Genomic DNA, 121,896 nt, shown 5'->3' with positions numbered 1-121,896 from the left:
CTCTTCCTTGATCCCTTGCATGGGCCACAAGAATACCCAAAATGCCCACACTCTCATGCCAGGAAACTATATTAGGGACCTTAGAAAAGGCCGGTTATCTGGCACAAGCAGAGCGTGGAACGCTACTCGGACAAGGAGGAAGGCACTCCCCGTGCATGTGAGAATCCCAACGCCTCTCTGGAGTTTCGTGAGTAGGAAGAGGGCTCCGAAGGCTACGTGCTACACGGTTGCATTCGGGGAGCCTTCTCGGAATCAGAGACGGAGCAGGGATCTGCGGCCCCCAGGGATGAGGGATGGCAGGGGGGCGGGCGCCGGGGGGTGTCTACCGGGGGTAGCTGAGGGAGTGCTCTGTGGACATGGGGACGCCCTGTATCTTGACTAGGGTGGTGGGCACGCAGCTCCACACGCCACCGAATCACCCCAGCGTCTTGGTTTCGACGCCGGATCTCAGATGCACAAAACAAACCACGGGGGTAAAGAGAGGAACAGCTACGAGATTCCTCTCTGGACTACTTCGGCAAACTTCTGTGAATCTGTAATTACTCTGAGATAAAACAATAGATTAGAAGCAAAAACTCCTCCTAGAGCACAGTTAAGCCCCAAGGTGTGCTCCCCGCCCCCCTCGCTCCGGGCCTCACCAGGCATCCCTTAACTTCTGTGACAAGTAGGGCCTTCCACCCCAGGGCCTTTCCACGGCCTCCTAAGCTCAGAAAATTCTCTCCCAGTCCGCAGGCTATCCAGATTCCGGGTTTTCAGACTGAATGCCATTTCCTTGAACCCCACCACCCCGTAGCCCCAGCCACAAACAAAATGGCCTATTACCGTTGTGGTTTCCTGAACTTCTCCTGTAATAGCTTTGTCAGAACCCGTGTTCTACAATTGTTAACAGTCTGGACTCTGGAGCTAGACTTCCTGTTTCAAATCTCAGTTCCGGGGGCGCCTGGGTGGCTCAGTCGGTCTCATGCCTGCTTTCACCTCACGTGCTATAGGCTCGGGGTCCTAGGACCAAGCCCTGAGTGGGGCCCCCTGCTCATCGGGGAGTCGGCTTCTTCCTCTGCCCTTCTCCCTGCTCGTGCTCCTCTTTGTCAAATAAACATAAAGCCTTAAAAAGAAATCCCAGCTCTGCCTTGGACAAGCGAATCCACGTTCTTCTCTCCCAGGTTCCACGTCTGTAAGATGGGCTGTGCTCTTGGGAACCTTAAGCAGCCACGTCAGAAGCCGGCGACCCCGTGGAAGCAAGCGGGTGGAGCCACCCCGGGGAGGCCGGAGGAGCCCTGAGTGCACGAGCTCCAGCAGACCCGCCAGCCAGCCCAGCGCAGTCCAGCACCAGGTGGCAGCTGGGGAAGGCGGAAGGACCCGGGGTGACCCCAGGCCAGGCTGCAGAGCTGTGAGGCAACAACTGCTTTGGGTAACAGGCTTGTGCTTTGACGCCCGGGGGGGGGAGATGACCAAGGTGACTGGTAAGGGGACACCCACCTGCCACGGTTCCTGCGATGCGCCGAGGCTTGCTGTTGCTACTGGATCCTCCATCTCCTTCAGACTGAGCTCCTGCAGCGCGGTGTCCTCGGTCCCCGCAGCCCTGAAGCAGTGGTGGGCAGCGTGAGCACACGGCCCAGAGCCCCGACGCTCACACCGACCTGGAGGCTCACTTGTGCGGCAGCGCGGGTCGGGCAGGACCTCCGGGGACCTCCCGGGGCGGCTGCAGGTGGAGCCCTCCCCGCGCTGGCAGCGCTCACCCGCGTCCACACCGGCCTCCGGGCAGCTGGGCTACCCCGGCCCGCCCACGGGCGCTCGGGGACTCGGGGACTCGGGGACTCGAGCGCGGCACCTCCGCCAGGGGAGGCCGCCACCCGGGGGCGGGCACCGACGAGGTCGCGCTGCTGTCAGAAACGCCCGGCTGAGGGCTGGGCAGGGCGCACCTGCCCGCTGAGCCCGGCCGCCGCCGCCGGACCCGCAGCCCCCAGGGCCGCCCCAAGGCGCGCTGCACCGCCGTTCTGCAGGCTCCCCCCAGCTCGGAGCGCGCCCCGCCGTCTACACCCGCGAGCGCGTCTACACCGCGAGCGCCCCACCCACCCCCCTGCGGGCAGCGCGGTTCCCGGGGACTCGGACTGCCCGCCCCCCTGCACCCCCCTCTGGCCCCGCCCTCCGCCCCGCCCCGCCCCGCCCCTGCCCTGGGCTCGACCCCGCGCCCTCCCCGCGCCCCCTCCCGCCCCCTCTGAGCCGGGCGCCCTCCCCGCCCCCTCCTAGCCCCCCCCGCGCCCTCGGAGCCCCCCTCCCCCCGCCGTCAGGGCCCCCCCGCGCCCTCGGAGCCCCCCTCCCCCCGCCGTCAGGGCCCCTCCCCCGCCGTCAGGGCCCCCCCGCGCCTGGCCGAGGGGCTGGGGCCGCCGACGCCCGCCGGGCCGTAGGGCTGGGGAGAGGCGAGGCGCCCCCGGAGCCGCGAGCCCGGGCGCCGCTACCTGCCTCCGGGGTGCGCGCAGCGGCTCCGCCTGGGCACCGCGGCAACACGTGGCGCCTCGGGCCCCCGAGGTCCCGGGAGGCCTGGAAGGTTCTCCCGGCCGCGGCGCACGGAGGCGGGGTGCCAGCGCCCGGAGGCGCCCGCGGCTTCGCGCCCGCCCGCCCGTCCGCCCGGCGCCCGTCAGTCAAGCCCGCGCCCGGCCGCCCGGGCGGAAGGGGCGGGGCCGGGCCGGGTCCGCGCGCCCCATTGGTCGGCGGCGGGGGAGGGGCTAGAGGGCGCCGCGAGGCTGGCCCCGCCCCCGGGCCGCGGGCGGCGGCGGCGGCGGCGGCGGCGGTGAGCGCGGGCGCGGGCGGCGGCGGGGAGGGCGCGGGTGCGGACGCTGTTAGGCCTCCGCGGCCTCCTCGGCCTCCGCGCGGGGCTCGGGGACGCCGCGCTGCGGAGGCCGGGCGCCCGGTGAGCCCTGTGGGCTACGCCCCGCGGGCCGGGGGCGGGGAGCCGAGGCGGCGGCGCCAGGCCTGGGGGGAGGGGCGAGCCGCGGAGGCCCCGGGGCGCGAGCCGAGCCGAGCCGAGCCTGCCGCGGGCGCCCCCCCCCGCCGGGCCCCGCCGCGTGCACCCCCCGGGCCTGGACCCCCCCCCGGGGTGCCTGTGGGCGGCGCCCGGAGCTCGGGCGTGCAGCTGTCCCCGTCCTTTGAGGGCCCCGCGGTCCAGCCCGCGCGGGGGGCGGTGCGAGCCGGGCGTTGGGGCCGCGGAGGAGCCGTTTGCGGGCGTCGGGCCTGCGGGGGGGGGGGCCCCCCCGCCCCGCCTGACCCCTGACCCCGTGCACCCTGTGCTCTTGTGTTGCAGGGCACCCCGCGTCGGAGCTGCCGGCGCCCCGCTTGTGCCACATGCGTCCCAGTCATGACGGAGGCCCAGTATGTGCTGTGCAGGTGGGAGCAGCGCCTGTGGCCTGCCAAGGTGACAGTCGTCCCGCCGCGATTGCGACCCCGGGGGTGGGGGGGACCTAGGAGCCCGGGCACTTGGCACCGCTCCTCTGCCCCCGCTTAGCCGGGTGTCTGGCCTGGTGCTTGCAGGGCTTGGCTTCCAGAAGTAGCGCCTGGTCTGGTCCATGCATAGAAAGTAGACAACAGGGATCCCTGGGTGGTGCAGCGGTTTGGCGTCTGCCTTTGGCCCAGGGCGCGATCCTGGAGACCGGGGATCGAATCCCACGTCGGGCTCCCGGTGCATGGAGCCTGCTTCTCTCTCTCTCTCTCTCTCTCTCTCTCTCTCTCTCTCTGTGACTGTCATAAATAAATTAAAAAAAAAAAAAAGAAAAAGAAAGTAGACAACCGGTTCGGCCTTAAGAAGGGGCGCCGGGCGGCGTGTGGCTCGAGGGAGTATCTGGAAGGCAGCCCTGCCATAGTAAATCAGGCAGTGCCCTGGGGACACCTTCCAGCAAGCAGCGGGGGAGCGGGCCCAACTGCAAGGCACAGCCGGGCCTGCTGCCCGCCCGCCTCTGACCTCTTGTGCCTCAGTTTCCCCATCTTCCAAGTACGGGTTTGGGCAGGAGGTTGCTGGAGTCCCCAGGGGTTGTAGGTTTTAAGAATCACCTGCTGCGTTTCCATCCTTACAGTCGCTCGCTCGTAGTGGTTTTTTCTTTTTTTTTTTTCTTTTTTTCTGTTAACCGTCAGGTCTCGGTAACAATTTTTTTTCCCCCTTAACGTAGGTGTTGGCCAGAACTGAGACGTCCACCAAAAATAAGAGAAAAAAAGGAGTTTTCCTAAGCGTTCAGATACTCTCCCTAGATGAAAAGTTAAGTGTTGTGGGGTTTCTTGATGTTATTATTTTTTTTCTGAGTCGGATTTCTGATACTGCACACACCTCCCCCGAAGGTGAATTTGCTTTTAAGCTCTTATTAATTTTTCGGTTACTGTAACAGAGTTGTGCTCATGATAACCTTAAAAGGAAAATGGATTTTTTTTTTTTAACGTCTGTTTGGAAGTTGAAGGTCTGTATGATGTACTCCGTGTGAGAGATCGGTATAGGAATTGAATAAATATAAGTCATACGCAGGGGAAACTTGTTGGGGGTTCACGTAGGGATGTTTCCTTCCCACGGGTTTGTGTGTCTTTTTCTCAGGAACTTGAGTGACAGGCCATCAATTTTGAGATGTTTGATGTTTCAGCCTGTCCCATCTAGTAAGATGCTACTGTTTAGCATTCAGAAGGCAAACACATGATCGTGTGGAAGCGCATTACTCTCTCGCTCTTGCTTAACCGGAGGTGGAAGGACATAATATTACTCGGGATGATTAAAATGCCCAGATCACGTATGATTGTGGTATTGCTGTGTCTAAGGGAAGAATTCCCAATTCAAAAAGAGTAAAACCTCGTCAGCTGCACTTCCAGCCTCCCCAGGTCCCCGTCCCTCTTCAGAGCGGCCTCCTAAACTCGCTTAGTTCCCAGCTCACACTTTTCCCTGCGGCTGGGAAGGTAATTGAATGCTCGAGTTTAAAAGGAAAGCACATCCTTTTAAACTAAAACACACCTGCTGGGCTGTAAACAGGTTTTTAGTGACATTATCATCTACTCTGAAAAATCTAACAAAGGAGTTATTTGTACAGTTGAAAGTAGGATTTGCCTCATAAAAGTCACAATTTGAATTCATTTTTATTCTTAAATCCAACCAACCTTTTTTGTCTTAAAAGGGGGAAAAAAAAAAGCCACATTCACCAGGGTCCTTGCTGCCTCTAACCTCAAGCTGTGACTTTTGGTTAAAGTAGAAGGTTGAGAAGGAAGAAAATGAATCTAATTTTTTTGTTATCTAAAGGAAAACATGTTTGAAAACGTCTCCGTGGCCTTGGCTGGCAGCGGATAACGGGTGTTTCTGTCCCTGCAGAATTGAGGTGAGAAGCACAGAAGTGGAAATCCTGAAGACGGCACACATCGAACGGATCGCTTCCTCCCTGGGTAAGAGCGCATCCCTAAGTGACAAAGGGATGGTGTGGGAGACGGAAAGACCCTGCTCTCCAGGTGACCCTGAGCCAAAGGAGAAGGAAAGGGATCTATTTTCTTAGACCTTTGCAGAATTTACCCCAGAACTGATCCTGTTGTCGACTGCCATTATGGTCAGTCGCAAGCATTGGGACCTCTGGTCACACCCGTGGCCTCCAGTGTGTTTTTGCCTCCATGAGGCGAGGGCAGAAGATGCTGTCCGTCCACCCCCCCTCCCGCCCCAGTCCCACAGTAAGGCTGTAAAAGTGGGTTTTGGATCTGGTTCGTTCTCTGCCCAGGGTTTGAGAGCAGCGAGTTCTTTTTTTTTTTTTTTTTTTTTTTTAATTTTTATTTATTTATGATAGTCACACAGAGAGAGAGAGAGAGAGAGAGAGGCTCAGAGACATAGGCAGAGGGAGAAGCAGGCTCCATGCACCGGGAGCCCGACGTGGGATTCGATCCTGGGTCTCCAGGATCACGCCCTGAGCCAAAGGCAGGCGCCAAACCGCTGCGCCACCCAGGGATCCCGAGAGCAGCGAGTTCTATGTTTAAATTCCATAGCTGAGCTCCGGGGAGAAAGGGCTATGTGACCAGCATCGTTGGCGGGTGCCCATCGTCTGCCGGCGCTCTCCCTGTGGGGGTGAGGCTGGTTGGAGATGGAACACTGACCCCCAGCTCCTTTGCTTTTCCTCGGTTGGAGGGAGGGCTGAGCTCTGCGTAGCCGGGGCTGGCTGTGCCCTGTGCCCTTGCCTGGCAGCCTGACAGACCTAACTAAGCAGGAGGACCTTCCGCTCCAGGGGGGACACATACTCCCTGTGCCGTGAGCTGTTAGTTTCGTGGAAAGATCGACCAGGAGTCTTTCCATGGCTTTCATAAACCAGAGTCCGTTTTCCTACGTGTTTAGAAAAACCGCTTTTGGTGCACGTGGCATCCAGCGGGCACCTTAGGCAGTGTCAGCCGCCGCCTCTCGGACGCTCCACGTCCTCTGCCCGGGTCTCGTCGGGGGCTGCTGGTCCGTAGGGCCTTTACCAGTAAGCAGGGAAAAGGCTGCTGATGGAGGTGCCCTACCCGCTGAGTTGCGATAGTGCACCCGTCACCTCCTTCACGTAAATGGTGCCGCGTCGGTGTGTCGGATGAGTAAATAGGGCCGTGGCAGCCAGGAGGTCAGGCTGCAGTCTCCAGGCCCGTGATGCGCTTTTCTGGCTCTGAAACGCCCTTGCACAGAAGTACGGAAAATCCAGCAGCCCACAATGGGTCCCTTTCATCGGCTGGCCCTCGCCCCCGCCGCCACCCAAGAACACGTTGCCGGCGGAGTTCTTTATGGAGTTGGCAAGGCTTTTTATTGAGCCTGATTGAAGTTGAAGCTGCGAGGCTGGGAGGATTTAGGAAGCGTCTGAGTACATTTTGCCGGCAGTATTTTTTTGTGACCTGGAGGGATTTATCTCTAACCCGATCAGGTTGGGGTCAGTCAGTTTGTTTTTAGAAAAGCGGAGTCCCGCAGCTTCGGACAATAGCTGTTGTTCTGTGGCCTTGTCCCCCTTTGGGAAAGCTGTAGCTGAGAGGGGTCAGTCCTCCCTTCAGGTGCCAAAGACCGAGTCGGCCCTAGGTGGCCATGCCCTGACGGCAGCGTCTGGTCTCACCGGGCTTTGTTTGCTTCCCATCCTTGCAGCGTCCCAGGGTGAGGTTCCAGCTGAACCCCTGGAGGAGCTGGCCTACAGACGCTCACTCCGAGTGGCTTTGGATATTTTGAACCAGAGAACCGGTTTGCCTCCAGAAAGCTCTTCAAGGGAAGAAAGAACTGCTCTGTCCTCACGAGAGAAGCCCACGGAACTGGCCTCCTCGCTCTGTGACCCCAGCTCTTCTTGTCTCCGGAAGATGTGCCGAGCAGTTCTGGACCTCAGAGGAGGGAACGTGTACACTCAAGGCTGTCAGGTTCACCCACCTGTCGAAAGGACCCCAAGGGCAAAGTGGACCACAAGAAGGAGCTCGGGAAAAGTGGAAGCCCCCAAGCCTTGGTGGTCCCCTCAGCCAGAGGTGGTTCTCAGGATGGTGGTGGATCGAGAACGTGCTGCAGAAGTAGGACAACCCCGAATAAAAGGGGAAGAAATCTAGCGCAGGAGCCCAGCTTGTGTCAGAGAGCACTTTCAGTCTCGGGGGGAGATGGCGAAAAAGAGAGCAGCCTGCCAACCTCGGGCTCACCTCCCAGAGTTAGGGAGAAGGGTCTGTGCGCCAAAGGGGAAGACCCGGGTTTGCCATGGTGTGGCCCTGCGGTGCCCCCGGCCCCGGGGCGCCCAGCCTGCCCAGATGCCCGAGGCCGCCCTGCCAAGCGGCCCTGCCCAGATGGCAGCCAGAGGCTGCCCGCCACACAGCTGGAGCCGGGGGCAGCACCATGCCCCAGGCAGGGGCCCCAGGAATGCATGACTCTGCGCAGCGCTGCCAAACTCGGCCTGCCTGCCCCCTGTGCTTCCACAGAGGAGACAAATCTTCACAGCCTGGTGGAGGAAGGTAAAGGTCTGTGGCCGAGAGTCGCTTGTGCTGGCGGGGTGGATTTGGGTTCCCGTGGCCGACGCGGGTCAGGCACTCGTGTTTTTTGACCTGCTCTTAATGAGATCGTATCAAAATACTGGCAGAGCAGAGGTTGCCTGGTTCCTTTCCAGCCAGGTCTCCCACCGGGTCGTGATTACTTCCAACTAGTCCCGAATCCTCATGTCGCTTTTTGTTCTGAACGGGAGGGGCCGTGGGGCACGAGCCTGGGGGCCGCGGCCCCGGGACGGCTCTGATGGGGAGCGGCGGCGCAGCAGCACGGCGGCCTCCCCCTGAGCGGGCAGTTGTCTCGGGAGTGATTAACTCACTCGGAAGGCTCCCGACTTTTTCAAGGTGCCCGTGGAGACCTACTTTTGTGGTTGAAGTCCTGCCCTGTGGCTCTGCATTTGCATGACGCCATCTCCCTCTTACTCGGGATGCTGACTGAGGGCTGTTCGTTTCTGTGGGGTTCGGTTCCTCCAGACGGGCTGGCCACATGCGGGCTCGGGCTTCTGCCCGGAGTTTAAGCTTCATGTGTTTGAACTCCGTGTCCCAGCAGGTGCAGAGGCTGCGGGGAATGAGTCGCACCCTGTCCCCGTGTCCCCAGCGCTGCGTGGGCCCTAGAAGTTGTTCTCCCCACCCTTGTCCCCTCGGCTTGCCTAGGTCGCTGCTTTGTGCACTCGCCTCGCGTCTAGACGCGGCAGCCTGGGTCCCTCGCCCTCTTTGCCTCTCCTTTAGTTGTCTCTCGAGCAGAGCGTACTTTAATCAGAGTGTACCTGATAGGAATCTGGCGGTGTGAGTCTGTGACTCGGGATCTTTTATCTTTGTTAACGGTCCCGTATCATGGAATGTTTTCCTTGGGCTGAGCTCCCGAGATGGTGATAGTGAAAGTCTAATCTACCATCATTGGCAGACCGACAGTCCTCCGGAGACTCAATGGAGTTTAATCCCATTCACTCCATCCTGGAGGAAGATGAGGATGATGAGGAGCCACCCAGAATCCTCTTATATCACGGTAAGTCTCGAGAAGCAGCCCGAGGAGTGTGTGCGTCCGCCTGTGGTGAGCCCTGGGCAGAGGCGGCTTCAGCCAAAGGCCTCTCGCCGCTTCATTTTCCTTCTGCTGAACAGACAACTTCAGAAGTGCTGTGTTTTCTGTCTTTCGTCTAAAGGGTAATCACACAAAGGGAAGAGGGCCTCCCTGGGAGGAGAGTGGCCAGCCCTCCCTGCCAGCACGCTGCCCCCATTATATGTTGTCCTGTCCCCTCCGTGGGAAGGCAGGACAGCCGGGTGGAGAGCTGGGTCCTGTCGCCACCGTTCGGGTGTGGCCTGGTGCTGCCTCTGCATCTTTGGGGATGGCTGTTGGGCCCGGGGCATCGGGGCTCTGGGGCCCCCTCCCACATGTGCAGTCCGAGCCAGAGCAGACGTGCGCAGGTGTGTGCCCCCGCGGCCCTCTTTGAAGGAGGATGACCCAGATCCCGAACCAACAGCCGGCAGCAAGTTATTCTGTGTCATGGGCTACATCACTGAGAATGAATTTCATCTTTAGACTTTCCCATTGACTGTTTTTTTTTTTTTTTAAGATTTTATTTATTTATTCATGAGAGGCAGAGATGCAGGCAGAGGGAGAAGCAGGCTCCCTGAGTCGAAGGCAGACGCTCAACCAGTGATCCATCTGGGCATCCCTTACCATTTGTTTTTAACGTAATCTGGTGGTGGTGTTTTTTTTTTTTTCTTTTTTTAAGATTTGATTTATTTATCCATGAAAGGCACCAAGAGAGAGGCAGAGAGGCAGAGGGAGAAGCAGGCTTCCTGCTGGGAACCCGATGGGGGACTCAGTCCCGGGACCCCAGGGTCATTCCCTGAGCTGAAGGCAGACACTTAACCACTGAGCCACCCAGGCATCCCAGTGTGGCATTTTTTTAGCATTTTCATCATGAAATAATTATATATTCACAAGATGTGGCAAAAACAGTACATGGAAAGGGGGCCTCTCCTCCAGGGGTGACCCCCTGTGCCTCAGGGGGCCGATTCTGGCGCTGTGAGCAGGGTGTGCCCATGGGACTCGTTCCTCCGCCGACTGCGGGCTGGTCTATCAGCGTGCTCACACTTATGCGTTGGCCCCTTTGTCCCTCAGTGATAACCCCGACACCGTTTACACTGGCTCACGGTCTTCTGATTTCTTTGGGGAACTGCTTGTTCCTTACCGAGCCCTCCCTGGCCATCAGGTACCTAGAGTGATGCACGCCTTGTGGGGCCCCGGTGTGCCTGGTGTGTACCTTTGGGAAAGCTCTGCAGGCTCAGTTCCCAGTAGTCGGACTTGCTCGGCTGGAGAAGGGTCCCCCAGCTTCTCCCGGAAGAGGATTTTCCTCCCAGCTGCTGCCAGCAGGGCGGGAGGGGCAGGAGAAACCGAGGTGTGCATTCGAATCCCCCTGGTTTTTTGCTTCCAGTTTGATTTTGTCTTGTCCCCGCCCGCCGCCCCCCCCCCCCCATGTCTGTGGAGGCCTTACCTGTGACCTCTTTGTCCTCACGGGGCCCTGACGCTTCTCTTAAAAACCGAACGCTTCTCACCAGATGGATGATGGTCCTTTGCTCACTCTGCGGGCGCTCGCCCGTCTGCAGACTTGCCTCCTCGCCTCGCCTCGCCTCGCCGGCCGCCGGGGCGCTGCTGGAACAGGGCTCGTCTTGGTTCTGCTTGGAAAAGCAGCCTCGTGTCTGCGAGGTTTTGTTAGCTGATTGTTTCAACATTTAAGTGATCTGTTTTGGAGTTTTGTGTTTGGTTGGAAATCTTGTTAAATTTTTTTCATAAATTCATTACCAGATGATTTTTAGTAATTGGTGGTTTTTTTTCCCCCCCTTTTAAGATAAAGCTCAGTTTTTCAGACTGAATTTCCTGGGAAGTTGGTTCTTTTGTGCCACACTTTTTTTTTTTTTTTTTTTAACAGAAAGCACAAGCAGGAGGAGAGGGAGAAGCAGGCTCCTCGCCGCGTAGGGAGCCCGATGCCGGGCTCCGTCCCGGGACCCTGGGGTCATGACCTGAGCCAAAGGCAGATGCTTCACCAAAGGAGCCAGCCAGGCGCCCCTGTGCCACACTCTTTTTAAAAAATATTTTATTTTTTTAAATACTTTATTCTGGAATAATTTGAGATTTACACCATAGGGGCAAAGGTGGTATGCAGTTGACCAGGGCTGCTTGTCTCCGCTCAGCAGCACGCACATGCCCGGCACTCAGGTGCCAGCGTTGTTGCGAGGCTACCTTTCAAAAGTCGGGGCTTCTGATGAGAGTATTAGGTTTAAATGCCGTCTGACAGTTGCAGTTTCTTCAGTTGCATTTGGTGCGTGATGCAGATCTGACTTGCTGTTCGTCTTTTTGTCTTTCTTTTTAATTCTAGAACCACGCTCCTTTGAAGTTGGAATGCTGGTCTGGCTTAAACACCAGAAATACCCGTTCTGGCCGGCGGTGGTAAGCACCGGTGGCCTCTGGCACCTGGCTGCAGGCCCCGCACTTCTGCTCACTCGCCCCCCGTTCGGGTCAGCTGGACCCAGGAAATTTCTTTACTGGGAAAAACCAGTGCTGGGATGAACATCTAAGCAGGGTTTTTGGAGACATTGACTTGAGTAAGGGGAGTTCGATCATTTTGGTGTAGTTGAGCCTAAGGCTCCGAGGTCCGATCCTGAGCAAGCAGGCTCAGGAAAACCCGCCTAAGAACTTGTCTGCACCTTGCTGGCTTCTAATACCGGGCACTTCAGACTTTCTCCTGAGGGAGCTTTTAAATTGTTCAGGTTTTATAGTAGGGATTGGTCGTGTGTGTGCGGTGGGTGGGCCACAGCGCCGTATAGTTCCTGGCTCTGCCTTCTTGGTGTGCCCGGACGGTGCAGGCTGTCTGTTTTTTAGGCCAAGGCAGCAGGCCAGCTCTTCCCCTCTTCAACCCAGTGTCTTCCTCTATCCCCCTCCAACCTGGCTCCAGCTGTAGGCCTTCACCTTGTAGTGAGAGACAGTGATGTTAAAATTGGGACGGTACCAGTAGGATCCAAAGACGCTGCTCTTGTCGCCGTGAGGCCGACCCTCAGCAGGGCAGCCTGGCCTCCTTGGATGGGACAGATTGGCTGTAGCGACAGTGGGGTTGATACCCGTGCAGTGTTGCTGGGCATAATGTGTAGCTTGAGCAGACGTGCAGAAAAGTGGGTGTCTCTGTGTAGTGTCTCAGCACCACTTGGGGGGTCCCTTGGCCGGCCTTCAGTACTCGTTCGTGGCGGGCGCTCGTGTCCACCCACATTTGTCACCCTTTTCCTGGACCTCTCCTCATTCTTTACTTTTACCAGTTCCCCTGGGGGCCCTGCTCGGTAAGGGATCTCCAAGGTCGCATGTTCCTAGGGCAAGCTCTTGGTTTACAGCTGAGCAGGGACACGGGCACCGGGCAGGGAGGAGGCTGCTCTGAGTCAGGCACTGCTGCCTCTGTATCCTTGGCTTGTCCCACCTGCCTGAGCTCACTTTGCTCAGGGCTAGTGTTAAGTGGTTATTGTATCACCACTCGAGTGGGTACTATACTAAATATTGATATAGAGGACGTTGATATTGAAAATGAGGGCAGGCCAGGGGAGAGTCGCAGGTGTGCAAAGGTAGCAGTAAGTGTGGTTCTCTATTAAACACAGCGAAATCTTGCCTGGTCTTGCTCATACGTGAGCAGTGAGAGTGGGGCATGAAGCAGACGAGGGAGGTGTCTGAGTATCTGACCCGGGGCCTTTGCCTTGGTCACCCCCAGCCAGCAGCATTCCTTATCACACGCCAGCCTTGTGCCACCTTGTCAGGGAGGTATTTCAAAAGCCTTATCTCTTCTGAGTTTTTGATGCGTTATTTTGTTCGATTTGCCAACAGGTCAAGAGCGTCAGGCGGAGAGATAAGAAAGCCAGCGTGCTCTTTATCGAGGGGCACATGGACCCAAAAGGAAGAGGGTAACCCAGCCATCTGCTCTCTGCAAATGCCTCCCCGGGGAAGGCCTGCTGGCTCGGGGGTGCTGGGACGGTCGGGAGGGGGCTGGGGTCCAGGGCCTGGTCGGGCTCATGTGCCCCTGTGATCCCGCTCCCTGGAGGAAGAATCCACACAGGGCTGTGTTGAAACGGACTGCCCAGACCATCCAGTTTTCAAAACTTTATGTGCTGCCTTTGAAAGGCAGCCCAGTCAGACGCTCAGTGGATCCCGCCCGTTCTCCACGAATTCTGCTACACTCTGGTGGTCGCAGGTGCTGTGAGCGGCGACCCTGCCTCCACCTGTTTTGCCTTTTGGTTAGTTCTAACCACTTAATCCCGGGGTGAATATGCACACGCACGTGCCTGTCTGCTCGAAGGGTGCTTTGGAAACACAGCTCAGAGCCTCTGGCCCTTGGGTGCTGCCTCCACCTCCCACGCATGGCCAGGGGTGTGTGTGAGTCACATGGTGGCCCCAGCCACATCCCCTAGCAACCGTCTCGGGGGCTTCCACGGCAGCTGGTGGAGCAGAGGCCCCCGCCACCCCTCCTAGTTCCATCAGAGGAAAGGAAAACGTCGTCTTGGGTCACAAGATGTAGTTGCTTAATGTTAACCTTCCCTCTCTGCTTCCAGCATCACGGTGTCTCTCAAAAGATTGAAGCACTTTGACTGTAAAGAGAAACAAGAACTTCTGGTAGGTGAACTGTCGGTGCCCGTGCGAAGCGGCCGCCTGGGTGGCTGTGGTCTGCTGGCCCGGCTTCCAGCTCTTTCTTCTGGGAAGTTGCCCGCCACCCCCCGGGGAGTCGGGCTTTTGGCGCAGAGGATGATTTGCCCAGGTGCAGGCCCGCTCCTCGAAGCGCGCGGTGGCCCGGAGGCTGCCCCTGCACAGGGCGTGGGCACAGCAGGCCTGCACGCGTGTGGGGGGACCCAGGTGCTCGGCCGCGTGGGCCACGATGGCGCCCCACGAGGGCTTCCCGTTGGCCAGTGGCCGAGCCCATGAGGCACGAGGCACGTGTCCGCTCGTCAGCTGTCTGTTCAGCCCTGAGGTGCTTTGTGTGGGATAACAGCTCTCAGGCTGCAAACCCAGCCCGTGGCGGTGGGGGGGGGGGGTCGTTCTTGTCCCAGCCCGGTGAGCGGACTCCAGGCTTCGTGTCATGGGGCACCTTCTTGGTGGACTGATGTGAAGGCCCTGAGCACAGCGGGCACCCACATTGGACCCCGGCCTTCGTTTCCTTCCCCTGGCGTGCGTGTCCCTGTGACGTGGTCCTGCTCCCCGCCTGTGAGTCTGTTCACAGCAGCTTCCAAGCAGCTGCCTGCGCTGGGCGCCCAGTCCCCATCAGGGTGCCCGTGAGCAGAGCCCGGTTCTGCAAGAGGGCCAGCCGTGGCAAGCACAAGCCCGCCAGCTGGGCGCCCGCCCTTCCAGCCGGTGGCCGGCCCTGACCCCATGGCCGTTCTCGGGGATCTGGATAGCTTTCCCAGAGTGGGGGTGGGGTGGGGGCTTGTCAGGACGGCAGGAATCTTGCTCTGAGGTCTGTGTTCCAAGGACACAAAGAACTGTTCTACGACAAAGACGGCGTGTGGCCTCGTGTAATCCAGACACTGGGACGATGCCTATTGCCCGACTTCCTGCTCCCTGAGAAGAGTCAGGCACCTCTGTGAAGTGGGGTGCACTAGGTCACTGAGGGGCCGTGGAGGTGGCAAGAGCGCCTCTCCCTGGAGCCGCCATTTGTACTGTCCTGGGTGGTGTTGATGGGCGGCAGGGCCGTCGGGGTCATGGCTCTGAGCTCTGCCTTCCTGAGCGAGGAGTGGCACCAGCTGCTGTCCCCAGCTCGCACCTGCCGCGTGCTGGACTAGTGCTGGACGACAGGAGGAGGGCTGGGCTGGGGTGGTGGTGACGCAGGGGGGATCCATCGGGCCAGTGGGCCATCGTCCCAGCTCCGGTCCTCACGGGGCCGGCGGGGGCTTGTCCTCCGTTGGCAGGTGAGGACCTTGAGGCCCAGCTGGGCCTCCCCCCCGGTAGCGTCCTTCCATCCTAGGACAGAACTTCCGACCGAGCCGACGCCGTTCTAAACCAAGGACACAAAGACTCTTCTTAGAAGGGTTTGTTTTGTACGACTTTGAAGTCTTCTCCGGGCACCGTCAGCCACGTTGGGATGCTTGCCTCCTTCCTGTTTAGGGCCCCCGCTCTGCCGCCCCACAGCGCTCAGCTCCCCCGTGACGGCTCTGTGAGCAGCGCCAGCCGCAGCCCCGGGCCTCCGTGTGCATCTGCACATGTGGCGGCAGCAGCCCCGCACGGGGGCGTCTCCCGGGCTTGCTGTCTGGACGCAGGACCCGAGGAACCAGGAAGGGTTGGAAGAGCCCCCCTGGCTTCCTGCTGACCCCTGCTGTCTGCGTCTTGTTGCAGAATGAGGCCAAGGAGGACTTCGACCAGGCCATCGGCTGGTGCGTCTCCTTGATCACCGACTACAGGGTCCGGCTCGGTACGTGGGGCTGTGCGGCCTTGGACACGGGGACCGGGTTGGGGCAGAGCGTGGGCCTGTGGCCCGCGACAGGCTTGTCCCCAGCAAGGGAGGTGGGCAGACACGCAGGCGAGGGCTGAAACGCGGCGTGTGAACGGAAGGCAGACTTCGCTGTGAGTCCGAGCTGGTGTGTAGCCGCCCCCAGGATGTGGCACGGACAGCGGCGCTGGTGTAGGTGTGCCGTCGGCCCTCGTGGACAGGGGTCCGGGTGGGGCAGACACGAGGCAGTCGTGTGACCCAGCGTCCCGCGGGGCCGTTCCGGCGCCATGTCTGACGCTGTGACACGGCTGTCCTTGTGCCTTCTCTGCAGGCTGTGGCTCTTTTGCTGGCTCTTTCCTTGAATACTACGCTGCCGACATCAGTGAGTCCGGCAAGTCCTCTTGGGGGTGGGACGCTCGGGAGGGGGTGCGCCTGGGTGCAGGCTGCCCCGTGTCCCCAGCCTGACGCTAGACCCCTGGGGACGCCCTGACTGCCCTCTGCCGCCCGAGCTTTGGGTGAACTGATGGTCACCCCGTAGCCTGTTGCCCTGTGTCATCAAGGAGTGGAGGTGGGGGTGTCGGTGCTCCCTGGGCCACCCCCCAGTGACGCAGCAAAGGAAGGCCGCAGGGAGCCCCCCCACAGGCCGGCCGTCCACGGACCTGTCGCTCCCCCGCAGGTTATCCCGTCCGCAAGTCCATTCAGCAGGACGTCTTGGGGACCAGGTTCCCCCAGCTGAGCAAGGAGGACCCCGAGGAGCCTGCGGCGGGGAGCCCCCAGGGGAGGAGGCAGCCCTGCAGGAAGGTCCTCCCCGACCGCTCCCGGGCCGCCCGGGACCGCGCCAACCAGAAGCTGGTGGAATACATCGTGAAAGCCAGGGGCGCCGAGGGCCACCTGCGGGCCATCCTGAAGAACAGGAAGCCGTCCCGGTGGTTGAACACGTTTCTGAGTTCGGGTCAGTACATGACATGCGTGGAGACGTACCTGGAGGACGAGGAGCAGCTGGACCTGGTGGTGAAGTACCTGCAGGGCGTCTACCAGGAGACGGGCAGCAGGACGCTGGCTCGGGTCAATGGCGACAGGATCCGGTTCATCCTGGATGTCCTGCTCCCCGAAGTGAGTGGTGGCCAGAGCCCATCCGCAGGTGGGATGGGGGCTGCGGCCAGGGCCCCGGGCCGCCCGCGAGGCCATTGCAGGGTGACTGGGCCCCAGTGTTGAGACCTCAGGCCGGGGGCACGAAAGCCATGTGCACGTGGAAATCTTTGCAGAACAGATGTGGCGGCGGCAAGGGAGTCGTGATCCCCCGGAGGCCCAGCCGGGCTTCGGCTGGCGGGAGCACAACGGGATCCCTGGTTTTCAGGGTCCGAGGGGGCAGGAGCGTGTGCAGGAGGAGTTACCCGACTCAAAAACTCTCCTTTTGTGACAAGAAGCTTTCGAATACGTACAAAGGGAAAGTATTGTCTGGAAGCCTCTGTGCCCGACACCCGTTTGGATCGGTGACCTCTGTCTGTATCTCCTGCTCCCTCCCCCAGATAACTGGGGGGGAATTCCCAAACATTTTTTTCATGCTTGGGTGCTCCAGTGTGTGTCTTCAAGGAAGGGGTGGTCCCGTGTGGGGATGGCTGTGGTTCTTGCTGTGGGGGGCAGAGGCCACTGGATCTCCACGGTGCCGGGTCACCTCCTAACTGACCTGCCTGATGTCAGCAGTGCCGGGGGAGGGGGCAGGGAGTGAGCTCTGTTCTAGACCGTGAAGCCTCTATTTCTTTGTTTTTAAGCTTTTTTTTTTTTTTTAAAGATTTTATTTATTAATGAAAGACAGACGGAGGGGGGGGGGCAGAGACACAGGCCGAGGGAGAAGCAGGCTCCCTGCAGGGAGCCCCATGCGGGACTCGATCCCGGGACCCTGGGGTCATGCCCTGGGCCGAAGGCAGACGGTCTACCGCTGAGCCCCTGGGTGTCCCCACATGGGGGGGTTTTAAAAGCACTTGCCAGGGGTGCCTGGGAGGCTCCAACCATGAAGTATCTGCCTTTATAGCTCACGTCACGATCTCGGGGTCCTGGATCAAGCCCCACGTTGGGCTCCCGCTCTGCCTCTGCGCCTCCTGTACACTGTCCCCCTCCTCCCTCTTTTCAAATGAATAAATATTCAGAAAATAAAAAATCACATCGGAAGTGACCAGGGTTCTGCTGCTGCTTCTGAAGAAACAAACAAGGGTTCCTCAACGTCAGACGTGCTCTGTGCTCAGATGATGTATTTTTCCGGTTGTTTGAACAGTGAACTCAGGAATGCTCACGAGTGGGCTTGTTGGTTTCGGTCCCGTGCCTTTTTCGGGTTCTGGGGACACGAAGTCTCACGTGTCATCCAAGAGCCTGGGTCACTGACACGGGACGTGTCCCTTCAGGCAGAGCCGTCCTGGGCCCTCGCGCAGCCCTGAGCTCCCCGTGCAGCCCGGCCCTGCCCTCGGCTGAGCGCCCTCTGCCCCCTTGCAGGCCATCATCTGTGCTATCGCGGCGGTGGACGCCGTGGATTACAAGACGGCCGAGGAGAAGTACCTCAGGGGACCGTCCCTCGGCTACCGGTAGGCTGCTCAGGGCGCCGCTCCCAAGGCGGCGGCGGTGTGTGCGGAGGGGCTGGCGTTCCCTCGCGCCCGTGGCCGCGGTGGAGGTCCCTCCCCGACACGCCGGCCCGGGTGGCGGCGGGGGGACACGCTGCATGCGCTCAAGGGCGCCGGGAGCTGTCGGCTGGCACTTGCCGAGGCCCCAGTGAGGCCGGTGGGGACGGTCCCTGGCGAGCCCCCTGCCACCCGAGCAGGTGCAGCTGGACCGCAGCCCGGGCGCGCCACGGCCGACGTGCCGTCCTCCGGGTGCCCCCGGGCGCGTGCCGGGCCCGCCGCGCCAGTCACCCTCAGCCGGCGCCGCCAATTGCGTCTCGGGCCTTCGCCCCTCGCCTCAGCGCCGAGGCCGTTTGAGAAAACATTACACGCTGCAGTCGCCCGGGCGGCCGGGAGCCGGGGAGAAGAATGCCGTGATCAAGACGTCTCGGCCGGCCGCTAGCCCCGGGCCCGCGCCCCCGCGCCCCCGCGCCCCTAATCCCGTCTCTGGGCTCGCTGCCAGCCGCGCTGGGAACAGGCCGGGCCCGCGTGCCGGTGACAGGCTGAAGACTCAACTAGGGTCGCGGGCCGGGTCTCCGGGGCCCGCCGGGCACGCTGTCACGGGTGCCGGGCAGCGGCTCCCAGGCGGCCCCCAAGCGTCCCACGGCCGTCGCGGTGGTCCCTCGACACACGGATTCGGGACGGTGTTGGTGGGGGAGCGGGGTTGGCGCCGTGCTCGGCCCCCGCCGCGCGCTCTCCTCTGGGGACGGGCCGGACTGTCCCGCAGGTGAGCCTGTGCTCCGGCGCTGCCGCTGCTCCTCGCTGCGGGGTGGCGGGCTGCCTGCCCTGACGCCAGGGGTGTGCCCTTCCCCGGTGGGGGCGGCCACTGTGGCCCCCACCGAGCTCGCCTGCTCCCCCCTCGTCTCCGCGGAGCCTCGCGCCCGTGCGATCGTGGTTACCGTCGCCTTCCTGTCGCCGTGGCTCCCCAAGCGCTGGGAATGCCATTCCTCTTACCGGGGGTCCCTTGGTGTCTCCCCGGGAGCTGTGAGGATAATTTCATAATTTATTCTCTTTAAAAAGTCTTTTTTTTTTTTTTTAACTGTGGTAAAAAGCACATAACGTAAAATTCACCACCGTAACCGTCTCTGAGCGTACAGCACAGGGCATGGAGCACCCTCACCCTGCTGCACACCCACCCCCACCACCATCTCCAGAACCTTCCGCCTCCCCCCACAGAGACCCCGTCCCCAGGAAGCACTGGCTGGTCTGTTTCATATTTTAAGGCATGATGAGTCGCTAAAATGACGTTATCTCCTTATATTTTCTGAAGGGAAAAAGAAATATTCGATAAACAGCTCCTAGAAGAAAGGAGTCAGCGGTGCTGACGCTGGAGGGCCGCGGCGGTCCGGTCCGGTCCGGTCGGTGGCGGGAGAGCCCTGCCTGCAGGGCCGGGCCTGGGAAGTGCTCGCTTCTCCTCCGGGGGTGCTCTTTTCCTGGTTTTTTGGAAGGTATTGTTTCTGAAAGGTTTTTGAAACAAAAACGTGTTTTATTTTGCTCCATATCATTACCTGTGACTGTACTGTATTGTTGAATATAAGGTGCGCACTTGGTTTTTTATGTTAAAAAGCACTGTATCCACTATTAAACAGGAGTTTTGAGAAAGTCTGTCGGATGCGTTCCTGCAGGACAGAGTGTTTTCTCTTTGCCCCCTCGCCTGTGCCTGTGCTCCTGAGGCCAGACGGGGCTGCTCCATGTCTCGCGGTGCACCGAGGTCCCCTCCCCATGCGGGAGAACGGCGTCCCCCCGGCCCCCGGCCCCCGGGGGCAGCGAGTCTCCTACGAGCGCACCCTGCCCATCGTGGGGATTTTCGTGTGTGGCTGCGTCTGGCCTGGCACTGAGTGCGGTCTCCCTGGCCAGGCTCTGCGGCTCCTGCTTGGCCCCGGGGCTGCGACCTCCCACCCACGGTGGCCGCAGTCATTGTGCGTGCGGCTGCAGGTCACAACGTCAGGGACAGGACTGTGTCACGCGGGCCGGCTCCTGCGGAAGCAAGGCCTTTGTCTGGAGGCCGCGTTCACATTCCTGCCTGGGCCCAAAGAAGGCGGGAGGCAGCTGGTGGGTCACCCCGGTGCCCAGGGGTCCGCAGCACAGGACCCTGGCCTTTGGAGAGCCGGGAACTCTGGGGCCTGTCAGAGCCTCCATCAAATGAATTCTTTCTTCTAAGCTGATGGGACACTGTCCAGGAAGTCCATGGGGCAGAGGTTCATTCCCAGACCCCCGGGTCAGCTACCTAAGGGCTCCCTCCCCCTCCCCAGCAGCTCCTCCCCCACAGCAGCCACCACAGCGAGGACTTAGAGGGACAGGTTGGCTGGCAGAGCCCTGAGGAGGTGCTGGCGGGCAGAGGCCCGGGCCCCACGGAGGGCCGAGAAACCCGGGGTCAGCTGGGGGCACCTGGCCTGGGCCTGGCTCAGGAGGGCAGGCTGGGAGCTCCTGGGCTGGAGCACTGTCCTTGGGGGCCCTGCAGCCACTGTGCCCCAGGCTTGCAGGTGAGATCACAGACCGACAAGGGTTTCCATCCACCACGGAGCCCAAAGCCAGGCCGTTGGCTCGCTTCCTGCTCAGGGGACAGCCTGCCAGTGTCCGGCATGGGCCCGGCCCCTTCCTGGGTGAGCCCGTGGCAGGTTCCGCCTGAGGTGGGCCCACCCTACTGTGCTCACGGCCCCGGCCTGCGCTCATCCTGCGGCCTCCCTTGGCTCTGGCGGGACCCCGGCTCTGCTGCTGGAGCCCCACTCGCTTCCCTGGCCAAGCCGGCCCACTGTGGATCCTGGTGGGCTCACCCTCAGGCCGTGGGGCACGCATGGCGGTGTGGGGTCAGCTGGGCAGACCCGAGGGGGCCCTGGAGAAGCAGGTGCAGCCGGGCTGCCTCTGTAGCCTCAGGAGGACACACTGCCCCCGGCACAGCGCCCTGTCCACCGCGAGGCTCCCGTCGGCCCGCCCCTCACTCCCGGCTCCTACCCTGCTCTCCCACTGGGCGCTGCACGCACCGGGCTGGGTCTTTCGACTGGCGTCCTGGGTGCTGTGGGGGGGCTGACCCCATTCCTTGATGCCGGGAGCCCCCGCCACGACAAACTGATGACAGTCTTGTCTCTTTCCCCTGCCCCTTCCCTCTGGACTCCAGCTCGCCAGCCTCTGTGTGGCCTCCCTGCTGCCCCCTTGGGGCCCCTCCACCCTGAGTCCCACCACCCCGGGCCCACTCCTTCTCCGAACTGCTTCCTCTCCAGACCCCAAGGCCCTGCAGAAGCTCCTCCTAAAGTTGGCTTGGTCACCACACACCAGCGTCCCCGCTTCCTGACCCGGGGAGCTGCCCTTGCACACACCTTGGCTCCTCTCCGAGTCTTTGTGTATCTATAAAAACAGATTCTAAAAAGTCCTGGTAGTGGGGGGGTGGCGCCTAGCTGGCTCAGTCTGCTCTCAGGAGTGTAAGTTAGACGCCCACGGTGGGCACAGAGATTACTTAAAACATTCAAAGAAAAATACAACCAATTCACGGGGCGCCTGGGTGGCTCAGTCGGTTGGGTGTCTGCCTTGGGCTCAGGTTGGGATCCCAGGGTTCTGGAGTCGGGCTCCCTGGTCAGCGGGCGTCTGCTGCTCCGTCTTCCCCTGCACCCCCACCCTGCTCTGCCCACTTGGGCACGTGCACTTGCTCACGTGCGTCCTCTCTCTCAAAATCTTAAAATAATTCACATACAGGGTAAGAATCTGAAACCTCGGAAGCCCACGCACACAAGGAACAGCCCCGACTCACGGCCCTGCTGCCCCTGAGCTGGCTCGCTGCCGCCCGGCCTCCCTGTCCGCCTGGCCTCCCCTCGCTGGAGCGGCCTGCCGTGCATGGTCCCCCCACCCCCAGCGTTCCCTCTTGTGACCTGGCAGCCCGAAGATGCTCGCTCGTGGTTCCAGTGGGACTGGAAACGCACTGAGCAGCTTGGCTGGGTGACTCAGGTCTCAGGAGGTGGCAGGCAGAGGTGGCCCGGGGGCCGCATCCTCTGAACGTGCGGCTGGGGCTGGGGTCTGGGTTCCCAGGGTCCCTCACTCTCCACGCAGGGATGTTTCGGGAAATCCGAGCACTTGCAGAAAGCCCCGACTTCGGTAAGGGACCCAGTTTGGTTCAAGAACTGCCGCAGCCGCGTCCCGCGGTGTGAGCTAACAGGAGCGCTGGGCGTTGGGTACAGGGAGCTCTCCCACGTCCACACGTGCTCCGTGACTCGGGCTGCCCTAAGGCTCAGTTTAAGTTAGAGAATCGGCGGCACAGGCCGGCGGGCGGCGGGAAGGAACGCAGAAGGGCTCCGGGAGCTCCTGCAGAGCCAGGCCCGGCGGGCTGTGCGGGGCTCGGGGCCTGCAGCGGGCCTGCGCTTGCCTGTGTGAGCCTCAGTTTCCCCCAAGTGTAAACTCCAGCAGCATTGCGAGAATTGAGCGGCCTACAAGCGGCGACCACCTTGCGCTCCCCACTATGCGGGTCTGGACGTTGAGCAGCGTTCCCATCCCACCAGTTAAAAATCACTGGGAGTCGGGGCGGGAGCCCACGTGTGGGCGGGAGCCAGGGTCCTGGGGGTGCGGACCCCACGTTGGCCTGAGCCAGCGGCCTGCCCCTCCCGTCCCCTCCCCTCTCCCCCGGCCGAGGCGGCGGCGCTCTGGGAAGGCGCCAAAACGGATGCCGAAACCCGGGATCGAACCAACGGCCTTTAGATCTTCAGTCTAACGCTCTCCCAACTGAGCTATCTCGGCCGGGCGGCAGGGGCCGCTGCTACCCCGAGTCCCGCCCCCCGCCGCCCCCGCCGACTTCCGGGCTGCGCGCGCCTCTTAGGCCCGCGGGGGGCGCCGGGCGGCAGCGCCGTCTCTGTGGCGCAATCGGTTAGCGCGTTCGGCTGTTAACCGAAAGGTTGGTGGTTCGAGCCCACCCAGGGACGCTCTTTTGGGCTTTTGCCGCCGGGGCGAGGAGAGGGCGGGGCCGCGCCCGGCTTTTGCGGAGACGCCCCCGCGCCCGCCGCGCCCGCCGCGCCCCCCAACCCGCTGCCCGGGGCCGCGGCGGGGGCGGGGCGCGCGGCCGGCGGAGGCCCCGCGGCGGAACGTCCCAGGCGCGGGTTCCGGTTTCCGCGCGGCGGCCGAGCCGCTGTGGGAGGCGGCCGCGCGCACCCGGAGCGCGGAAGCGGACGGACCGCAGAGGTTGTTTGAAGGCCGCGGCGGACATGGCGGCGCTGGCGGGTGAGCGCGGGGCGCGGGGCGCGGCGGTGGCGGGGCCGGGGACCGAGGCCGCGGGCGGGGGAGCTGGTGCGGCCCGAGACCCGCCCCCGGAGAGCGGCTGCCGTGCGCTCGGCTGCGGCCGGGACCCGGGGCAGCGCCAACTGCACGTGCAAAGGCCCTGGGGCCCGAGCGGCGCCGCTGCAGGCCCGGGGCCCTTTTCCCGGGTGGCGCCGTGCGGGTCACGTTCAGAAAGACCCGTCCTCACCGAGCGCCTGGCGAGTGGCGCCTAGACCCGGGGTCCGGGAAGGACGAGCCGGGCGCGGGGTCCCCGGCTGGTGCCCGCAGCTCACCGCCTGCGCCCCGGCCTCTCTCTGCAGCTCCGGGCCTGCTGCGCCGGACCCTTGCTCTGCGGTGAGTGTGCGGTCAGGAGGGTCGTGGGGCGCAGGCCCCTGGGGGGGGGGACAGCCCAGGAGGTGACCAGGCGGCGCCCGCTCCCCTGTTCCCCGCTGCGGGAAGGCGCGGGGCGGCCTCTGGGCAGCAGGCGGGTCCCGAGCGGGTCTGGGCGCAGAGCCCGGGGCAGCTCCAAGGGGGCTCCAAGGGCACGTGCGCAGACCTGGTCTGTTTTGACCTGGCCTGTTCCCCAGGAATCAAACGTTCCCTGTAAAATAGACGGGGGGACCCTCCCGGAAACGGAGGCCCCCGAGAGGAAGGCAGAGCAGGGCCTTCGGGTCGGGCTCAGCCGACCTCCCACGGGGGCCCCTGGGTGCTGTGCCGCGGGCGGAGGCGGCCGTGGGCCGGGGAGTCGACCAAGCTTCATTTACAAAAAGGGCGATGGGGCAGGTGGGGCCCCCGGGCTGTTTCCCTCCCCTTGCCGGGTGGAGCGGGGGCACCCAGGGCCCTCTTCACGGGCACCCCCTCTCCCCGCAGCCCGGGCGTGGCCGTGGCGACACAGGTGCGTGGTGTCCACCCGAGCGTGGCCGCGGACAGCCCCAGCAGGTGAGGCCGGCCTTCCGGTGACCTGCGCACCCTAAAGCCTCCGTTTGGGGCAGCAGCAGCCCTTGGTGACTCCAGGCCCCCCCTCCACCCACCGGGGCAATGCGGTGTGGGTCCCTGCCCCGCGGCCCCCAGGGGTTTCACCTCCGTCCAAGGCCATGGCTGCACGTCCCCAAACCACAGGGCCCTCGACTGTGTGTCAGGGGAGCCAAGTTCCCCAGGGGACAGAGGCCAGCAGGGGCCCCAGCAGGGCAGCCGTCCCCGGGCCTGAGTGCGGGGTGCCGTGGGCCCCAGAGCAGGCCGTGGCCGCAGCCGGGTGCTGCCCTCTGAGGCGCTGCTCTGGGCTAGACCGTGGGACGGGGGGGCGGGATCCCCGCCCGGCTAACGTCCCCCTCCCGACCGAGTGTTCCGTGTCCAGCACCCAGCCCGCTGTGTCCTCGGCTGGAGCTGTGGTCCCCAAGTCCTCTGCGCTTCCCAGCAGCCGGGGCGAGTATGTGGTGGCCAAGCTGGATGACCTCATCAACTGGGCCCGCCGGGTGAGCCCCCGACCCCTCGCCCGCCCTCGGGCCTCTGGCCACATGCGCCCCTGCCCTGCTTCCTGGCCCCTCCCTGACCTGCCCCCTTCTGCAGATCGCCCGTCTCTGTGGATTCCTCTAGTTTCTCCTCCGACGCAGGAGTGGCTTTCTCTGACCTGGGAAGGTGGTGCCTGCCTGGACCGGTGGCTCCTTCCTGGGAAAGGCCCCCACACGCTGCCCGCCCCCACCCTCCACCCCGGGACAGTTTGGGCGGCGTCCCCCAGGATTGAGCACACGTGTGCGTGTCCCACTAGCGCTCCCTGTGTGCGGGGGGTGCCCAGGCCGTCTCCGTGTGTCACAGATGGGGCCACGGGGGGTGCTCCGCCGGGGTCCACAGCACCAGCACACGGGTGTCCCCTGCACTGTTGGTCCTAACCACGCCAGCCTGACGTGCTGTCCGGGTTGGCCTTGGGTGTAGCCCAAGCCCTATCACCCGCATTAGGACAAAGTGGGGCAGGTGTCCCCGCCTAGGCAGAGGCTGCAGAGAAGGCTCTGGCTGAGGAGTGCAGCAGGGGGAGAGGAGACCCCGGACGGAGAGCGAGTGTCCTCCACGGGCATCCAAGAGGCCTTCCTGGAGGAATAGGCATTTGGAGTCCTGGGACACCGGGAAAGGGTACCAGCAAGTCACTGGCAGGGGCTGAGCCCCGGGGTCTGGAGCTGTGCCCCCTGTGGCTTTCCAGGCCCTCGGAGCGGCCGTCCCTGTCGCAGAAGGATGGGATTTAGGACGTGCTGGGTTATGTGAACTACGTCCTTGAAGCTACTTTCACCTGGGCCGGGGTGTTGGGTGCGGTGCGTGCTGGACGGTGTCGGCACACGAGCGGAGCTCCCTTTACCGTCCCGCGGAGCACACTGGGTGGGCAACGCGCGTCTGAGGGCCCCTCGGGGCCTGGCCGATGGGCTTTGAGCTTCGGGGCCCAGGCACCCCCTTGCTGAGCCCCTGCCCCCACAGAGCTCCCTGTGGCCCATGACCTTCGGCCTGGCGTGCTGCGCCGTGGAGATGATGCACATGGCGGCGCCCCGCTACGACATGGACCGCTTCGGCGTGGTGTTCCGCGCCAGCCCGCGCCAGTCGGACGTGATGATCGTGGCCGGCACGCTCACCAACAAGATGGCCCCGGCGCTCCGCAAGGTAGGCCTGGCCCCGGGGCCGCCACCTGCCGCCCGGCCTGCAGCCGAACCCACACCCACGCCCACACCCACGCCCACACCCGGCCCTCTCTTCCAGGTGTACGACCAGATGCCGGAGCCACGCTACGTGGTGTCCATGGGGAGGTGAGTGCCCGCCCCAGGCTGGCGCGCTCTCGCCCGTCCCCGCTCCATGGGCCGTCTGCATGCTCCCCGCCTGCCCGCCGCCCTCTCCCTGCCCTTCCCCGTGCCGCCAGCAGCTGCTTCCTCACCTGGCCGTTCTGCTGAGGTAGAACTTGCCCCATAAAGCCCACCCTGTTAAAGTGCGCAGTTCTGTGAGGTCCATGCGTTCACGGTGCTATCAGCTGTTGCCCCTACTTCCAGAACATTCTATCACCTTCAAAGGAAACCTCGTCCCCATCAGCTGTCACCCCCCCCACCTTACCTCCCAGCCCCCAGCCCCCTGAGCCCCTCCCTGTCCATGGACGAGCCTGTCCTGGATGTGTCACACGTGGACGCACACCCCGTGGGGCCTCCTGTGTCTGGTCCCCTCCCTGAGCATCGGGGGCTCGGGGTCTGTCCATTTGCTCCTGCTCCCCCTGGTCCCACAGCAGGCCTCAGGTGGCCATTCTCTTTTCTTTTTTTTTTTTGTTTTTGTTTTTTTTTTTTAAATTTTTATTTATTTATGATAGTCACAGAGAGAGAGAGAGAGAGAGAGAGGCAGAGACATAGGCAGAGGGAGAAGCAGGCTCCATACACCGGGAGCCTGACGTGGGATTCGATCCCGGGTCTCCAGGATCGTGCCCTGGGCCAAAGGCAGGCGCTAAACCGCTGCGCCACCCAGGGATCCCCTTTTTTTTTTTTGTTTTTTTTTTTTTTTTTAATTTTTATTTATTTATGATAGTCACAGAGAGAGAGAGAGAGAGACCATTCTCTTTTCTGACTCTACATCCACTCCTGCCCATTCCTGGCACCTGTTTGTACCTGAAGGCAGGGGTATGTGGGGCGGGGCTGTGGGGTGGCCAGCGTGGCCCTTACGGTGCCCCTCCCCGCCAGCTGTGCCAACGGAGGAGGTTACTACCACTACTCGTACTCTGTCGTGAGGGGCTGTGACCGCATCGTGCCCGTGGACATCTACGTGCCCGGTAAGCCCACCCCTGCCGCATCCCGGGGCCCCCACGCCCCTGCAGAGGCGGTGCCTTGCCCTCGTTTAAGGACGAACAGATGTGGGCCCAAGCAGAAGAGTGAAGCCTCAGCCTTCTCCTCCCTTGTCCCTCAAAGGTCCCCTGATGGCAAAGTCTTAGGTTTCGCCCAGAGGGGGGCCCAGGCTTAGCCGGGGCAGGGCGGGGCGGCAGCCTTCTCTAGACCGTGCGTCCCCCCGTGGTTCCACCTGATAGAAGCAGAACCAAAGGAACAGGGTTAAAACACAGAGAATGGTTCCTGGAGCCCGGAACGGTGGCCACAGGTTCTCATTCTCACGAGGGACCGCGGGACTCCTTTGGACCCGGTGCCGGGTGCTGGGAGGCGCAGGTGACGTGCAGGTGACGTGCAGGGCCCCAGGTACGTCACTCAGAGTAACGGGAAATAGTAACATTTCAACGTTGTGTCCCTTACGATGCTTACGATACATTTTTACCAGAAAAGGACTGGGGGTTTGTCTGAAGGTCACCCGCGGCTGGGCATCTTCCCGGGCCACATGCGGCCCCCGGCATCTGCCCCGACAGTGTCGGGTCGGGTCAGCGCGGTGCCTCGCCTGCCCACAGAGGCCCCGTATCGCTGGGCTCAGTGCACACTCGGAGAGCCCGACCCCCGTCTCTGGAGGGCAGAGGACACTCGAGGCCTGTGATCCACGTTCCCCAAGAAGTTTAGGTCACATTCTGGCATCGCTCAAAAGGACATTGGGTGGTGGTGATTTGTTTAGTGTCCTGCGGATACGTGAGGGCCTTTGCCCCGCCAGGCCCCAGGGGAGCCCCCGTGGTGGAGGGACAGCCCGTCTGGTGGGGGAGGGCACAGGGGACTCCATCCTGCAGACCAGAGGCCAAGCCCTGGTCAGCTGCTACTTGCTGGACGTGTGCCCTGGGACATGTCCCCACGCGGAGCCTCCGTGCCCCGTCACGGGCGCCCTTGTGGTGGTTCTGCAGATGCTGGGCCCAGGGCGGGCCAGGAGTGAGGACCGGGGGCTGTCCTTCAGGACCCGCAGGTCCCGGGCAGGTCCTGTGGGTGGTGACCCATCCCTCTGCCCCTTGCGGTGGGCTGTTGGGGACAGGGACTGTAGGGGAGCGTGTCCCCAGGGCTTCCCCTCCTCCGTTGGGCCTCTTGCCGTTCCGGCTGCTCTGCCCCCTTGAGTCTCCCCTCCCCACCTGGGGCTCGTGTGAGCCGGGGTCAGGAGATCACCCAGGCTTGTCCTCGTGGAGGTCCTGAGCCAGGTCATGGGGGGTGGGGGCTGGACAGGGCAGCTGGGCCTGTGTGGGCAGCCTGGTCCTCCCCACTGCTGTGGCTTGACTGCAGGGTCTGGAACGGGCTCCTCCCCTGTGAAGGGCTGACCCCCAACAACCTGGGCAGGACAGGCTGGGGTGGTGCCAGCCTGGGGGCCCCATGGCTCCCCCGCCTGACATGGCCCTGCTGCCCCCTCTTCCCAGTGCCCTGTCCAGCCTGTGGGTGCTGCCCTTTGCCAAGCGGCAGGGGGGGTCGGTCGGACCCCAGCAGGGAGGTCCCAGGATCCAGTCATTGGTCTGGGGGCACCGTGGCTGCCCTCCCTGCCTGGGTGCTCCAGCCACTCCCTGTCAGCAGGGAGACTGAGGCGCAGCCCCCCCGCACAGGCTGTCCCCCCACCGCTGAGGCCCTGCTGTATGGCATCCTGCAGCTGCAGAGGAAGATCAAGCGGGAGAAGAAGCTCAGAATCTGGTACCGCAGGTAGTGCCGGTGCCCCGGGCCCCTGCGGCGTCCTCAGGATGGTCAATAAACCCGATACACCCACCCTGGCGCCACCTCCTTCCCTGCGTGACGTGTGTGGAAGTGGGGGCTCTGGGAGGGGTGACGTGCTGTGCGGGTGGTGAGCGCTGCGTGGGCAGGCTGTCCTGTGGCTGGAGAGCTGACCCTGCACGTGGTCGCCCCAGGCCCACGAAGGAGGGGAGTGGATGGGTCCCGGAGGCTGTGGAGAGAGAAGCGGATGGCCCCGGGGTGACCGGCTGGGCGCTGGAGGGTGATGGAGCCGGGGCGGTGCCTGTGGCCGCACCGCATCTAGGGGGGAGCCGAGGGTCCTGGGGAGCACAGCTGGGTCCAAAGGTCTGGCCTTGTTTCAAGGCTCAGCCTGACAGGTGGGACCAGAGCCTCCAGGCTGAGGCTCTCGGCCTTGGGCCACCACCGGGTGAGGCCTTCACAGCTCTGCTCCCCTCCCCCAGCCCCCTCCGGACCTCAGCTGCCAACCGCAGCGGGGGGGGGGCCTGGTGGGCGAGCTGTGCGTCTGCCACGACCCACGGGTCCTGGCCGCTTGGCCTTGGGCACAGGGAAGCTCAGGTACTGCTGCACAGTAGCCCCGTCTCCCCAGGTGCCCTGGACAGATCCTGGGTTCTGTGTATTTGGAGGGGCAGGAGGCGTCCACTAAAGCGCGTGCTCACGCTGCATTGCTGTGAGGGCAAGGCCGGCATTAGCATTTATTTTATCCTGAACGACCCTGGGAGGAAGGGGTGTTCCCATTGCAGCGAAGGGCGGGAGCCCCGTCCCCCTGCAGGTGTGGCCCGGGCTGGCGCCCACGGCTGTGAGAGCCCAGGCCCACACTCCCGGCGGTAAGGCACTGCGCTGGGCACGGGACAGGCCTGAGGCCCGGCCGGGCTCAGTGCTTGGTGACCAGGGGCGTGATCATCCGTGGGAAGGCGTAGTAGCGGCACTCGGCCGGCGGGGCCAGCTCCATCAGCTCCGTGCGGATATCCTCCCGCCTGAAGCCTGCCTCCAGCAGCGCTGGCACCTGGGTCTCCTGGCGGGAGGGAGGCGCCCGGTCATTCTGGGGCCGTGGGGCCTCGGAGGACACCCAGGGTGCCCGCTCCCCCCAGGACGGCGTTGACAACTACCAGGGCCCCTGGGAGCCGGCGGGCACCGCAGCCCGACTGCAGACCCACAGAACCAGGAAGCCCAGGTCTGGGAGGGTGTCCCCCAGGTGTCTAACCTCGGGTAGCAATTCCTGGTACCGTGGGCGTGGGGTGCCGGCAGGCTGCCCACCCCCCGCACATCCTCCCAGGCAGCAGGGCCAGTGCCTAAACCAATACAGATCTGTTGGGTGGACGAGGGGGATGCCTGGCTGGGGGCCCGGCTGTATCACTGTGTCCTGAGGGCACAGTCGTTTCGCTGAGAGACCTTACCTGACCTGTAAGTGGGGGCCGCCATCCACCGGGGAGATCAGCCCCTAAGGCCAGGGGCCCTCCCCAGGTCACAGGGCACTCCCGCTGCCGCCCCCAGGGGTGCTGCCTCGCAGGCTGCCTCACCTCGAACATGGTGGTGATGTCTGAGTACTTGGACTTCATCAGCTCCCCCCAGGAGGTGAGGTTGCAGTAGGTGAGGATGCCCCCAGGCTTCAGCAGGCGAAAGGCATGGCCCTGGGCAGGGGACCGAGGTCAGGAAGGAGGTCTGGGCTGTGGGCAGCAGGCATTGCCCAGGCGGCCTCCCGTCTCCCGGGGGAGGGGTGTCCTTGTGTGAACAGCTGCCAGCCCCGCTGGCCCTGGGAACCGTCCCAGCAAGCGCACCCTACCTTGATGAAGTTGAACTGGTGCGTGTGCCAGGTCTCCTCGGACAGTGGGTACGTGTCGTACAGGATCCCTGCGCGGGAAGTGGGCGGCCACAGGTCAGGCAGCGTGTGCCCAGGACCCGGGCGCTTCACCCCCAGCTCACGGCACGCTGCCTCTTCCTCCGGGGCAGCGTCCGGCAGTGGTTCATCGGGCACCCCAAGTGCCCCTTAGCAGGTCCCTCTGCAAGCCAAGCAGAGGGGCTCCCCCTCCCCGGCTCCCAAGCCCCCTCACCATCAAAGTGGCCATCTGGCAGGGTAGGTGCCACGTCCTCCCACAGGCCCTTCAGCGGAACCACCTTGGGGTGGGGAGAAAAACAGGAGTGAGGGTCCCAGGTGTCCGGATGCCGCCCGCCGTAAGGGAGAGGGCAGAGGTGCTGGGGGAGAAGCCCACCGCGTCCGGCAGGCCGCAGCCCCCCGAGACCGGGCAGAGGCGGGCACCTTGTGTGGCTGCCGCTGCGCCCAGGCCTGCAGCCGCTGGAAGACGCCGTCGTTGCACTCGATGATCCAGTGCTCACGGATGGGGGCCTCCTGGATCCTGGAGGCCGCGATGGCCATGCCGAAGCCCACCTCCAGCACCCGGCCCCCTGGTCACACAGAGAGCCCAGTGTCACACGCCAGGCTGGGGCCGGGCAGCGGCCGGGAGGAGGGGGCACAGGGGCAGGGCCTTTTCGGAGAGACCTGTTTGCCACAAGGACGGGAGGGCACAAGTGGGGCGGAGGCGGAGGGTGGAACACGGCAGCCCTGAGAGGGCACAGCGTGGGCCGGGCCGGGCCGGGCCAGGGCAGGGGGACGCGTGGGCAGCGGGTGGCAGGCCCGGCCTCATTGGGGGGTCAGACCCTGGACTTTGAGCCCTGGAGGCGCTTATCTCTCGACGTGGTTACTTTTCTCTGCCCTCCCGCCCTGGCTGCAAGGAGGGGGGCGGGCTTGAGGCCTCGGGCCTGGAACCGCTGGGGAGAGAGAGGGGACACCCGGTGTGCCCCGCCGGGGGGAGGCCCTGGGGGGAGGCCCTGGGCGCCGGCCCGGCCGCCCGGCAGCTGGTTCCCGGCAGGGCAGCTGGTTCCCGGCAGCTGGTTCCCGGCCTCCCTTTCCCGGGGCTATTCTTAGCGCGGCCTGGCCCCGGCCTGCCCGCTCCCGCCGCCGCCTCCCCGGCCCCAGCCGCGCCCCCGCCCCCGCCCCCGCCCCCGCCGCCCGCCTTGCCCGCCTTCCGGCCGAGAGCCCCTGCTCGGCGCGCCCCGGCCTCAGTTTACCTCTGGAGGCGGCGGCGGCGGCCAGCGCGTGCATGTAGGGGGCCTCCCAGCGCTCCATCACCGGCTTGCCCAGGATCTGCAGGTGCATGTCCGCCTCGTCGTAGGCCGCGGGCGCCGCCTGCCACGCGGGGCTGCAGTTCTCGCCGGGGGCGAAGATGGGGGGCGCGGCGGGGGCGCTCATGCTGCGGCTGCACGGGGCTGGCGAGCGCGGCCGGGCCCTGCGAGGCCTTCTGGGCCGGGGGCGGGTTGGGGCGGGGCGGGGCGGGGCGGGGCCGCGGGCGGGCGCAGGGCAGCGGGTGTCGGGCGAGCCCAGGGTCGGCGGGGCGGGGCGGGGCGGGGCGGGGCGGGGCCGCGGGCGGGCCCCCGTCTGCCGCCTAACGGGGAGCCAGCCCGAGGTACCGCCCTCCCGCAGCCGCCCGTCTGCTGTCGGGGCCACCGCTGTGGGGCTCCCGGGGCTCCCGAGCAGGAGAACCTGCAGGGCCGGACCCGCTGAGCGACCCCCGCGCTCCTGCAAATCCTGCGGGTTAGAAGCCCCGCACCCGGGGTGCGGATCACGCCGGGATCACGGGGAGCCCTGGAGGCCGCTGCCCACTCGGATCCTGAGCAAAAGTGATGGGGGCACCGGCTCTGCGCCTCCCCGGGTCTTTGGGGCCCCCAGAGACCAGGGACCCCCCACTGCCACCTACCTGCCGCGTGGGCTCCATCCCGAAGCTTAGCTACGGGCACAGTTCAGTCTGGCGGCGCCTTAGACAAACCGTGTCCGCGCCAGCTTCAGCTCGCCCTGACCCCTGCGCCCGCTGCGCCCGCTGCGCCCGCTGCGCCCGCTCAAGGTGGAGGGCGACCGGCCGTGCTCGCCCGCGGGTGGGCCCTCCGGGGGAGGCCCCACTGTGAGCCGTGACTGCCCGCGCTGCACAGCCTGCAGGCCTGGAATCGGGGCGGCGGGGACTTCCTCCGGGTGCGCGGCAAGTGGGTGGCACAGGGGGTACAAGGAGGGATGTGTCTGACCCCACAGCACAGTTTTAAAAGATCCTATGGGGATCCCTGGGTGGCGCAGCGGTTTGGCGCCTGCCTTTGGCCCAGGGCGCGATCCTGGAGACCCGGGATCGAGTCCCACGTCGGGCTCCCGGTGCATGGAGCCTGCTCCTCCCTCTGCCTATGTCTCTGCCTCTCTCTCTCTCTCTCTGACTATCATAAATAAATAAAAAATTAAAAAAAATTAAAAAAGATCCTATGTATGTATATATATAAAGTACAAATATGCAATTTGATTAGAAAGGTGATACATTTGATCAAAACTTTCAGATCTTACAGAATTGGCATCAGCCTGCAGATCACTCCTCCTGCTGTTGTTTTAGTACAGTTTACAGTGGTTTTACATTTTTATTTCTTTGAATTTATTTATTGAGAGAGAGAGAGAGAGAGAGAGAGAGAGAGACACAGGCTCCATGCCGGGAGCCTGACGCGGGACTCGATCCTGGGTCTCCAGGATCAGACCCCGGCTGCAGGTGGCGCTAAACCGCTGCGCCACCAGGGGTGCCCTACATTTTTATTTTTTAAGATTTTACTTATTCATGAGAGAGAGAGAGAGAGGCAGAGACACAGGCAGACGGAGAAGCAGGCTCACGCAGAGAGCCCGATGTGGGACTTGATTCCGGGGCCAAAGGCAGGCGCTAAACCACAGAGCCACCCGGGGATCCCCTACATTTTTAAATAGTTGAAAAACCAAAAAAACAAAATACAATTTTATGATACATGAAAATTACATGACATTCACTTTTGCGTGTGGGTAAAAGGAGCCTGTTCTCTGGCTGCTGCCAGGAGGGCCTCCCCGCTTTCACTTGTTAACATCAGGACTTTGGTGCTTTCTGGCTAGAATAGTACAGGTGAGTCATCACTATGAAACCTTATGGCCAACAAAACCGAAAATTTACACTAGTTAGCTCTGTACACAAAAAGGTTTGCCAGGGATCCCTGGGGGGCGCAGCGGTTTGGCACCTGCCTTTGGCCCACGGCGCGATCCTGGAGACCCGGGATCGAATCCCACGTCGGGCTCCCGGTGCATGGAGCCTGCTTATCCCTCTATGTCTCTGCCTCTCTCTCTCTCTCTCTCTGTGTGTGTGTGACTATCATAAAAAAAAAAAAAAGGTTTGCCAGCCCCGTTGTAGAGCAATGGGTCATGGGAGGTGACATTCATTCTTCCATCACACATATATGAAGTACTTGACTTTGGGGGGTTCCATCCTGACTCCCCTGGAGCTCATAGCCTCCTGGGTGGGAGAGATGAACAAGAATAAGTGATAAGTGGGGCACCTGCTGGCTCAGTCTGTGGAATCATGAGATCTCAGGATCATGAGTTTAAGCACCAGACTGGGGACGGAGCCTGCTTTAAAAAATGAAGTTTATTTTATTTCTGTTTATTTATTCATAAGAGACACAGAGAGCAGCAGAGACATGGGCAGAGGGAGGAGCAGGCTCCCTGCGGGGAGCCCGATGTGGGGCTCTATCCTACGACCCCGGGGTCACGCACTGAGCCAGAGGCAGATGCTCAACCACTGAGCCCCCCAGGTGCCCCGAGATGGAAGGTTCTGCACACGGATTGTGGGGGGGGGGTGCACAGCGGGGTGAGTAGGCTCCAGGCTGCCATGCTGTGCGCCTAGAAGCCGCGACTATGCTAAAGTCCACGTGTATCTTACAATAAAAAAGAGGCCAAACCCATACTTTGTGCATCGGGTATGCTCATCTCCAGGTTAGGAGTCCATTCACAAGTGTCCACATACCCTCTTGTCACAGCAGTTGCTCTGGGGCGGGAGGTTGGAAATTAGGAAGGAGAGAATCTCAACTGCCTGCTTTAACTTTTTAAACAGGTAAGTAGTAAATGTAACAAAACGCCAGGAAATGTGTGTTCCAGTGGCAGGTACAAGACTTATCTTATGAAAAAAAAAAAAAAATGGGATCCCTGGGTGGCCCAGCGGTTTGGCGCCTGCCTTTGGCCCAGGGCGCGATCCTGGAGACCCGGGATCGAATCCCACGTCGGGCTCCCGGTGCATGGAGCCTGCTTCTCCCTCTGCCTGTGTCTCTGCCTCTCTCTCTCTCTCTCTCTGTGACTATCATAAAAAAAAAAGAAAAAGAATCTCCATACCATAAAAAAAAAAAAAAGACTTATCTTATGGAGGTGGGGGTGTCTGTATTTTTAACGTATCTCGCAGTGCAGGCGGGACGCCCAACGTGGAGCTTGAACTCACAGCCCTGACCTCAAGAGTCGCATGATGTGACCCGGCCAGCCGGGCGCCCCAGGGCCATTATTTTTTTTTTTTAAATCTATTATTTTAAACCGTTTGTGTCCGACTTCCTCCGTTTGACCACATCCTGCGGGCTTCATTCGGTGCTTCGTGGCTTATTTTTCAGATGCCAATGGCCGGGCGTGTGGGTCGTGTCACATCCCCCGCGACCCGGGCCCGCGTGCGACGGGGGGTGCTGAGCTCCGCGCCACCTGCCGCCACCCCTGCTCCCCGCGCGGGTGTTTTCACTGCGCCACGTCGCGCCGCCCGTCCGCCCAGGTCGGCTGTCGCTGTCGCTGTCGCTGTCGCTGTCGCGGACGCCCGCCCGCTAGGACCTGGGGTTTGTCTGGCGCCGTGTGCCCGCGACCTGGGTCCTCCGCACCTTCCGGCCCCTCGATTTGGCGGCGCCTCCCGGGAGTCGCCGCCGCCGCCGCCCCGCGCGACCAACCCCACGGGCCCCGCCGCCCCGCGTGACCCTGCGCGGGGCGTGGCCTCCGCCCACCGTTGACCCCGCGCGCCACTTCCGACCTGAGCCCAAACAAGGAAGCCCGGCCGCGCCTGCGCCCCGCGGTGCCTAGCTCGGAGGGCCCGAGCGCGAGCGCGCACGCACGCACGCACGCACGCACGCACGTGGTCCAGCCCCGCGCGCTCCTCTCCCCAGGCAGGGCCGGCGCCCGGGACTCCACTTCCCAGCGCGCTCTGCGGCGCCGCCGGTAGCTGCGGAGGAGCAAGGCCGGGGCCGCCGCCCGCAGGCACGCACGCAGGCACGCACGCAGGCACGCACGCAGGCGCGCACGCAGGCACGCAGGCCGGCGGGCGCACCCCTGGCCCCGCCCCCGGAGGCCCCGTGCGGGAGCGCGCCCGGGCGTGCGCAGGGCGGCGGCGCGGGCGCGGGGGCGCGCGGTGACCGTTGGCGCTGAGGGGAGGAGGCAGCGCGGCCGCCGCCGTTGCGCAGATCCGGGCCGCGGCTGTGCGGAGGGCGCCGGGGCCGGTGACCTTCCGGAGGCGGGAGCGAGCCAGGGGGCCCGGGACGCCGAGCGCCGCCGCCATGAACAACTCGGGCGCCGACGAGATCGGGTGAGGACGCGCCGGCCTGCGCCGCCGCCGCCCAGACGCCGCCCCGGCCCCGTCAAGGTCACGCCGGCGGGCGGCGCTCGGGCCGGGCCCGGGGTCGCGGGCGGGGGGCGGGGGGCGGGAGTGCGCGTCCCGCCGCTTCCGGGCCGGGCGGCCGAGGGGGGCGGGGGCGGGGGCCCGGCGGGGGGGGGGGGTCCGGGGGGCTCCGCCGCCGCCGCGCCCGGGAGCCGCGAGCCTGGGGTCCGCGGCGCGCAGCCGCCCGCGCCCGGGTGTGTGCGGGGTCCCCGCGCGGGCCTGCTGCCGCCTGGGCGCCGGGGCTCCCGCGGGGGGGGGCGGCTTCCCGGGGCTCCCCGGCCCGCGCAGCAACTTGGCGGGCGGCGCACGTGGCCCCGGGACGCCGGAGTGCGGCCGCGCAACTTGTTCCGGCGGCGGCGGCGGCGGCGGCCCGGCTCCCGCTCGGCCCCCCCCCCCCCGAGGCGCGGGGACCGCGGAGGCTCGCGGACCGAGGCCCGCGGGCAGGTCACGTGGGGCGCCCGGGTCGGGCCCGCACCGCCGGCCGGGGCCTGCCGCGGAGCGCGCCCGGAGGCTCCCCGAGGACGGAGAAGGCAGGCCGCTTCCCCCGCTCTCTCCTCGACCGGCCATTAGGAGGCGGGTCGGCGTCGAGTTCTCCTCCTTAATTATAGCCTCGTTGCACGCGGAGGGAGCCCCGGACCGAGCCAGCGATCCCGGAGGAGCCGGGCAGCCCGTCTCTGCCCTAGTTGAGGGCTCTGGTCCAGTTTTCGTTGCAGAGAGCGGCCCCGCGCCCTCAGGGTGGCGTTCAGGGTTGGCCTTTTCTGCGCAGCGCGGGGCTGGGGGGTCCCGTGGCCTTGTGCATCCTTGTCAGTGCCTTGAGCCTTGCAGGGACGCCCTGTGTCTGCTGAAGCGCCTGCTTTGGTAAGTCATTGTTTGCGGGGATGACTGGCCTCTCCCCGGCCTCCCGCTCCACCTGTGGACACAGGATGCGTTGTGTGGGCTCTGGGTCCCCACGGCGCACCCCGGCCGCGACTGGGAGGAGGACGACCCGTCGCTCCCAGCCGGGTTTGCTCTGCAGAGCGTGCCCAGCACTGGCAGGCGGCGTGTTCTTTGTGTTAGGCAGCTGAAAAGTTGCAGCACTTCTGACGGGAAACCGGGGTGTAGGAAGAGAGTGCTCCAGAAGCGGGGCCGGGCCCGCCCCATCCATCCCCATCCCCATCCCCCATCCCCGGGCTGCCGTCCTGCCTTGCCCCGCCAAGGGGCAGGGGTCTTCAGGCCTGGGCAAGGAGAGCAGACAAAGGTCGGGAGGGAAGGGCGCCTGGAGGCCCCTGAGGTGTGCTGCGGGGATCTGAGCCTGGTCTGCGGTGCCAGCTCGGGGGTGCCGTGGAGCCAGTAGGAGGACTGGGCTTAGCCACCCTGGCTGGCCACGGTCCCCTCCCCGCTCTTGCCGATCCACGCGGATCACCTGAGTTTTAAACTTGTAAATGACAGGTGTCCCTCCCAGAAACCTTTCATTGCTTTGTGGGTAGGAATCTGGTGCTAAAAATATTGACCAATTTCCGTTTTAGATAGGATCCTTGTTTCTGTTATTAGCGTGGGAGTCCAGGGCCCACTGGCTGTCCTCGTACAGATGGTTGACTCCGCTGGGCTCCCGGTCAAAGGGCCCTCTTGCAGTTTGCTGTGATCGGACCGCAGTTGCCTACTTTGGGGTGGTTACCACGTGGGAGTTTGTGCTGTGCTCAGATCCAGGTGCAGGCAGATGTTAGGATGCGGCCGGTCTGAATGATCTCTGATGACACGCATCTTCATCTTCAGTCTCCTTTGCTTGGGGCTCTGGTCTTTGGTCAGCTTGGTCCAAGTAGCTCCCCAGGGAGGGCTTGACAGGCGAGAAGGGCTGCTCCCCTATACCTAACAGGAAACTGCATGTATGGGTACAAGAGGTAAGGCCTCAGGAAGCGTGTGGATGCGTGGGGCCCGATCCAGTGCACGTATCTGCTTCTGAGTTGGGAGTTTTCAAAGGAAGAGCTTCACCAAGTGTTGGCTGTACCCGAGCCAGCCCAGAGGTCCCCTTGAGGTCTGGCGGGAGGGGAAGGTGGCTGAGACCAGTGGTTTTAGTTAGTGTTTTCATAGTCCTGATTGTCCCAATCAGCCAGAGCAGACGGAGGGTTGGGTCTTGAGAGCAGAGGGATGATAGGAGCGGCAGTGCCACGTGTGGCCCCACGTAGCAGATGTGTGATGGGCTGATATGCTCCCTTCAGAGCCAGCAACGAGGGGGACAGGCGCTCGCTTTGCTGAGGGCAGCGTCCTCTTTTCCTAACATAACATGAGAAAGTTGACTTCAAGAAGGGTCTCTGGATTCCGACTTGGAGCTGGTGCCAGCACGAGCCTTACAGAGATCCAGACCCCCCGGGCTCCTAGGCCTCTGAGGGCACCTGGCATCTTGTCAGTGCTCACAAGTGCTGGAGGAGGGCTGGTTCCCTTTAGGACAGAGGCGTTTTGTTCCACCCACCTCTGGGGCAGCCGGCTTGTGTTGTGGAACTGGAGAAAGGTCTGAGGAAGATATCATCTGGCACATGTTCTACTGGGAAGGCAGGGCCAACTGGACACCCTCCAGGGGAGAGTCCTGGGGAGAGGAGGAACTCCGCGGAGACAAGGTGAAGCAGCTTTCAGGTCACTCTGAGAGGAGGTGCAGGGAGGCGGCAGGAGTCCAAGGCTGCCGGAGCCCGAAGCACGGGAGGCAGGTGACCCCACCTATCCCAGCAGCCCCGCAGCCCCCCAAGTGCCGACAGGGCGAGGCCAGAGGCCTGGGCCTGGAGGAGTGGACACTCGTTAAATGCCTGTCTTCACTGAGCGGCCAGGAGCCGGGAGGTCCTGACTGTTTGGTTCAGAGAGGTCCTGGTTGGGGAAGAGGCCATTTTTTGCAGGGTAGACAGTGGTGAACTCTGGCGGTAGAAGGTAGAGATGCTTCTCTTTTGTGTTTTGGAGGTGTTTGGGGGCAGTCTCCCCAGCAGTGCTGACACTTGGGGGAGTCCTGGGCCCTGTGGGGGCTGAGCAGCATTTCTGGTCCCCATCCACTTGGTGCCAGGACCACCCCCAGTTGTGAAAATCACAGATGTCCCCGGATATTGCCCAGTACCCTCTGGGGCTAGGACCACCCCAGATGAGACACCTGTTTGGGAACATCTCCTCTTTTCGGCCTGCTTCCCAAGGTGTGTGTCCCTGCCACTTGCACCCATGGTTTAGGATTTGTTTGCTGTAGCGGGAGCTAGTTTGACAACTGTGAAGTTGACCATGGTGCTGGGAGGCACGCTGGTTGACTTCCTTCTGTTCTCAGCGTTGGCAGCGGGTCGAGCACCTGGACCAGGTGATGTGCCCTCCCCACTTGAGGAAACTCACCCCGGGGTAGCTCACTGCTGATACCCGTCCTAGAGCACCTGCTGGGAGCTGGGCTGGAACTTCATGCCCCAAGTTAAACCCTTCTCTCTGCAGGACAGACTGAGGCTTAGCAGGTCAGGAGACTTGCCCAAGGTCACCCCTAGGAGGAGCCAGAGCTGAGAGTCCCGTGCCCCTGGTGAGCCAGAACAGTCCTGGTAGGGAATGGCAGGGATGAGGGCCAGGCCCAAACGTGTACATTCCACCACCTTTGAGAAGGGTCCTGTCTTCACGGGGTGACTGTAGCGTGGCACGGTGTCCCTCTCTGAGCTATGAGTAATGTCTTCAGCCGGCGGTCAGCTGTTTGATTGAGGCTCTTGCCTGCTCCTAGGGAGTGGTGGGGGACAGGGGTCCTGTCTGGGGGCGGGCTGGTGGAGGAGCTCACGGTAGGAGGCTTTGGGTGTCGGGAGTTAACGTCAGGCACTGGGACATCCTGGGGTTCTCTTCTGCCTGTGTCGGTCGACCCCTGTAGTGGTCTGGCCAGAGCGAAGCCTGAGCTGCCAGAGGGCAGGGTCCACACAGGCGGCAGCTGCCTCCCGGGATCTTGTGCGTGCTGCCGTGTAAGGGCCCTGAAGCGGGCTGGCTCCCTGGCTCCTGGGGCTGCTTCCTTCCCTGCAGGGAAATGAAGACCTGCTTAGGAAGACAAGGTCCCCGGGTGACCTCCCTGGAGGGGCAGGAAGGGGCAAACAGAGGCTCTGCATTGTGTGTTCTTTAAACAGAAAGGGCCGTTTGCTGAACAAACGTGATTGGTCCCAGGCCCTTTGTTCCTTGCCCTCCAGAGCCAAGCTCTGCCCCGCTGTGTCCGCACTGGTGGCCACCTCACCAGGCGAGCCTGCAGTGCTTGGCCTGGGCCAGGGGAAGCCACTGGAGGTTTATTTTCTGGCATGAATACCTTGTGGCTGCCCTAAAGTACACAGAGCAAGAGCGGCGCAGTCCTCCAGTGCAGGTTTCAATCTCAGCAGGTGGGGGAGGGGGAGCGTTACCCAGAGCTTGGTGTCCAGGTCACTTCTGCAGATTCCCTTACCGAGGGGAGGTCACCAGCACCTGGTGTTGAGGTGCAGGTCCTGGGAGCCACCTCTCCTGGGCCCCCCTGGTCGTGGTAACACCTGTTCCCCCTCAGGAACCTGACTCTGGTTCACCTGGGAGGGCCTGATGGAGCCAGGAGGTCCCCCTCGATGGCTTGTGGGGTTCAGGGACTGGGGGGGGGGGGCTGACTCAGCTTTAGCTGAGTCATGAGTCCTGCACCCGTAAGAGCAGAGAAAGGCTGGAGAAGGAAACACAAAGTCAGCTGTCCCCTTAATCTGCGAAGTCCCGTATGAGAGCACCCATCAGTGCCCAGTGAGTGTGTCTGGCCGCCCCTGGGCAGCTGGCAGGGCGAGCAGCCCCACACTGTGCCAGGCATGCACATACGTCTGTGTTTACTAGTGATAGTTGTGCTGCCTGGGCAGCTCTTGAGCTGTTTCTGGCCAGTCCTGCTTACGGCCCTGTAGTCTCTGGGGCTCAGAGGTTGGGGCTTTGCCCTGGGGTCTGGGCGGGGGGACCTCCTAGGACCTTCGGAACCTTTTGGCTCCTTCTGTGGGTGGACCGGGGAAGGTATGCCGTTGGCGCAGGAGGAGAGGACATGCAGACAGGTAAACCTGCTCACGAGGCACTGCCTAGAGAGGCTCACGGGACTGCCCGGAGGCTGGGGCTCTCCTCCCCGAGGAACGGGTGTGGCCCACGAAGGTGTCCCTTGCTGTGCATCTCTGCCGGGGAAGCAGATCCTGGCATTTCTTCTTAATGAAAACCTCTCGTAGCCTAGGACCACAGGGCGACAGACTCGTGGAACGTGGCGAAGTAGTAACCAGAGTTCCTAGATACTATCTCAGCCAGCCTCACCAGCGCTGACGTCTGGCCCCGTCTGTGTGTGCCCCCTCCCCTACGCCATGTGTGGCTCGTGGGAAGTATCGACCAGTGAGCGGGAGCCCCACGACCCTTTGTGTGGATGCTTGCGCGTGTTCTGGTTTCCAAGAAGAACATTCTCTGCAATCAGTGCAGCACAACGATAAAACGAGGGCAGAGCGTTGATACCCTTTCACCCCCCAACCCATGGGGCAGGATCGGGGCTGTCCGTTGTGTGGATGATGGTGTTTCTGGTCTTTTCTCCTTAATGCCAGATTTTGAAATTTAAATGAGTGCTGGAACCTGGACTGGTCAGACGAGTTCCTTCCTCCGTAGGTGGGTGGGTGTGGAGGATCGCGGAGGATCGGGTTGCTTGGAAGCATACCTGTTTGCGACCTTACTGTTTTGGTTGGATGCACACTAGATAGAGGCTCGTATCTGTCTCCGTGAATTAGGTCTTGTTTTTTGAGAACGCTGGAGATCTCTCTTTCTTGCATGAATTTGCTTTTCCACAGCAAAGCCTTGTTCATTCCCGTGTCGAAGGAGTGGGCAAACACGCAGCTCCTCTGCGGTGCCAGCCGGCCTTGGGGCCTTCGGTCATCTGCCGCTCTGTGCCCCTACTGGGTGCCAGGCCCCGTGAGGGCAGGGCGGGGCCTGAGTCCGCTGGCTCCAGGCAGCGCCCTAGGTGGCCGAGGAGCCCCAGTCCTCTGGGATTGTCTGGGGGCAGGAGGAAGCCTGGCCTGATTCTGAAAGGGGTGCGTAGGAGACAACGAATTCAAGTTAATGAGGCCTAAAAGTAAGCCTGCCTTGCTGCTTGATCAGCGTGTTCATGAGACTTGTCCTCACAGAGCTCCCTTCTGCGGAGCTGTAAGCGCGGCCTCCGCCAGATGCGCCGGGCCGGCCCGTGCACGGGGGCCCGTCCGTGGGGGCCTGGCGGCGGCCGCTCACAGGATGGCAGTGGGTACCTGTGGGGGGCGATTGTTTCTCACGCGCTACATTCACATCGCCCCTCCTCAGAGGAAAGGCTGGGGTGGGAACAAGCCCCTGACAGTCCTGGGGCCCGTTTTGTCAGGGGCTGGCTCGCGGGAGCTTGAGTCCCTGGATGGAGCAGGGGTGACAGGTGCGCTGGCTGCCTCTAAGGGGTCTGTCCCCGGGTGGAGGACAGGGCACCCCGTCTGGCAGTTCTCTTGGTTGCTCGGCGGGATTGCCATCAGCCTCGTGGGGGTCTTGTCTTCGAGCTGAGCATGGTGTGGTCGGCTGCAGGCAGGGGGACTGCGGGACCCTCAGTCTCCGATGGGGACTGAGCCTTGGCCACGTATTGGCATCTGAAGACCTCTACGAGTGATGGTGGCCCTGTCCCCTCTCCCCGGGGAGGCGGGCGGGACTGAGCGCTGCCACTGCTGCAGCTAAAGCCTCTTTCCTGCCTTCTCTGCCATCCCCACTTCCCGGTTGGGGGAGGCCTCCGTGATGGCTGAGGAGCCCGGTACGTCTGGTACGTCGGAGATGCGAGGGAGCTTGGCCCGTAAGGCTGGGAGAGCCCGCCCCCGCGGGCCGGTCTGCGGACCTGCCCCTGTGCCGTGCCTCAGTGCGCTCCAGGCCTCGCCAGCCCAGGGGCGGCAGGAAAGGTGGGCCCCGCCCTGCGGCCTGTTGGTGGGGAGCCCCTCCCCGGGGGCAGGGGGAAGTAGGAGGGCCCACGGTGCTCGAACCATCCTAGGGGTGTGCGGAAGAGAGGCGGGTCGGCCCCGAGGGCACCAGTGGGGCCCCTTCACATTCTAGTGTGTCTGCCCGGAAGGCCGCCCAGGCTGCCCTGAGGTGGGAGATGTGGACGGGGCTCCACTTACTCGTGACCACGTGACCACGTGGAAGATACCCGAGGCTCTGTCCTAGGGCCCCCTGCCCCCCCCATTGTTCTGGTTTGCTGCATGTGCTCTCAGACGTTGCGGCTAAGTCCCCAAGTATTTGCAAGAGCGCTGAGGAAGTGTGCGCCACGGCTCCACCCCAAAGCCCCTGGGGTTCGAGGGCTCGTCGGTCCTTTCTCAGGGTCTCACTGTCAGGCTCGGCAAGCACGTGTGGGTGGCTCTGGACGTGTCGTCTTCACTTCCGCGTTGTAACACTCTCCCCACCATCTTGGCAAGTCTCGGTGTCGATTTTTGTGTCTGTAGCTGTCGAGGCGGGCACTGGCTGAGGGGGACATGTGTCATTGCTGTGACCTCGACGCGAGTCCGCATGTCTGCACCAGCTTCTTGTGGGCTCCCGCCTGAGGATGGGGCGGATGGCTGGCATCTTTAAGGCAAGAACTGTCTTGACCCTAAATATTTTCTTGTTGAATTGCAGGAAGCTCTTCGTGGGCGGTCTTGACTGGAGCACGACCCAAGGTAGGTGGTGGGGACCGGCCTGCGTGCCAGGAGCTGCAGGCAGGCCTGTGACCTTGGTCTTCAAGTTGTGTGGATTCATCTCTTGTTATTGCCTTGGGTTTTTTGTTTGTTTTCTTTAATTTTTGATTTACTTATTGGTTTTGAATTCTGGGGGTTGAGGGGTGCTTGACTGGGAGTTGTCTTGGGGTCTCACCAGAGTTAGGGGAGGGATGTAGGCAGGAGACTGTTGGGCTGTGGAGCGTGGAGGCTTGCTGGTGCAGTCACTGAACTCGGCCTCCAGCAGGAAGAAGCTGGTGGTAGCTGGCGTTCCCAGAGGTCACCTTGCATTCCCTCAGACTTCTTTTCGGAACGCTTTTGGCCGCTGCCATTGTCACTTGCACCCTTTCTAATTCATGTGAAGACATAATGTGTCTGTGTCTGGAATTCCCTGTCCTGCCCCAGGGGTCTCCCTCATGTCCCTGACCATCTTCCGTCCCCCACCCCCGCCCGGTCAGTTGATTAGCCAGTTTAAAGGTTGCTGGTTCCACAATTTCCAGGTCATGCTGAAGGACTAGGAGCATGTGTGCCTGTGTGCTTTACACACCAGCTGTGTACAGTGCTTTAACACGCCGGTGTGTGTGTTTGTGTTCTTGTCCCAATCTCTGAGCAGAGACTCTACGCAGCTACTTTTCCCAGTATGGAGAAGTCGTAGACTGTGTGATCATGAAAGATAAAACCACCAACCAGTCTCGAGGCTTTGGGTTTGTCAAATTTAAAGACCCAAATTGTGTGGGGACGGTGCTGGCCAGCAGACCACACACACTAGACGGCCGAAACGTGAGTGTCCTTCCCTGGAGTCCACTTCCTCCTGTCCCTCTTGTCCCTCCTGTCCCTGCCACTTGTTGCTTCTTCAGGTTGCCACTGCTGCTGGTCCTTGACGGATGTTCATGTTAGGGAACGTTTTAGGGGGTTGACATTAAGGGTTGCAGCTCTGGACTTAGGCTGGATGTTGGAGTAGAGCATGGATTTGGGGTGTACTGTGTTGGGGTCATGTGCTTGTTTGCTGTGCTGACACCTTTTCTAGGGAAAATAGTTTCATATTCACAACAGACTCATTTGAAACTTCTGCAGATCGACCCAAAGCCATGCACACCTCGAGGGATGCAACCAGAGAGGACACGGCCGAAGGAAGGATGGGTAAGGGGCTGGGCTGGGTGGGGCTGCCTCTCCACGTGTGCCACAGCCACAGCAGGAAGGAAGTATGTGCCTTTGATCTGATGGTTTTGTTCATCACCGTTCAGAGTAACAGAGGTCTTCTGGTTTGGTGTTTGAGCTGCTGGGGATCGCTCAGACTTAACCAGTGGTATCTGTTTTTTACGTTTTAGCCAAGAGTATTCATGTTAGTCTACCTTGAAAAGAAGGAAAAGATCTTGCACACCTGTTTGTGATCAGGAGTTCCATTTTCTCCTCACCAGAGGCTGCCAGCCTGCCCAAGGGGAGCCCGGTGTCCTAGCACCCTCTGCCCCTGCTCCCCCAACATTGCTGCTTGCTGGCCACTCCTTTCCAGGTGCTGCAGCTCATAGGCAGGGGCCCCCTTGGCTATGTCTGAGAGCCCAGTTGCTGCTTGTTCAAACTACTGGTTCAGAATACACCAGTGTGGTGGCTCTTCAGGGATTCTCTGTGAGCTGTGTGTGTCCCCTATTGCTTGGCCAGTTGGAGCAAACCCGTCCTCTGTCCACTATAACCCATCCCTCCCCTTCCCCAACACAGAAGGTCTCCGAGAAGACCATTATCCAGTATGCATTTGTCCTAGCAGAAGGGCCTGGTCAGAGCTGGGCTGGAGGTAGGCCAGATGTCCGATTGGCGTATCTGAACCCGGGCCTGAGAACCTGCATTTCTAGGAGGGTCCATTTGCTTCTGGTTGACCGCTGCTTCAGACCTTTAATACAGTTTTTATTTTCCCAGTTTCCTATTGGGAACTTTTGGGGGAACTTTACAGAAAAATCAGAAGAGCAGTACATCAAAAACCTAAACGCATGGCTTAGATTCGTCGATTGTTAATGTTTTCTTAGTTACATATATCCCTTCTCTGTATCTATCACTCCTAAATTCTGGAGCACGCATCTCCTAAACACATGTCCTCCCACATACCCACCCCTGGCGGAAGTGTCGGCAGTGGCTCCCAGCACCACCTGTGTCCAGACTGGTGCACTTGTAGCTCTGGGGTCATTTCACAGGTGGCTTTCGTAGCCCTTCTCTTCAGACTGGAATCCCAGCCACACTGACGTTCCATGTGGTTGCTCACGTCCTTTAGTCTCTTAGCAGTGTTACTGAGGTGGCACAGGCATGTAGAGTAACCTGCACCTCTTGGTGGAGTTTGACCCCTGTGTGTACCTGTGAGACCCTCGCCTGCCCCCAGAGTTCAGGGGCATCGGTCCGGAGCAGTTGGGATGATGTAGCTGCGGAGCCCCTTGGACAGGAAGGACAAGGTGTGGGGAGGAGGCAGCGTCCCAGGAGCAGGAGCCGAGGTGCTGGTCTTCCGTCTCCCTCTGGCGAACGTTTTCCCCCAAGCGGTGCGACCCTCCCACAGAGGGTGGGATCACGTAAGGCATGTGGCTGCCCAGTTAACGGAATGCCCCATAGTCCTATTTTTCTACCCGGTGAAAACCTGGAAAAACTCTGGTTTTTCATCGTGTTGGCCACCCTGCCCTCCCAGAGTCCGTCCTTTGAGATCGTAGAGCTTTCTCTTCGATAGCTGCTCTCCCGGATAGGTAGACCTAGGACCTGCCACGTGCTCTATGCACGTGCCTGTGCGTCCGGTGCTGCCGGTGCTGGATCCCTGGGGTCTTGGGACTCTGTAGGAAAATGAAAGACTTAGGATGGTTTGCTGACTATGGTTCTCTTTAGTGGGTTTTTGGAGTGTTTTGGTCTGGCTTTTAGCTGGGTCTTAAAACCAATGCAGAGCACATCACAGACTCACCGTGGGGAGTGTTGTGAGGGTGCCCCACATGGACTAACCATTTTTTCCTTCTTAAAACAGCAGAAAGGACCCAGGAGCGATAACAGTAAATCAAATAAGATATTTGTCGGTGGGATTCCTCACAATTGTGGTGAGACAGAGCTCAGGGAATACTTCAAGAAATTCGGAGTGGTGAGTTGTCCCTGCACCAGAGCACGGCGGGTCCGGGCGGGAGCGGTGGAGCCAGATGTCTGTGGACGTTAAGCTTGGAAGGTCCCTCCTCCAGGCCTGTGCCTCCCGCAAAGCAAGCCAGAGCCCAGGAGAGGATTTACTGCTTTTCCAGGCAGTTGAAGGCTCGCCAGGCTGATCTCCTGGAAGGCCCTTCTGATTGTTGTAAGCGCCAGAGTCTAAAGCGCTAGATAGTGTTAGGGAGAAGCAGGGTTTGGCTTGGCTGTGGGAGCCCGCCTGCTGCCTCTTGTCACGGGAGGGAATGTTCTAGGCCAGGTCCTCACAGGAGCAGGATAGACCCCACCGCCCGGGAGGGGGCCGGCCTGGACCTGTGCTGCCCTGCTCCAGCAGCTCACACTGGCCTCCATGCTGCTGGGGACTCACTCCCTGGCTAGGTGCCGTGAGATTTTTTTTGACTCATCACCTGCTCAGTGTTTCCTCAGTGACAACAGAGTTTCTTCCAAGGCTGGTGTTCTTTACGGAAGAGGTTGAAATCTTTTAGAATCTTACGGGGGTTTAACGTTACTTGGGTTCATTTGGAAGCTGAGTTCTAGTAGGGCAGACAGAAGAGAAGATAGGGGCTTGCAAGTAAGCGCATGTGGGGGGCCGTCCCAGTCATCTGCGCAAAGGCACGGGGTCACCCCAGGCTCCCACTGGGTCATACACCCTGTTGGTGGGACAGCCTTGTTGCCCTCACTATCGCCTGTTTGTCAGAGGGTGCCTGAGTGTGCCGAGGGCCTGGGCCAAGAGTTAAGAGTGCCAGAGCACATGATGGTGTGTGCTCAGTGAGCAAGGGGCCCGGGAAAGAGGGGTGCTGGCCGGGTGGACAGCTGTCAGGGAGTGCCAGGCTGAGTGCTGGCCAGCGGGACGCTATTGAAGCATGCGGCTGAGCCCCAGAGCTCCAGCAGCCCAGCCTTGGTTTTTATCTGAGCGGAAGGGTGTGCTGTGGTCCTCCCAGGTCTCGCCTCCCCAGCTGGAGCGTGGGGCTGGGGCCTCGAGTGTCCAGATGGCTCCCGTGAACACTCGAGGCAGAGGCAGCAAGCACTTCCCGTGGCCTACTTCAGGTGTGAGTCTCAGGCGTCAAGCCCCATAAAGTCAGCCTTTTGCCTCGGGACTTCTCTGAGGAAGACATTCCCAAGCTGTCATTTGCCTCGGGAGTTTTGTGGTAGCCAGATGTGCTCGTGGCACCCAGGTTCTCGAACAGCCATCTCTCTTGCAGGTCACAGAAGTGGTCATGATCTACGACGCAGAGAAACAGAGGCCTCGAGGTAAAAGAGATGGAGTTTGTCCTTGACTTTCCCCCTTCAGATGGCAAACTATTTCACAATTAGGTGGTGGTGGTAGCGAGTATTGCCTCAGAGAAGGATGATTTGGAGACATGATTAAAACATAGGCCCTTCCTGTGCAGCACAACCTGTCTGCTTCCCAAGGTCGGACGTCACAGTGTTTTTTTGGCTCACTCTTTTGAAGTTTTTACGACTTGACGTGAATTTCAATATGGTTTCTGTTTTCCAACGTGTACTGAAAGATGGGTGCTTTTTTCCAGTGCTGCACTTGTCATTGAGGGGCGCGTCCTGCTTGGAGTCCCTGCCCAGGCAGGTCTCATTCCATGGCATCAGGCTAGGTCTGCCCCAGCTCGGCTTGAACGTGGACTTTCCTTTATCCATCCCATGCTTTTTTCCTGTTTTTCTTGTTTCTTGTTCCCCTAAGACCATGGGGCAGTGGGAGGAGGGTGAGGAGCCGCCTCAGCACGTCCCTTTGAGGTTCCATGAGCTGCCCACGCTCGCACGCCCAAATTGGTTTGTGAGGCTGGGACAGTGGGCACCTGATTGCCGTGCCCCCGTGCCCCCCCCCCCTTTTTTCAATATTCTTTTCTTTTTTCTTTTTTTTTCCTTTTTCTTTTTTCTTTTTTTCTTTCTTTCTTTCTTTCTTTTTTTTTTTTTTTTTTTTTTTTTTTTTTTTTTTTTTGTGGCTGCCGCTGTTTGTGCCTGCCCGTCTGTTTTGGTTCATCCACCGCTTGTGGGCCAGCCGTGGGAGCTGCCCTGCCCGCGGGCGCCGCGCAGCCCCTGCCCCAGCCCTGTCCGAGGCCCCCCTAGCACAGAGCCGGCGCCGCCGCAGCATGCGCCCGCCATGCTGGAGAATAGTTTGCCATTTGAACTTCCATCCTTCTCTTCTTCCATGATAAGTGACGTATCCTCACTTCATGTCGATTAAGCTGTTAAGTCTTAGCTTAACTTTAACGTAGACATACATGCTTAGTGACGTACTTAAGTGTCTCATAGTAAAGTACAGTAACGTTAAGTAAGTTGTTTTTCCTTTTCTCTCTGTGAATTGTTTGTGATTAACGATATCTCTTTAGATTTCTCTTCTCCAGGTGCTAAATTATATCACACAGGTACAGGCCAGTCCCGCAGTCAGAGGAGGGAACGGGCTTTGCTCCAGTGGGGTGTAAACGAAGTTTCAGTGTGTTTCTGTCCGCTTCCTCAGTGGTGATGTCGCCTCTTGACAGACAGATGCATCCCTAGACGCCCCGCCCCGGGGCTCCTTACCCAAGACTCACCGCCTCTTGCGCTATAACGGACCACGCGAGCCCTGTGGTTGCAGACCCTCCTGCACTTTGAAAAAATGTTAACTTTTTAACATGCTGTTCATCACCCACACTGTGTTCCACCATTTGCCTCCGGTCTTGTGAAACTTCAGGACACGGGAAATCCTGAGGGCTGCTCTTAGATTCCTGACCCCAGTCGCCCCCCATACCCCCAGGCCTCGCCCTGGGCCTGGGGAACATGCTGAGCCGCCGTGGGCTGGGGGGGTTACAGGCAGGAGGAGCTGGCGGGGAGAGCACTTCGGGCTTGGCCTTGGGGCCCATGTTCCTGTGGGGGCTCACACTGTCCTCCACATCAGGCTCGGAGAGTCCCTGTGAGCTCGAGGCCAGCAGAGGGCGGGAGCGACGGCAGGAGCCCCTGGTGGGCTAACGGGGTGTCCCAGAGAGCTCATCCTGCTTTCTCCCCTTCCCAGGTCTTTTCCAGGGCTCTACCTCCCTTCTCCTTCTTGGACAATCTAAGGCAGTGTCCCTGTCCCTGTCTGTCTTAAGGGTTCTGCATGTGTCTCACTGGGGACAGTGACGCCCTGACCTCGCCCATTGTCCCCTCTCCCCTCACCCTAGCAGCTGCCTTTGCTCGCCTCACACCTTCCTCTCCGGTGACTCCCCGCTCTAGCTTCTGTTTCCTTCTGTGTGTCTTGCCGTCATCGTTCTGCAGCCATGATTCCGCTCCTTCTTGCACGCCGTGTGCAGAATCTTGTGTGAGTGTGTGCATAGTCACGCTCGTGCACACGCGTGTGCAGACACATCAGAAGCCTCCTGAGTCCCAGGTGTTCCCTCCCTGCTAGTCTTTCCTCCCCAAGTTTCTGAGCTGCCCTCCCCCCCCATTCCGTCCCCCACTGAGGTTTTGCCTGCAGTCTTCCCACATGGCCCAGCACCTGCAGCCTCAGCAACCCTCTCCCGTCAGCTTGAGAGGCCTCCTCCCTGCCCGCTCCGACTCTGCGGCCCTTAAAGGCCCTGCCGGGCGCAGGCTTGACTCGGGCTCTTGGCATCGGCTGTGATGCTCTGTAGCTTTGTCCCCTCCCCTCCCCGCCTCAGCCTCCGTACCCCATCCCCTTCTTCAGCCGGTCCAGGCTCTCAGCCCTTCCGCTCACCCGGCTTTTGTTCTTCGGGGTCTTCTGGCAGCTGTCTGCCGCACGCGTCCCTTTGTGCTCAGAACAGATGGGCCCCGGGGGAGGCAGTGCAGTCGACTGAGGACCAGACATGCCACATTAGCGGGGCGGTCACACTCACCCAGACCAACCAAACTTCGTTTATACTGCCACTTTCTTGTGTTTGGGAAATGCTAAATTTTTTTTCCCTTTAAAATTCTCTTTTTGATGACATGGTGCCTCTTGCTCTTGCTGCTGACAGCAGAGTTTGACCTGCTGGAACCCGTTGTGGCCTGTATCTTTGTGTATTTTATTTATGTAGATACGTACAGATAGATACCTGTATACATACGTATGTTACTTTGACAGGACTCCTTGGGCTTACCCAACAGCGTTGGATAAGCTTAGCGAGGCACTAACTGTGTAGAGACCGTACTTCTGTTTAACGCGCTAGAACAATATATGGCTGCTGTCAGCACTAGTTGCAAAGCAAATTGCAAGCCGAGGGGGAGAATCTTGGGTTTCAGAAAAGCAGAAGCGCACCCACGGCACACACTCGCCAGAGGTGGAGCTCGCGGCCCGCCCCCCCCCTGCTTGCAGGGGTGCACCGCGGTCCCCTCCACAGAGTGCTCTGGCACACACTGGGCGCACTGGGCCTGCTGGTGGGCCAGGCCCTCGCCTTTCTGCTGTCCGGGCTGCCACTCCGTGAGGCCAGCCCTTGGTGGTTCCCACCGTGTCTCCACTTGGAACCCCGCCTGCATTGCCGGCTCGGGGCCCGCCCTGTAGCCTCACACACTCCGCTTCCCTGAAACCCTTGGGCGACCCCTCGGCCCGGCCCTGATACTGTTCATCATCCTGTTTTGTGTCACAACGCCCTGCTACCTTGATTCACTCTTCGTCGTTGGCTAGGTTTTGGATTTATTACTTTCGAGGACGAACAATCAGTGGACCAGGCTGTCAACATGCATTTTCACGACATCATGGGCAAAAAAGTGTGTAGTTGTAGTTTTATTTTACCTTAAGACCAAACCAAGTCTTAGGCAACTTAGGGATTTCACTGGAAAAGAAAATCTCTGAATAGCAAGAGGGCCGGGGCGATTAGCCGTGTGGGCTCGGGCCTGCTCCTGCAAAGCAAGGGGCCCATCTCGCCGGGGGGATCTGCCTGCAGCGCGGCGGCGCCCAGCTCGCCCGCTCTGCTCCCGGAGCCGCTCACTCTGGATCAGCTGGGGCGGGGGGGAGTGGCCCCCTGGCCGAGGGGCGCCGTCTTTAGGGGGGCGGGGGGGCTCCTGGGCTGGCCTCCAGTGAAATCGCAGGTTGCCTCAGGCTTGGTTTCTGTGACCACTCCTTCAGATGTCTGTCCTGCTTTCCAATTGCCTCCTGCCACCCCCTGCTGGGTGCGCAGCGGACCTTTGACAACAGGTTCCGAGTCAAACTAAAAGAGACATAAACATCCTGAAGGATTGGTTTTTTTTAATTGGGTCACTTACTGTGGAACTCCGGTCCCAACCACATGCTCTCGATAGTACTTAACTCCATGCAGTCAAGTGACCTCTGGTTTCATCTTCATACTGTGTTGCTGCCACGGAGGTGGGCTGGCTCAGAATGGGGCCCCTGCTTCTCATTTTACTGGGTCCCCGGAGCTCTTGGGGAGTTCACTCAAACAAATCACTGGTAGAGATTCTGCAGTGTGGGGTCTCTTAGACTTAGCAAGAGGCTCTGGGTCCCCATTTTTGTGGGATTCCTGTCTCTGTCCTTCTAAAACCTGCTGTGCGCACCCTAGCAGCCCCTGTGGGTACCACGCAGCCAGGATTTCCGTGTTCCTTCCCACATGCCCAGCCCTCTTAGAGACCGTGGCTGGATCTGTCCGTTAGGATGTGGGGGAGGAACGAAGGCAGCACGTTTGCTGCCTCCCAGCGCTCCCGCCCAGCCCGCAGCCCGCTCCCGGGAAGTTGATAAACACAGCAGCGCGTGGAGCTATTTTTACGAAGAGGTGGCTGAGGTTCTGTTGCAGGCATAATTAATTCCATTTGAACCTGACTAAGCAACAGACACAAATCTCGCTCCGACGTTCATTGAAGCTTTTAGTTTAAAATTAGCATACAGATTTCAAGGATGCATGCCAGTTATGAACACAAGTTCAAAGGAGTCCACGTTCCATATTTTAAGGTACTGTGACATTTAAAACTTGGAGGAAGCCTAGTCCTGCTTTAGGGGCAGAAAGGCGGCTAAGCGCACGGATCTGCTCCCATCTCCAGGCGGCCACCCCGGCCCGGTTTTGTAGGATGCATCGGTGTCTGAGTCTGGTCTGCACGGAGCACAGAGCGGAGACTGAGGTGGCTTCTCGGTGTGGGGCTCGACTTCTAAAGTAAGGTGTACATGTGTGGGAGCCTGGCTCCTGGCAGCAACCCCGGCCTTGCCCCGTTCCCGTTGCCACCTTCACTGGTGGGCAGGCCACAGCAGCCCCTCGGTTCCTCAGTGGGGCTTCGCCTCCATAAAGGCTTGGGTCCCACTTCTAATCAAAACTGGAGTGTCAGTGGCTGCATCCATGTTCTAATAGGAAGAGGGTTAAAAAATTTTTTTTTTTTACAAGGGCTGCTTTGCTTTGTAAGCAGGAACCAAATTCCCTTAAGGAGAGTGTGTGAAGACTCATTAATTTGAGTTCTTTGAAACTGGTCCCTTGGTCCTGCTGTCACATGGCATTGAGCTAACGGGGGTTTTGTTCCTATCCATGGAGTGTCCTTGGGGCGTCAAGACGCTGGGGTCTGTGCCTCTGTCCCGCTTCCTGTTTGTTCTCCAACAGGAAGGGGTCTTAGGGCAGAACTGACGGAGTTCTGAATGCCTCATGCTCAGCTCCCCAGACTGTGAGACCCCAAGGATGACTCCAAGTCTCTTCCTTCTCATTAAAATTTATCATTAAAAAAAAAAAAAATCAAGACTCTCAAATGCTGAGGCAGCCCTGTCACTGGGGGATCTTTTAGTTGTCAATCTGCCCGCATCTTAAAAGCTGCATAAGGGAGGGAACCTCCTGGGGGCCACAGTGCTTGGTGCGAGGAGGGCCCGCACGCCTGGCCCCCGCTGGCCCGGCCCCTCCGAATGCTGTGGCTCCTGACAACACCTAAAAGAGGAAGGGTCCTGGGCTGCTGACCTAACACAGTATGAAGATTGCTTACTGATTCAAATGTCCATTTTATTGCATGTTTGTTTACTTTTTTTGTTAGATGTAATGTAAGATTCTCTTTATCACATCCATTCCCTCTGACATTATTTTGAGTTAATTGAGATTCTTTAAGCGTTAGCCTGGGGAAGGTAAGTCTTTATCTTCCATTAGACATTTTAAATAAAAAACCTAAGTAAACCAACTGTGTTTCTCAGGTATGAGCTTAAAGCACAGGCAGGGTGGGAGGGCTCTGGGAAGGTCCTGTGTGCTTTCGGCCCAGCTGCTCCCAGCGGAGGTCCCTCCACCACGGTGCTCGGAGAGCATCCGGCTCCTGCCATTCTGAGGCCCTGGAGAGGCCCAGGAAGAGGGCTGTGATTGTTCGGTCGGTCCTGGTCTCTGTGTCCCTGGGATGACGAGGCCATCGGAGGAGAGAGCTGTCACTTCACCGTGGCTGAAAGACCCTTGTCACAAATCTCAGGGTTCTTGGTCTTCAGTCCGTGCTCTGCAGCGGGTAGGGCTTAACATGTCTTACGGTTGCATCTGTTGTACCTGAGAAACATGTTTTAAACAAAAAAAAAAAAAAAAGAAAGAAAAGAAAAGAAAGAAAGAAAAAAAAAAGAAAAAATTATAAATTTTTAAAGAAAAAAATACTGGCCTAAATAAGGTTTATAGTTAAGTATTTAGTTTTAAGTCATAATAAGATGCTAAGTGTAGTCATAAGTTATTTGAGGGTGTGTCTGAAGGGAAGGGGGTCCAGGACCCCCGGCATCTCCGTAAACCAGAGCTCCATTTGTCTAGGTGGAAGTTAAGCGAGCCGAGCCGCGAGACAGCAAAAGCCAAGCGCCAGGACAGCCAGGTGCCAGCCAGTGGGGCAGCCGAGTCGTGCCCAATGCCGCCAATGGCTGGGCAGGCCAGCCCCCACCCACGTGGCAGCAAGGATACGGCCCTCAAGGTAAGGCTCCAGCACCCAGAACCGGTCGGGCCCCCAGGCAGCCGCCTCAGGGGAGGCCCCCTTGGAGGCCAGGGTCCCGCAGCCGTGTGCGCCCCTTCCTGTGGACTTACTGCAGAGGTGGGACAAGTATGCTGGGACAGCTGCTGGCTGGGCAGGTGTGTGGGCTTTGACGGAGTACGTGAAGGCGGGGGGGGGCTCCCGCCCGTCCCCTGTCCAGCACCACCCAAGGTTGACACGCACAGCTGTGCACTCGTCCCGGGAGCCAGCACATGGGCTCTGTGCTGGGGGCCCGATAGCCCCTGAGGAGTGAAGTGACCCCTGGCATGCTCAGGCCATGGTCAAGGTCCCCCTCTGTGGCTTGGGCAGAGGGGTCTCACTGTAGCCAGCAGAGCCCCAGCGAGCATCCTCACCCCAAGTGCCATGCTTTGCAGGAGGGCCAGGTGCCGTCCCTGAGGTCCGCGGCAGTGCCGGGCGGTGCCCATAGGGGGCGGCCAGGAGGACCTGGTGGACCTTGGAGTCTGTCCTGCCGCCACTGCCCCTGACGGTGAGCTGGTCGCAGAGGCTCAGATCAGATGCTTTCAGGGAGACTCAGACCTTTGTCCAGCTGGACGGAGGCAGTCCTGCCTCTTGCGCCCTCTGGATCTGCTCCTGCTCCCTGGGCTCTGGGCTGATGCCAGCTGGGGTAGCAGGGCCTCTGAAGGTTCAGCAGAGTGTGGGCAGCCTGGCAGAAGGGCTGAAGTTCCCGGGGGGGCTGCCCGGCCAGGATCTGTAGCCTCTACCCCCTTTACACATGCAGAGAAGGGACAGTGTCTAGGGAGGGGCAGGAGGAGGCCAGGTGGGTCAGCCTGCACCCTGAGGCACCTGGCACCCCCCCCCCCCGCCCGAAGCTTGCAGAGTTGTCTTTTAAAAAATATTTTATCGTGAAATAAAACCCAGACGTAAGAAACCAGTTACTGTGACCAGATGCCCTGGTACCCACTAGCACTTGGCTGGCAGCCAGCCTAAGGTCCCACCTGTGTATCTGAGCCCCTCAGCTGTGGGTGCCCCCTTCACCCTTTCTGATGGGTTCTGTTGAAGAGCCGGGGCCGCCTGACCGACAGGCTTGTCTTGGGGAGCCTTCCTCTGTAGAAGCTGGATGCAGGTGGCCGCCCTTCTCCCGTAGCCAGGTGCCGGACAAGCTCTGGGGGTCATGCCCATGTTCCTGATCCAGCACCAGCCCCTCTGATGCCTTGCTCAGGGCTGGGACACCCTCCCTGTCCCCATGGCTCAGCAGGACGCCAGGCCTCTTGAGTGTGTGTCAGGGGTGGGCTCAGCTGCTAGTCTGGGACGTTGACAGGACACCAACCACCCTCTTTGTTTTCCTGTTTAGGAATGTGGGTTCCAGCAGGACAGGCAATTGGTGAGTCCTTATTTGCGGGTGTCTGAGAAAGAGACTCATAGCGGGTGGGCCCACCGTGGGCCTGGGCAGCTGGGGGCCCTGTGCGCCACACGCTCTCCCCTCACCTCTGCGCCCTGTGTTCCAGGTGGCTATGGACCGCCCCCTGCAGGAAGAGGAGCTCCCCCACCGCCCCCACCATTCACCTCTTACATCGTGTCCACCCCTCCCGGAGGGTTCCCCCCTCCTCAGGGCTTCCCACAGGGCTACGGTGCCCCCCCACAGTTCAGTAAGTCATGCGGGCCCCTGGAGCGGGCGGGGGCAGCCCGGGGCCCTTGCTTCCCATCCTGAGAGGCATCCTTGCAGCCTCTGCCTGGCCCCCGCCTGGACGTGGCCGGGGTGCTGCCAGTCGCGTCCCTCTGCTCAGAGGGAAGTGGGCCACGTCGCAGGGGCGTTTGGACCCGATCTTGTGGTTCCACAGCGAGGGGCTTGCACGTGCAGGGAACTTCAGTGTCAGCCCTCGGCGTGCCCTCCAGCTCGCCTGCGAGGTGCCGTGCTCGGCCTCGGTGGGGAAGCGCGGCCTTCCTGGTGCGTGGGTCTGCGGCAGCAAGGGGGAGCCCTCGCCTCATCCACCGTGGCTGGCGGCTGCGGTTTCCACGTGCCACGCGGCCCGCACTGACCGGCCCACGGTCTCTCTCTGAAGTGCTTGGGCGTCTGGCTCTGTTGTGCTGTCGGGGTGCGCCCCGGCTTGGGTCAGTCACGTTGCCAGGCTCCCAGCTACAGAGGCCTTGCCTGCAGCAGGCCACGTGACGACCGTGTGGCCGCTCAGGGCAAAGGTGTGCCCCTCCCTGGGCTGGACCACATCCAGTTTGATTTCTAACAAGAAGACAGGTGGATAGAAACAGGGTGTGTGGAGCCCCGGGCCCCAGCGGATGGGCACGACCCCCCCGCCCTCGTGGAAGGCTTGCTGCCGTGGTTTTGTCTGCCTGAAGCACAGACTGCTGTTTGCTAGTCGGGTTTTGTGGTTTTCAAGAGTATGCCCGTGCAGCTCCTGTCCTGACCCTTGCTGTTGGGGTACGGCAGGCCGCCCCCAGCCCACCCTGAGGGAAACCCGAGGCCTGGAGCTTGGTGGGTTTCAGCAGGGGATGGTGCGGACAGCTTCTGCTGGGCTGGGCCGGGCCAGGGTCGTGCGCGGTGTCTGTGTCTTTCTCTCCTGTTTGTTTGCAGGCTTTGGCTACGGGCCTCCACCACCACCACCGGATCAGTTTGCCCCCCCAGGGGTCCCTCCTCCACCTGCTACTCCAGGGGCAGCACCTTTGGCCTTCCCTCCGCCTCCGTCTCAGGCTGCCCCAGACATGAGCAAGCCTCCAACGGCCCAGCCAGACTTCCCCTATAGTCAGTACGGTGAGTTGGAGACCTGCAGGCGCGGCCTGGGGCCCAGGACCTGGCCCCACCATCTCCTGCCTTCCCCACCGGTGCACGCGCGCGCGCGCGTGTGTGTATGTGTGTGTGTGTGGTGGGAGGCCTGCAATGCAGGGGCTTGTTGGAGAGGGTCAAGTAAAATGAAAAGCAGGATTTTGGTTTCTTGGGTTTTTGCTAGGGGGTTAGTCTTAGAAGAGCATCGGTTGTGCAGCAGGCGTGCTGGGGCCTGTGGGTTTGGGAACTGGAAGCTGTAACGGGGCCCCTAGAAGGATGGCACAAGGGCTTCTTGGGCACCCCGGCAGGCCCTGTTCCTCGGTTGTCTTGTTTTCTTGTGAGTGCAGAGTGCAGGGCTGGCACCTGCGGGCCACGTGGGTTCATGGCTCTGGTGTGTGGCAGGCACTGGCTTGGGTGTTCCCCTGTGCTTCACTCAAGGGGCTGGTCATGGAGTAGGTGCTTCTGAGCCTGGTCCCTGTAGGGTGGCGTCCCGTGGCCTGTGTGGGAGGAGCTCATGTGAGGACAGGGTTGGGCCCGTTGTCCTGGGTCAAGCAGGCCCCCAGCCCGGGGTCTCCCGCCGCCTCTCCCGACAGGTGGGGCTGCCTGTCGCCCGGGCTCCTTGGGCTCCTGTGGGAACCGCGGCTTCAGCCCACCTTCCTCATCTGGGGCTCTGCTGTTCCCTCATTGCTGAGACTGCAGTGTCTGCACGTTGAAGCTGTTTTTGCCCTCGAATGCCATCCCTGGCCAGCTGCTCCCAGCCGCCCGGCATCGTACAGTCTTATCCCCCTTGGCACCGTGCCAGGCGGCGGTCGCTGAGTGCATGGGTGGTCAGCACAGGTGTCTGGCGTGCGTGAGCAGCCCTAGCCCTGGGTGGGGGTGTGCTGACCGCCAGCATCGCCCCGCCCCGCCCCTCTGCTGAGGCTGCCCTGGGGTAGTCACCCTGGTCTCGTCTCTTGCCAGGCCTGGGTACCTATTCTCAAGACCCGTCAGGCTTCGGGCCCATACTTTGTTTACACTCTTATGGTCAGGCTGAGCAGTGATGTGGCCTAGGTAGGTGGCACCTCCTCATCCACAATCCCCACTCTGCCTGCACCTGGGCAACGGACACCGCCTCCTCTGCCATCCTGGGCGGGGGTGGACCTGGTGGTGCCCTTGGGACGGGGCCCTTGCTGGGGCGAGGATCTCGACTGGCCACAACCCCATGGCCCCAGGAGCTCTGCTTCTGCAGGGCAGGAGACATAGTTCCCCCGTGCTTTCGTGCACCCTCTTGGGGATCCAGGGGCCCTGGGACACGTCTTCATCCCAGGTGTGCAGTCTGGTGCTGTTCCCTTTCCAGAGGCGCCTCCCGTGCCTTTTGAGGTCAGCAGTGCAGGGTCTAGGTCCTGTTTGGAGGAGGGACCTGCCCGACCCAGGCAGCCGCTGCAGGCATGGCGCCGGGAGTGGCTGACCCCTGGCGACGGGCACGCAGTCTTTCCCCGCAGCCGTCGGTTTTATGGAAGCTGCCAGGTTGGGTCGGCTCTGCAGAGAGGACCGTGTGGGGTCTGGCGGTCATCCGGGAGGGAGGCCTGGCGCTAGTCGGACGTTTTCTTAAATTCTGGGCACTGTGTCTGAGTCTCCCATGCCTTCCACTCAAACGTAAACTTCCTGGAACCCTCGGGCCACCGAGCCAGGCCAGGTGCCCTTGGCTCCCCAAGCTCAAGGGCGTCCAGTGGCTCCTGTGCCGCCAGGGCCCAGCCCCGCATCCTTGGCAACGGGTGGGGAGGCGAGGCCGAGGACGGAGGGGGCAGACCGCGGGGTCCTAGAGGTCTCTGAGCTGCTTTTCCTTCTGCGCGGAGCCGGCGGTCGGGGTCCTGCGGGCACGAGGATGGGCTGTGCGGGCGTGACCCCTCCTCGGCCTCCGCGCGCAGCTGCCGTCCGCCCCGGCTGACTGGGCTCTCTCCCTGCAGGTTACGGACAGGACTTGGCTGGCTTCGGACAGGGCTTCTCAGACCCCAGCCAGCAGCCCCCCTCCTACGGGGGCCCCTCGGTGCCAGGCTCGGGGGGCCCCCCTGCCGGCGGCAGTGGCTTTGGACGAGGTCAGAACCACAACGTGCAAGGATTCCACCCGTACCGACGCTAGCTGGCCGGCGCCTTGCGGACGTCGGGGCGGCCGAGACCCAGGATTTAGAACTTGTGAACTCGTGACAATCACAAACTTGGCAGAAAAATAGCGACTCGACGGTGGGGGGAGGGAGGGCGAGAGGCTTTTGGAGGCGGCTGTGGGTGTCTGGACTGAAGTTTTTAAATATATTTCTTTCTCTAACCCATCAGCACAATAAAAAAAAGTCACTGGTTCAACAACAGGGTTAAAAAAAAATGTCTTCAGCTTTAATTCAAAACTTCAGGTTTCTTTTTTCTTCTTTTTTTTTTTTTTTTGAAATTATTTTCCTGAGCCTTTTGTTTTACCGTATATTGTAAACTTTTATGTTAAAGAAAAAAATATACATTTACAAATTGTGAGATTTTTAAGAGAAATTTTCTACGATGTATACTGGCTTATTTTTTAATTTAAAGCGGGGTTTCCGTCGGCACTGGTGGCAGTGAGGGGCGTTTTCGGTGCCTCACGCCTGGCTTTGAGGGTTGGGGCTCGTTGGTCCAGAAACTCTGGGAGCTTACAGAAGTCTACTGAGCGTGTTTTGTTTTTTTGTTTATTCCTTGCTTTTGTCGACTGACCTGCCCGGCTCTGTGTGCAGGTGCGCCGTGGGGGCCGTGGGGGCCGTGCCCGCCCAGCCTCGCCGGCGCCGCCCGCGTCCGCCCCGGCAGCAGGGACGGGAGGCCTCGTCAGCCGCTCTCCCGCGCACGTGGTTTCAGGGCGTCCCCACTGACCAGTTTGACTCTGGTTTGAATAAAGAGAAGTGCGTTTGGATTAGAAACCCACGTTGTGTCCTTTTATTCCCTCCCTGCTCTCGGCTATGCGTCCCCCCGACCCCCATCCCGGGCCCGGGAAGAGCCAGCGGGGAGCCCAGGGCCCTGCCTCGGGGCGCCTGCCTTCTGGAAATTGCAGCCGATGTGAGTGGAAGGTGGCCCAGGGCCGGGGCCCGGGGGAGCTGCAGCTCAGGTCCGGAGGCGCCCAGGTTCCGGGGCTTGGTGGCTGCTCGCCGAGTGCCGAGCGAAAGGCGCCCGCGCGGATCTGGGGGGTCTGGCCAGGACTCCCCCAGACCACTCACCTTGCCGCAAACCGGGCTGTTCACGTGGATGGTGTGGGCGGCAGGACAGCACGTTGAGGGCCGGTGAGGCGGTAGGGCGGCATGGTGGCCTGAGCCCCTAGCTGAAGCTGGACACCTCAAGGGCACTTGGCGGGGGACCCCCCGTGACGCAGGAGGGAGGAAGGAACCCTGCGGCCAGGGACGTGGGGTGGGATTGAGCTGCAGCGTCCCAAGGTGGCCACCCCCCTGCCCAACACACGGGGTCTGGCCCTGCAAGAGCGGGAGGACTCCTGGGTCCAGGGGAAGCTGGACTCAGTGAGGAACCAAGTGGGTGAATCCTCCCTTGTTCTACTGTATGGGGGCCTGAAGGCTGCAGTCACAAACTGCCACCAACTTAGGGCTTTTTTTTTTTTTTCTTTTTAAGAATTTATTCATGAGCGACAGGGACGCAGAGGGAAGTGGCACGCTCCCCGTGAGCAGGGAACCTGATGCAGGATTCGATCCCAGGACTCAGATCAACGGCCTGAGCCAAAGGCAGATGCTCAACCACTGAGCCACCCAGGCGCCCTAACTTAGGGCTTAAACTGCTCACACTGATGCTCTGATGGTTCTGGGCTCAGAAGTCCCACAACCCAGGTGTGGGCAGGGCTGGTCACCCCCCCTGGGGCCCCAGGGAGACCCGCTCTAGCCTTTTTGTGCTTTCAGTGGCACCCCCTCCCCGGCCCGTGGCCCCTCCTGGCTTCTCACCACCAGCAGCCCAGGGTCTGCCTCTGGGGAGGACCTGGTGAGGACACTGGGCCGCCTGGGCCTTGACAAAGTCCCCTTTGCCGTGGGAGGTGACATGTCCCAGATCCTGGTCTTTGGAGGCCATTATTCTGTCCTTTGAAAGACCACAAGATTTTAAAACGTAAAAAGAAAAGGAGGGACGCCTGGGCGGCTCAGCGGTTGAGCCTCTGCCTTTGGCCCAGGACGGGACCCCGGGGTCCTGGGATCGAGTCCCATGAGGGGCTCCCCGCAGGGAGCCTGCTTCTCCCTCTGCCTGTGTCTCTGCCTTTCTGTCTCTCATGAATAAATAAAATCTAAAATAAAAAGAGAAAGAAAATGATTCATCCAAAATGCACCGGGTACTTCCAACGTACCGAAGATAAAGTAATGGACGAAACCCCCAGAAGGCCCATCGGCGCCCACGGCCCAGCCCGGCTCTCGCTCTGGGGCAGGGAAGGTGGGTTCAGCTCGAAGCCAGAGAGAAGGGGTGCCTCCTCTGCAGTTCACAAAATGCCCCCTCGTGGCGACACCCCACCGTGCACCTCAGCCCGCCAGGGCCTCCCCTTCCCCCGGGAGCTGCTGCCACCCGGTGCGCGGAAGGAACCTCAGGCCCTGCCGTCCGCCCATACTGCAGGGCATCACAGGGTGAAACGTTAGCTCCTTTCCTTTGTGAAATCTCTGCAGAATTAAGATTCCCTGGCAAAAAAAGGCATCGTGCAAACAATGCAGGGGTCTGCAGCTGGCCCGGGCTCCCGGGACCCCACCTTGCTCTGGAGCGTGGGCGAGCAAGTCCCCTCACCAGGACACATCCTGCAGCCCCCAGAGCTGTGCTTGTTCTCCACTGGGGACAAGGAGGGGCGTCCCCTTCTTTGGTAGAGTCTGACTGGCCCTACCCACGGGACTGTGGAAATGACTGGGGGGGGGGGTCCCCACTTCCTTTGAGATTTCCTGTTCCCTCCAGGCCAGCCCCAGCTCCTCACAAAGCCAAACCCCACCCAGCAAACTGGCCTGAGGCCAGGAGGGGGCCCGGAGGCTGCCGTTCCCACGGAGACCAGCCCGCGGTCGCTGGGTGCGGCAGAGGCACCTACCTCATTCCTACCCCGCCCGGCGTTCAGTGCTGTGGCCCTTACCCTCGGGGCTAGCAGTGCCACTTCAGCTTGTTCTCTGCGTGCGTGCGGCTGGTTCTTGTTTCCGAATGCTTCTGCTGTTTTTGCTTTACGTGAGAATTTTCTAGTGCAGCATTTTAATTCTTTTAATGATTTTTCTTTCATATCTTTTGAGTCATTTTCTTAGAGGCTGCTCTAGCTTAAGATGCACCATCGTGGGACGCCTGAGTGGCTCAGCAGTTGAGCGTCTGCCTTCGGCTCAGGGTGTGATCGAGTCCCCATCGGGGTCCCCGCAGGGAGCCTGCTTCTCCCTCTGCCTGTCTCTCTGCCTCTCTGGGTGTCCCATGAATAAATAAAATATTTTTTTTGATCTTTATTTTATTTTTTTTAAATTTTTTAAAATTTATTTATTTATGATAGTCACAGAGAGAGAGAGAGAGGCAGAGACACAGGCAGAGGGAGAAGCAGGCTCCATGCACCGGGAGCCCGACATGGGATTCGATCCCGGGTCTCCAGGATCGCGCCCTGAGCCAAAGGCAGGCGCCAAACCGCTGCGCCACTCAGGGATCCCAAATAAATAAAATCTTAAAAAAAAAAAAGATTCATCGTACTAACGCTCTGTAAACACCTCAGGGCACAGAGCACGCTCACCCTGCCGTGCACCCATCTCCACCACCGTCTCCAGAACCTTCCATCTCCCCACACGGAGACCCGGTCCCCAGGAAGCACTGACCCCCCCCCCGCCCCTGCCCCACCCCTGGCTCCCACCACCTCCTCTGTCTCTGTGGACAGAGGCCTCCTCTGGGGACCTCCTGGGAGTGGGGTCCTGCGGGAGGCGTCCTTCTGGGTATGGGTCCCCTCCCTGAGCCCGGTGTCCTCGGGGTTTGTCCACGTGGGGGCAGGTGTCGGGCCCCTTCCTTTCCGGGGCTGGGGGCTGGGTCGTATCCCAGGTGTGGACGGGCCACACCGTGTGTCCCCGCTCCCCTGGATGGACACCGGGGTGCTTCCCCCTCCTGCCCCCCGTGAGGCTGCTGCGCACCTGCGCCCGTTGGAGCCCCAGCCTTGGCCCCCGGGTCACAGCTCCATCACAGCTCCAGCCCGTCCCTTGTGCCCAGCCGCGCGGTTACACGTCACCTGCACACCTGTTAGGGAAGAGGGTCCCAGGTGCCCCGCCCCCGCCTGCGCTCCGCCCTCCCGCCAGCAGGGGGCGCGCTCCCCCGCCCGGAAAGCGGAAGCGCCTTCGCGCGGACGGCGAGGGGGCGGGGCGCGCGGGGCGCACGTGATAACCGCGCAGGCGCGGAGCGGCGGCCTTTCCCGCAGAGGAGCTGGCAAGATGGTGAGTACCTTGGTACGGTTCCCGCGACGGTTCCCGGCCCATCCGACGGCATCCGCGGCCTGGCCGCCCCGTGAGCGCCAGGGGCCGGCCGTTCGGCTGCGGCAGCCGCCTCCAGGCCCGCGGGAGCCCCGGACGTGAGGGCGCGGGGCGGGCCCGGTCCGTGCCGGGAGGACGCGGGGCGAGGCCGGTCCCCGCCGGACCCCAGCCGCCCGCAGCCGCGTGTGCGCTCCCGGGCCGGGCGCGTCGTGTCCCCGTGGGCTGCGGGGCGCGGGCCGGGTGGGCGCGGCGGCCGTGGGGCCGGCTCCCACCCGCGCTGCCCCCCTGACCTCGCTGCCCCCGCGCCCGGCCCGCGCAGGCGGAGGTGGAGCAGAAGAAGAAGCGCACGTTCCGCAAGTTCACCTACCGCGGCGTGGACCTGGACCAGCTGCTCGACATGTCCTAGTAAGCGCGGCCGGCCGGGCGGGGGCGGGGCGGGGACCGGGGGCGGGGGGCGGGGGGGCGCCCCGGCTCAGGCCCCCGCCTGTCCCCGCGTCCCAGCGAGCAGCTCATGCAGCTGTACAGCGCGCGGCAGCGGCGCCGGCTGAACCGGGGTCTGCGGCGGAAGCAGCACTCGCTGCTCAAGCGCCTGCGCAAGGCCAAGAAGGAGGCGCCCCCGATGGAGAAGCCCGAGGTGGTGAAGACGCACCTGCGGGACATGATCATCCTGCCCGAGATGGTGGGCAGCATGGTGGGCGTCTACAACGGCAAGACCTTCAACCAGGTGGAGATCAAGGTTCGCGGGGCTGCCGGGCCCCTCGGGGGGGTGGGGGGGCGACCTGGCGGCCTGCGCCCCCGTGACGCCCTGCCCTGCTCGCCCTCCGCAGCCCGAGATGATCGGCCACTACCTGGGCGAGTTCTCCATCACCTACAAGCCCGTGAAGCACGGCAGGCCCGGCATCGGGGCCACGCACTCCTCCCGCTTCATCCCCCTCAAGTAGCCGGTCGGCCAATAAAGGCACCGACTCCCGGACTCGTGTGGTCCAGCGTCTGAGCTTGCTTCCTCCGGTCGGCGCGGCGCCTGGTTTCCCGCCGCGGGCGCCGGCTTGGCCCCGCCTAGCTGAGGTCGTTGGCAGCCTCCTGGCATCTCCTGGGCCGAGGGAGCGTCTGCCCTGGGGCGTGCCCTTCTGGGGCCGCCACTCCCCACCTCTCCCTCCCGGGGGTGGGTCCACAGCTGGAGCGGATGACTGCGGGTATTTCTGCTCAGGTGTCTCCCCCGTTTCGGGCACAGGGCACCCCGAGGTGGTGGATGGCCCAGACAGGGTGCTGACCAGGCAGTCGGGGCTGTAACTCGCTGACGGATCACAGGTGGGGAGACGGGAGGTGGTGCTCTGGGTTTGCCCGGAGGAAGCTGACCTGGGGACAGCAGGGAGGTGGGAAGTGAGGTGCCTACTGCGCGCCCGGCAGTGGTAAGGTGTGCGCACCCCTGGGAGCGGAGGGATGGCCAGGTGCTGAGCTGGGGCCCAGAGGCGAGGAGGGGAAGGACTCGGGATGGCATGCAAAGGAGCCTGCCTCACCCGGTGGTGACTGCTGTCCTCTCCAGCTGCTTTTTTCCTGGACTTTATCTCTGGGTAGCAGAATAATTCACTCACACTCTTACCTCTTGGGTTGGAGTTGGTTAAATTGCTAAAACAGAAAGCTGGGGCTGTTTATGGTTTCTAGTAGAAGGTGGTAAAAGCAGCAGCAGGATGGCACAGGCTCCTCCAGTTCCAGCAAAGGAACCGCAGTGTGGAGTCCCGGAAGGGAGTGCAGCCTGTCTCCTACTACCCCTGGGACCCCGAGCTCCTATGGAGCCCGAAGGGAGAGAGAGAGAGAGTTCCCTGTGGGAACTGGGGCCGAGTATCTCAACAGGCGGAATCAAAACTCTTCCACTCAGGAGTTTCTAAGGTGCCCAATGGCGCCGTGCCCAAGGGATTGGGTCGAGGCCTGACAGGAAGTAGGGCCAGGGAAGGCTGTGCAGGCTGATACGGGACACCCGAGGCACGGCAAAGGGGAGGGACTGGGGGGCCCTTGTGAACGGTTACCTGACCCTGGCTGGACCGCGGAGAGACCAACTAGAAACTGAGTCCACGCCTCGAGGTGTTGGGAGTTCGGCCGAGGCAGGGCAGCGCTTTGTGATTTCAAGGCCATCGTCCGAGCTGCTGGCCGCAAAGCCTGGTGGATACCGGCCCTACTGCCCTTTGTGTGACCTTGACTCCAGTGAAGGGCCCACTCGCCCCAGCCAGGAGGGTGAGGCTCACTGTGGTCTCAGTTGTCAATTGTTTATTTATTTATTTATGATAGTCACACAGAGAGAGGCAGAGACACAGGCAGGGGGAGAAGCAGGCTCCATGCACCGGGAGCCCGACGTGGGATTCAATCCCGGGTCTCCAGGATCGCGCCCTGGGCCAAAGGCAGGCGCCAAACCGCTGCGCCACCCAGGGATCCCCTCAGTTGTCAATTTTTGAAGTTTTTACTCGTTTCACGGGTAGAATTTCACTTGGATACAACACTGCTCATTCCATCACGTGCCCTCCTTAGTGCCCATCACCTGGTGACCCCCTCCCCCCGCTTCTCCCCCTCGCAGCAACCCTCTGTCTCCCGGGTTTTGTTTTGTTTTGTTTTTGTTTTTAATGGATTTTATTTATTTGAGGGAGAGGAGAAGCAGACTGACTACCTGCTGAGCAGGGAGCCTGACCTGGAGCTCCATCCCAGAACCCCGGGATCATGACCTGAGCTGAAGGCAGAGGCTTCGCCAACTGACCACCCCAGATCCCCATTTGCCCCTTCCTATTTTTATCTGTATTTTTTCTTAGTTTTAGAATTTCCATAACTAAAAAATGAAATGGAGTAGAATAAACGTTTTCTTTTTTTTTAAATAGACTTTATTTTTTTTAAAAGATTTTATTCATGAGAGAGAGGTACAGACACAGGCAGAGGGAGAAGCAGGCTTCTCACAGGGAGCCCCATCCATGTGGGACTCCATCGCAGGTCCCCAGGATCACGCCCAGCGCTAAACCGCTGAACACGTGGGCTTGCCCGAATAAACGTTTTTTCTTTTCTTTTTTTTTTTTTTTTTAAAGTACGGGCTATTTTAAATTTTTTTTTAAATTTATTTATTATTTATGATAGTCACAGAGAGAGAGAAAGAGGCAGAGACACAGGCAGAGGGAGAAGCAGGCTCCATGCACCGGGAGCCCGATATGGGATTCGATCCCGGGTCTCCAGGATCGCGCCCTGAGCCAAAGGCAGGCGCCAAACCCCTGCGCCACCCAGGGATCCCCCGAATAAACGTTTTCTACACAAGATTGGCAAGGGGGACAAAAATAATGGGGCGAAATTGTGCCTTCTCTGGAAAGTGTTTTTTTGCTCCAAGTGTGAAAAGCCATGCACATGAGACCGTTTTGAGGCACCAGGTCCGTGTGCAGGACTAGAGACCAGTGCAGGCAGGTGTCTGGGGCTCTCCCCCTTGGGGGGCGTGGGAGTGGCGGGGTGCCAACCCAATAGGGTTGGTGCTGGCTGTGTTAGCAAATAAAGCTTTGGTAGCACAACCCAAGTCCACGGGACCTTCATTTAGCCAGTTTCTGGTGTTGAATGAAGCGTTGGTGTCGCCCTCGTTGAGGGCCTCCGTAGAAGCTTCCAGCATGGCCAGCACAGGCCACCTTGGCCTCAAGGTGGGAGAGGTCAGTGATTACTGTTCTTAATTTTCTGCAGTTTGAATTTACATTATGTGTGCTTGGGGACCACGCATATTAGTGTTCCCAGCAAAAGGAATGTGTCCTCAGCCGGAGGCGCACAGCCAGCGGGCACAGGCCCTCTAGGCGGGCTGTGGGGCAGGGTCCCCGGGAACCTCCTTCGGGGCTCCCGGCCGCACCACTGCCTTTGTGCCCCTCTGAATGGCCCTCAGGGCCGGTTCCACCGGGCTGCAGCCCCCCTCCGTTCCAGAGCGGAGGCTCCCACCCTGCTGCCCATCCCCACGTCGGAGGCAGCGCCCCGCCCCGCCCCGCCGGCCAGCCGCCTTCGGAGCCTGCCCCGGCTCTGACCACTCCTGTTTCTCACCCGTCCCTTAATTTGAAATAAGTAGGTGTTCACCCCCTCACGGCGGGGGCCCCAGAATACTGCCTGGAGTCCCCGAGTGTCCCACCAGGCCCGGCCCGCCGCGCCCCCCCGCGCGCCCTCCGCCCGCGCCCCCAGCCCCGCTTGCTCGGGGAGGCCAAGGCCGAGGCCGCGCCCCTCCCTCTTGCCGCTCGAGCTTTGCTGTTGCAGGAGCGGTTTAGCGCCCCCATCCCTCCGCGACCAGCGCGGCGCCCCCCGCCCGGTTCTCCCCGCTGCCGCCGGGGGCGCCGGGGCACCGCGCCCCTCGAGGTGAACGGCCGAGCCCTCCAGGTCCACGGGAGCCCGCGCTCGGCGCCCCAGCCTCCTGCCCCCTCCCTGCGCGCTGGCTTCCCCGTGCCCGGGCCCTGGCGGTCGGGTCGGGTCTGTTGAGCCCCCCCCCCCCCCCCGCTGATTCCGGGGCCGGCCGCAGCCGTCGCACTGTCCACTCGCGGCCTGTCCTTCCCCCTCCCCCGCGCCCGTCTCCCACGAGCGGGGCTTCGTCTGCTCTTGCTCGGGGCCCGGCACAGGCGCGGCTTGGTCGGCGTTGGTTCGGGGGCGGCCGGCGGGTGGCTGCGCGGCCCTACAAGCCCTCCGGCCCCGCGCCCGGCCCCGCCCCACAGCCGCAGCCTCCTCGGGACCCCGCGCTCCGCGCTCCCAGCCCGGTGAGCCCCCCCGGCCCCCAGGCCCCGCCCGCCCCGCGGAGCCAGCCCGCCCCGCAGGCCCTCGGCGCAGGCGCACGGCGTCCCGGCCGTGCCTCCCCCTCCCCGGCGGCCGAGGGCGGGGCGCGGCGGGTCGGGGCGGCCGCGGCTCCATGGGGCTCTGGGGGCTGCTGAGCCTGCTGCACTCGGCCTTCTTCGGGGACCAGGTAGGGCGTGGGGGGCGCTCCGCACGCGCACGAGGCGCGATGGGTCTGGGGGCTCGCGCAGTCGCCGTGGAGACCGTTGCCAGGGAGACTGCCCCGGCTGCCAGGGGCTGGGCGCCCCTCCCCCGCGTCGCAGCGAACCCCCACCGCGGCGTGCGCACGCGCGGCCTCGCGGGCCCGGCTCCCGGCTCCGGGGTCCCCGAGCCCCTCCCCATTGCGCCGACACCCAGAGCAGCTGGGGCGGTGGGACTGCGCCGGGACCGCCCCGCACGCGCGGCCAGGGTCGGGCACGCCCTGCACCTCTTCTGGCCTCAGTTTCCCCCCTGGGCTCCAGCGTCGGGCCGACCCCGACGTTCGCCGACGCTGAGGTTGCGAATCCGCGTCCCGCCGGCTGAGCGCCCCGCCGGCCTCCGCAGGCGCCCCGAAGCGGGCGGCCCGACAGAGAAACTGAGGCCGCGGCGCCGCGCGGAGGCCAAGGTCACGCGTCCAGCGGGGCTGGGGCTGGGGCCGGGGCGGCCGGACGCGCCCCCGGAGGCCCGGCCTGGAGGCCGGCGGGGAGCTGTCCGCGGTGCTGACGGCGCGCTCGCTCCCCCGCCCCGCCCCGCCCCGCCCCGCCCGGGGAAACTGAGGCCCAGAACCCAATCAGGCGGCCCGCCGCCGCCCTTCGGGTTTCGGGGGCACGGCCCCGCCGCTGCCCCGTCTCCAGGGCCAGTCCTTCCCCGCCTGCCTGGGCCCTGCTCCGTCACGCAGCCTGCGCCCACCTCTGGTGCCTGACAGCCCGCAGCCTTCCTGCCTCCTTCCGCCCCACCCCAGCCCCGAGGGGCACGCCCCGCGTACTACCCCAGCCCCTAGCACAGCCCAGGGTCAGCAGGAAGGGCGGGGCGTCACGTGGGAATTGACGCTAAGGTCAGGCTCCGAAGACTCCGGGGCTCCGAGAGCGACCCTGGGGCCAGATGCTGGGAAGGGGGTGGGGGCAGGGGTGGCCTCAGGGTGACGAAGGGGACCGCGGCCCCATGATTCACCTTTGCCCTTGAGAGCCCAGCCGCGGCAGGGGGCGCAGAGGATCACAGGCCCGGCCCCTGGGAAGCCCCCCCACTAGGCCTGGGAACTGCACGTGGGATGGGCGGTGTCTTCCTCCACCACCACCGCCGCCGCCGCCGCCGCCGCCGCCGCTGCCCAGAGCCTGGGGCTGGGGTCCGGGGCTGCCGCAGGGTTTCCCAGGCTTCTCTGGTGCTTGAATTCCCCGTGATGCCTGAGTCTGTGGCTCAAGAATTGCAGGGTCAGGGATTCTCGAGGAGGAGGAGGAGGGGCAGGGGCGTCAGAGATAGGACGTTCCAGAGGCATCTTGCCTGGGGTCCCAGCACCGCAGGCCCCACGGAGGGGGAAGCCCAGGGCACTGGGCAGGGTGGCCCCTGGCTCTGGCCACTGGACCACCCTGAGACTCGGGCCAAGAGGGGCCTGGGGACCAGTGGCGTCTGACCCCGGGGAGGGGAGGACAGACTGAGTTCCATGCGGGCAAGGATTCTCCTGCCCGCCTCCCAGCCAGCAAAACAGGAAACTGAGGCCAGAGAGAGAGAGGGCCAAGGTCACGTAGGCGCGTCCAGGTAGAGCTGAAGCTGGGGCCCAGGGCTCTGCCCTTTCCCCACCCCCACTCCAGCCGGCCAGCTCAGCTCAGGACCCCTCCAGGGGACGGCCGCTGCTCTAAGCCCCCGGCAGGACCTGAAGCAGCCCCACCGGACGCCCGCAGCCCCCGAGGGCATTGGTCTCATGTCCCGAAGGCGCATATGCTGTTCCCCCAGCCTGGAATGCCTTTCCCCTCCTCGCTTCCCGGGCCAACTCGTATGCGTCCTCAAGAGGGCCAAGCGCTCGTGTCCGTCTCTCTGTGCGGCCTTGCCAGCTTCCAGAAGGAGCCCCCTTGCCCATTGCACCCCGTCCTCAAGCCCCACAGGCTGGGGGCTGCCGGGCCTGGCTCCGGAGGCCCAGGACGGCCAGGCCTGTGTGCGTTCGGGGCCCCCAGCATCGCCAGCCCCCCTGCGGGCACCCGGGACCCCCTGCAGTGAATCCCGCCACAAGCAGTGTGGCCCCCGTGCCCTCGGCGCCCTTGGCGGCCCGTCCTGGGCTTCCTTGCACCAGCCCTCCCGTGCTAAGGCTGCAGCCGCGTCCCCGGTGGGGGGACACGGGCTCCTGGGGCAGTGTGCCCGGGCCTCCCTGCCAGGAAAGGCAGAGGCAGGGCCCCTAACCCACGCCCTCCGGGCACGCCTGGGCCTGAGGCAGTAAGGTCTGGCCGCAGCTGCAGAATTCTGGCTCTGGGGACCCTTGGAGGACCTGAGACTGTCCGGACCCCAGGACCCCAGGCCCCTCCGTCCTCTGCCTCACCTGCTGGGAGGGTGAGAGAGGGGTGTGATGAGAGAAACAAGGACACAGAGACTGAAAGAGACCGAGCGACCGGGGGGGGGGGGGGGTGGCCAGGCGTCCCGGCAGGTGCCCACGGAGAAGCCCTCCCCGGGGGACAGCGAGGGTGGCCGGGGTCCCAGGTGCCCCTCAGCAGGGCCGCCCTTCCCCCAGGGGACTCCGCCGTGCCAGCGGTGCCCCTCCCTGGTGGCGGGGGTGGGGGTCCAGCCGCCATCCTCAGCCCTGCCCGCCCTCCCCCGTCCGCCCCAGGCCCCGCTGATCTGTGAGGAGGGGCTGGCCTGCCCCCCCCAATTCTGATGTAACATCCCAGGCTGGATGTCCCCTCTCAGAGGCTCCGGATCCAGCCTCCGGGGGCTCCCACGACCGCTCTACTCCGGAGCGGCTGGAGGCCCCCGCGTCCTAGACCTCGGGGCGCCCCCTTCCCGGGAGGGGGGTCACGTCCCCCTCCCCCTCCCCGGCACACGCAGTCCCTGAACCCGCCCGAGGCCCGACGTCCCGCTGCCGCCGCCGGTCCCCGCCCCGGGCCCCCATTGGCTGTTGCCATGGCACCAGCCCGTCTTCCCGCGCCGCCATTGGCCGCCGCGCCCGCATCCCGCATCCCGCATCCTCCCCCGCTCGCGGTGGTCTCGCCCAGCTCGGGAGCCGCGGCGCCGCCTGGCCAGGCCGGGACCGGGCTTTGTCCGCCCCGCAGCCCTCCGCCCGCGCCGCCGGCACCGGAGCCCCCGCCCCGCGGCCCCGCCAGCGCAGCCCAGGGAGGTACAGTAAGCCGCGCTTCCCCGGTGCGGGCAGGGTGCGGGGCAGGGTGCGGGGCGGGGGGCGCACCCTCCCGAGCCTCCGTGTCTCCAGGGTGGAGCCAGGAGGGAAACTGAGGACCAGGGAGGTGAGCGCCTGCATGGCTGCGCACCGACCCACGCGCACACCCACTCAGGGTTCAACACGGGGATGTCCCACGGTCTGCAGGCAGGCCTGCTGCGTGCTTGGGGGTAGTCCTACACCTACACCTCCTCCCTGGACCTCAGTTTCCCTCTCTGTAAAGCGGGGTGTGGGTTGAAGGAGGGGCCCCTTTGGGCCACATCTGTGCCAACCCGCCCTGGAATGTGGCCACTCACCCCTCAATCAGACCAGCCCCCAGCTATTGATGCTTTCCTTTCTGCAATGGAAATCTCTCAGGGAGGCTCCCCAGAGTCCCCCGGTGCAATCAGGGGGTGAGGGGTAGGCCGGAGGGCTGCCTGGAGGAAGCTGGGAATGGGATGGCAGGAGTAGGGAAAGGTGTTCCGGGTGCAAGCCCGCACTTGCAGAGGCCTGGTGGAAGAGCGCTGCTGTGTGGCCACCAGGTGGTCTTGAGGGCACTGGGGAGCCATGGGAAGTATGGGAGCAGGGGTCAGAGGGAGTCCACCAGTGACTTTCAGAGGTTCCTTCTGACCGTGCATGGGGGGGGGAGTGTGGGAGCTGGGGGAGGGAGGGGCCGGTGGGAGCGTGGAGGTGGGGACTGGGGCCGGGATGACCGGCGGCTGGTGGGTAGGCCTGCTGCCGAGCTCGGGCTGATGACGATGCAGGAGTGACCACCAGATGCAGGTGGAGTGAAGGTACCCCAAGCCCAGCCCGGAACCCCTAAGAAGGCAGCCGCAAGGGAACGGGGTGGTGGTGGGGTGCCCAGCCCCGGGTGGGGCTCAGGCCCGGCACAGGGGGCAGGGATCGGCAGCCGCGTTGCTTCAGCCAGGACCCAGGGGTCCTGCTGCAGGCGCCCCCAGTTCCAGCCTGGGGACCCCCGACTGAGCCTTGGGGTGGATCGGTGTTGGGGCGGGAGGCGAAGGCTGCGGCCGAGGCAGCTGGCCTCCCCTACCTGACACCCTCCCACCCCTTCTGACTGTCCCGGCTGCCCGGCTGCTGCGCGGCCACTCCCATGCGTGACCCTCTGTCCGCCTGGAGGGGCCGCGCAGCGAGTCTTTCTCGCCTCCGATGGCGAACAAGGCCCCGCAGAGGCCAGGAAGCGCCGCCGGGACTCCTGGGTCCCGGTCATGCCTCGTCCGGCACCCTGGCCTCAGTTTCTTCCTCTGAGCACGGCCTCGTGGAGGTCCCCAGGTGCCAGGACAGTGACCAGCAAGTCAGACGTCAGGGTCAGGCGTACAGTAGGTCCTCCCGATGGTGCGGATGGCCCGACCCCAGCCCCGCACCCCTACTGCAGGCCCCGCGCCCTCGCTGACCCCAGGGGAGGGGGGGCGGGGCGGGTGCTGTGGGGCGGGGCCCAGGAGGACAGTGAAGGAGCAAGTGGGTGCATGCAGGTGGCCAGGTGGCAGGGGGTGGGGAGCGAGCACCTCGGCGGCTGACGTGGGGAGGGGGCTCCGGGAAGGCCGGGAGGATGGGCTGCCATTGGTGCGCCTCAGACAAAGGCGGAGGGAGGGGGCGAGTGCTGCTGGGAAGGGAACAAAGAGGGAAGGGGGCGGGGAGGAGGGGGCAGCTCTGGGCAGGGCCTCGCGGGGGAGGAGCCGCCAGCCCGCTGGACACGCAGGGGGCAGGGCCCGAGCGAGAAAGGACAGCCACACACAAAGAGGTGGCGGCGCTGGCGGTGCCCGGGGATGGGGGCCGAGGCCAGGGCAGCCGGGCCAGGCAGGTAGCCGCTCCGGCTCCAGCTGCTGGAGGACGGGGCGGGGCAGGGCCTCCAGGTTTTGGGGCTCCCGGGGGACGGCGGTGGGCCTGTCCGCCCAGCCGTGGGGGTCCCACCAGCAGCCGGGCCACCGCTCTCTGACGCGTTGTCAGCCGTCGCAGCATTTTTCTTGCCCGTCGGTGGGGCGAGCTGGTGGTCTGTCGCCCACCCTCCGGCAGCTGCGCTGGGGGGGGGAGGCCTCGCTGTCAGCGCGCGGGTCGGGAGCCGACAGTGCGGACGCTCACGTGCGTGTGCCGGTCAGCTGCGCCTCTGGGCCGCGTCTGGACCTCCGTCCCACGGCTCTGCCCGGCTCTCGCCCCATTGGCCACGCGGCGGGTCCGCTGGGCCACCCGGCCGCGGTCCCAACACGCGTTCCTGCCGGGATCCGCCCCCAGCCCCCAGGACTGGCCGGAGGGCTGGCACCCCTCGGGTGAGTCTTCTGACCTGTGGCCGCAGGCGCTGCAGGAGCTGAGGATGGCGAGCTCCGTGGCACCCTACGAGCAGCTGGTGCGGCAGGTGGAGGCCTTGAAGGCAGAGAACAGTCACCTGAGGCAGGAGCTGCGGGACAATTCCAGCCACCTGTCCAAGCTGGAGACGGAGACATCTGGCATGAAGGTGCGGGCGGGGCGGCGGGAGAACACGGGTTCCGGGGACAGGGCCGGAGGCCAGCAGGCCAGGCCGCGGCATCCCAGGGTGGCGGCGCCCGGGGCCGCCGGCTGATGCTGGGGCTGCTGTTTGCCCCCCGCTTCAGGAGGTCCTCAAGCACCTACAAGGCAAGCTGGAGCAGGAGGCCGGAGTGCTGGTGTCCCTGGGGCAGACCGAGGTGCTGGAGCAGCTGAAAGGTGAGGAGCCCCGCTGGGGGCCCCGTCACACGCTGGGGCACTCCCCAGCCTGCCCCCCAGGGAGCTGGGGGAAGGAGGGGCAGGGGGGCACTGACCTTGCCCTCTCCCCGCCACGCCCCTGCAGCCCTGCAGATGGACATCACCAGCCTGTACAACCTCAAGTTCCACGCCCCGGCCCTGGACCCGGAGCCCACCGCCCGGACTCCCGAAGGAAGTCCCGTCCACGGCTCGGGGCCCTCCAAGGACAGCTTCGGGGAGCTGGGCCGGGCTACCATCCGACTGCTGGAGGAGCTGGACCGGGAACGGTGAGAGTCCGCAGGTGGCAGGTGGCCCGGCAGGTGGCAGGTGGCCCGGAGCTGGCCGAGCGCCTCCCGCGCGGCCCCGCCCCCAGCCGTCTCTGAGCCCCGATTGGCCCACGGCGTGTGGCCCGCCCGCCTCCTGAGTGGCCGCCTGTGCGGTGCCCGCGGTCCAGTGGCCCTCCTGAGGACAAAGGGGAGGGGGCGTTCCTGGCAAAGAGGGAAGCTCCCAGGAGATGTCCCCAAGGGTCCCCAGTATGCCGGCTTCTGCAGGGACAGGGCTGTGCCCGTTGCCAGGGTCAGGACTGGGGCCAGGAGGACTCAAGGCAGCCTTTGTGGGGTGAGGGGCCCGTGGCCAGCCGAGGAGAGCAGGGTCTGGGCGCCCCGCGCAGCCTAGCAGGTCTCGAGGGGTCGGATGCCGCGGCTCAGCAGGCAGGGGTCAGGTCCGCGCTGGGCTGTGGGACCTCGGGCCGGTGTCCTAACCCCTCCCAGCCTCACACTTGCGCCCCGTCATTATAGGCACCAGGCAAACTTTAAACTCTTTAAAGTCAATAAGTTTTAATTTAAAGAGAAAAGAGCACAATGGTGGGGCTGCGTAAAACGGGACTAGCGGTGTCTCCCACGGGGCTAAGGGGGCCACCGCTGGGCCTGGAGCAGCCTTGGTCTGCAGGCTGGAGGGGCCTGAGCAGGTGCGGGACGGGGAGAGGCGCACGGCCGCCCTGCCGCCCCCGCGGGTCCTGTGCCCGCCCCTGTCCCGGAGCCAGGGCCAAGGCTGCCGGGCGGCGACCCCACCATCCCGAGACCCGCACACCCCGCGGCCCCCCTTCTGCGAGCCTGCGCCCACCGACCTGCCCCCCCAGGTGTTTCCTGCTGAACGAGATCGAGAAGGAGGAGAAGGAGAAGCTGTGGTATTACTCGCAGCTGCAGGGCCTGTCCAAGCGCCTGGACGAGCTCCCGCACGTGGAGACGGTGAGCGGGGGGCGGGGGACGGGGGGCGGAGGGGGGTGGGGGGCCGGCCCGGCGCACCCTCACCGCGGCCCGTGCCCCCTCCCAGCAGTTCTCGATGCAGATGGACCTGATCCGGCAGCAGCTGGAGTTCGAGGCCCAGCACATCCGCTCGCTGATGGAGGAGCGCTTCGGCACCTCGGACGAGATGGTGCAGCGCGCGCAGGTGAGGCGGTGGGCGGGCCGGGCAGGTGCGCGGGCATTACCCCGCGGGTGCCGTGGGGCCGGGCGGGCTCGGGGCACAGCTAGAGCGAGGGCCCTTCGCAGGAGGGGCTGGAGGGCAGAGGCCGAGACCGGGGCCAGGCCGGGTGGGTTGGGGTTGGACCACGGGTGGGTCCGGGCTGGGGGCAGAGGCGGAAGGCGGCGGGGTTGAGCGCGGGTGGGGCCCGGTGGAGGCGGGCGCGCGGGGGTCGGACGTGGCGGGCGGCCAGCCCGACGTGCACCTTTCTCTGGGCTCAGATCCGAGCTTCGCGCCTGGAGCAGATCGATCAGGAGCTGCTGTCGGCGCAGGACCGGGTGCAGCAGACCGAGCCCCAGGTACTGGGAGGGGTGGCCACGGGGCTTGGCGGTGGGGAGGCCCCCAGGGCCGCGGCCGGGGTGCCGGGGTGGGCCCGCAGCCCCCACCCACATCGTCACGGCGGTGTGGCCGGCATCAGTCCAAGCGCTCAGTGGGGTGCACCCCAGCGGAACCCCCACACCTGGCGCTGTCCGCACAGGCCCTGCTGGCGGTGAAGTCAGTGCCAGTGGACGAGGACCCAGACACTGAGGTCCCCACGCACCCTGAGGATGGTGTCCCTCAGCCGGGCAACAGCAAGGTGAGGGGGCACCCCGGTTTGTGGGGGGCCAGGCAGGTGGGCTGAGAGGTGTGGGGGTGCCGGCGGGGTTGAGGTGCATGGGGAGTGGGTCCTGCGTCTCTGTCGGATGCGGGGCCCCTCTCTCCTCCATCTCCCTAGTGTCCCCAGAAGTGGAAGGGTCGGCAGGGCCAGCATGTGGTCTGGGGCCCTGTAAGGTGGGTGGGGAGAGCTGTGCTGTGTGATGGGGGGACACGCCAGCCTTAGACTAGGAGGTCACCAGCGAGGGACCACAAGGTGGGCATTCGGCCCTCCTGACCTGGGGGCACGTCCCCGGGGGCTGCAGGGTGAAGGGGGCGGGGGTGAGCGGGTGAGCCTCCTGGGCTGGGGCCACCAGCCTCGCTGTGCTTGGGTGCCCCCCACCCCGGGGTCCGGGGCTGCCCCTGGCCCACCCCGAGAGCCGGGCGGGGTTCCCCACCTTCGCTCCATGCCCCGCCCCGCAGGTGGAGGTGGTCTTCTGGCTGCTGTCCATGCTGGCGACGCGGGACCAGGAGGACACGGCGCGCACCCTGCTGGCGATGTCCAGCTCCCCGGAGAGCTGCGTGGCTATGCGCCGCTCGGGGTGCCTGCCGCTGCTGCTGCAGATCCTGCACGGCGCCGAGGCTGGCGCGGGGGGTCGCAACGGAGCCCCCGGGGCGCCAGGGGCCAAGGACGCGCGCATGCGGGCCAACGCGGCGCTGCACAACATCGTCTTCTCGCAGCCGGACCAGGGCCTGGCGCGCAAGGAGATGCGCGTCCTGCACGTGCTGGAGCAGATCCGCGCCTACTGTGAGACCTGCTGGGACTGGCTGCAGGCCCGGGACGCCGCGGACGGGGGCGCGGGCGGCGGTGAGCGGGGGCGCGCCGGGCCTTCTGGGGACCGTCCCGGCGGGCTGCAGTGTTGGGGCGCCTGGCTTTTGCGGCCAGTGGCAAAGTTAACACGACAAAAGCGCGGCCCAGGGTACTGAGCCGCAGGTGCTGCCTCCCCTCCCTTCTCCCTTTGCGGCGGGCGCAGCAGCCCTGCTCTGGGGCCCGGCAGGCGTGGGTGGGGAAGGGCGGGGGGCCCCACTGCCCCCGGAGCCGCAGGGCCCTGACCTGCGCCCTGGCCCACAGCCCCCGTCCCCATCGAGCCTCAGATCTGCCAGGCCACCTGCGCCGTGATGAAGCTGTCCTTCGACGAGGAGTACCGCCGTGCCATGAACGAGCTGGGTGAGTGCCCGCGCCGCCCCGAGGGCTGGCCTCTCCTGCCCGCCGGCTCTTAGCCACCGGGCTGCCGGGGCGCAGACGCCGGGACGAGGCTTTGCCCGGGAAGCCGAGAGCAAAGGTGAAAGATCCACTTTAATTCTTGGAACCGGAGCCACCGGGGTAGTGCGGCGGTGGGGGCTCCACCGTGTGAAATCTGGGGTTGGGGGCACTGCAGGCACTATACCCTCTTCCGGAGGGAAGTGACCCGACGGAGAAAGGCAGCAGCAGAGGTCAAGGCTCACTATGCTCAGCTTCACTGTGGTGATGACGGGACGAGGGCTCTGCTCTCCCGGCAGGTGGTCAGGGCAGCGGAGGGCAGGTGGGCCCGCACCCCGGGGAGAGCACCCCGCTGCAGCGCTTCCGGAGGGCACTTCGGGTGTGCACACTGTTGAACGCCCCCCGCCCTCGCCCCCAGCTAGGAATCTGCCCTCTGGCTGGGTTTACAAAGGAAGACACAGAAAACAAGGAAGCAAGCAATGCAGATAAGACCCCACACCTGGACCCGCGGGTGCGGTAGTAAGGCGGCGGGCACAGGCGGCGGCATATTATCCGCCCTTTTAAGTCCTGTCGTCGGGCGCGGGGGTAGGAGGTCCGTCTGCTCCCTGCACGCCGCGCCCCAGAAGACAGTCCAGACACGGAGCGTCGCGTGCCCCGGGCCGCACGTCCCCAGGCAGGAAGGAGGACCTCGGTGTGCACGGAGCTTGAACATTTGTGGCAGGAACAGATACGACTTCGTATGACGCTGGTTCTCAAAGTGGGGCCCCGGGGCCCCCGAGAGTCCTGAGACCCTCCTCCGAGGTCCCCACAGCCCCAACTGTTTTGATAAGGACACGAGATGTCATGTGCCTTTCCCACCCCCTCTTCTCCGGGCCGTGGGCTCCGCGGGCTCTCCCAGACACTCCGACCCGGGGGGCCGCTGGGCTGCACGATCTGGGGTCAAGGGCTTCTTCCTGCGCATGCCCAGCGGGGTGCCTACGGACGGCCGTCACCCACAGGAACAGAATCTCTCTGGGGTCCTCAGAAACGTGCGGAGCATACGGCAGCCTCGCGGGGGTCCCTTAGCCCAGCGAGAGCCCCGCAGCCGAGTTCACAGCACGGCCCCCGCCCTTGTCTGGGTCCTTCCTGTGGGTCTCCAGCAGCGGGGCTTCCACGGTCGGGAGCATTAAAGACCTTGGAGACGTCCCCCAAAATAACTTAAACTTTTACATTAAGGATTTTTCGGGGCGCTTGGCGGGCAGCTGGCCGGCTCAGTCACTAGAGTGTGTGACCCTTGATCTGAAGGTCGTGCGTTCAAGCCTCACACTGGGTGTGGAGCCTCCTTTTAAAAAAAAATTGAATTGTGGTAGAATAAAGTGAAAGATTTGGCGTCTTGACCCTCTCTAGGCGCACAGCTCGGGGCACGGAGCACCCTCACCCCGCCGCGCACCCACCCCCCCCATCTCCAGAACCTTCCATCCCCCCACACGGAGCCCCCGCCCCCCACCCCGCCCCCGGCTCCCACCACCTCCTCTCTGTCCCTGTGGACGGGCCTCCTCTGGGGACCTCCTGGGAGTGGGGTCCTGCGGGAGGTGACCTTCTGGGTCTGGGTCCCCTCCCTGAGCCCCGTGTCCTCGGGGTCCGTCCGTGTGGGGCAGGTGTCCGGGCTTCCCACCTTTCTGTGGCTGAGGAATGTTGCACGTGGACGGACACATTGTGGCAGGTTTACTTTGGAAGCTTCCAGGCCGCGTGCTGCTAACCTCTTCCCCAGAGGGTGCTGGACCTCAGCCCTGCCGCGGGGACGCTGGAACGGGCTCCGTCATCTTTGCTCCGGGAAGACGGAGGCAGGGCTTCTCGTGCTCCGTTGCCACTTCTTCCCCTTCCCTTCCCTTCCCTTCCCGCCGCCCACCTCCCCCGATTCCTTTCCCGTAGCTGCGGGGCATGAGCCAGCCCGACCCTGCCTGGGGGCCGTGGTCTCAGGGCCTGCAGGGGACCCTTGTGTGGGACTCGGGAGGCTTCCCTGACCAAGCGACTAGAGCTGGGAGGAGCCCAGCACCTGGGCAAGTAGCAGGGGGAGCGTTCCAGGCAGGGGGAACAGCCCCCCCCATGTGTCCCCGCAGGTGGGCTGCAGGCCGTGGCCGAGCTGCTGCAGGTGGATTACGAGATGCACAAGATGACGCGGGACCCGCTCAACCTCGCCCTGCGCCGATACGCCGGCATGACCCTCACCAACCTCACCTTCGGCGACGTGGCCAACAAGGTGCGTGGGGCAGGCAGGTCGCGCTCCCCGGGTCTGAGCCTCCCTCCACCTCCGCCTGCACCTCCTGCACCTCCGCCGGCCTTGAAGCAGCGCTGAGGTGGAGACAGTTGTCCGGACTCGTGGGCGGGTAGACTGAGGCCCAGGAGGGCTGGTGGCGCCCAGGGGGCTGCCGTCTGTCTGGATGCCGTCAGCCAGCCCACCACCCGTTGGCTGCCCTGGGGCCCACCCTGCAGAGAAGGGGCCTCTGGGCCGGGGGGTGGGTGTCCGTGCTGGTCTGGGCCTCGGTTTCCCCACCCCGTAGCACGCGGCAGGGAGGGCGCGCCGGGCTCAAGCCCTGGCAGGGTAGGCGCTCAGTTAGCAAAGTGGGGACCCTGGGGTGCAGGTGGCCTCCCTCACGGCTCCGCCCCACCCCGCCCGGCGTGACGCTCCGCTGTGACACCAACAGGCCACCCTGTGTGCCCGCCGGGGCTGCATGGAGGCCATCGTGGCCCAGCTGGCTTCCGAGAGCGAGGAGCTGCACCAGGTACCGAGTGGGTGGGCCCGGCACGGGGAGAGCGGCGGGGAGCCCCGCTGCCTGAGCCTCCCTGCCCACGACGGCCCCCTCCCCTGGCTGCGGCGGGCCTCCCGGGCGGGCGTCCCCTCCAGCGTCTCCGCCGCCCGGCCTGGGGCAGGACTTGAGGAGGGGGTGCGGGCCCCAGGCCCACCGCGCCCCTTGTGCGCCCCGCCCAGGTGGTGTCCAGCATCCTGCGCAACCTGTCCTGGCGGGCGGACATCAACAGCAAGAAGGTGCTGAGGGAGGTCGGGAGCATGACCGCCCTGATGCAGTGCGTCCTGCGAGCCTCCAAGGTGGGCGCCGGCTGGGGACGGGGACGGGGGACGGGGATGGGGGGGCACTCAGCCCAGGCCCGGGAAGAGGCAGCGGCCGGGCCGCCCAGTGCTGGCTGCGGGGCAGGGAGGTGCGGCAGGGGCGCGTGGCCCATCTCGGGGGTCAAGCCTGGCGGCGCGCTGCACACAGGTGCCCGCACCCGGGACTCCAGCCCTGCGCCCCTAAGGCCCCGCGACGGCCGCCGGCTTACGTTTTACTTTCACCGGAAAACGTCTTGGGTGCCTGTCCCCACCCGCTCCTTGTCCACACCTGGGCGGGGCCGGCCGCCCTCCCCCACCCGGTGACCCCTCCCGCCCTCTGTGCCCAGGAGTCCACCCTGAAGAGTGTGCTCAGCGCCCTGTGGAACCTGTCAGCACACAGCACGGAGAACAAGGCAGCCATCTGCCAGGTGGATGGCGCGCTGGGCTTCCTGGTGAGCACGCTGACCTACAAGTGCCAGAGCAACTCCCTGGCCATCATCGAGAGCGGCGGCGGCATCCTGCGCAACGTGTCCAGCCTCATCGCCACGCGGGAGGACTACAGGTCGGCCCCTCCCGCCCCACGGCCACGAAGCGCGGGGGGGGGGGGGGGGGCGGGGCGGGGGCACCCCTGGGGGAAGGTGGACGCCCGGGCGCAGTTTGGGGCTGTGGATGGCAGGGCCCACTCGGCTGTGGACCCAGGACAAGCCTTGGTGTGTGCTGCGATTGGATGCTCCCGATTGGTCCCGAAGGACTAAATTATTTTAGTGTGAGTATATCCCAAATTTTGTGTGGGGCTATACTTACACTAAATCAGAAACTAAGTTATTAAAATAAAAATATGTATTGGTATTTCTAAATACCATTCATAATACTCTTTTATTAAACTTTTTACTAAATGGTATTAAAAAGTACTCATTCTTTACCAAAATCAAGTACTACTTATTAGATAATAGTAATGCTTTTGATGTAGGAAAATACATTAACGTTTATTTTTAATGTAAGTATATTTCAAATATTGCATGGGCTATAGTTGTGCTAAAGATTTCTTTTTTTTATTTTTTTAAATATTTTACTTATTTATTCATGAGAGACACAGAGAGAGAGAGAGGCAGAGACCCAGGCAGAGGGAGAAGCAGGCTCCACGCAGGGATCCCAAGTCCCCAGGATCAGGCCCTGGTCTGAAGGTGGCGCTAAACCACTGGGCCACCCAGGCTGCCCACCTTAGCACCTTCTTTGTGTTTGCTAAGTCTGGCCCGGTCCCTGCAGGCACGGAGGGGCGGTGCCCTGGCATGGCCTGACACCCCTCTCCCCCCACCCCTGCACCCGCAGACAGGTGCTCCGGGACCATAACTGCCTACAGACGCTGCTCCAGCACCTGACGTCCCACAGCCTGACCATCGTGAGCAACGCCTGCGGCACGCTCTGGAACCTGTCCGCCCGCAGCCCACGCGACCAGGAGCTGCTGTGGGACCTGGGGGCCGTGGGCATGCTGCGCAACCTGGTGCACTCCAAGCACAAGATGATCGCCATGGGCAGCGCCGCCGCGCTGCGCAACCTGCTGGCCCACCGGCCTGCCAAGTACCAGACCACCACCACGGCCGTGTCCCCCGGCGCCTGCGCTCCCAGCCTGTACGTGAGGAAGCAGCGGGCGCTGGAGGCCGAGCTGGACACGCGGCGCCTGGCGCAGGCGCTCGACCACCTGGAGAAGCAGGGCCTGCCCGAGGCCGAGGCCGACGCTGAGGCCGCCTCCAAGAAGCCCCTGCCGCCCCTGCGGCACCTGGATGGGCTGGCCCGGGACTACGCCTCAGACTCGGGCTGCTTCGACGACGACGAGGCGCCCTCCCTGGCCGCTGCTGCCGCCACCGCGGAGCCTGCCAGCCCCGCCGTGCTGTCCCTCTTCCTGGGGAGCCCCTTCCTGCAGGGGCAGGCGCTGGCCCGCGCCCCTCCGGCCCGCCGTGGTGGCCCGGAGGCAGAGAAGGAGGCCGGCGGGGAGGTGGCCGTGGCGGCCAGGGCCAAGGCCAAGCTGGCGCTGGCGGTGGCACGGATCGACCGGCTGGTGGAGGACATCTCAGCCCTGCACACCTCGTCTGATGACAGCTTCAGCCTCAGCTCCGGGGACCCCGGGCAGGAGGCGCCGCGCGAGGGCCGTGCCCAGTCCTGCTCCCCTTGCCGGCGACCCGAGGGCAGGCGGCAGGAGGCCGGCGGCCGTGCCCACCCGCTGCTGCGGCTCAAGGCCGCCCAGGCCAGCCTCTCCAACGACAGTCTTAACAGCGGCAGCACCGGTGATGGACGCTGTCCCCGTGAGCACACCCGGCCCTGCCCGCTGGCCGTGCTGGCGGAGCACCGGGAGGGGTCCCCGTGCAGCCAGGCGCGGCCCAGCCGGCTCGACCTCCATCTGCCAGGCGGCCAGGAGCCAGCATCCCGGGACAGCTCTGCTGCCGACGCCTGTGTGCGCACCATCAAGCTGTCGCCCACTTACCAGCATGTCCCACTCTTCGAGGGCAACCCCAGGGCCGCCATGGGGTCCCTGGCCCCTGGAGCCCGGAAGGAGGCCTGGCTGCCCGCAGAGGGTCTCAGCAAGGTGCCAGAGAAGCTGGCGGCAGAGGCAGTGCCACTCTGCCTGTCCCGCTGCAGCTCCCTGTCCTCGCTGTCCTCAGCCGGCCGCCCAGGCCCTAGCGAGGCCGGGGACCTGGACAGTGACTCCTCCCTGGAGGGGCTAGAGGAGGCGGGACCCAGCAAGGCAGACCTGGACGGGGCCTGGCTCGGGCCTGGGGCCGCCTCCCTGCCCGTGGCCATCCCCATCCCCCAGCGGGGCCGTGGCCTGGGCGTTGAGGACACCACGCCGTCCAGCTCCTCGGAGAACTGCGTGCAGGAAACGCCGCTGGTGCTGAGCCGCTGCAGCTCGGTGAGCTCCCTGAGCAGTTTCGAGAGCCCGTCCATCGCCAGCTCTGTGGCCAGCGACCCGTGCAGTGGGCTGGGCAGCGGCACGGTCAGCCCCAGCGAGCTGCCCGACAGCCCCGGGCAGACCATGCCACCCAGCCGTAGCAAGACGCCGCCGCTGGCACCCGTGCCCCCCGGCGAGCGCGAGAACACCCAGTTCAGCTTGCAGTGGGAGAGCTACGTGAAGCGCTTCCTGGACATCGCGGACCGCCGCGAGCGCTGCCGGCTTCCGTCGGAGCTGGACGCCGGGAGCGTGCGCTTCACGGTGGAGAAGCCGGACGAGAACTTCTCGTGCGCTTCCAGCCTCAGCGCGCTGGCCCTGCACGAGCACTACGTGCAGAAGGACGTGGAACTGCGGCTGCTGCCCCCCGCCTGCCCCGAGCGCGGGGGCAGCAGCGGCGGGGGCGGCGGCCCCGGCCTGCACTTTGCTGGGCACCGGCGGCGAGATGAGGCCGGCGGCTGCCTTGAGGGGCCGGTGGCCGGCGACCAGGAGCTGGAGCTGCTGCGTGAGTGCCTGGGGACGGCGGTGCCTGCCCGGCTCCGCAAGGTGGCCTCGGCGCTGGTGCCCGGCCGCCGCGCGCTGCCCGTGCCCGTCTACATGCTGGTGCCCGCCCCTGCCCGGGTGGACGACTCCGCCGAGGGCACGCCCGTCACTTTCTCCAGTGCCACCTCACTTAGCGACGAGACGCTGCAGGCGCCTCCCCAGGAGCCGGACAGGCATAAGCCCGCCAGCCGGGAGGCCCCCGCCAGGCAGGCCACCGGGCACAGGCACAGGGCGTGGGGCACGGGCCGCAGCCGGGTGGGGCTGGAGCTGCCCCTTCGCCGGCCGGCGAGTGCCTGCACTGAGCGGGACAGCGGCCGCCCCAACCCGGTGCGAGGGACCGAGGGGACCGAGGGGACGGGGCGCTGCAGTCTCTGTGCCTCACGACACCCACCGAGGAGGCCGTGTACTGCTTCTACGACGACTCCGACGAGGATCCACCTGTGGCCGTGGCACCCCCGCGGCGACCGTCCGCCATCCCCCGGGCTGTGAAGAGAGAGCCCCCGGCCGGCAGGAAGGGGGTGCAGGCCGCGCCCCAGCCCGCGGAGGCCCCCCGCGTGCAGCCCAGCCTCATCGCCGACGAGACCCCGCCCTGCTACTCCCTGAGCTCCTCCGCCAGTTCCCTCAGCGAGCCGGACCCCCCTGCACACCCGCCCGCCCGGGCCCGAGCTCCCAAGGCCTCTGTCACCAAGGCCCCCGGTGCTGCGGGCGCAAGCGACAGCCTCCGGAGCCCGCGGGCTGAGTCGGGGCCGCTGCGCCGCTGCGTCGGTTCCGCGGTGCCCCGGCGCCGGCTCCAGGCGTCAGCCCCGCGGCGCCGCAAGCCCCAGGCGGCCCAGCCGGACAGGCGGCCGGCGGAGGGGCCCCGGGAGCGGGCGGACGAGGCCGCGGGCTCAGACCACGCCTCCGACCTCGACAGCGTCGAGTGGCGCGCCATCCAGGAGGGCGCCAACTCCATTGTCACGTGGCTGCACCAGGCGGCCGCGGCGGCCACCCCCGAGGCCTCGTCCGGGTCTGACTCCGGCCCGTCCGAGTCGGGGCTGTCGGGGGCCTCCACCCTGCCCAGGAAGGGCCGGCGCCTGCAGGCGGGGGGCCAGGCGGGCCAGGCGGCAAGGCCGGAGAACCGGGACCCTGCGGTGGCGCAGCGCGGCACGAGCGGCCCCGAGAAGCTGCGGGGCGCGCAGAAGCCCGCGTGCAGGGTGCCGGCCGTGCTCCGGGGCCGGACCGTGATCTATGTGCCCAGCGCGGCCCCCCGGGCCCAGCCCAAAGGCGCCCCCGGCACCCGCGCGGCCCTGAGGAAGGTGGGCCCCCCGAGTCCCGCGCAGCCCGCAGCGCCTGCCAACACCCCGAGCCCCGGGCAGCAGCGGTCCCGGAGCCTGCACCGGCCGGGCAAGATCTCGGAGCTGGCGGCGCTGAGCCCTCCGCAGAGGAGCACCACGCCGCCCGCCCGCCTGGCCAAGGCCCCCTCCTCCGGCTCCTCCCCCGCCTCCCCGGCCTCCCAGCCGCCCACAAGGAGGCCGCCCCCGGGCCCCCAGGCCGCAGGACCCCTACCCGGCCCGGGGGCATCCCTGGTGCCCCAGACGCCCACGCGGGCCCTGCTGTCCAAGCAGCACAAGACGCAGAAGTCACCAGTGCGGATCCCCTTCATGCAGAGGCCGGCCCGGCGGGGGCCACCACCGCTGGCCAGGGCAGCCCCGGAGCCGGGCCCCAGGGGCCGGGCGGGAGCCGAGGGAAGCCCCGGCCCGCGGGGGGCCCGTCTGGGCCTGGTGCGTGTGGCGTCCGCGCGCTCCAGCGGCAGCGAGTCCTCGGACCGCTCGGGCTTCCGGCGGCAGCTGACCTTTATCAAGGAGTCGCCGGGCCTGCTGCGCCGCCGCCGGTCCGAACTGTCCACCCCCGAGGCTGCGACCCCCGCCGCCCAGGGCAGCTCCCCCCGGCGCGGTCGCCCTGCACTGCCTGCCGTCTTCCTCTGCTCCTCGCGCTGCGACGAGCTGCGGGCAGCCCCCCGGCAGGTGCCCGTCCCCGAGCCGACCCCCGCGGCCAGGCCCGCTCCCGGCGAGCGGCCCGCCCGGCGCCCCAGCTCCGAGAGCCCGTCCCGCCTGCCCGTGCGCACGCCGGCCGCGCGGCCCGAGACGGTCAAGCGGTACGCCTCCCTGCCGCACATCAGCGTGGCCCGCAGGCCGGACGCCGCCCCCCCAGGGCCTGCGGCCGAGGCCGCCCGCCGCAGCAGCGATGGGGAGGCGCGGCCACTGCCAAGGGTGGCGGCGCCGGGCACCACGTGGCGTCGCATCCGGGACGAGGACGTCCCACACATCCTGAGGAGCACGCTGCCCGCCACCGCCCTGCCACTGATGGGCGCTCCGCCCGAGGAGGGCCCTGGCGGCCCCCCGCAGCGCAAGACCAGCGATGCGGTGGTCCAGACAGAGGACTTCGCTGCCACGAAGACCAACTCCAGCACGTCCCCAAGCCTGGAAAGCAGGGGGCCCCCGCAGGCCCCGGTCAGCGGCCCCACCGCCCTCCTGGGCAGTGATGTGGACGGGCCTGGTCCCACCAAGGCGCCCACTTCTGTTCCCTTCATCCACGAAGGCCTGGGGGTGGCTGCGGGGGGCTTTCCCGCCAGCCGGCACGGCTCCCCCAGCCGCTCGGCCCGTGTGCCCCCCTTCAACTACGTGCCCAGCCCCATGGTGTCAGCCACCACTGACTTGGCCGCAGAGAAAGCCCCGACCGCTACCCCTGCCAGCCTCCTTGAATAGTGGCCGGGGCCGGCCTTCTAGAACATCCTCTCCAGGCCAAGGGCTGGTCTGGCTGCCGGGAGGGGGGGTCCCAGGGTCCATACACCCACCAGAGCTCCTGCCCCCGGAGCCCCACTGCAGCCTGAATTGGCCTCACATCTCATGCACAGACGCTTGCTTCCATGCTGCGGGGGCTCAGGAGGGAGGGCGCTGCCGGCTGCACCTCGGGTCCCAGCCCGGAGCACACGGCGACCCCTACGCAGAGACCATCCTCCCAGCCTGGGCCGCGCCAGCAGTGCTCCAGGGCCGCAGCCTCAGCAGGCCCCTCCCCTCTCAGGAGCGGCGGGGAGGGGACAGCCCGCCCCGGGTGGGGGACAGGGCTGCGGAGGGCGGCCCGGGGAGCGCGCGCGGGCAGCTGGGGGCCTCGCATCTGTCCCGGCCTACGCGGGGACGAGGCCTGTAATTTGGGAGGCCCGGTAATTGCTTAATGATGGCTTTGCGGGTTTGTTTGCCTTGCCAGCCCCAGCTGGGAGCGTGGGGGCGGGGAGCGGCTGAGCCCCACGGCAGCCCCTGCCCCACGCAGCGCAGCGCCGCCCAGCGGGTGCAGAGCGCAAGGAGCGGGCTGTCCCAGCGGCCCGAAGAGCAGGAGGCCGGTGCGCGGACACGGAGCCGCTCTGGTGTAGACAGAGGCCCTGCCAGGGGGACAGGACGGCTGCCTGCTGGGGAGGGCGCCCTGGAGGCGGGTGGGGGCCACGGGAAGGAGGCCCCGGCGCGTCACAGGGAGACCCTCTGGGAGGGCGTGGGGGTGTGGGACCCAGGGCTGTGAGCGTGCCCAGGGGTTGGGGGGAGCGTGTGGGGGGCCCCGAAGGCTACTGCCCCACCTTTCGATTCCATCCTCATTCCAACGCAGGAAGCACTGGGCTCTGCGCCAGGTCAGAGCCGGGCCCTCGGGGGTCGCTGGCCACTGGGTGCTGGTGGTGCTGCCCCGGGGCGGACAGACGGAGGGACGGCGAGCCCCGAGCCTCCCCGCCAGCCTGCTCGGGGACCGCGGGTGTGCGTGGGTCCAGCCTCAGCCCCAAGGGCGCCTCCTGCAGAAAGAGCCAACGACCTCTTTCCTGCAGAGGCTCAGGGAGAAGCTGCTCTGAGCGCGGGGCTGCCGGGACAGCCTCGCAGGGGCGCCTCTCCCAGCCCGGAGCCCACGGAGGAAGGCCCCCGCCCGCGCGCACCGGTGTTTCCTGCGGCTGACCATCCTCGGGGAAGCCCGGCGCCCAGCCGTCCCACACCCCGCCGACCTGCTGCGCCCGCTACATCATGCGCCCCTCGTCACACCCTGTCCCCTGCGACAGGAGCCAGGGCCCGGCCGGAGGGCCCACGGGCAGGAGGCAGGGTGGCTGAGCCAGCATGACCCGGCCGCAGCCCCCCTTGGACACACGGGCTGTCTCGGACACTCCTCAGAAGCCGCCAGAACCCCGTCCCCACTGCAGCCTGAAGGGCTGGGACCGGGGGTCCTCCAGGGCCTTCCTGGGCCTGGGGGCTCCCAGACACCACGCCCCGTCTCCACAGGACAGACCCCCCACGGCCGGCTCGCCCAGCCAGGGCCCAGGGCTTTGAGCACCCGTGCACTGTGAGACCCTGGGCAGTGCTTTTGCCGCTCCGTGCCTCGGTTTCCCCACGTGGGCCGTGGGGAGAACTCCCAGAGCTACCTCCTGGGCGAGCGGAGCGACCACCATGCCCGAGGAAGGACCTGTGCTGCGGGACCCTCCCTCGCTGCCGCCTCCCGCCTGCCTCTGGCCAGCCCCGGGCGTCCTCTCCACCGGCAGAGCCGCAGGGCAGCTCCCCACCGCCCCACTGCGGCCGGCACTCGGAGCCCGCCCCGTCCATGCCCAGCAGCCACTTTTGCCTTTCCCACCCCCCGCCGCGGGGGGCACAGCCACACCTCATCATCCAGCCCGGGCGGGCAGCAGACGCCCCAGGACAAGCTTTCTGGAGGCCGTGGCGAGCGGCGGTTACCGGACAATCAACCTGAGTCGGGAGCAGGAGGCCTAAGGTCTCAGGACCAAAGGACCAACACAGCCACCTGCCGGGGGACCGTGAAAGAGCCAGGTGCCTCTGGAGCGCTCCTGGGGCAAGCCCAAGGGGAACGCCCGGCACCCCAAGCCTGTGACTTTGGGCCCCAGGCCGGACGGAGGCACCACTAGCCGGGTGCGGACCTTGGGGCCACCCACTGGCGCGGCATTACCTCACCCCCGCTGCTCCCACCTGTCACCCGGCCTGAGCCTGGTGGCCTGGGCCCGTCCCCATGCATCTCTGCCCAGTCTCTGCAGCACCACGGGACACGTGTAAATACAGCCCCCCCCCCCCACTGACCACACGGCCGCGGGTGGGAGGAAGCCACAGACCCAGGTGTCTCGCACGCACCTTTAATAAACAAGCTGTCAAATCGCGCCCTGCTGCCCCGGCTCCGTCCCCAGGGCTGAGGGCGGGCCAGGGGCCAGGAGGGACCTCCCCCTGGGGAGCCCGGCTTCCAACTCTGACCCGCTCCCAAAAGTCCCCTGGGGGGGCCCCGGGCCCCAGAGAGGAGACAGTACCCCGCGGTCACGCAGGGCCCAAGTAGGGAGGGGTGAGGTGCCAGCACCACAGGTGAACTAGCGGCAGTGGGGTCAGGGTGTGCCCTGACGGGGCGGCCTCGGCGTCCACTGCCCTCACGGGTGCCAGGCCTGTGTTCTCTGTACACTGTGTCCCCGGAGACCACGTTCTGGTTTCCAGTTTTCGGAGTCTTTCAGGCTAAAGCAGGCTCAGAGAAACACCTCTGGGATGCTTGGGTCATGGTGCCAGGCCCTGGGGACAGCTTCAGAGCCCCTGGGGACCCCTGGAGAGGGGCGGCTCATGGAGGCGCTGTGCAGGGGCAGGTGGGGAGGCGGGGGCGGGGCTTGGGGGTCCCTGGCGAGCAGCCTGGCTTCTGCAATGCCTCTTGCAGTCCCTGCGGCTCTGGTCTTCCCAAAGTTCGTCTTCTGGTGAGAAAAGCCCTTTTCAAGAGCCACTCCTGTTCCACGGCCCCACATGCCCCCACAGGGTGGGGGTCAGCCAGCAAGGGCTCACGTGGGAGACAGGTGAGCTTGTACTCACAGGGCCACAGGTGACAGAGACCCACAGCCCCCAGGTCGGTTCCGCACCCCGTTACCCGGCCCTGGGGGAGCGCCCGGACCTTGGATCAGGGTGCCCAGGGCCGCCGGGGGAGGCTCCCACCGGAGGCCCCGTCTCACATCTGGCCCCTCCGGAACCTCGGGGGCCTGCAGTTCAGGCGGACACGTGCACAGACCGTGGAGTGGGTCCCACCAGCCCAGGGGGCCGGGGCGATGGGGGAAGCAGGGTCGTCAGGGGCAGGGAGAGGCGCATGGACGGCCTGGCTCTGGGGGGCTGGGGAGCCTGTGGACATCCAGTGTGGGCTCCCGGGCCCCGGGGAGAGCAGCATCCACATGGTCCAGACCTGACCCTCGGGGGGGCCAGGCGGGGCTGAGGCTGGTGCACGTGTCCCCCCATGCAGGCTGTGTCCCCCCAGGGTCTCCGGGTGCTTCGGGGCCCTGGGGGCCTGGTCTCCGCTGAGCCGGGTCAGGCGTCCGGGAGCTGGGGGCGCCCTGCCCGGTGTGTGTGCTCAGCCCACAGGCTGACCAGTCAGCCCAAGGAGGCAGCTGCGGCTCCCGGCAGTGCCACCTGCTTCACCTGGCCGACATCCCGCTCCAGCTCCTCCCCAGCTCGCCACAGGTCCTCACACTTCTGCTTCAGCCCGTCGCCCGCCTGCTGCAGCCGCTGATTCATGGCCACGTAGGCCCGGCTCTGCTGGTAGAGCTGCTCCCGCTGGGCCTCCGTGTCCTCTGCCCGCTGGGAGAGGCCCAGGGAGTCTGGGGACAGGACACAGTACACCGGTGAGGCAGGGGCAAGGAGAGGACACCGTGTGTCGCCCCAGCAAAGCAGGGAACTGGAGAAAACGTATCACAGAGAAGCCTCGCCCCTGCGTCCCCAGGCCCCCGTGTGTATCGGCCTCCAACCCGCAGAGGGCAGCGGACGGAGTCACAGGGCCGGCGGGCTCCTACCAGGCTCTCCAGGCCAGATGCCACACTGCACCTCCCTAAACCTGCTCCCTGGCCATGCAACCTTGTGAAACCCAGCAGTCCAGGAGGCGGCACGTTTCTCGGTAACCCCGCGTCCCGTAACAGCACCTGCCGGGATGCAGGCTGCCTGCTTCCCTGCTCTGGGGACAGGCCGGGAAACTAGGACCTGACGAGAAGTCACCCTATCACCTGCGTTGGTACTAAGGAGGGACACAGGCCACTCGATGCTCGGGGCGGCCAGGACATGAGGTCCAGGTAGGAGCTCCCCCTCCGTGGGTCCTCGCACAGCCCCGCCTCAGTCTGCCCTCCCTGGAAACGCTGGTGGGCGTGGTCCTGGGGCTGCTCCGACCAACAGAACCTTCCAGATGCTCTGATACCAGGGGCTCTTGGCGCTCGAAACACAGACACGTTGAGCAAAGCACCAAATTCCTACTATTATTTCATTCTCCCCCCAAAGAACCCCAACGCATTTCTCCCCAGCTCTGGTCCCCCAAGACTAACGGTCACTCCTCCACCAGAGTGACCCCAGGGCGGGCACTTTCGGGGGTAGTGTGTGCCCGGTGCGGGGGCTGAGCAGCAGCCTGCGGGGACAGAACGCGGCCTTCGGGAAGCTTCCAGGACCGGAGAAACGAACATCACGGAGCAGAACACAAAACGCGCTGACAACACCGCCCGCGGCCCCGACTTCCAGGACAAGGGGTGGACGAGGCTTCCCGCGGGGCCGGGCCTGAGCCTCCGGGCCGCCGCCCCCGCCGCGACCCCACCTTCACCCCGCAGCTGCAAGCCAAGAACCCCGTCTGTCCCCTTTAACCCCCACCCCCGGGGCCCGAACCCTCGAAGCGTCGACCCGAGGTCAGGGGCGCCCCGAAGACGGCACTGTCGGCGGCCCGGCGGGCGCCCCCGAGGCGCGCGTGCAGCCAAGCCCGGCTCGGACTAGCGTCGCTCCTAATTCCCGGGCTTCACCGACGCGCCGCTCCCGCCGGGGCCGGGTCCCAGGCCCGCCCCTCCCCCGCTCCTACCGTCCAGGCCCAGCGCGATGAAGACCGGGTCGTCGGGGGGCGCGCCCCGCACGTCCTCCAGGATCTGCTCCACCGCGGGCGGCGCGGGCCGGGTGGGCAGCACCACGCGCTTCTTGGCCTTGGAGCCCATTCCTGGAGGCGGGAGGAAACGGCGCTGACGGGCTCTGCCCCTCCCCCCGGGCCCCGCCTCCCGCCCCGCGAACTCCTACACGGCGCCGGAGCCCCGCCCCCGGGCAAGCCCGCCCCGCCCCCCGGGGCTCGCTCCGCCCCCGGCCCTCCCAAGGACCGACAACGTGGGGCCGGCGGGGGCCGGCGCCGGGCGCCGTCTCTGCCTCAGCTTCCCCGCCGACGCCTCCAGCGCCCCTACCTCCTCACGCCGGCGCGCCTGCAGAACCGCGGGCGCCGCCGAGGAGCCACTTCCGCTTCCGGTTGCGGCGGAGCCCCGCCCCCGGGCACGTGACGCCCACTTCCTGCCTCCCCTGGCTCCTGCCCGCCCCTCGCCGCGGGGCCACGCCCCCTCTTAAAGGGGCCGCGCCCTCAAGGGTCCTCGTCGTGTCGCTGCTGGCTGCGGTGTCCCTGGAAGAGCTCGGGGTGGGCGCGGGGTCCTGTGCCGGCTGCCCTCGCCGCGTCACAAAGCACCCACTCCCGGCGTCCTGCCGAAAGGGGACACAACCCACGTGGTGCCGTGGGGACACGGTGACTGCCCACGCCAGGCGGGCTGGCCGTGCGGGTCAGGGGAGGTGGCCGGGGCGCTGGACGCTCGGCGGCGTCGCCCCTCTGGTCCCCAAAACCTCCTCCCCACGGCTGGGTTGGGGAGGCTGTGAGCGGAGGCACACGCTGGGTGCTCACCGTGAGCCGGGGGGGCGAGCTTGCCCTCCTGATCGCACATTTACCGAAGCAGGTGCTAGATGCAGCGTCCTCGCACGGATGAGGCCACCAAGGCTCGAAGGAGGCGGCCAAGCACTCCCGGGACGCTCGGCTGCAGCAGTGGATTCACTACAGCCAAGGGGTAGAACAGCGCCGACGTGCATCGCTGGAGGAACGGATCAATACTAGTCCCTCCCGGCGGCCTCGGGCAGGAGCTTGCGAGGAGCCAGGCTGCCCTGGGAACCGTCTCCCTGGCCCCGCCCCCACCGCGGCTGGGCTCTGGCATCGGGGCTGGCCGCCCTTCTCTGCGGGCCACTGGGTCCTCCAGGGCCTGATGTCAGGGAGAAGACAGTCCCCAAGCCGGCACGCGGGAACCCCCAACCGTGCCGTGGGGGGGGGGGGCACTGCCCCTGCCCCAAAGGAGACCACAGACTTGGCACCTCCTATTCAACCTTTATTGCAAACTCTGAGGTCGGATGGGGTGCCTGAGACCCTGGGAGGTGTCGTTTGTTGTCCCTGCTCCTCCGGCCCGCTTCTGGGGCTGGGAAGGGATGGCTGTCACCGCCCGACCTCAGCCCACCCCACCCCACCCCCACCCCAAACTGTGTAACGAGACTTTTCTCTCTGTTTCCCCTGGACCTGCCAATTTTGGGTCCAGGATGCCACGCCGGCCACCCCCGGCCCGGGGGCCTCAGTGACCGGCCGGGCCTCCTCGGGGCAGGTTCTCCGATCCCCAGCCCGGTTCCAGTCTGAAGCAAAGGAGTAGGACAGCGGTGCCTGTCCGGGCACTGGTTTCCCTCCTAGTCAGATGTCTCTAGGTTCCAGGCAGCCGCTGGGCCTGGGGGGGTGGCGGGGTGGCCCCAGCACCGGGGAGGCCCCCACGTGGCGGCGGGCAGCCTGTAGAGGATGCAGCACAGTAAGGGGCTCCCGAAGGCCACAGCCAGCAGCGTCAGTACCACGGCCTGGGCGCGGCCACGGTGGCACCTGGGGTGGCCGACTGCGGTGGGCTGGGGGGGGCTGTCGGGAGGCACAGGCCCTGAGCAGGAGCCCCGATGCTCACGCAGCGAGTACGACGGGGGACAGGCGGTGCAGTTGAGCTGCGAGCCGCCGCGGCAGGGGCAGCAGGAGGCGCGGCAGCTGGAGCAGACGCGCAGCGCGGGTGTGGCCGGGCGCCCAGGCCCGCCGGTCACCGCCTGCTGGGTGTGCTTGCAGTACCTCGGAGGGCAGTAGGAAAGGCAGAGGTGGCCCAGGGTGTAGGCGGAGCTGTGGCATTCTGCGCGGGGGACATGCCCGGGGGGTGAGAGGCCGAGGCCCTCACGGCGTGCGTCTGCCCTCCCGCCCCGGGCCGCACACGCACACTGCCCGCCGCTGCCGCCTCCCAGCAAGCAGGCCGTGCCACGCCAGGCACTCACCCTGGCACAGCCCCTCTGTGTCCCGCTGCACACACGCGCTGCTGGTCACCTGGGGGCCCGGGGGCCGCGCCGTCATGTCCTCGGCCGTCCCGTAGAGCAGCAGCGTGTAGCGGTACAGCGTCCCTGGCAGGGGTTGTGGTGGGCACGGGGAGGAGGGGGAGAGGCTGTTGGCCGCCTGGTCCTGCCCTCCCGGGCCCCTCTCCCCGGCCACCCCGCCCGGAGCTGGACTCCCAGACCCTGACGCCACCGGGCTGAGCCCCCGCTGTGCAGGGGTAACTGAACGCCTACTGTGTGCTGGTAACCAGGTGCCCAGTATGCACCGAACACACGCGCTGGGTCTGTCGGGGGACTGCTGGGCGTCCCTCTACGAGGGGTCCCCGGGGGCCCCAGCCTGCACGCAGCCCTCACCCGTGTTGAAATAGTAGCCTTTGTTTTCCAGGCCCAGGGTCCACAGGCCCCGCGGGTCCTCGTCCCAGAAGTGGGTGGACATGAAGATCCAGTTGTTGTAGCCTTGGCCGCTGACGTCCAGGGGTCTGGGATGGGAGGTGGAGGTGGGGGTGGGGGTGGAGGCGGGGCCGCTAGCTGGGGGGGGACCCCGGACCCCGGTGTGCGCCTCCAGCCCTGTACCTGATGGCCACGAGCGTGGAGCGGGTGCCCATGGGGCTGGTGAGCGAGATCTCCAGGTCCCCCCGGCGGCTGTAGGACAGAGACAGCTGCACCTGCACGTGCTCCAGGGAGCGGATGTAGTTGGCGCTGCCCGCGCAGGCCGACACGTTCTTCCTCACTTGCGTCAGCGGCAGGATGGGGCTAGGGGCGGCGTGGGGGGTGAGGGCCCCTCCTGTGGGCCTGCTGGGGGATGGGCGGCCAGCAGGTGGGGTCTGGGCTTACCTCTCCGTTACAGGTGGGTCAACAGGCCTTGGGGCCAGCCTCCCACATGTACGTCACCCCCCCCATGGTAATGACAGGTGTGGGGAGGTGGCAGGTGAGCACAGTGGGGGCCGGCTGAGGAGGGCGCTCACGTGGGGGTGTGGACGATCCGAACGACGCATTTCTGCTGGGGTTGTGTGGGCAGCCACGTTCGAGCCATGTCCACCAGCAGCCTGGCGTCCAGCAGCCCATAGCCATAGTGGTGGCTCACTGTGTGGAGGGGTGGTCATCAGTCGCCCCGCGGCCGTGGCACCCCCCTCCCTCTGGCCCTGCCTCACCTTGGCGCCCCACACCGTTGGTCCTCCAGTCCTCGGCCTGGAGCTGTGCTGGCCTCGACGCACGGACCACCAGGTGCTGCATGTCCCTCCACGTCAAGAATGGGCTGAAGGCAGGCGAGGGCAGGTGAGCTGGGGCCACGCTGGGGGGTGAGTGCAGTAAGCGGGGTCCCCTCCGTCACCTACTTGGCCTCCAGAGCCAGGGCAATCATGCCCGCAGCCAGCGGGGCTGAGGCCGAGGTTCCCGTGTGCTTGTCCGTGCACTGGTGGTGCAGATCTGTGGTGACCTAGGGGCAGACAGGGGGACTTGGGGGGCCTGGCACACATGCAAACCCACACTTTGTTCAAGAAGGTACCGCAGAGATACCACCAGGGACGGGGCCCTGAGTGCCGCCCAGGTCGCACACCTGGGGAGCTGACCCTGCCTGGAAGACAGGAGGGTGTGTGAAGGGGTGACAGCTGTGGGGCCTGGACTTGGGGCCCATCGTGTTCCAGGTGTCACAGGGCAGCCCCTAGGAGGGGGCACAGTCGGGGGAGGGGACAAAAGAAGGGGAGGGGTGGGAGTGAATCAGGGCAAGGGGATGGGAGAGAAGGGGCAGGTGGGAAAGTGGGGACAAACAGGCCGGAGGGAGCAGAGAACAGGAGGGAATGGGGCAGGGGCCAGGACAGCAGCGGCAGGGGCCGGGGGCAGAGGGCGGGGGCAGGGGCAGCGGGCACTCACGATCTGCGGGTCAGTGGCCACGCCGCTGCTGTAGGTGGTGGTGAGCGTGGAGGCGCAGGCCTCGCTGTACCAGGGCACGCGGCCGTGCTGGGTGGTGCTGCCCACCGAGAGCGTGTGGATGCTGTTGGTGTAGCCGTCACAGTTGCAGTTGTCATAGTGCAGGCCGCCGTTGCCCGACGCCCAGACGAAGAGCGTGCCCAGCCCACCGCGGCCCTGCACACAGGGACGGGTGGGGGAACCGGGATGGGGGCGTCGGCCTTGAGAGCAGGCCCAGGCCCACCGCGGCCCCGGGTGTGCTCACCTTGGTCACGCCGCGCCTGAAGGCCTCCCGGGTGAGGATGCCCGGGCCGTCCACCGTGCGGCCGTCGTCCTCGGGGCCCCAGCTGGCGCTGTAGATGTGGATGTGCTGCGGCTGCAGGCTCAGCGACTGGGCCTCGATGACGTCTGTGATGGTGCCGTCCAGCATGCGCACCCCTGCCCAGAGGGGGGTGGGCGTCAGGCCTCGGCAGACGCCCCGCCGCACCCCCCCCCGGGCAGGTCTGACCAAGGGGCCCCCTCTGCCCCCCACAGGAGGGCATTCGTGCTGGGCCCTGTGGCCCCCAGAGGTGCCTTCTCGGGTCTGTCCGCTAACTGTACCCGGCACTGCCAGTCACCCAGTGTCGGGGACAGGAGGAGCTGGACCCCACGTACCTCCAATTCGGGCGTTGTAGGCAACACCGGTGCCGCAGAACCCATTGTTTGCCATCGCTGCCACTTCCCCAGCGCAGCGGGTCCCGTGCCTGGCGCCAAGGGGAGAGGGGAGCCAGCTGCAGTGCCCCCCACGGCCCCCGCAGGGCACCAGGGGCTCCCCTTACACCCTGCGGGATGCCAGGCTCACCGGTTCTCGTCACTGGGCGTGTAGCGCGGCTGGGGGTCTGGGTCGTAGTCATTGAAGTCGTAGCTGGCCAGGGGGTCCTGGGGCGGAGTGGGGACGTGAGGGGGGGGCCGGGACGTGGGACCTGGGGCAGCCCCCGCCCCGGTGCCCCCGGTCTCACGTAGTTGGCCCAGAGATCCGGGTGGTCCTTTTCGATGCCGTCGTCCAGGACAGAGACCACCACACCCTGGCCCGACAGCCCCTGACTCCAGACCTGCAGGATGTTCAGGTCCGGCTGCACCTTGTTGTTCTGTGCAAGGTGGGGGTGGGGGTCAGTGGGGCGCTGGCGCAGCCCACCCCCACCCCTGCCCGGGCCGCTCACCATGTACCACTGCTTGGGGAACCAGGGGTCCGTGGGTACCACCGATGAGCGCTTCACCCGCCGCCGGAGCGTCTGCTGCTCAAACCACTGCACCTGGAGACGGGCGCACACTGCAGGAGGGGGCTGCACCCCTCCAGCCAGCCCACCCTCCACCCCACCCTCCTGCCCTCACACACCTGCCGCCCAACAGGACCTGCCCCCCTGAGTCTCTCCCCAAAGGGCCCGGGTCGACAGGCCTCCTCCCCAGGCCTGCCAAGGGGCGGCTGTCTGTGGGGCCGCAGCTGGGGCGGCCTGTGTCCAGGTGGGCCATGGCCTGTCCTGGTCCCTCGTGGTGGGGGGTGGGCCTAAGGCCTTGTGTTTGCTGGGGCTGCTCTTTGGGGTCCTCATGTGCCCGGGGCACTGCCTTCAGAGGGGCCCTGGGCCCACTGACTCGAGGTCCAGCCCTGCACCTTCTCCAGTCCCTGTTCCAGATTCTTCTGCCCATGACCTGCCCATCTCCCTGCTGCGGTGGCCATTTCTCTCTACCAGTCCTCCCCACCCCTCACAAGACACCCCTGGGTGGCCATACCCACCTCCTCCCTGGTCCCCACTCTGCCCCATGCCTCTCTACAGCATCACTCTCTGCTGAGACCGTGCCCTGCTGCCCCTCTCTCCGGGGCCCACGAAGCCCTGCTTATCTGGCCCTCACCAGCCTCCCTCTGCTGCAGCCACGGGGGCTGACTCACCCCGGGGCCTTTGCACATGCTCCTCTACCCGCCCCAGGCTGTTCTCCCTCAGACCTCTGCCCTTCCTTCTCCCTTGCTGATCTCTCAACATCCCCAAACCAGTTCATGTGCCCTCGCCCTCATCTCAGTGATGGGGCAACCATCTCCCCATTTGCCCAGCTCCACACTACGGAGCTGGGCCTGATTTCTCTCCATCCCGCACATCCAATCCATCGGCAAACCCTGGCCCCTCTGTCCTGCAAAACCCATCTTGAACCAGTGATTTCTGTCCCCAGTGCTCCCAGTGGGTTTCAGGCCATCAAGGCTCTTGCCTCCATGCCGATCAGCTCCCCTGGCCCAGCCAATACCTCGTCATGGCTCCTGAGGGCTTGCAGACTCAGCCTCGACCCCCCAACTTGGCAGCTAAAGCCTTTCTCCCAATCCGGGACTTCTCTGAGCATCTCACAGGCTCGCTGGGTGACTTCAGGCGGGATTCCTACTCTGGAGCCGTTGCCCCCGTCGTATAAAGGGCCACTTCCCTTCCCCCCATCCTGTGAACTCCGACGGTATCTGCCCTCTGTACGGAGTATGTAGGAACCTTGATCTTTCGGGGTGAGACAGAGGAGGGGGCTGGGGGTGGGAGTGGGAGCAACAAGAAATGCTGACAGTGTGCCGAGGCTCGAGGACGAGCGGAGGCCCAGACTCAGGGCAGGTGGCCGAGACCCCCAGGCCAGGCTCACCTTGGGGTCTTTCTTCAGGCGCAGGCAATGGCCCCAGTGTGGGGTCAGGGACTGCTGGACCACGCCCCGATGTCGCAGGTGGAAGTACTGCCCGTCAGGAAAGATCTGGGAACGTGGAGAAGCATCCGCGAGCATGGCACCTGGCTCCGACATGGAGTGCCCCAGGACAGGCCAACACCTCTGGCTTGCTTCCCCCCCCCCCACCAGGTGCCCAGGTGAGGGCTTCGGTCGCCCCCCAGAGGCCCCAGAATCTGAAGCTGGTCGAGGCAGGGGTGGGCTGGGGCTTCTGGACATCTGGAGTACCCCTCCCGTCTGCCGGGGCCTGGGGTCGTCCAGGCCCCGCCCCTCCTGTCCATCGGGTCCCACCCACCTGCCCCAGGTAGACGAAGCCGAATTTGCGCGCCAGGCGCTCGGCCTCCCGGTAACCCTGGGACACCCTCACGGCCCAGCTGCTGACATAGATGGGGGCCCGGGCCGAGGACCACCCCACAGGCAGGGGGCCAACGAGGGCCAGGCCCAGGGCCACCGCTAGGCGCAGCCAGAGCGCAGTCCGGGCGGGCCGCATGGCGGCGGCGGCGGGGGCGGGGCCGGGCCGGGGCCTCCGAAAGCCCCTCCCCCTGGGCAAACCGCCGAGTCGGCCCAGGCGCCCGCCCCGCCCCCGGGGCCATAGCAACCCCGGGAAGGCTTCAACTCCCAGGGGGCCTTGCGGCTCCCCCTTGAGGGGCGCGAAGATCCGGCCCGAGTCGCAGACCCGAGCCGTCTGCAGCCTCAGTGTCCCCGACCTGGACAGTGACCCGCTCTCCCGACCCAGAGGAGCCGGGTCGCCGCGGCTCTCCTCGGCCCCGCCCCCGAGAATCAGCCCTGCCTCCTGCCCGGCGCCGGCGGACTAGCGCTTCCCAGTAAGTCCCGCCTCCCGGATCGGGGCGCCCCAACCCCCTGCCCCAGAGGCTGCCCTCCTCCTTTATGATCAGCCCCGCCCCTCCCCTGCCCTCGCCAATCAGCTCCGGCCTCTCTAGGGTCCCCCGCCAGAGGCTCCGCCCCCACGGCGGCTCCGCCAATAATCCCCGGCCATGGCCCCGCCCCTTGCTCCGCCCACGTCCCGGCCCGTCCGCCAATCGGCGCGCTCAGCCTCGGCGCCCCGCCCACTGCCCCCGGAGTCGCGGCTGCGGCGGCCGCGGCCCGCCAGAGGGCAATGCGGCGGGGGAGGCGGGGCAGGCCCCACCTCCTTTGTCCGCCCTGCCCTCCCATTGGCCGGGGCGCGGGGCAGGGGGCGGAGACCAGCCTGGGGGCGGAGCGGGGCTGCTCGCGCCGCGGGACCGAGGCACGAGCGCCGCGGGGCCGGTGCGCGGGGCCGCGGTCGAGCTCGGGCTGCCAGCCCCGGGCCCGCCGGTGCCATGGACGGCCTGCGCCAGCGCTTCGAGCACCTTCTGGAACAGAGGAACTTGGTCACCGAAGCGCTAGGGGCTCTCGAAGCCAAGACAGGTGTCGACAAGCGGTACTTGGCCGCGGGTGAGCCGTCCGGGGCGCTCGGGACTGCTGCCCCATTTCGCCGACCGGCACACTGAGGCCCTGGGGCGCCGGGGCCCCGGTCCCGACCCCTCGCGGCCGGCGCCTTCTGCGGGGCTCGGGCTCGGACGGCGGGGCGCACCTCTCCGTCCACCGGGGAGACAGACGGAGATCCTGGGGAGGGGTCGTGCGCCAGGACCTCGCGTCTGCCAGCAGCCTGTCCTATGCCCTCGTCGTGCGATCTCGGGCGAGTGTCACCCCCTCTCTCGGCCCCTGCATTACCTCCACTCCCACCCTCGGGTCTGGCCGCAGGCCGCCGCTGCCCCTTCCCTGCGGGCCCTGGATGACCGCCAGGCCGAAGTCCAGTTCTTCTAGTTCCTGTGTCCGCCCTGGGGGAGGAGAGGGCGGCGGGTAGGCGACCAGTGCCCTGGAGTCTTGCCTCCCCGTCCCACAAGGATCCCAGGCTGGAAGCAAGTGGAGCATCCTGCTGGGGCAGGAGGGTCTCCCCCACCTCTCTTCCCTCCCATTTTCCTGCGAGCCCCCCCCCCCCAACGGCTTTGGCCCACTGTGCGTGAATACTTGGGTTGGGTTGTCTGAGGCTGTGACGGGGCTGGAGGGGTAGTGGATGCGGGAGCGTAGAGAAGAGCCCCAACAGCCCGGGAGCGGGACTCCTGACTATAACCATTCCAGGACCCCCTCCTCTTCCTTTCCTCCTCGGTGACCTTGGGGGGGCCCCTGCCAGTGTCCCAGACTGTCTGGGAAGCACTCCTCAAATGCCTTCTTCCCCTCTTTTCCCGTGTACCAGGCCCGTCAGTTCTGCCGCCACCCCCCACACACACACCCAGGGTGCATCACAGGGACACTTTGTCCAGACGTGGCTTTGGGTGAGGACAGGGTGTGTGTTCTGAACACCTCTGTGTGCAGATCCTGGGAGTCCTCTTTCCTCCCATTTCCCCCAGAGGGGAACCTGTGCCCAGCGGCCCAGGGAAGGCCGGTGCTTTGCTTCCCGGGGCCTGCGGTGTCAGGGCAGGTCAGCTCAGCCAGGAACCTGCCCTGGCTTCTCTGCGCGTTTCCACATCCCTGGTATCTGGGGGCAGGGACTCTAGGTCATAGGGCAGTGGGGGGAGGGGCCTCCTGGGGAGGCTGGGAGTCACAGGGAGGAAACTGAGGCCCTCCTCTAGCGTCAGGAGCTTCGTGGGAGGCTGCCTCTGCCACCTGCCCTGTCTGGAGCATCCACCCCTCCCTCCTCACCTCTCCATCTGCCCCCCCAGCTCCATCTGTTGCTGATCTCAGAGAGCGCGCTCCCCCCATGTCCAAGGTCATCCACCCATTGCTGAGGCTGCAGGAATAGGGATTGAGGGGAGAGGTGCCCTAAGAAAGCTGCTCCTCCCAACCAGAACTTCCCCCCCATCCAGATGTGGGACCTCTTGGGCCCCAGCTGCCCCAAATGATCAGTTCCCCAGCCCCGACAGCAACAGACGAAACCCAGCAGAGACGGTGACCAGACCTCCTAAGGCCCGCTGGGGAGGCTCCCCTCCCTCCCCTGACCCCAGGCCCTAGGGATAAAGACCAAAGCAGGTGGAGGGAAGGGTGGGGGTGACTCTGCCCTTTGACACACCAGTGCCCTCTGTCTCTGCAGATAACAGCCTGGGGGAGGAGGCTGGAGGCTATAAAGTGCTCCCAGGAGCCCAGAGGCTCTCTGAGTGACCTTGGGTCTCACTCCCCCAGTTTCCCGTGTGTTCTGGCCATTGAGTGGGTTACAGCGGGGAAGTGCAGGGACCTGCACACCAGGAGCACTTAATAAATGCAGTGTTTACCATCATTGCTTTCAGAGTGGCTCGTGCTCCTGGCTCCCTGCCTCCCCCAGGGGTGTTTTCTCTGAACCCTCACCTACCGCTGGGAAAGCGTGTGTGTGCCTAGAGGGTGCTCGGGAAACGCGTAGAGCTGAGTGGTATTTAGCTATCGCCACAGCAACCTTGGGAGACAGGGCTATTACCACCCCATTGACAGATGGGGAAACTGAGGATGCTCCGCGTCGTGCGGCAGGTGGGAAAGCAGCGGGCTCTCTGTGCTAAGCTGTCTTGTGCTAAGACAAGGGTCCTTACACGGGGCCATGCTGTCCCTCTCGGGACACCGGGCAGTGACTGGGGACGTTGGTGGCTGTCACGACTGGGGGTGCTCCTGGCATCGCGGGCTGGGGGCCCGGGATGCTGCCTGGCACCCCAGGGCCAGGACGTCCCCACCGAAGATGATCCTGCCCCGATTGTCCGCAGCGGTGAGGATGAAAAACTCCATTGAGATCAAAGTCACAAATGTTGCCGTTCCCTGCTCACTGGGAATCCAGCCCGGATGACAGAATGGCCTTACTTTTGGGTTTTTCTCCCGTGACTTTCATTCGGACGCCGGTCTCTGGTGCCCAGCCCCTCCCATGGGACCTGAGCAGGGCACTTATACTGGCGATGGGCGGATGGTCACTTACTCGTTCAACAAACAGCTACTCTGTACTTCTCAGGGCCAAGGTCCCTGCCGGCCCTTGGGGGGCTCGCAGTCTGGGGCTAGTGGGGGGGGGCACAGACCGACTGGTTACCTGGTTACAGACACAAAACACGGGGCCCGGGGCCATGGTGACGGTCGCCCAAGTGCTGCAAGGGTGGCAAACCCATCCTGTGGGGTCCCCGAGCTTGCAGGGGGAGTGGTTGCTGCAGACCGGGTCTGCGGCGGGAGGCGGCCCAGGGGTGCCGCCCTGCCCACGCCCTCTCTCCTGCAGGAGCCGCCACTCTGCTAAGCCTGTATCTTCTGTTCGGCTTCGGGGCGTCTCTACTGTGCAATGTAATCGGCTTTGTGTACCCCGCCTATGCATCGTGAGTGCCTGCTGGCTGCCCGGGGGCGGGGGCGTCTGGGGGCCCTGGGCAGCCCCTGACTCGCCACCCCGCCCCCAGAATCAAAGCTATCGAGAGCCCAAGCAAAGACGACGACACTGTGTGGCTCACCTACTGGGTGGTGTACGGCCTGTTCGGGCTGGCAGAGTTCTTCAGCGATCTACTCCTGTCCTGGTTCCCTTTCTACTACGCGGGCAAGGTGCGTGCCGCCAGGTCACACGCGGGCCTGGGGCCCCCCGGGGCGGGCCGGCGACCAGGACCCGGGCTGGCGGGAACCGCACCCTGCTGCCCCGTCCCCAGGCTGTCCGACGGGGTGGCCCAGCCCCGTGCCCCAGGGCCAGCGAGCCTAACCCCTGCCGTGTCCCCACAGTGCGCCTTCCTGTTGTTCTGCATGATTCCCGGGCCGTGGAACGGGGCTCACATGCTGTATCATCGCGCCATTCGTCCACTGTTTCTAAAGCACCACGAGGCCGTGGACAGCATCGTGAGGGACTTCAGCGGGCGAGCCCTGGACGTGGCGGCCGGAATCACTCGGGACGGTGTGTGCTCGCGGGGCGCGGGGGTGTCGCCGTGTCCCCGCCTCCGTGTGCCTGGGTCCCAGCCCCCCAGCCCCTGCTCAGCCCTCTCCTGCCCCCTCCGTCCTGGCCATCCCCTGGGTCGCCCCCCTCGGCGGCCCCCTCACTGTCGGCCTCTCTCTCCTACGCTCTCGGGAACCAGTCCTGCAGACCCTGGCCCGGGGCCGGGCTCTCGTCACCCCCGCAGCCGCCCTTGGAGCTGAGCGTACGTAGTCCCCAGCCCCGGGAGGTCGGCCTGTGCGTGTGCAGGTCTGCGTGAAGAGCGGTCCCCGCGGACGACGGGAGAACGGCCTCGTCGGCCCCCGCGCCCCTGGCCGCCGCCCTGCCCCGCCTCACCCCCTCGGCCGTGTCTTTGCAGCCAAAGCAAGTGTGGCTCAGCTCCAGAAGGACAAGTGAAAGCCTCGCCCAGCCTCCACAAGGAGCCGCCGCCCGCTGGTGAGCCGGGGGGCACATCGCGGCCCAAGTCCCCCCTGGATTCCCCCACCGACTCGCCAGCAGAGACCTCCACGAGCCCCTCGTCCCCGAGCAAGCCAGTCCCCGCCAGCTCCTCGCAGACCATCTCAGCCCAGCCCCAGGTGCGCCCCCCAGCTGGCACCTCCCGGGTGCCCAGCAAGTCCAGAGTGCAGCTTCGGCCGCGAGCCACCTCCAGACAGTCCTCCGAGACCGCCGGCCAGCAGCGTCCCCAGTCATCTGCCACTGCCTTGGGCCAACCCCAGCCAGCCCAAGAGTCCTCAGGCTCCGCACAGCGCCCTAACACCTCCTCCAGCCAGGGCTCGCAGTCCCCCAGCGGCACCGCCGTCCCCGCGCAGTCCCCCAACAAGACCTCAGATGGGCCCGGGGACCCGGCCCCCAAGGCCTCCAAGTCCGGCAGACAGAATGGGAAGGAGTCCTTGACGCAGCCCAGCGGCAGCTCCTCGGTGCCCGAACTGCCTGGCTCCAGCCCGTCCGAGTCCTCCCTGGAGTACACCTCCGAGTCCACCACCGAGGTCACCTGCCGCTGGCCCCACCCCAGGCACAGGCTGCGCTGTCTGCAGCACTGCTGGCGGCTGAAACACCTGGCCTGCTAGGGGCGACTCAATAAAGCTCATCTGGACGAGCTCCGTCTGGCCGTGTGTCCTCGGGGGGAGCCCGGGGCCGGGGGCTTCGCGGGCACTGTCGTATCCGACCAAGAGCAGAGGCTTGAAGAAGCTGAGGCCCAGAGAGCCACAGGTGCCTGCCCACGCTCCTGCCATGTGGCTGGGAAGGCTTTTCCCGGAGGAGAATTGGAGCGAGAATTAGAGTACAAGGCCTTTATTTGGGAGGGATCCCGGGCATCGCCAGCAGGGGTGGGGGGGGCAGATGGGGAGAGGACGGAGGCTGAGCTTGGGTGTTGCCGAGCCCCAACCGCTGTGGGCACCTGGAGCTCCATCCCGGGTGTGGGGGGGGTGGGCTCTGGAAGCCTGGGTCGCCTGCGTAGCCGGGAACACTCCTGCCCACCGCCCCTGCTGGCTCCTGGGGAGCCGTGGCCACCCTGCATGCAGTGTGGGGGGCAGGGGCGGAGGAAGCCCTGGCCCAAGGTGGGGGTGCTGGCAGTTGGCGTCAGGGTGGCATTCCTGGGCGTGGGGGTGAGGGCGAAGGCTGAAGCGGCAGCCTGCAGTCGGTCTCCTCTAAACACCAGCCGGGGCCTGATCGTAGAACCAGGCAGAGACCGCAGCGAGAGGGGTGACAAGCCTGTCGCGTGGATATAGCTGCTGAACGCTCAAGCAAACAGACAAACTCAGTCCGACCGTGCAGTGACACGAGAACACCACCCATGGGCGGGCAGGTCCCTGGAGGCAAAGCCTGAGTGGGAAGCTGGCAGGGGTGTGCGCGTCGGGGACTGAGCACGGAGGTGGTGTCAGCTGGGGGGCGGCACCCGGGGGTCTCGAGTGTCTCAGCCCACCGCGAAGAGGGCGGCAACCCCACTGCACCTCCATCGCCTGAAGACAAGCCTGTGGCCAGGCGCCTGCAGCCACAGCTCAGAAGGACCTGCCCCCTCCCCCCCGGTGTGCGTCCCCCACACCCCGCCAGGGCCTGCTCTCCCAGATTCTGGTTGGTCATGGCTTGTGTTTTGGGTTTTTTTTTTTAAGATTAAAAAAAAAATTGGGGATGCCTGGGTAGCTCGGCAGTTGAGCGTCTGCCTTGGGCTCAGGTCGTGACCCCGGGGTCCTGGGATCGAGTCCCACCTCGGGCTCCCCGCAGGGAGCCTGCTTCTCCCTCTGCCTGGGTCTCTGCTGCTCTCTGTGTCTCTCAGGAATAAGTAAATAAAATCTCAAAAAAAAAAAAAAAAAAAAGACATGGGATCCCTGGGTGGCGCAGCGGTTTGACGCCTGCCTTTGGCCCAGGGCGCGATCCTGGAGACCCGGGATCGAATCCCACATCGGGCTCCCGGTGCATGGAGCCTGCTTCTCCCTCCGCCTGTGTCTCTGCCTCTCTCTCTCTCTCTCTCTCTCTCTGTGACTATCATAAATAAATAAAAATTTAAAAAAAGACTTTAAAAATTTATTTAAGAGAAATTGTGTGTGAGCAGGGGGTGGGGCAGACGGAGAGAGAGACTGTCAAGCAGGCTCCCCGCTGAGCGCGACCCTGTGATCGTGACTTAAGCAGAAATCAGAAGCCGGACACTCAACTGACTGAGCCCCCAGATGCCCCCCCGCTCCCGGGTCACAATTTCTGGTGGAAACACAAGGGGAGCGTCAGTAGGATGCTCACAAGGCTGTAACTCAGGGGTTCCCAGCTCGGGGTAATGGTGCCCCAGGGACATCGGACGGTGTTTGGAGACACTTCTGGTGCCTGTCACTTCCCACAGGCCAGTGGCACGTCAGCCCAGCCCCCGCGTTCGCAGGCCCAGCTTGTCTGCAGCTGCTGGTGGCCCCTCTCGCCCCACACACTCTGCCCCAAACGGAGGCGGCCCTGTGCAGCCTCCTCCCTGCAGCCTGTGTCCTCATCCTTGAGCTGAGCAACGGGTCCGACTCATTCGTTTGCTCGTTCAACAAGTACTGAGCGCCCGCCATATGCCAGGCCCTGTTGCCAGTCAAGGATGCGGTAATGGCCCAGAGAGATAACAATACTGGCTCCTGAGGATTTGGGGAGGTGACGACAGCATGATAAACATATAGGTCAGAAGGAAGGGAATGTTGGGGGGGAATGGAGCAGGGGTCAGGAAGAGCCGGAGAAAGCCCTCTCTCCAGAGGTGACAGTTGAGCAGAGACATGCAGACGGGAGAGTCAGGTCAGAGGGCATGGGTCTTGTGACAGCCAGGGCAAAAGTGACCTGGGCAGAGAGAAGAGCACACTCAAAGGGCCTGGGGCAGGGCTGCGCCGGGCGGGGAGGAAGGGCGGGCTGGCCGTGGCTGGAGCTGAATGAGGGAGCAGGAGAGAGGAGCTGAGTGGGGCGAGGCTGACCTCACAGGTGTCTGGTGCGGAGGACTTTGGCTTTTGCTTGGGGACACAGGCTTTGCTGGGGGTGAGGGAGGGCCGGAACCTAATCATTAAAGCAGCACCACCCCCGCCCTGCGGAGGAGTCGCCTGGGCCTTGGGGACAGGGACCTGGGAGTCTGCTTATCGCTGGTGCAGCTGTTTGAAGAATGCGGCGTGGCCACAGTCCAGGGGGGAAGGCGGTACCAGGCTCCCCTGCAGCTGGCGTCCAGCCTCGCCGCCCAAGGGGGCAGCAAAAGGGGATGTGTCCCTCCAAATACCGTCCCGGCCCGCCAGGGATCGGCTGACCGGGGGGCACAGGTGGGAGGACACACGCGCACCTTACCAGGTAGAAACAGTGACCTTTAGCCCCTCAGACCTGTTTGTTTGTTTGTTTAAGATTTTATTTATTTGGGAGAAAGAGCAGAGCGAGAGAGTGAGCAGGAGCAGGGGGAGGGGCAGAGGGAGGGACAAGAGGCGCCCCAGGGAGCAGGGAGCCCGACGAATGACGTGGGCTCGATCTCAGGACCCTGGGGTCACGCCCTGAGCCGAAGGCAGACACTCACCCACCGAGCCTCCCAGGTGCCCCTGTTTTGTTTGTAACTTAAACATACAGAAAAGTGGGGACACCGGGGTGGCTCAGAGGTTGAGTGCCTTCGGGTCAGGGTGGGACCCCGGGGTCTCGGGATCGAGTCCCACATCGGGCTCCCCGCAGGCAGCCTGCTTCTCCCTCTGCCTGGGTCTCTACTGCTCTCTGTGTCTCTCATGAATAAATAAATCTTTAAAAAAATTAAAAGTAAATAAAAATAAATAACATGCAGAAACGTGTAAGCAGCAACTCAGAGCCAGTGATGCCGCCTCACGGCCAGCCCGTCCCAGTCACTTGCCACCGCCAACGGGGGGCCCCCCCACCGCGCAGCGCTCGGCCGTGGGATCCGCCCTGCGCCGCGTGGCCCCGAGCCCCGCTGTCAGGCTGGCCGCGCTGCAGGCCGCGTGGTCGCGCACCGTTCCTCTGTTGGACTGAATGGTTTCCAGTTTGGGCATATAGTGACTAAAACTGCTAGGAACCTTCTAGAACCGGCCTCTGGTGAGCAGAGCTCGTGTTTCCTGGGGCGTGCACCGGCCAGGGATGGCAGGGTGAGCATCTGAGAGTCCTGGGGAGGCGGAGAGCTACAGAGATTCATTCTCCCACATTCGGGAGGCCAGAAGCCGGAGGTCAGAGTGTGGCGGGACCGAGCGACCTGCGCGGACTCCAGGGGACGGTCCTTCCCACCTGCTCCGGCTCCAGGCATCCTTGGGTTTGCGGCCACATCCCCCAGTGTCGCCTCCCTGGCCACGTGGCTGTCTCCTCTGTCCCTGTCTTACGAGGACACTTGTCCCTGGGTTTAGAGCCCACCTGGATAATCCGGGATGATCTCATCTTGAGACTTTTAACTGCATCTGCAAAGACCTTTTTTTCCAAATCAGGTCCCATCCAGGTCCTGGAGGTTAGGACTTGGACTCGGGTTCGGCCTCTGCGGTGAGGACCCTTCATCTGGAGCAGACACCGCACACTGCACCCCGCGGGGGCCACGCCGGTACCGGCCGAGCCGCACGTGACCCTGGGGGCTGTGGGACAGCCGAGGGCTCTCGGCAGCTGTTGGGCCAGGTCCTCCGTGGGTCAGCCCGGTTCAGGGTCAGAGAGAGGGGAGGGCGGGCCCCGGGCAGGCAGTAGGGGGTTGCTGGCTGCAGAGAGCTAAAAATAGTAAGAAGAGGGGCGCCCGGGTGGCTCAGCCGGTGAAGCATCTGCCTTCGGCTCAGGTCACGAACTCGGGGTCCTGGGATCGAGCCCCACGGCGAGTTCCCAGCTCCGTGGGGAGCCTGCTGCTCCCGCTCCCTCTGCCCCTCCCTCCAGCTAGTGCTCTCTCTCTGTCTCTCAAATAAATAAAATCTTTTAAGAAAAAATAGTAAGAAAAGCATTGGAACCCGGAGCCAGCATCCTGCGGCGTCCTGGGGAGAGCGTTGCGGGGCTCAAACACCTGTTGCGGTTACCCTCCGACTGACGGGCCACTCCGGGGGGGCTCCCGGGCGACGGCCAAGACAGCTGGGTGCAGGCGCGGTCCTGACCGGCCTCCCTACGGCCCCTTCGAGCGACGGTCCAGTCTCCAGTGCACACGGGCGTGGGCCTTGTGCCCGCGGGGACACGGTCACCAGTAAACGCCAGAGCCCACGCGGGAGAGCGGAAGCGGCTTCAGGATGGCAGCGTCTTCTGGCTTCTAATTGTTTGTGTTAAAGCTAAAGAGTGGACCAGGAAATCCAGGGCATGTTGTCCTCTGTGACTGTCCCGCCGTTGTCCCCAGAAACGATGTCGCCGCCGGGCCGGGGAGGGAGCAGCAGAGAGATGGGAGTCCTGCTCGCGGGGCCACGTTGTCTGCCGGAGCGCACCCCACTCGAGCCTCTCCTCCGGCTGGGCCAGCCGGCCTGGGGCTGTGGCAGGGCTGCCCCGCGGACCCCGGCGCCCCGCCACACCCCACACCACGGCAGTGAGGCAGAGGGGTAACCCCAGCTGGGGGTGGGGCAGCGCTGGCAAGGCTGAGCGGCACGGGGGCCTGGGTGCGTGCTGCGGAAGGAGGCCGCTGGGTGGGAACGGGCGCTCCGGGGGAAGGCCGGCGCCCAGGAGAGAAGGGGGCACCCTAGGGGGTGGCAAGGCGGGGGGGGGGTGCTCCCGCTCGCGGCCCCAGCAGGTGCCTTGAATCCCCTCCTTTCCCTCCTGCCACCAGGGGGCGCCCAGGCCCCACGCCTCCAGAACCGCGTCCCACTGTCCGGAGGGAGTAGAGGGATTGCCCAGCTTCAGCACTTGCTGCGGAGGACAGGGCCGGGAGGATGAGACGCCAGGGACAGGGAGGACCGGGACAGGGCCAGGCCCAGGCTGGGAGGACGGGGACAGGGACAGGGCGGATGGGGACAGGGAGGTTGGGAGGCCCGGGCCAGGGAGGATAGGAGACCAGGGGCTGGGAGGACAGTGACAGGGCCGGGGAGGTCAGGGCCAGGCCCAGGGCCGGGGAGGACGGGAGACCAGAGAAGGAATCCAAAGAGTGCGGTTCCCCTCCTCAGAGCTAAGATGGGCTGAAAGGGTACCCACAGATGGCGAAATTGAGGCCTACAGAGGGGCAGGGTCTGGCTGCAGGTCACCTGCAAGGTCAGGGGCTGAACCTGAGACCCCCACCCCCACCCCCCGAGTTGAGCATCCCTTGTCCGAGACAAAACCACAACCACGGATGGTAAAGAAGTTCAGACTGTCGCAAATGACCTCATACACCATCGCATGGGGTGGGGAGGCAAAAGGGTGGCTCTTCCAGGGTGGCCCCAGGGGAAGGTTTGCTGAATGACAGCGTCCAGGTGCCCCCAATTCACACATGGCCCAGGTCTGCCCTCCTGCTCCAGGAGAACAGAGTAGACTATGTCCAGGAGAACGCATGCGCACAGGGGACAGGCTGAGAGCTCTGAGCTGTCTCCTCTGCTTGGGGTGGGGGGGTTCTGGATGGCCTGATGTGGAAGTGTGGCCCCAGGGGGCTGGGGAGGGTGCACTGGGCCAGGAGGAGGAGGAAGGCTGGGGTGCATGTGAGCGCACATGCACACGGTGACAGCGTGAGTGTGGGGCTGCCTGCCAGCTCCCCCCGAGAGCCCTGCTGCCATGGATGCTCCCCCGGGGTGCCCTTGTTTTTAAAAAGTGCTGTAAAGGGCAACCCCGGGGGCTCAGTGGTTTAGCGCCACCTTCAGCCCAGGGCGTGGTCCTGGAGACCCGAGACCCGGACCGAGTCCCAGTCGGGCTCCCTGCAGGGAGCCTGCTTCTCCCGCTGCCTGCGTCTCTACCTCCCTCTCTCTGTGTCTGTCATGAATAAATAAATAAAACCTTTTTTAAAAATGCTGTAAAGGGATCCCTGGGTGGCGCAGCGGTTTGGCGCTTGCCTTTGGCCCAGGGCGCGATCCTGGAGACCCGGGATCGAATCCCAGGTCGGGCTCCTGGTGCATGGAGCCTGCTTCTCCCTCTGCCTCTGTCTCTATCTCTCTGTGACTATCATAAATAAATAAAAAAAATTTAAAAAAAATGCTGTAAAGATTAAGTAGGAATAAAGAAGGGATGGATAGCAGTGCTGGCCTGAAAGAAACCCAGCCAGGGGCGCACGGCTGCCTCAGTCAGTGGAATGAGCCACTCTTGATCTCCGGGTGGTGGGGTCGGACCTCACGCTGGGTGTAGGGATTACTTAGAAATTAAAAGCAGAGAGAAGAGGGAAAAAAAGAAAAGAAATAAAAAGGAAGGAGGCCTAGTCAGCATTGCTGACGCTCTCAGGATCATCTCTGGTAGCCGGGGCAAGAGGGGAAACAGACACCTTACAAGATGTCTTGTTAGGGTCGCTTCCGTCGGCCCTGCCTGTTGGTGACAGTGTCTCTAAAAAAAGCCAGTGTGAGGCAAAGGGAATAAAAGCAGACACAAAGTTTCCAAGTGTAAAATATCTCTGAGTTTCCCAGCAGCCAGAGTGAGAGAGGAAATAAGAGTCTAGTTGTCCTCACCAGAGCCTCCTGCTCCCGGCAGTGGATCTCACCACATGCAGGGACATCTGTGCATGTGTGACGGGGTGTCACAGAGCTGTGGGTGGGAGAGGTTTCTAAGCCGGGCCAAGAGGGGAGATACGCTGAGTCTGAGCCTGGTCGGGCCTGTCTTTCTCGCTGCACACGGCAGGCCCCGGTCCCAGGGCTCAGACGGGGCAGCGCCGGGAGGCCAGGCGCACACGGCTGTCCTCGGCGGGGCTCCAGATCCGGGCATAGCCAGCGTGGGGCAGCAGTAGCCGGTCCTGAGTGCCATCAGGGCTGATGAGGCGCTGGGCGGCCAGCAGGTACTCGCGGCGGAGGTCCAGCCGTGGGCAGGGGCAGCGACCCGGGGCCCACACGTACTCGAGGGCCCGCAGTGGCGAGCGGTTCTTATAGATGAGCTGCACCCGAACCTCATAGCGCGTCTCCTGGGCCTGGTGGAGGCGGCTCAGCACTCGGGCCCTGAACACTGTGGGCAGGACCGTGGGGAGGCTGGCTGGACGCTCCACCCTGGGCACCCATCCCCACACACCCCATTACCAGAGAAAGGAGCTGGGTCAGATGGGGCCCTGGAGGTCCCTGGGAACTGGAGGGGTGGGAGTGGGGAGGACTGGGGTCAGGTGAGGTCAGGGACCAATGAGGGGGTCAAAGGTCAGGTTAGGGCAAAGGGTCAGATCAGGGAGTCCAATTAGGGTCAGGAGGGGTCCAGCTGGAGTCAAGTCAAGGAGTCAAAGGTAAAGTCAGATCGTGGTCAGAGGTCAGCAGGACAGGGGTCACGTTCAGAGGTGGGAGCCAGGTAAGGAGTCTCTCACCAAAGTCACTGCCGCAATAATGGAGCAGCCGGTGCGCACGACCTCGAGTGTCCGGGCAGGGTTCGCAGGCGTCTGTGGGGGCCGAATGGTAAGGGGCAAGGGCCGCCCCTGCCTGCTTGCTCCCCACCCCCTGCCGGGCCCGCCTCACCTGGGGTGGGGGTCGGGATCCGTGGGACAGTGGTAGCTGGGGCTGCGGGCAGTTCAGGGGGCTGCGCTTCCACCTGCCGCGGCTGCTGCTGCCGCAGGGACCAGCCCAGGGCCTGCGCCTGCGCCTGCGCCTGCACCTGGAAGGGGCCGTAGCGCTCCCGAGGGAGCCAGAACTCGAACTCGATGCCGGGGTTGGGCTCCTGCAGGAGGACCTGGAGGGATGTCACACCTAGGGAGCCGCACCGGACCGATGGCCCAGCGTCCTCTGGCCCCAGCCTCCGCCGCCCTCCTGAACCCCAGCCATCGCCTACACCTCCCACCCCGGCGCCCTCAGAGGTGGGCCCGCACCTGCAGGAGCAGGTCTTCGGAGGTGGGCCCAGCCGCGTGCAGCTTCTCCTCTGGCCCTGGAGCGCGGGTGTAGACCACACGGGTGCCCGCCGCCTCGTAGGTCCCGGGTGGGCTGACCGCCCAGTTCCCGTTGAGCAGGTAGCGCCCGTCGCCCCCTAGCAGCGCTGCAGGGGACAGGTCAGCGCGGGCTCCCGGGGCTCCCGGGGCTCCGGGGGCGGCCGGCCCGCCTCCCGACCCCGGCTCCCAGGGGCCCCCAGGCGGCCAGCAGGGCGCCCCCCTCGGACCCCGCGATACCCAGGTGGTTGCGGCTCCGGTGGGTGACGCGGATGTGTCTGGCGCCCTCGGGGATCAGGGTCACGTTCCAGTACCCGGCGAAGGCACCTGGCCGGGAGGAAAGAGGGGCGTTGGGGCGCAGGCGGGAGGGTATTTGAGGGACTTGAGGATGAAATGAGACGCTGCGGTTAAGGAGCTTAGCCAGGGTCCTGGGGCCCCGCACGGCCGCTCCGCTTCGGGAGTTCGGGTTCTTCGCGCTGAGCGCAGCGGGGAGTTAGGACCCCTCTGCTCCGGGGAGGGCGGGACCATCGGGCAGCAACCAATCAGAATGCAGAGCGGAGGGGGCTGGGCCACAGGCTGGCCAATCGCTCGGCACCTCGCTTCCGGGCCCGAAGCTCGTTAAAGGGCCCGCTCCCGCTAGCGGGGAGGGCGCGGAGGGCGCTCACCCGAGTCTCGGAACACGCGCTGCACCAACATACAGGACTCGTTGGCGCCGCCGCAGCGGCCGCAGTGGTCTTCGTGGGCGTCCGAGCCCAGCAAACCGTCACAGCCGGCGCTCTGCAGGGGCGAGGAGGGCGAGCGCGGCGTCCCCGACGGCCCCCCTGCCCGGGGCAGCCCTGGGGGCGGGGCCCACGAGGAAAGGGGCGGGCTCTGGGGGAGGAGGCCACGTGGGAGCCGCGTGATGGGCGGGGCCTGGGACTGGAGGGGCGGGGCCTGTGTTGGAGGGCGGGGCTTGTGGAAGGGGCGGGGCCTGGCGCCGCGAGGGCTGGGGTCTGAGGTCGCGATGCGCGGTCGGGGCCTGGGTGTTGGGGGGACGCGGCGGGGGCCCCGGGGAGGCCTTACGAGGCAGCGGCCGGCCACGCAGAGCCCCTGGGCGCCCGGGCTGCAGGGGGTGCCGTCCAGGACGCGGCCGAAGCTGTGGTAGAAGGCGTGCCCCTCGGCCAGGCAGTTGAGGTCGCACTGGTTGGGCGCTGCGGGCGGGAGGAAGCGTGGGGCCCGCGGAGGCCCTGTGTTCGAGTCCCGCCTCCTCTCCCTCAGACAGGTGAGATGCAGCCAAAGCCGCACGCCGAGGCTGAGGCCCAGCCAGGTCTGGCACCTAGGCGTCCTGCCTCCGGCGCGGGGACTGTCCCAGGCGAGGCTCCTGGGCGTGCTCGCAGGCACTCACTCAGGTAAGGACTCCCTACACCTTACCTAGGGCTCACACCCTTGCCCATTCGTCATTCCTTCTTTAGTTCTGCAGTCGCTCACAGAGCACCTGCTATTTCCCCAACACTGTTCCAGGTCTGGGGGCCAGCAGTGGGCACAAGTCGCTCAGCACATGGGCCCTGCACCCAGCACGTGCCCAGTAAAAAGCCTAGGTGTGTCACTGGCCCTCCGCAGGACTCAGTTTCCCCCTCTGCCCGGCAGTGGGGCACCACCGTGAGCCGTCCAATCTCACGCGCGGGCCACAGAGCCCTGCCCCCTGCTCATCCGGGCTCCCCCTGCCCCCCAGCCTGGCCAGCGGACCCTGCCTGGAGCAGAGCCCAAACCCGCCTTGGCAGGCCTCTGCGGGGATGGGATCACCACAACTTCCCTCTAATTCTTGGGGGAAAAAAACCACAACCGAAAAATAACCCCCCAATGAGGTTGACAGATGGAACGTTCTCCATCTCTGTATCTGCTTCCACTATGGTGTCTAAAGCTTTCTGTTTCCGTTAATTCTGGAGGCGTGCTGCCCCGGGCACACGGTTATGTAACTTGCTGTTTTCAGCTAAATGCGGCAACACTTCCTGCTACCGGGATAAGTTTGAGAACTATTGGCCTCTGGATACAGCTCCACCTAAATCCTCAGCCTGGTGTTCAACCCTGTGCTTTCCCCTTTCACCCCAGCTCCTATAGATCCTTCAAAGCCCCAGCGCTAATATTCTCTCTTCCTTGCAGTCCTGCCATCCTCCCGCTTTCTTAACAGCCCCTTCTCCCTGCCAGCTCTCCCTGCCTCTTCTGGACCAACAGGAAGACTTGGGAAGGCTACTCACCACCATAGAAGGGCACCCACTGGTAAGTCTTCTGGGTGCCCAGGACAGGGTGGCCATTGTAGAGGGCACATTGGAGGTCTCGGAAGGGAATGGCCCCTAGGGGACAGTCCTGAGGACAAAGGTAGGTAGGTCTGAGGCTGGAAGAGCCCCAGGGGAGCCCAGAGAACCTGGTGGGGTGGCACAAGTGTATCTGGGGGCACGAGCAGGGAAACAGAAGGTCTTCCAGGCACAGCCAAGGGGCCGGTAGGTGGACAGAACTTACCGGCAGACGGCAGAGGCGGTACTCGTGGGTGTCTCCCCAGCAGGACTCCTCCCCAGGAAACCTACAGGGAGGAGCACAGAGGCCCAAGTGTGGTCAGGACCCCCAGTAACCCTCTCCCCAGAGCTGGCCTGCCCTCCGCCCCCCACTTTGGGCTGGTCAACCCCACCCACATTCCATTTGGATCAGTGGGATTAAAAGGCACAGCATGTGTGGGCAGGCTGAGGGTGCGGCCAGGAGTGGGGCGGGCAGGCAGGAAAGGAGGGGCAGACACCCCAGCCCCCCAGCCAAACCTTGGCTTTCTGCTCACCAGATGCAGTGCCGGCTGCGCACAGAGAGGCCCCGCCCACAAGAGCTGGAACAGCGACTCCAGGAACCCCAGGGGGTCCACTCACTGGGACCCTACTTGGGGAGACAGAGGCACCAGCAGCCTGGCGAGGAGCCTGGTGGCCCCCAGACTGCGGGCCGGGTCCCTAAGTCTGCGCGCTCCCTGGGCCCAGGTCCCCCTTACCTGAGCACTGCCCCCTAGACCACAGTTCAGGAGAGTCCAGAGCAGAAGGAGGTTCTGGAGGGGGCGCTGCAGTGGGGGCGCCAGCGGGCCAGGATCTGCGCCCCAGCTCTGTCCCAACTGGCTGTGTGATTTGGGGCAGTAATCTAACGTCTCTGGGCCTCTGTTCTTGTCTCTAAAAAGTGGGGTAATAACAGAGCCCCCGTTACAGGGAAGTCTCGGGGCTCCGTCGCGTCAGGTGAGAAGAACAGGTGGCACAGGGCCCGCTAGTGGGGGGAGAGCTCAGGAGTATCTGCTGATTGTGTGGACTGTGTGTTGTCTTCCGATGTACACAGTAGGTGCTAAATCCATGTGTAGTTGTGGAGGGAGTCGTTCCAGTGCGTGCTGTCTGCAGGGTCGGGGCCCCATCACCGCTCACCCCACCGTCGTCCTCCTCGTTTCTACCTTCGTGTGTGGCCGAGGGCCAGCCACTCCACTTACCCCGGCCTCAGTTTCCTCATCTGTGCAATGGGGACCAGCTGGACCCAGTCCAGGGCTCTAGGAGGGACTTTCCAGAAGGTGCAGGAGGTGGGGGCGGGGTCAGGGGCCGAGCCCCTGGCTGAAGCCCCCCAGGCTGCACCTGGACCTGCGGGACCACCTCAGCCCCCAGGCCCCCCGCAGCAGGGAGCCCCGGGATTGCGGGATCAGGAGAGGGGGTGACCTGGCCCCAGTCCAGCTGTCAATGCGTGACCTCATGTGCGGAGGGCGTGGGCCCCACCAGGGTGGCCTGCGGAGGGAAGGGGCCTCTGATGAGGACACAGGAAAGGAGGCATCGGGGGTGAGTGGATGGGGGGGGAGGAGAGGCTCTGCCTCCCAGGGCCTCAGTTTCCTCATCTGTCAGGGGAACGACGAAGTCACTCGCCATCCACACCCTCCTCCTCATGACCATGGCATTGCTGGAGGAAGGGGGGGAGCAGGGGGCCACCTGTGAGTCCTTCCTCAGGCCAGGGCCAGGTGCCCGGGGTCAGCAGTCCCCGAAAGCCGCGGAGGACAAGCTGGCATTCTCCAGGCCGACGTCCTGGGCCCTGGTCCTGTGCCAGCCCACCCTCTGCACGCTCTTGAGCCTCAGTGGCCCCGCTCTGACACTCGGACCCGGCGCATCAGGGGCTGGGGCCCGTGGAGGCTCCAGGTGCTGAGGACCTGGGGGACCAGTGGGCAGGTCCCCTTCTCTGCCCAGGGCTGTGTGGCCCGCTGCGTCCCCGCCCCTCTCTGAACCCAGAGCCCTGGCTGGCCTGGAGGAAGGTGGTGGGAGAGCTGCGGTGCGGCGGGGCTCGGCCCTCTGACTCCCCCTCCGGGGCCACAGCACCACCAGCTCGAGGGGTGGGGCCAGGTGAGGGGTGGGGGGCTAGCAGCACCCGTGGTCGACCCCGCAGAGACCCTTCCAGGAGGAGCCACCTCCTTCCGGCCGCACTCCGGACCGCAGGTGTGACTCCAGGGCAAGCCACGCCTCTTAGGCCTCAGTTTCCCCAGGAGAAAGCGGGGCAGGGCTCTCCCCCACCCTGGGGATTGCTGCCTGGCCAGCCCCTAGCCGGCCCGGAGAGTGGGAGGATAGGAAGAGGGACTTACCGGCTACGTAGAGCCCGGGCGGCACGTCCTGACTCCCCGGGCGGCCCCAGGACGAGCGGAAGCGGCGGGGCCCGCGGGGAGGGGCGGGGGGAGCCGGGCAGCCCCTCCCACCCGGCCTCCCGGGGCGCGCCCAGGCCGGGGTCCGCAGGGGCGGCAGCCCCATGCGCCCTCGCGCGGCCGTCGCGCGCCTCGGCGCGGATCTGCGGCAGGGGACTGGCCCGGCCGCCCGGGGCTGGCAGCCGCGGCCCGCTGTCCTGCGTCCTGCTGTCCCGCCGTCCCGCTGTCCCGGCGTCCGCTCTCGGTGACCTTGGAAAGCCCAGGGCGGGGAGCCGGGCGGGAACTGGCCGCCCCTACCCCCACCCCGGGGCTGCTATTCCGGGCGCCGCGCTCAGGGCCCGGGAATGTGCGAGAAGCGAGGTGGCCCTGCGGTGCCCGGAGTCCCGGGGCTGCCCGCTTTCCACCGACGCCCAGATCGTCCCCGCGAGGTCCCCTTTCCCAGTCAGGACGCGCTCCCTGGTCCTCTCCCCCAGCCCTCCGTCAAGGTCACCCTGCTGAGGCACCCTGCTCACCTGGGCTGCAATCCCGGGGTCCCCCTCCAGGTCCCGGCCCCCCCAGGGCAGGGCCCCACCGCCCTGGGAGCAGTGAGCTCCAGAGGCCGTGGGGCGCGGAGAGCCCCCGTCCAGCCCCGCCAGGAGCATTCCCGGGCACTGCTGTCACCAGAGGCCGGCCCCACCCTGCCTTCCGCCCTCCCGCCTGGCCCTGGCCCTAGGATTCCGGCTTCCCACCAGGCCGTGGGGTGGCGGCGTTCCTCCCAACGCTCTCCCAAGTGGACGCCGCTCTTTTGCGAGGACGGGGTGGCCCCAGGGCCCCCACCACCCGCCCTTCCGCAGCCCAGCATCTGCGCACTGCCCCCCACCCTGCCCACGCAGGCAGCGGCAGGTGCCCCTCTGCTCACCCCTGGCACTCCTCGACATTGCCCATGATGCCCCTGACAGGTGGATTGAGGGGGTGGGGACCCCTCTGCTCCCCCGGCAAGCGCAGGCTCAGCTTGCCTGCCCCCTCCTCCTGGCAGCCGGCTGTGGGGTGTGGAGCCCTGAGCATGGGGTGGGGAGGGGAAGGGGCTGTCCAGCCCGTGGGCCCTCCTGGAGCAGCTCAGAGCCAGGCCCCTCGGAGCCACTTATTCACGCAGCATGTCCTGAGCACCTACTGTGTGCGGGCACAGCTGAGAAGGCCGGTAGGGAGGATGAGGGAGGCCCCGCCTGGAGGGGTGGAGTCCTCCCTTTGACCAGAGCACCCCAGGCCACTGCAGATGGGGATGGGGTCGGGACGGGCCTCACTGAAGAGCCCATTGCCACAGAGAGGAGGCGGCAGGTGCAAAGGCCCTGAGGTGAGAATCAGTGGGTCAGAGAAGGGCCGAGGGATGGGAGCCCCGGGGGCGGGAGGGGGTGCTCCAGCTGGCCGCTGTGGGGGCCAGGGAGGCAGGGAGGAGGCAGCAGCGACCCGGGGCTGGCCGCTGTGCGGGCCCTGAGGGTGGAGGTGAGGGGCCCCCAGTAGGGAGCCGAGTGTGCGGGTGGTGCCCACAGGTCCCATGGGCGCCGCGGTGGGGAGGGAGGGGTGCGGCGGGAGCTCAGCCTGAGCTGCTGGGGAGGGAGGTCCCCGTTGGCTGAGGGGGGCAGGCTGCGGGGGCGGGGGGGCAGGCCCAGGGGTCACTGCGGGCGGCGCTGGGTGGGGGGAGACGCCCGTGGGCCGTGAGCAGGGCCGAGTCTGTCCGCAGAGACCCGGGGGGGTGCCCTTGACACACTGGGTGTTCGCAGGATGGCTGAGGTCACAGGGCGTGAGTGCGGGCGGGGCGGGAGAGCCTGCCCCGCATCCCCCTTGACAGAGGCAGGCGGTGACCTAGGAGAGGTGAAGCCGAGGGTGGGGGGACAGGGCCTGAGAAAGGGTGGCAGGAGGGCGGGCGGACGGCTGCGGCAGGCACCTCCGCTGAGCACCTACTGTGTACGGAGCCTGGGGCCTGGGGGCGCAGCTCAGAGCCGGGCTTGGCTCAAGAGCTCCACCAAGTGGGCGGTCTCCGCCCCGAGCCGCGCCTCGGGCTCCCCGGGCTGTGCATACAGCAGGCACCGCGCCCCGTGGAAATGCACAGGGACACTGCTCTGCAGGGAGAGTATACAGCAGGTCCTGCACCCGCGGGGACTGCATGTAGTGGTCCGAGCCTCCCGGGGGTGCATGCAGCCTGCTCCGGGGGTATGCAGCAGTCCCTGCCCGCTGCCGGGGGGGGGGGGGGGGCAGGTCGCTGAGTCCTGCGGGAGCCCTGCGCAGGGAGGAGGGGTGCTGGGCAAGGTGCATACAGCCGTCACCGCCGCTTGGGCCCCGGCGCCTTGGGGACGGAACTTCGTGCCAGACCAGGCTGAGGCGAAGATACAGAGCCCTGGCCGCCGCCCCCCCGCGCCCCCTCGGGCCCGGCCTCCCCCCTCTGTCCTCTGGCCGCCGCTCAGCTGGACTCAGCAGATTCCCAGAGAAGGAGGCCAAGAGCGCAGCTCCACACCCCCCGCGCAGGTGGAGGGGTGCTTACGCCGTGGGGACTCCGGGTGGGCCGCCCCTCGGCCCCCCTCCGCGGTGCCCTGGCTCAGGCCCCCAACAGGCGGGGGTGCGGACCCCTACCCGAGGCGGGGCCGGGGGATCTGGTGGACATGGGCCCCCCGGATGTAGGTCAGCGGGGCTCCTGCAGCCTTGGGCCTCAGGAGATGTGCTCCCGCACACCCCGTGGCCTCCACCTGCCCCCCCCCAGGCCTCCTGTGATCCCTCAGGCTGGCCACATGGTCCCTGGGACACTTGGTCCTCCCGAGGACACTGTGGGGAGGCTCCTGCCACCCCTGGCCCAGAACCCTGGCTCCCTGGAGCTGCCCAAGGGTGAACTGTGGCGCCCACTTGCCAGGCCTGGACAGTGAGGTGCAGAGCGGCACAGCCGCCGGCAGCAGAACCTGGGGGCACAGGGACCGCTTCCCACCCTGTCTGAATGGGCGTCCTGGCTTCCTTCTGGAGGAGGTGTCGCGTTGGGTTGGGGACCCGGAGGTGGGGGGCAGCGGGGCGGGACAGGGTGTGAGGGACGGGCTTCTCTGCAGGCGAGCGGCGGGGACAAGGCCGGGGGCTGGAGGCCCAGGGAGCACCCGAGGGGGTCTGCGGGGGGAGCCCAGGGGGCAGGGCGGCAGGCTTCCTGCGGCCCGCCCAGTCACCCAAGGGTCGGGTGACGAAAATCAAGAAAGTTATGCGTG

General features: G+C 64.6%; 10 protein-coding genes and 2 non-coding genes across 17 annotated transcripts; 7 read left to right on the top strand and 5 right to left on the bottom strand.

Annotated features, from left to right (window-relative positions):
• The first annotated feature begins 2,767 nt into the window (after positions 1-2,767).
• PWWP3A (PWWP domain containing 3A, DNA repair factor) lies at positions 2,768-19,660 on the top strand. The gene is given in 15 exon segments (XM_055343328.1): positions 2,768-2,788; positions 3,299-3,409; positions 4,158-4,243; positions 5,330-5,400; positions 7,094-7,291; positions 7,294-7,935; positions 8,861-8,962; positions 11,337-11,407; positions 12,821-12,897; positions 13,543-13,603; positions 15,314-15,389; positions 15,739-15,789; positions 16,084-16,520; positions 17,895-17,983; positions 19,326-19,660. Coding segments are annotated over 14 exon segments (2,073 nt in total). The 5' UTR covers positions 2,768-2,788; positions 3,299-3,352; the 3' UTR covers positions 19,381-19,660.
• Positions 19,661-22,701: 3,041 nt separating this feature from the next.
• On the bottom strand, positions 22,702-22,774 carry TRNAF-GAA (transfer RNA phenylalanine (anticodon GAA)). Its single transcript has one exon. It is a non-coding gene; the product is annotated as a tRNA-Phe (tRNA).
• A 108-nt stretch (positions 22,775-22,882) lies between these two features.
• Positions 22,883-22,956, top strand: TRNAN-GUU (transfer RNA asparagine (anticodon GUU)). Its single transcript has one exon. It is a non-coding gene; the product is annotated as a tRNA-Asn (tRNA).
• A 154-nt stretch (positions 22,957-23,110) lies between these two features.
• Positions 23,111-28,900, top strand: NDUFS7 (NADH:ubiquinone oxidoreductase core subunit S7). Its single transcript, XM_055343327.1, has 8 exons — positions 23,111-23,251; positions 23,608-23,641; positions 24,158-24,226; positions 24,642-24,759; positions 25,748-25,927; positions 26,024-26,070; positions 26,980-27,068; positions 28,743-28,900. Exons 1-8 carry the CDS (start codon positions 23,236-23,238, stop codon positions 28,838-28,840), a joined length of 651 nt encoding a protein of 216 aa, XP_055199302.1. The 5' UTR covers positions 23,111-23,235; the 3' UTR covers positions 28,841-28,900.
• Positions 28,901-29,550: 650 nt separating this feature from the next.
• GAMT (guanidinoacetate N-methyltransferase) lies at positions 29,551-32,186 on the bottom strand. The gene is made up of 6 exons (XM_055343326.1): positions 31,948-32,186; positions 31,139-31,284; positions 30,933-30,996; positions 30,665-30,732; positions 30,402-30,512; positions 29,551-29,896 (listed from the first exon to the last, which is right to left on the bottom strand). Exons 1-6 carry the CDS (start codon positions 32,126-32,128, stop codon positions 29,756-29,758), a joined length of 711 nt encoding a protein of 236 aa, XP_055199301.1. The 5' UTR covers positions 32,129-32,186; the 3' UTR covers positions 29,551-29,755.
• Positions 32,187-36,087: 3,901 nt separating this feature from the next.
• On the top strand, positions 36,088-60,670 carry DAZAP1 (DAZ associated protein 1). Of its 4 annotated transcripts, none has more exons than XM_055343323.1 (12): positions 36,088-36,302; positions 43,959-43,999; positions 44,649-44,815; positions 45,110-45,175; positions 47,019-47,129; positions 48,385-48,433; positions 51,768-51,850; positions 54,814-54,967; positions 56,337-56,366; positions 56,491-56,631; positions 57,570-57,746; positions 58,719-59,673. In XM_055343323.1, the coding sequence occupies exons 1-12, from the start codon at positions 36,274-36,276 to the stop codon at positions 58,796-58,798; spliced, it is 1,128 nt and encodes a 375-aa protein (XP_055199298.1). In that variant the 5' UTR covers positions 36,088-36,273; the 3' UTR covers positions 58,799-59,673. The 4 variants fall into 4 exon arrangements, with proteins under 4 accessions (XP_055199298.1, XP_055199297.1, XP_055199296.1 ...); XM_055343322.1 differs by lacking the exon at positions 58,719-59,673 and adding an exon at positions 59,705-60,670 and having other exon boundaries at positions 36,090-36,302; positions 47,022-47,129; XM_055343321.1 differs by lacking the exon at positions 58,719-59,673 and adding an exon at positions 59,705-60,670 and having other exon boundaries at positions 36,091-36,302.
• A 3,266-nt stretch (positions 60,671-63,936) lies between these two features.
• On the top strand, positions 63,937-65,159 carry RPS15 (ribosomal protein S15). Its single transcript, XM_055343325.1, has 4 exons — positions 63,937-64,150; positions 64,506-64,591; positions 64,688-64,922; positions 65,014-65,159. The coding sequence occupies exons 1-4, from the start codon at positions 64,148-64,150 to the stop codon at positions 65,125-65,127; spliced, it is 438 nt and encodes a 145-aa protein (XP_055199300.1). The 5' UTR covers positions 63,937-64,147; the 3' UTR covers positions 65,128-65,159.
• A 3,909-nt stretch (positions 65,160-69,068) lies between these two features.
• On the top strand, positions 69,069-89,965 carry APC2 (APC regulator of WNT signaling pathway 2). Its single transcript, XM_055343006.1, is given in 16 exon segments — positions 69,069-69,125; positions 74,635-74,793; positions 74,930-75,020; positions 75,145-75,325; positions 76,177-76,285; positions 76,371-76,487; positions 76,781-76,858; positions 77,038-77,136; positions 77,616-78,000; positions 78,265-78,360; positions 80,493-80,632; positions 81,078-81,155; positions 81,362-81,478; positions 81,826-82,040; positions 82,808-85,307; positions 85,310-89,965. Coding segments are annotated over 16 exon segments (6,816 nt in total). The 5' UTR covers positions 69,069-69,071; the 3' UTR covers positions 87,707-89,965.
• Positions 89,966-90,091: 126 nt separating this feature from the next.
• Positions 90,092-93,261, bottom strand: CUNH19orf25 (chromosome unknown C19orf25 homolog). Its single transcript, XM_055343007.1, has 3 exons — positions 93,181-93,261; positions 92,814-92,945; positions 90,092-91,584 (listed from the first exon to the last, which is right to left on the bottom strand). Exons 2-3 carry the CDS (start codon positions 92,941-92,943, stop codon positions 91,358-91,360), a joined length of 357 nt encoding a protein of 118 aa, XP_055198982.1. The 5' UTR covers positions 92,944-92,945; positions 93,181-93,261; the 3' UTR covers positions 90,092-91,357.
• A 1,021-nt stretch (positions 93,262-94,282) lies between these two features.
• PCSK4 (proprotein convertase subtilisin/kexin type 4) lies at positions 94,283-100,259 on the bottom strand. The gene is made up of 15 exons (XM_055343008.1): positions 100,065-100,259; positions 99,695-99,799; positions 98,251-98,343; positions 98,050-98,178; positions 97,893-97,969; positions 97,706-97,794; positions 97,317-97,489; positions 97,016-97,228; positions 96,481-96,581; positions 96,298-96,401; positions 96,112-96,229; positions 95,720-95,938; positions 95,501-95,625; positions 95,093-95,215; positions 94,283-94,953 (listed from the first exon to the last, which is right to left on the bottom strand). The coding sequence occupies exons 1-15, from the start codon at positions 100,257-100,259 to the stop codon at positions 94,481-94,483; spliced, it is 2,337 nt and encodes a 778-aa protein (XP_055198983.1). The 3' UTR covers positions 94,283-94,480.
• Positions 100,260-100,996: 737 nt separating this feature from the next.
• On the top strand, positions 100,997-105,185 carry REEP6 (receptor accessory protein 6). Of its 2 annotated transcripts, XM_055343004.1 has the most exons (6): positions 100,997-101,203; positions 103,968-104,061; positions 104,140-104,278; positions 104,450-104,618; positions 104,797-104,859; positions 105,013-105,185. In XM_055343004.1, exons 1-6 carry the CDS (start codon positions 101,089-101,091, stop codon positions 105,048-105,050), a joined length of 618 nt encoding a protein of 205 aa, XP_055198979.1. In that variant the 5' UTR covers positions 100,997-101,088; the 3' UTR covers positions 105,051-105,185. The 2 variants fall into 2 exon arrangements, with proteins under 2 accessions (XP_055198979.1, XP_055198980.1); XM_055343005.1 differs by lacking the exon at positions 104,797-104,859 and having other exon boundaries at positions 101,000-101,203.
• Positions 105,186-112,564: 7,379 nt separating this feature from the next.
• On the bottom strand, positions 112,565-119,621 carry ADAMTSL5 (ADAMTS like 5). Of its 2 annotated transcripts, XM_055344717.1 has the most exons (13): positions 118,625-118,842; positions 117,500-117,785; positions 117,023-117,194; positions 116,822-116,913; positions 116,515-116,575; positions 116,253-116,361; positions 115,081-115,208; positions 114,684-114,795; positions 114,259-114,345; positions 113,965-114,128; positions 113,618-113,828; positions 113,470-113,541; positions 112,565-113,126 (listed from the first exon to the last, which is right to left on the bottom strand). In XM_055344717.1, the coding sequence occupies exons 2-13, from the start codon at positions 117,517-117,519 to the stop codon at positions 112,825-112,827; spliced, it is 1,530 nt and encodes a 509-aa protein (XP_055200692.1). In that variant the 5' UTR covers positions 117,520-117,785; positions 118,625-118,842; the 3' UTR covers positions 112,565-112,824. The 2 variants fall into 2 exon arrangements, with proteins under 2 accessions (XP_055200692.1, XP_055200691.1); XM_055344716.1 differs by lacking the exons at positions 117,500-117,785; positions 118,625-118,842 and adding an exon at positions 119,194-119,621.
• Between the last annotated feature and the right edge of the window lie 2,275 nt (positions 119,622-121,896).

The sequence above is a fragment of the Nyctereutes procyonoides genome, unplaced genomic scaffold, assembly GCF_905146905.1.
Source record: "Nyctereutes procyonoides isolate TBG_1078 unplaced genomic scaffold, NYPRO_anot_genome, whole genome shotgun sequence".
Lineage (NCBI taxonomy): Eukaryota > Metazoa > Chordata > Mammalia > Carnivora > Canidae > Nyctereutes > Nyctereutes procyonoides.
The sequence above is the reverse complement of the archived record's forward strand: the minus strand, read 5'-3'. Positions and strand labels throughout refer to the sequence as shown.

What these genes read in the sequence shown, in the direction of transcription:
- NDUFS7 (XM_055343327.1), top strand. An exon ending in CGCCGGACCCTTGCTCTGCG is followed by an intron (nt 23,642 to 24,157) that starts GTGAGTGTGCGG and finishes CTCTCCCCGCAG; the next exon opens with CCCGGGCGTGGCCGTGGCGA. An exon ending in CGTGGACATCTACGTGCCCG is followed by an intron (nt 27,069 to 28,742) that starts GTAAGCCCACCC and finishes CCCCCCGCACAG; the next exon opens with GCTGTCCCCCCACCGCTGAG.
- GAMT (XM_055343326.1), bottom strand. Translation starts at nt 32,128, where the DNA reads ATGAGCGCCCCCGCCGCGCCCCCCATCTTCGCCCCCGGCGAGAACTGC. An exon ending in CGCAGCGGCAGCCACACAAG is followed by an intron (nt 30,997 to 31,138) that starts GTGCCCGCCTCT and finishes CCCCACCCCAAG; the next exon opens with GTGGTTCCGCTGAAGGGCCT. An exon ending in GCCAGATGGCCACTTTGATG is followed by an intron (nt 30,733 to 30,932) that starts GTGAGGGGGCTT and finishes CTTCCCGCGCAG; the next exon opens with GGATCCTGTACGACACGTAC.
- DAZAP1 (XM_055343321.1), top strand. Translation starts at nt 36,274, where the DNA reads ATGAACAACTCGGGCGCCGACGAGATCGG. An exon ending in AGAGAAACAGAGGCCTCGAG is followed by an intron (nt 48,434 to 51,767) that starts GTAAAAGAGATG and finishes GTCGTTGGCTAG; the next exon opens with GTTTTGGATTTATTACTTTC. An exon ending in CTTCCCCTATAGTCAGTACG is followed by an intron (nt 57,747 to 59,704) that starts GTGAGTTGGAGA and finishes CTCTCCCTGCAG; the next exon opens with GTTACGGACAGGACTTGGCT.
- RPS15 (XM_055343325.1), top strand. An exon ending in CAGCTGCTCGACATGTCCTA is followed by an intron (nt 64,592 to 64,687) that starts GTAAGCGCGGCC and finishes CCCGCGTCCCAG; the next exon opens with CGAGCAGCTCATGCAGCTGT. An exon ending in TCAACCAGGTGGAGATCAAG is followed by an intron (nt 64,923 to 65,013) that starts GTTCGCGGGGCT and finishes CGCCCTCCGCAG; the next exon opens with CCCGAGATGATCGGCCACTA.
- CUNH19orf25 (XM_055343007.1), bottom strand. Translation starts at nt 92,943, where the DNA reads ATGGGCTCCAAGGCCAAGAAGCGCGTGGTGCTGCCCACCCGGCCCGCG. An exon ending in CATCGCGCTGGGCCTGGACG is followed by an intron (nt 91,585 to 92,813) that starts GTAGGAGCGGGG and finishes TCCTGTCCCCAG; the next exon opens with ACTCCCTGGGCCTCTCCCAG.
- PCSK4 (XM_055343008.1), bottom strand. Translation starts at nt 100,259, where the DNA reads ATGCGGCCCGCCCGGACTGCGCTCTGGCTGCGCCTAGCGGTGGCCCTG. An exon ending in CGGATCTCTGGGCCAACTAC is followed by an intron (nt 97,970 to 98,049) that starts GTGAGACCGGGG and finishes ACTCCGCCCCAG; the next exon opens with GACCCCCTGGCCAGCTACGA. An exon ending in TGGCCACTGACCCGCAGATC is followed by an intron (nt 96,582 to 97,015) that starts GTGAGTGCCCGC and finishes GTCTGCCCCTAG; the next exon opens with GTCACCACAGATCTGCACCA.
- REEP6 (XM_055343004.1), top strand. Translation starts at nt 101,089, where the DNA reads ATGGACGGCCTGCGCCAGCGCTTCGAGCACCTTCTGGAACAGAGGAAC. An exon ending in CTTTCTACTACGCGGGCAAG is followed by an intron (nt 104,279 to 104,449) that starts GTGCGTGCCGCC and finishes GTGTCCCCACAG; the next exon opens with TGCGCCTTCCTGTTGTTCTG. An exon ending in GGCCGGAATCACTCGGGACG is followed by an intron (nt 104,619 to 104,796) that starts GTGTGTGCTCGC and finishes CTCGGGAACCAG; the next exon opens with TCCTGCAGACCCTGGCCCGG.
- ADAMTSL5 (XM_055344716.1), bottom strand. Translation starts at nt 119,522, where the DNA reads ATGCTGGGCTGCGGAAGGGCGGGTGGTGGGGGCCCTGGGGCCACCCCG. An exon ending in GTGGGTGCCCTTCTATGGTG is followed by an intron (nt 115,209 to 116,252) that starts GTGAGTAGCCTT and finishes TCCCGCCCGCAG; the next exon opens with CGCCCAACCAGTGCGACCTC. An exon ending in GCGCGTGTTCCGAGACTCGG is followed by an intron (nt 114,346 to 114,683) that starts GTGAGCGCCCTC and finishes CCTCCCGGCCAG; the next exon opens with GTGCCTTCGCCGGGTACTGG.